This window comes from Thermobia domestica, chromosome 6, assembly GCF_964235325.1.
Source record: "Thermobia domestica chromosome 6, izTheDome1.hap1.1, whole genome shotgun sequence".
Classification (NCBI taxonomy): domain Eukaryota; kingdom Metazoa; phylum Arthropoda; class Insecta; order Zygentoma; family Lepismatidae; genus Thermobia; species Thermobia domestica.
Genome location: NC_137459.1, coordinates 191,139,166 through 191,283,344, shown reverse-complemented (window position 1 = coordinate 191,283,344; position 144,179 = coordinate 191,139,166). Strand labels below are relative to the sequence as shown.

Here is a 144,179-nt window from a genome sequence, read left to right as displayed (position 1 = left end):
GTTGGAATTGTGCTTTCACCAGGTTTTTGAGTAGAAATTACTGAACCAGTATAAATATATAATACTCTTTCTTGTAGCTGTTCTAAATACTTGTACAATTCCAGTTTAGCTTGTGCTGTTGTGTATGCGGCTATGACAAAGTTTACTGTTTCTAGTGAAACAGGAACTTCGTCTGTGTATTGAGAACATACATATAACATGTCATCATTTACTGGAAATATTTCATATACGTCTATATCATGTGATGTTAATTTATTATATAACTCCCCGGGGTCATTAATGATGTTTATATGTACCATGTTCTCACGTTGACTAAGTTTTCCCCAAAATGAATTTAACATTAGTTTAGCTAAACTCCTAAGTGCTGGATTATGTTTAATTTTCTTTATATCTAGACGTATTTCTTCTTCTTCATAAAATTGTTGTACGTACTTCTTTAGCTTCCAGTGAATGTTGTGTGAAAAATGGTATAATTTGTCCAACAAATTGTGTATTTAAAAAAAAGATCACAAGTTTTACGCAGAAAATTTATGATTGAGATTTCACTATGTTCTTGTTCAAGCACTTCAAACAGTTTGCCAAGAGGTTTATCAATCGACAGATACTTCACTGCAAATGTCCCAGTATTTTGAAGGTAAGAATCCTCATGTCGAATATTTAACTTGCATATATCACAATGAATTGGACTATTATCTATCACAATGAATTGGATTATACATTTATAGTTTTTAATATACAGCTCACATTAACGTTTTCATCACTACGTAAAAGACACGAAACACTACCACTGTTTCCTTTGGTATGGGAGACTCATGTTCAATTCCCGCTGGGAGCTCATGTCATTCGGATTCCACGTTAACCCGTAGGTACACATCTCATATACCCTCACTGCTGAACGGGACGTTAAACTGAAAATCAACTCAACTACCGCTGTTGTTATACACTTTAAAACTGTTAATAAAATTTACACTAATCCACATCACTTAGCAGTTCCCAATGAGCTTCGTAAAATTGGGCTGTTGTTAATGGTCTAATAATATGTATATTTGCATACATCAAAAACATCTCCAACACTAAAACTTGCAATTATACTCCAAGCACGGGTTTCCAATGACTTCGTATCTAAATGTATACAATCATAAGTCCAATAATAATAAACACCAAGTCTACAACCATCGAATATTAATCTTTCATTGAAATCCCAGTTTCCAATAGCGTCCGGATGCGTGTCTACGTAACACATTAAGGGTCCATATAATTTGAATCACAATTACAACTTATCTGACGAAGTACTGCCGGAGATTCCGAGGTGTTCACGAAAAAGTAGGCAACTTTGAGTTCAGTTGATTTTAAGTTTAACGTCCCGTTCAGCAGCGAGGCTATATGAGACGTGGACCTACTGATTAACGTGTAATCCGAAGCACATGAGCTCCCGGAGGGAATCTAACCCGGGTCTCCCGCGCTAAAGGCAGTAGGCAACTTTCTTTCTGCACCCGATATTATCAATTCCATCTTCTGGGGATGCGTATATTGCTTTTTTGTCATCGAATTTCGATTCACGGTTAGCAAAAATTTCGCTAGCACCGACTTCCAGCTCTTCTCAAAAGTCACCATGATATGATAAAATTTTCCTAAGATCTGTATTTAAACTTTATCGAAATTCGAACAACTTTCATACTCGCAAACCATTCATACCGATTAAAACAATGACGTCACTGCAACTGAGAGCACACATTGTGTGTATATACTAGTAAAAATTCCCTCCATTTATTCAATATCATGTAATATATATATATATATATATATATATATATATATATATATATATATATATATAGTAATGATATTATTGATTAAAACAATGACGTCATTTTCCCAGCATAACCATTTTGGCCGAGCGTATACAATATGTATGCGTAACATTAAAAATTCCCGCCAGGAACGTATACGTACATGTGTCAATCACACAAGTTAAATTTTCCAACGCGATCATGTTTACCAAGTGTATACAGTATATATACGTACCATCGCAGTCCCGCAACCAGAGGGAAGCTAGGGGGCCTGCCCGCCTAAACTTTTCGTGACTGGTCCAGATCTCAATACAAAATTATTTTATTAATTCAAAAAGCACAATTTAGATATTTATAAGAGAATTTTTGATGACTTGCCCCCCTAACATATTCATGGCTCCCTCAAACCTCTGTGGATGGTTGCGGACCTGCGTACCAGTAAATATAAAACTTGGCTATATTCTACAGTCACGAAAGGAAAGTATTCTTCAGTTTACAAAATTCTTTTCTTAACAACTTAACAATAAATTAACCTATTACATTACCAATTTTGGCAAGTTATCAAATTATAACTATTTTATGAATAACAACAAAGAGATTCAAATTAATTCATTTGTTCTCGAGTTATTGGCATAAGAAAATGTGTCAACTGTCAAATATTTCCTTTTCCGTGTACAAGGGGTTTAAAATAAAAATAAAGGCTCATTCACCATTACAATATCTTATCCAAAACATCCTTCATTACTACATATGAGGCGCCTAGTATCAAAATCCATTTCGGTTAGTTTCGAATAATCTCGCAAAATGTGCAGTGAAACTCCATATACACGCATACGAAGTCCCATATTTGAACTATTTTTAGTATGAAATATTAAGCTTTCAAGCAAAATTCTGTTTCCTTGGAATACCTTTAGATCAAACATATAACAAGCGATGTATAACTCAATTTCGGTAAAAAAAATGGATTTGGCAGCTTTGATACTACGTGCCTCAAGCCTCATATTATATATACTTGGGCGGCAGGGTGCAAGGACATGAGAATACATTCTTAACTTAATTTGTGCAGCTCCTTCCACGCCAGGTTGTCGAGGAAGATAACATTGGCGTTATAAGTGAATATTAAAAGCATTATTATTGTAATTTCTAAAGTGATAAATTAAATTCCAAACTAAAATCTTTTAAACGTAAAGTTCATTCGTATAGGAGTTTGTCCTTACGTATTAAGCGGGCTATACACTACGAGATAAATCCTAGGAAATATCTTAGGATTTATTTTCGGAAAAATGTTATGACATATCTCGTAGGAAATCCTACCGTTTTCTGCCATACACGTGAGGAGTTTTCCTGTCTGACCGAATGACGTTTTTCAATATTATGAAATAGTTCTATTTAATAAAAGTACAACATGGATGAATTCTTATGCTAACTACACTGTACATCCTACTAATATTAATACCAGACGCTATATCGTTAAATTGGATACTCTGAAAAAGCATAAAAATCAGAAGGTGATGATGTACTTTTGGCGCACCACATTTTAGAAGATTTATAGGTAAAATGAAAAGACTTTGCATGAAAAGACATAAAGAACAAATTTCTGCAAGCAATGAAATTAAATACAAAGAAATACACCTATATTTTATGTTTACAAGTATAGGTTTACTAGTGTAAAATCATTAGAAGTGTTTTACTAGGTATAAAATAAATGCGGGACAATGTTTGGCGGAAGAGCTCCAGCTATATTTTGTAAGAAATATTACAATTTCGATAGTTGCTGTTCACAATAGTTTAGTTTAGGTTAGTTACGGTTAGATTATGTTAGATTATATTAGTATAGGGGTCCAGCATTATTTTCAAAAAATGACATTTCGCTATTTTCTATTAATATTAGGTTACTTTAGTTTCGTTAGGTTAGATTTGGATAGGATATGTTAGGTCTAAGTACTTGCATACTCCACTTCTCCTGTAATTTTTTTCATTTTTTACGTTCTCCTGGACACCTTCTGCGAAACATTTACCTAAGCGAGTGCATAATAAACATGGTATTTTCCACCACCGGTGTACTTCTGCACAGCTTACAGAAGCTGTTATTTATGTCTACAAGTAGAACGCTACTAGCATGATACCATGAGAAGTGCTATTGAAACTCGTATTATTGTCCAAACCCATTCGTTTTCACTACCGATCCTCGCGCCTGCTTCCTTCGAACGCACCCCCTCACTAAATTCGTGTCCCCGTTTCACCCTGCCTGACTCGGTTAGATAGCGTTCGTGCTTTACAGTGGTTACCTAGCACAGATTGGTTTGTATTTTTGCATTATAATTTTTATACTATACATCCGAACACCGTATTTATAGGTAAAGCGTAAAGGAATTGTACTTTTCCAATAATTGTTTTTCACGATCCCCTTGAATTTTATCTGTGCTATATGATATATTTTCATGTCGCTCCGTGCGAATGGTTTTGGAAATAATACTAATAAGGAAATTAGTGAAAAATTACATTTTTTTCAACAATTATTTCGAGTGGTGCACCAAAAGTAAACTTGCGTTATCACAAGATATATTAGCTTGTTTGATTTCACTTGCTTTGTTTTTACTTTTTCTCACGTGATGTCACTTATTTATTTTATTTTATTTATTTATTTATTTAAAGAAGAAAATTAATATATTGGGTGTATCCAATATATTAAAGAATATACATAAAAAACATAAACATATTAAAATATGAAATAACAATATACAAAATATTAATGAAAATAAAATAAAAGAATAAGAAAAATAACTGCTGCAGAAATTAACAAGTAAATTTTCTACTTATGAGTGCTATTACTTCTCTAAATTAAATCGGACTTCCCAGATTCCCTTTATTAGTAGAGTTTAACGTACTTGCTATGCAGAGATGACAGGACCTCGGACTTCCAGAAGTCATGTCTATCTCCCAGTGTCGGGTAACTTAATTCAATGCACTTATTTCTATATTGCAAATTTTTTGTATTCTTTATGCAAAGAGTAAAAAAGAAAATGGCTCACATAAGCAAATGCTTGTGTGTAAGCCTGATTCTCGTGTTTTATTTATTTTCTTATCCTAACATAAGAGGTTTATCCTTACTATTAGCTAACAATAGTTTTTTAAAACACTTTTTAATTCTTTAACGACTGTAAAATTAACCTTTTATGTTTTGAAATTACTTTCATCTTTGATTCGGAGTGGGAGTTCATTATAGATCTTCGGAGTTCTGTAATATGTTTGGTATTGAGTTATAGATTTACTCGTTGCTCTAATTTCTAAATTTTTGTTTGTCACATGTCTGGTTATATACGTATGTTTTATTACTTCCCATTTGTTTCTGTTTTTTTTAACATATATTAATACCTTCTGCAAATATAATTTTGAAAGTGGTAATACTGAGAATTGGTCATAGAGTCTATCAGTCTATTTTCAAGTCCCTTTTTAAGCATATTTTTACAATATTATTTTGCTGAACAATCAGAGGTTTTAAATGAGTAGGGTAAGCAGCACCCCAAATTAATATGCCATATGTAAGTATACTATTTACAAAAGCATAATATACAGTTCGTAATATTTTTATGCTTACAATGTTTCGTAATTGAACAAAATTTATATAATAATTTTCTTAGTATTGTGGCGATATGTGTAATGTGAGAAGACCATTTTAGATGCTTATCAATAAATATACCTAAGTATTTTACTTTATTTTCACTAATAAGAGGACTACAGTTACATTTTTCAGTATTTTGACAGTAATGCAATTTTAGTGGCATGTTTTCTGGCTGTCCTCTTAAAGTTGGTGAAAACGTTATATACCTGTTTTTTTTTTCAGCATTTAATACTAACTGATGATTATCAATCCATTGTTTTACTTTCTTCATTTCTCCTTCAGTTTTTTGGATACACCTGTCCATGTTTTACCAGTAAATATAAGCGACGTGTCATCAGCAAATGATTATATATGCCCGTCCATTTTTAAATTACTCAAATCATTTATATAAATTAAAAATAATATGTGTCCTAATACAGTTCCTTGAGGGACTCCTTATTTTACATATAAATAATTGATTTTAAAATTACCTATTTGGACGGCCTGTTTTCTGTCTTTCAAATAACTGTTAAACCAAGATAGCGATATACCTTTTATTCCACATCTTTCTAGTTTATTTAAGAGAATTTTTTGTGATATTGTGTCGAATGCTTTAGCTAGGTCTAGGAAAACTACAATTACTTTTTCAGCTTTATCAACATTTTTACAAACAACCTCTGTTAAATTGTATACGGCATCTGATGTACTTTTACCTTTTTGAAATCCATATTGATTTGAAGAAAAGAATTTATTTTGTTCAAGAAAATTAACTAATCTTCTCTTCATATATTTTTCTAACAGTTTAGCACAGTTACTGAGGATTGATATAGGTCTATAGTTTTTAGGATCAGAATTTAAACCATTTTTATATATAGGTTTTATTACAGCAGTCTTAAAATCATCAGGAAATACACCTGCTTCTAAGCTTAGGTTAAAGATATACTGCAAAGGTTTTAATATATTTGATTTCGTATGTTTCAATACAGTTTCTGATAATCCGTCCATACCAGATGTTGTTTTTGGTGATAATTCATTTATGAAGCGTTCAATTTTCTATTTAGTGATTGAAGTGAAGAATATAGAGAGTACTACTTTAGTTTGGGAATTCAAATTCAAATTTATTTTATCACTAATCTCTTTGTTAACTATTTTTTGCCAACACTGGAAAAATGCTCATTAAAACTTTCAACTATTAACATTGGGTCACGTTCAAACGTTACTAGACCATTTTTAGTGTTTAGTTCACTTATTTCTACATACTTTTTGTCATTTGTATCTATAATATCTGTTATTATCTTCCATAATTTACTAACATTGCTATTGCATAATGTAATTTGTTTTCTATAGTAGTCATTTTAACTTCCTTTATTAATATTGTGTAAGTTTATTTCTATACCTTCTGTAATATTCCTCAAATTCTAAATCGTTTTTTTATTACTAAACGACTTAATCTATCTTTTCTCTTACATAGCTGATTAATCCTTTTCTTATCCATGGTTTTATTTTGCGATATTCACTACTTACTGTTTTATTTTTATTGTTAATACGTGAATGAGTTATACAATTTTTCATTATTTAGATGAAATTCGAAGTTGCAGTATTAACACAATTATTTTGTATTACCAGATTCCAGTTACATTTTTTTTTTCAATTCTTCATTTAATAAAGTATGACCTATAATTCTTGTTTCATATGATATTTTTCCCTCTTTTGTATTGTAATGGGAACATTTATACTAGTGAGAAAGTGGTCAGTTATACTTGTTTGCAACACAGCTGATGTGACATTCAGTGGTCTTTGGTACTTTAAAAATATATGATCTATACAAGTCTTACTATATTCTGTGACTCTAGTCTGTTTATTTATGCATGAAAACATAACCATGACTATATAGTAAGTTTAAATACGTGTCTATATTTTCACAGTATTTGTCACTTAATATATCTGCGATATAAAGCTATTAATCGAAATCTTACGACTTAAATCGAAATCTTACAAATTTTCTTTTCGAAATAGAGCTTGCGAAACAGGAGAAATCTCATAGAATTGTTCAGAACACAAGAAGTGACATGCGATCTGATGCCGTACACGTTGAGATTTTGACTCTAAGAAAAATTGTAAGAGTTTTCCTAGGATCTATCCTATACACCCTGTTTCAAAAAGAGGTGGCTCAGTGCAAGAGCTTACACCTCTGGTGCTTGGGGTCCTTGGTTCGATCTCAGCTCGTGCCGTGTGGACTTTGTGGTGGACAACCACCGTGCTCGTGGGTTTTCTCGGGGTTCTCCCGTTTCCTCCAACTTTCTTCATTCCACCATTTCACTCATCTCTCATCATCACCCGTCTCCTTTAGCCTAACCGGCATTTCCGTGGGACGTAAAACTTAAAGATTTCATTTGTTTCAAAAAGAATATACGTATTACGAAGAATTATTTTGTCCAAACTATTGATCGCTGCGCCTTGGCTCGGCTATTGGAGAAACGAATACATTGAATATATTAATATAGTTTAAATTAATAGCCCCTAGATGTCAGTTGTCTTCCGTTTTGCTTGGTAACCGTCATATGTTTATAATGGCTACTCTGCAGCAGAAATCATTTTGTGTTCTCGAGTTTGCCAAGTGCAATTCCGAGGTTGAGGTACAAAATTAATCCTCCGAATGGGTGGAACATTCGCAGATGGCGTCGACAATTTGTAGATACAGGATGTGTATGTAAAGGAAAGAGTCCTGGCCGCCCTCGTGTTCCTGAAAAAAATGTTGCACGAATTCAAACTGCTCTCCAATGTAGTCCTTCAAAATCAACTTGTCGTGCCAGTCGGGAGTTACAAGTGCCAACAACAACAATTTGGCGTGTTCTGAGACGTCGGTTGGTTATGAAGCTGTACAAGTTACAGCTGTTACAAGCTCTGCGTCCTGATGATAAACGCAAACGTGTGGCATTTTGTAACAAGATTCTGGATGTTATTGACAATGATAACACTTTTGCACAACATCGTGTTCAGTGATGTAGCGACTTTCCTCGTTAGTGGTCAAGGGAACAAACAAAATGTTCAAATTTGGGGCCTACAGAACCCACATGCAATCATTAAACATGTACGAGATTCGCCCAAAGTCAATGTGTTTTGTGCGATATCCCGATCATCTGTTTACGGTCCATTCTTCTTTAATGAAAACACGGTTAACAGTCAGCAGTATCTCGCTATGTTACAAAAGTGGTTGTTTCCGACGCTGCACGAAGACAACTTCATTTTTCAACAAGGCAGGGCACCCCCTCACTGGAGTCGCCAAGTGTGTGAATATCTCAATGAAACTCTACCGAACCGTTGGATTGGTCGTCATGGAGCTGACGACTTCGCATTTCTTAGCTGGCTTCCACGGCCACCGAACTTGCAACCCTGTGACTTCTTCCGGTGAGGTTTCGTTAAAGACGTTCATGTACCACCACTCCCACAGAACCTGGAAGAGTTGAAGAACCGGATTCGTACTGCCATAACATTAGTGACGCAGGATATGCTTGCCCGAGTATGGGAGGAATTTGAGTATCGATGTTATATTGTTCTTGTCGCTGATGGAAGACATATTGAAGATCTCTAATTTGAACTTTGAACTGTAATTTGAACTTGAGACGTAAATATGTGTGTAAAATTTCATATTCGTATGTCATAAAGTTTAATAAATGTATGCATTCGAAATACGGATATTATTTTGGAAACAGGGTGTAGTGTAGCGGGCCTTCTTTTTTTCAATACCTCTTGCTGAAGTTTGGAAGCACTAGTAAATTTGAAAGCTCATCAAGTGAACAAAAGACACTATAGAAATATCATAAAACTTAATAAAGAGAAGAAAATACAACTATGTTCTTTCATAGGTTGAAACGAAGACCCTGCTGTACACTATAGGATAGATCCTGGGAAATCTCTTAAGATGTGTTGTGGAGTCAAAATCGTATAGTGTATGGCATCAGATCGCATGCCATTTCCTGTGTTCTCAACGATTCTTGTTTAGAGCACGCTCTATTTCGAAAAGAAAATTCGGAAGATTTCGATTTATGCGACATCAAGTGAGAGAAAGTGGAAGCAAAACAAGTGAAAAAAACAAATGATGCGGTATGTCTTGCTAATTTATTTTTGATCGTGTAAGTTTGCTTTTGGTGCACCACTCGAAATAATTGTTGAAAAATTATAATTTGTCACTCATTGCCTCAATACCTCCTATGGCATTGATAAAATTCAATATGACAATCAAAAGCAATTATTGAAAAACTACAATTCTTTTACGATGTGCCTATAAATACGGTATCCGGATGTATAGTAAAAAAACTATAGTGCAAAAAACACAAACAAATGTGTGCTAGGTAGCCACTGGAAAGCACGAATGCCAATTAACACAATTAGGGCACGGCGAAGCGCGCGCCCGAGCGTTAGCAGGGGGTGCGTCCGAAGGAAGAAATGGAAAATGCAAAAATTTAGACCTAACACAACCTGACTAAATCTAACCTAATGGATCTAAAATAACCTAATATTAATTGAAAAAAGGGAAGTTCTTTCATTTTGAAAATTACGCTGGACCCCTATACTAATATAATATACATAACATAACCGAATCGTAACTAATCTGAACTAAACTTATGTAAACAGAATCTACCGCAATTGTAACATTTCTTTGAAAAAGATAGTTGGACCCCATTTGCTAAACATTTTATCCATCGTAAAACACATAATGATTTTACACTAGTAAAGCTACACTTGCAAACGTAAAATATAGGTGTATTACTTTGTATTTAATTCTATTGCTTGCAAAAGCTTGTCCTTTATAAATGTCTTTTCATGCAAAGTATTGAATTTTACCTATACATCTTTTCAAATGTGGTGCGCCAAAAGTACATCAGCACCTATCAGACTTTTATGTTTTTTTAAAGAAATCCAATTTAACAGTATAGCACCTGATATTAATATTAGTAAGATGTGCTGTGTAGTTAGCATAGCAATGAAAAGTGAGAAGAAGCGGGAGTACCGTGAGAAAACCCACGGATACGATCTTGTCCACCACAAGCTTACTAGCCCGGGAATCGAAACAATAAGGACACTACTCACCAGAGGAAGCGCTCTACCACTGATCCACCGTGCCCAATGATAAAAGCAATTCAATGATAATAGAAGAATTGGTGGAATGAAATGTGGGAAAAAGCGGGAATACCCTGAGAAAACCCACGAACACGATCTTGACCACCACAAACTTACTTGGAAGGGGATCGAAACAATAAGGACCCCACACCTGAGAAAGCGCTCTGCCAGTGAGCCGCCGCGTCTAATGATTAAAGCAAGTCAATGGTAATATTGAAATTGTGGAATGAAAAGTGGGAAGAAGCGGGAGTACCCTGAGAAAACCCACGGATACGATATTGTCTACAACAAATTTGTTTCCCTGGGGATCGAAACAATAAGGATCACACGCACCAGAGGAAGCGGTCTACCAGTGAGCCACCGCACACAATAATAAAAGCAAAGCAATGATAATAGAAGAACTAGTGAGATGAAATGGGGGAAGAAGCGGGAGTACCCTGAGAAAACCCATGGATACCATCTTGTCCACTACAAACTTACTTGGCCCAACAGAGGAAGCGCTGTACCACTGAGCCACCGCACCCAATGATTGAAGGAAGTCAATGATAATGGAAGAACTGGTTGAATAAAAGGAGGAAAGAATCGTGAGTACGGTGAGAAAACCCATGGATACAGTCTTCTCCACCACAAACTTACCAGGCCGGGGATCGAAACAGTAAGGACCCCATGCACCACAAAAAGCGCTCTACCACTGTGCCGCCGCGACCACTGATTAAAGCAAGTCAATGATAATAGAGGAATTGGTGGAATGAAAAGTGGGAAGAAGCGGGAGTACCGTGAGAATAACCACGGATACGATCTTGTCCACCACAAATTTATTTGGGTGGGGATCGAAACAATAAGGACCCCCCCGAACCAGAGGAAACACTCTACCACTGAGCCACCGTGCCCAATGATTAAAGCAAGTCAGTGATATTAGAGGAATTGGTGGAATGAAATGTGGGAGGAAGCGCGAGTACCCTGAGAGAACCCACGGACACGATCTTGTCCAGCACAAATTTACTAGGCGGGGGATCGAAAGAATAAGGACCCCACGCACCAGAGGAAGCACTCTACCTCTGAGCCACCGCGCCCAAATATTAAAGCAAGTCAATGATAATAGAGGAATTGGTGGAATTAAAAGAGGGAAGAAGCGGGAGTACCCTGAGAAAACCCACGGATACGGTCTTGTCCACCGCAAACTTACTTGGCCCAACAGAGGAAGCGCTCTACCACTGAGCAACCGCGCCCGATGATTGTAGGAAGTCAATGATAATGGAAGAATTGGTTGAATAAAAAGAGAAAAGAAGAGGGAGTACCCTGAGAGAACCCACGGATACGATCTTGTGCACCACAAACTTACTTGGCCAAAGAGAGGAAGCGCTCTACCAGTGAGCCACCGCGCCCGATGATTAAAGCAAGTCAATGATAACGGAAGAATTGGTGGAATGAGAAGAGGAAACAAGCAGGAGTACGCTGAGAAAACCCACGGATACGATCTTGTCCACCACAAAGTTACTAGGCCAGGATCGAAACAGTAACGACTCCATGCACCAGAAAGGGGCCGCGGTGGCTCAGTGGTAAAGCGTTCTTCTATGGTGCATGGGGTCTCGAGTTCAAACCCGTCTCCCGCCAAGTGAACTTTGTGGTGGACGAACACCGTGTGCGTGGGTTTTCTCGGGGTTCTCCTGTTTCCTCCCACTTTATTCATTCCACCATTTCATTCGTTTCGCATAACCACCGTCTCCTTTAGCCTAACCGGCATAACCGTGGGACGTAAAACTCAAAGATTTCATTTCATTTTTTTCCATGCACCAGAGGAAGAGCTCTACCATTAAGCCATCGCGCCCAATGATTAAAGCAAGTCAATGATAATAGAGAAATTGGTGGAATGAAAAGATAGAAGAAGCGGCAGTACCTTGAGAAAACCCACGGATACGATCTTGTCTACCACAAACTTACTAACCAGGGGATCGAAACATTAAGGACTCCATGCACCAGAGGAAGCCTTCTACCACTAAGCCGCCGCGTCCAATGATTAAAGCAAGTCAACGACAATAGAGGAATTGGTGCAATGAAAAATGGGAAGAAGCGGAAATGCCCTGAGAAAACCTACGGATACGATCTTGTCCACCACAAACGCATTTGGCCGGGGATCGAAATAATGACCCCACGCACCAGATGAAGCGCTCTACCACTGAGCCACCGTGCCCAATGATTAAACCATGTCATTGATAATATAAGAATTGGTGAATTAAAATGTGGGAGGAAGCGGGAGTACCCTGAGGAAACTCACGGGTACGATCTTGTCCAACACAAACTTACTAGGTGGGGGATCGAAACAATAAGGACCCCACGCACCAAAGAAAGCGGTCTATCATTGAGCCACCCCGCCCCACAACAGGAACAAGAAAATTGGAAGTTTCTAGAAAATATTTTAAGAAGCAATATCTTTCAAAGGTAAAGACCACTGCCCATGATCGTCCTTTAATAACTCCGTGAGCAGAATAGACTGATATGTTCCTCTCCTATATCGTCTTTTTAAATCTGTTTACGTTATTCGGATATTATCCTTTGCTCGTAATCCGGATGTAATCAGTTATCCGAATGTTCTATTATCCGGATGTTATCCGTTTTCTTAATTTTATAAATTATCCGGAGAAATCCATTATTCGGATATTATCCGACATCCGGCTATATTGATATCCGGATATTATACGTCATCCGAATATTTTCCCATGCCGCGAGGTATAAGGGGCCCCTAAGACTTGAGATGGATGAAGAAATTAAACACACTTTTTACAATATTGTTTTCTAATCATAATATCTTTATCACCACAAATTGCAATGTAAATATATCCACTTGCAAATTTGCAATATTATATGGTATAATTTCTTAGGCGCCAGAACTTTTCTGTTCCCTATAAAAAGAAACAAAAAAAAATCACGTGCAAAAGCAAGTGCTTCAAACTTTGAACTAGAATTTACCATAAGAAAATTTAACTCTGTCTCTTGGTGATTTCCACCCCTTTTTGCGTTTGGGACGGCTCATTGACAAAACGTGCACACATGATCGCTATGTGCATTCATGCTCTTAGGCAGAGTGAGAGATTTTGAAAAGGAAAAGAAAAAAAATGAAATGAAATCTTTGAGTTTTACGTCCCACGAATATGCCGGTTAGGCTAAAGGAGACGGTGATGATGTGTAATGAATGAAATGGTGGAATGAAGAATGTGGGAGAAAACTAGAGAACCCCCGAGAAAAGCCACGCACACGGTGTTTGTCCACCACTAAGTTCAATTTGCGGGGGCTGGAATCGAAGCCGGGACCCCAAGCACCAGAGGTGAACGCTCTACCACTGAGCCACCGCGGCCCCAAAAGCGAACGACTTTTTAATAATAATAATAATAATAATAATAATAATAATAATAATAATAATAATTATTATTATTATTATTATTATTATTATTATTATTATAACATTGGTGGTTTACAACTAGGGTCCCATCTCTTTGTCTCGCATGGTAGGGCCGCAAGTCTGCTGCGCCACTGTTTTCCCCTATTCTGTTTGTCTCTTTTTCGTTTTGTTTAGCTATTTGTTTTTGTGCTGTTAGGCTTTTATATGAAACCTTTATATTATATAACTTTTTCTTTTTATGAGTGTCTTTTTTGGGTGGGGTGGGGGAAAGAGAGAAATGCTTTCTTCTTATATTTGTTTCTTACCATTCATCTTGTTTGAACTGCTTAAGTAACTCATTTTGTAACTTTTGATGTCATCCAACTCCGTCACAATAATAAAATTGTCATTCTTAACAATTTGTTTTATTCTCTTATTTGCAGTTTGCCACACTGATATATTTGTGACAAAATTGAGGTTTAGTCCAACGCCTTTTGAATTTACAACCAACCCAACCGCCGAGAATTTTGGGTTTCCTGCTATTGCAGGAAAAGGAGAAATGCAGGTGGTAATGCACTTTTGGAGTTGTGTATACATAAAGTTTAATGCTATTCAGAGAAACAGTAATTTTTATGTGTTTTCACGGATGTGTGTTGTAGTGGTTTTCTGGATAGTTCAACAAAATGGAAAGTGATTCGAATGGTAACACAATACCGAAAAAGTGAGGGGAAAAACGTGGTGAACTATCGCTACCATTTACAAGTAGACTAGTAAAGGATGTACTAATCATGAGGCGCGTATGTCATTCTTCGGCATTGATAGCTTCCAAAGCATGCGAAAAACTACCTCGGTCTCCCGAGGACCTTTTAAGATAAGTAGCAAACTATATTTTGGGAAGTGCTAAAAGATGTGCCCAACTTCAAGAGATGCAAGAATTTTTCAATGTAGAAAAGAAGAAAATCCTTAAACTCTCAGACACTAGATGGCTTGCTCTACATCAGTGTATAGTACGGTTGTTGGAAAATTGGGACATGCTACAGAATTATTTTCAGGTAGCTGTATTCGAGGATAATTTGAAAAGCACTGAATAGATTCTGAGCGAGCTGAAAAATGCCTTTACAAAAGCATATTCTTGAAGTATTTATTGAACTACTTCAATACTCTGAATGCCATTTATCAATCCAGGAAAGTGTTAATTCATAAGCTTTTGGACAACTCAATTGTGCTGTTAAGGCAAGTATGCTAGAAATTCCTCACGCTATTGGCGCTGAAGGATATTGTCAACGCCTGTGTATCTGATCCAAAGAATTTCCTCCCACTTGAGCAAGTGTATCTTGGTATAGATTGTGAAGAATTGCTTTCGAATTTACATGATGAAAGTGGTGTTAAAGTGCTCAGATTGAAGTGCTTAAACTTATACATTGCAACCGCCACAGAGCTCAAGAAAAGACTGTCAATTTAGATTACGATTTTTCAAGAGATAAAATTTCTAGACCCTGAAGTTGTATTAAAATCACATGGAAGGGAAAAAGTTCCAGCATTTAGAGAACGTTGGTTTCTATGGGGCACTTTTAGACTAGGAGAGCGTTTCTATAGAATGGCGAAGTTTGCCTTACGTTTTGGATGATTTGCAGAAACAACTCAAGGGAATGGAAATAGTTTAAATTTGGCATAAAATAGCACAAGCTATACACTTTGCAGACACTTTTTCCTTTCCTAACCTTGTAATATTGGCTAACGTATTGTCGCTACCACGTTCAAGCGCCAGTAGTAGGGACCGACGTTGGCCCGGATGACTCATTCTCACTCTCTTTTATGACCGGGATTTTTGAAATTCGTTCCCTTTTACGGCTTGGCCCGGGGTCAATGACTTAGGGGTACTTAGGACCACCCCCTTTAAATTTTGGCAGGGGTACCATGGCTCACCCCCTAAATTTTGGCAGGGGTACATAGGACCACCCCCCCTAAATTTTGGAAATTGCCAAATCTAAAAATTTGGTATGGTAGCCTAGGACCATAGTATGTACTCCCATGCGCAAAAAAAAATTGCGCGTATACTGTAACTCACGATTTTTCGCAATTATTTCATTTTCCTTATGTTTATGGGTAAAATTCAGTTATTAGTATGTGGAGATAATAGAAAGCAATCCATCTAAGAAGATATTTCCAAAAAATATAATAAAATAATAAAAATATAAGCAAAAAACAAAATTATGTTCGGTTTTGTGTATACTGGCAATAATGTTTTCGAGGGAATTTTTTTAGTAGCACAGGACGATTGTAGAGGGAATTACAGAATTGGTAACAGAACAGGGGGACAGTCGAATCAAGGAACAAGAAAGTGGAGTAAAATATTGCATTTATTGGCTTAAATCTAGGGCGTAAATTGTCTGCCAAATATAAATTAGCTTCTGTAACCAAGATGTTGTACGGAAATATATAAACAAAGAGAAAAACTGTTGTCTTAAGTTTGGAAGTGACATGCTCTATAGCCATGAGCATTTATTTCTTAAGAAAAAGATAGGAAACAAAATTAAGTCTGTGTGGTCAAGTCGGTAGAGTGACGGATTAGTAATTTTTATACTGTTTTGACCCCAGATCAAATCCCATCCGATCCTGTTCAATTTTTTTTCTTTACAAAACATTCTAGAAAGTGTATAATTTTTATGTTAATAAGAACCGAAACAATATAATAATGAAATAACTTTTTGTTTTTCTGATGACGTATTTATTCAGAATTACATTACTATTTATTACTAATAGCGATTGTTTTTATTTTATGGTATGGTATGCTTAATCATTCCCTCTCCGTTTTTTTTAACACAGCAGAAGTAACTTCAAACTTCAACTCACTGCGAGTGTGTCTGTAAAAAACAAAACAAGCGCGACCTGCAGCTTTACACACAGCGTGACGAACACAATCACAGCCATAGCTCGTACGACCCGCTCGGGAGAGTAATACTCCCGGAAGTTCGTTTTTCCGCGCGCTACTCTAGACAGCTGTTTTACGCGCTATCCTAGCCAGTTGTTTTAAGTTGGTCACAAAATTTATATCATGAAGTACAAGGGGAACAACACTACCCTATATCATGGAGTACAAGGGCATAAGTACTACAACTACTTATCTGCATAAAAATAAATAAATCACTTTTCAAAGTATTATTTCCATATTATTTTAATTTAATAAGTGTTATAAAAATGTAAAAAAAAAACATCTTTCCTCGGGCGGGGTTTGAACTCGCGCCAAAAGAGGATTTTATTACTAGCATATAGCGCTAGTCCACTCGGCCACTGAGGCCGACAAGAGCAAGCATTTGTTGTCTGCTATTTGAGAGCAATGTGGCAAGAAGTGGATAACGCCAACCAATCAGAACTGTGTTTCTCGTTTCTACTTCCGGGAGCATTACTCTCCCGAGCTAGTCCTTAGCTCGTTGTCTGTTCTAGTGTTACTGTGTGTGTTTCTTTTTAGAGTATTGACTCTCTCTCTCTCTCTCTCTCTCTCTCTCTCTCTCCTTTTGTTTCATATCAAGTGCAACAAATGCAAGTCTGTGTAAAAAAAATCAAGAATGCTTTCTTTAAACAAAACTAAATTTTACAGCTCTCTTTGTGAATAACACGAATGCTTCCGACGAATTATACAGTAGCGTGAAAAACTGATAATAAAATGATCTAACATGCATAACCTTCTTTTTCTAGCGTGACAACACATTAAACATAACAAATTAAATTTTTGGGATTACAAATTATCACATTACGTGTCGGTGTAGGCCTATTCGTTTTCACATTCGTGCGACGAAAGAAGAAAGTGTGGTTATAGTTATAAAAACCGAATACCAGATTTCAATGAATTCAAGTTACATGGCTCCTACATATTGAAAAAATGATTCGTCTCTCGGTTCGTCACGCTTTTACACGCACTCAAATAGAGGCCATACTGTTCAACGTATCTGGATCGAATTCTAGACATAACGTTTTAATAACATACTATCTTTCGAATTTTATGTCCTTCGACATCTAAAAGTAAGGGTAATTTACTGAAGGATTAAAATTTAAAACAATTCAATTTTCTCAAGTAAAAAAGCTGTGACGATTTTATTTACTTTTTATAAATATATATTTTATTAACGAATCTCCACCGCATATGAATATTTTTTCTGAAAAAATATATATGGTGTAATTTACTGTATGGTATGCGTTCTTTTTGCAGAATTTTCTCAACCACATTTCATAAATAAACGTATCATTAATAACCTACCAAACAACTCGTTCGAAGGAGTAGCTTAATCTTAGGGTGAGCTTTACCCCGATAGTTTTCCCATTAACGCCTCAGGCAATTTTGTTCATATTTTGTAAAGTAATGTTTCATTAATATACTAACATACAGCATAAATCGTTTATTCCGATAACATACAGAAGAAGTGGTTTTCTCAAGGGTTGAATTTTTTGGACAATTTTCTCAGTAATAACTGAGACAAATTTGTTCTAATTTCAGTAAAATATTTCTGTAATAATCTTACAATATGGTATAACTCGCTTGTTCCGAAAAGAAAAATCCAAAAGAGATACTTTGACAGTGAATTTTTTCCCGTCGATTTGCTTAAAAATTACTCGATATACTGTCAAAATTACATATAGAAGAGTTTACCTTTGGGGGTAAGCTTTTCCCGATGACCTTCCTAAAAAACACTCAGGAGATATTTGTTGTTCATATTTTATAAATACATGTGGCTTAAATAACCTAGCTATATGGTATAATTCCCTCATCCGGAAAAAACTAGAAATGGTATATTACTTTTGACAGTAAGTTTTACCCTGCGATTTTCTCAAAAACGAGTCAGGCGATTGTGTTCGTATTTCATAAAGAAATGTTTTACGAAAACACTAACAATATAGCATAGCTCGTTTGTCCTGAAAAGATCCACAAGGGATAATTTATTCTTGGGGGTGACTTTTTTCATGATTTTCTCAGAAATTAGTCAGACGCTTTTGCTTATAGTTCACATACAATTATATCCTTAATAATTCTAATATATGGATCGAGTTATTTCTAACGAAAATATGACCAATGGGTACTTTACTTTTGGGCCTGAAGTTTCTTCTAGCAATGTTTTCCAAAACATTATTTTATTCGCAATTTCCCAAATAAATGTTTCAATAATAGTTACAGCCTAACATAAGTCAGTGTAAAAAATTCGAGCGAGAAAGTACAGTGCGTTTGCTCCGTATCCTTTCTTAAATATATTTTTTAATGTTACACCTAATCACAATTTTCCGAACAAAATCGAAACTTCTTTTTAAATGTGCCTTGTTGTGGTCAAATGGTTCAAGTGCATTGGTTCTGGATTTGGAGCTAGTGTATTTTCATCCAAGAGATGTGACATGTCGGTGCAAAGAAAAAAGTGTTTAAATAAGCCTAACCAAGCTAATCAACAAAAGAAATAATACAATGTTACGAAATTATCGTAGAAATGTTGTTAATATTAGGTAGGTGCGACTGAAATGTCCAAACGATTATTGTCAATTCCAAAGGCCTTTGTTTTCGTCCGGCGGGAGCTCATGTGGTTCGGATTCTACGTTAATCAGTAGGTCCACGTCTCATATAGCCTCGCTGCTGAAAGGGACGTTAAACTCAAAATCACATCACACATCTTTGTTTTCGCCTTTGTTTTAAATGTCTCTGTTCATGAGCTCCTTAGTGGCTAAGCGGTTAGCGTACGCGCCTTTGGCGTGGAAGACCCGGCTTCGATTCCCGGCGAGGGCTCACGTGCTTCGGAGTCCACGTTAATCAGTAGGCCGACGTCTCATATAGCTTCGTTGCTGAGCGAGACGTTAAACTCAAACTCAATGTCTTTGTGTATGGTTTTGCATATACGTGGCATGGACATTAAATTTTGATTTCTACGCCATATGTATCTAATTACATACACAGCTATAGAACGAACACAACAAACTTGGAATATCTACATTGTTTGCGTATGGAAAATAATCACGCTCTACTGTACAGGACAGCCGTGTGTATGGAATTCCATACACATGGCAATCAACGTATTAAGAAATGTATAATAATAAGAATTAATAATAATAATAATAATAATAATAATAATAATAATAATAATAATAATAATAATAATAATAATAATAATAATAATAATAATAAACAGAAAACGATACGATCACTTACATAATTTATAAATATAAGTTAACATTTAATAAGCATATAACTGCAATGGAATTAAGTTGTTTCTCTCTCTCCCTGAACGCAACAGCCCTTATTGTGCTAAGGCGTAGAAGGGAACTTGTGGCACTCACGGTTTGGGGCGGTGTGTGATCACAACTTCGGATTCCTTTGTTGTTAGTCCTAGCTTTCTAGACGGATGCAGTTATTCGTCCAAGAGATGTGACGTAGAATATACAAGCAAATAGATTTTGTATTACTATTAAAGTAAATAATTATACTCATTCCCTCAATGTGATACTTGTGGTTGCTTAACCGTATACAGACAGCTGATCCATTGAAGAATCGTTGATAATAATAATAATAATAATAATAATAATAATAATAATAATAATAATAATAATAATAATAATAATAATAATAATAAATATAATAATAATAATAATAAAGAAAAGAAGCTCGACAAATATTCTTGCAAATAATAGGAAAAAGTTTGCGTCACACAGTTCACTTTGCTGGACACACCAGTGTGCCGCGTTATACCGATTGTGGCACACTGGAATATAGGGTATGTTTTTTTATTTTTTTTATTTTTTCCAACTATTCCAACTGCTTCAATTGAAATGGATCTATAATAATAAGAGAGTGAATTTAGTCTTCTTACCCTTCGATTTAGAAGTAAGGTTCGCGAGAATTTCATAAAAGAATAATATACTCAGAATTGTATATAGTAGTTTGTTTTATTCGAAATTACATACTTCCTGCAACTGTTTTTTGATTGAAATGATTTGAAATGAAATCTTTAAGTTTTACGTCCCACGATTATGCCGGATAGGCTAAAGGAGAGAGTGATGATAAGAAATGATAAGAAAACCCACGCACAGTGTTTGTCCAGCACAAGGTTCACTTGGTGCGAGCATAGATCGAACCAAGGACTCCATGCACCAGAGGTGAACGCTCTACAACTGAAATACCGTGGGCTCTGAAATTACTTAAAGGAGAAAGGGAGTACTTCATGAAAACTTGATGACGAACACATTTGTTAAAAAATACCAGCTTTTCGTGAAATATTGCTTATAGACAGGGGCGGATTAAGGCTTTTGGGGACCTAGAACCGACTGTTTTTAAGGGGGTCCTATGTTAAGAATAGTTCCAGTGCATAAATTTTCTTTTCTGCCTTCCACAGCCTTATAGGCTTATGGAACTACCGAGAACTATGTTGTAATATTTAATGTGCTCCAAGTTTAGAATAATTAGTTTAGTTAAATTCATTATTAACAATTAAATAATTGCATTCATTATTAACAGGTAAATGCTGCTGATAGCAAGACTTAAATCTAGCGATACCGCGAGCGTAACGAGCGGGAAAAAAATAGCATCGGTCTGAAGCCTATAATATAATAAGTTGATTACTATATTTTAGTATTAAACAGAGGGATTTTAAAGGGCCCCCTGAGCTTGGGGCCCCGAAGCCTGGTCTTCATTGGCTCCGCCCTTAATCCACTAATGCCTATAGATTATAAATTAAAGGGGACGGGCGGGGCCCGTTCTAAAAATTCCGGCCCGTGCAGACCTCTAGCCTCTGTGTATATGCTATATTTGAAAATACAGTAGAGTTTCGCTTATCCGACATGAAACAGGCAGGCAGAACGCCGGATAATATGGATGTATTAAGGAAAGACCTATTAAAAGTCAAACTATGATATAATTTTACATATTACGCATCTAATTATCATGTTTTGCAAGAAACAAATACAATGCATTGACTCAGTGACGTATCCAGCGTGAGGTCCTGGAAGCTGTCCCTTACCAAACCTCAAGCACTTTTTAATAAACCTACTTTTTCCCTTTTGAGGTTCTTTTATGTCAGATTACTTTGAGTCAGTGTCCAAACTGTAGACAATGCGTTATTGTTATAATTCTAACAAGTAACACTTCCCAAGTGTAACACTCCGATTTTGACAAAATTTGGCAGGTAAATACTAAACATAAAATAAACAAATAAGTACTTCTTTATTTTTTGCTGAAAAACGGTTTTAGGGGGGGAAAAGCCCTCACCCAAAATTTTGAAAGTTGACGCCCGAAAGGCAAAAACAAAGTGGACCAAAGTGAACGAAATTGTGAACAGATATTGCGGACATAAAATTAGGAAATACGTGTTTTGTATTTTCCTGGAAAAAACGGTTAGGTGGGGCACAGACCCCTCCAAACCTTTGATCATGAAATATCAAAAATGCTAATAACAGTATGCCAGAAGTACCTAAATTTACACGAAGAATTGGAACAAAACTTTGTGTTAGTACAATAAGCAAAAAATAAACAAATAAGGCTTTTTTATTTCCTGCGAAAAAACGGTTTTAGGGGGCAAAAGGTCCCACCCAGAATTTCGAAATTGGACGCAAGAAAGGCAAGAAGAAATGGACCGAACTGAATGAAATTGTTCACAAATGTTGTAGAGGTAAGATGAGGGAATACGTGCTTCGTATTTTCCTGAAAAGAAAAAAAACTGTTGAGTGGACCGAGGCGTTGAGTATCGGAAGGAGAGGACCGAAGCGAATGAAATTGTCTTGATATGTAGATATTGGATATGAAAAATAAAGCCTTTCGTGTTTCACAAGCGTCTCCATCAGATTTCTTCAAATTTGGCAGATCAACAACAAGCACAAACAGTTAGCGTATTTTGTAGTATATCACTAGGCAACTTTAACCCTTATAATGTTTTTCCGCATAAACAAAAACACGTGCGATTAATTTCCTGTTTGTTGTTGATGTGCCAAAATTGATAGGGACATTTTAAAAACACGAAAGTCCTTATTTTACATACAGTCTATACAATATCTACACACATTTTCATTTGCTTCGGTCCATTCCTTCCTCCACTTTTACGGTAATATTTACTTTTTTTGGAGGGGCTCTAGGCCCCAACACTGTTTTGTCATACAAATTAAAACGCATTTCATTTATTGTTTTGCAAATTGTCCCTATACGAAGTTTCGTTGCAATTCTCCATACTCTTTAGGAACTTCTGACGTATACATACTTATTTGCACTTTTATATTTTGTAATCAACAGCTTAGAAGGTCCGTTCCCCACTCAACCGCTTTTTTTCCAGGAAAATACGAAACACAATTACCTCAATTTACGTCTAGAATATCTATGCACGATTTCAAAGTTTTGGGTGGGGAATTCTGCCCCCTAAAACCATTTTTTCGCAGAAAATAAACCCGTATTCGTTTGTTTTTTGCGTATTGTCCCTACACAATGTGTCGTTCAAATTCTTCATGTCCTTTAAGCACTTCTGACATACTATTATTAGCACTTTTGATATTTCACGATCAAAGTTTTGGAGGGGTCTGTGTCCCACCCAAACGTTTTTTTTTTTTTTTTTTTTTTGCAGGAAAGTACGGAACCCGTATTCCCTCATTTTTCGTCTGCAATATCTTTGCACAATTTCATTCATTTCGGTTCACTTCTTCTTGCCTTTCGGGCGTCAACTTTCAAAATTTTGGATGGGGGCTTTTGTCCCCTAAAACCATTTTTCCGCAGAAAATAAAAAAACAGGTATTCGTTTATTTTTTGCGTATTGTCCATACACAAAGTGTCGCTGGAATTCTTCGTCCTTTACACACATCAGACATATTGTTACTAGCACTTTTGATATTCCATGATCAAAGGTTTGGAGGGGTCTGTGCCCCACCTAACCGTTTTTCCAGGAAAATACAAAACACGTATTCCTTCATTTCACGTCTGCCATATCTGTGCACAATTTCGTTCACTTTGGTCAACTTTTTTTTTTTTTTTTTTTTTTGTCTTTCGGGCGTTAACTTTCAAAATTTTGGGTGCGGGCTTTTGTCCCCTAAAACCGTTTTTCCGCAGAAAAAAAAACATGTATTCGTTTATTTTATGAGTAGTATCTGCCTGTCAAATTTTATCAAAATCGGAGTGTTACACTTGGGAAGTGTTACTTGTAAGAATATACCGTAATGCCATTGATACCAGGTGGAATTAAAGAACACTTTTAAATGGGATTACAATTTCGTTTCCGTTCTGTTTATAACATTACTGTATTAGAACGATACACTCATTGCCATTTGCTATTTTTGTTATGTGATATACGTAGCAGACAGTTTTCCTTACATGTCTCTAGAAAATGTTTTTTTTGATTTCGTTTGTGTTAGAATGCAGTTTGACCAGTTCACAAATGAAAAGTAAGAAATGTTTAAGAGAAATACAGAACTGTTGCATTATTATTATTATTATTATTATTATTATTATTATTATTATTATTATTATTATTATTATTATTATTATTGATATTTTTGAAACATTAGAATTACGTGCTTACGAGCTTTCGTGTCGGACCCCCTCCTAAAAGTAAAGCTGGATATGTGCCTGCACTGAATGATAGACGTATGAGTCAAGGTATAGACGGGCGTGCTAGGCGATCGAGTCCGGAGCATCAAAAACAGACTAAGACCACATCTTGCAGTTTTTCTTGCCGATTGATGCTGCTTTTTACCTGCTATGATATGTCGGATAATAATGTGAAATAAACGAAGGTCAAGACCATGGCGTATTGGTGTTTCATGCACCTAGACCTGTAAAATATTTGTGCCGAAAACATCTTTCATCCACTAGCTAAATTTGTGGGTATGATCGCTCATCTTGCCTTATAAAGTATACTTGTATAAAGAATATATATAGCATGCTAAAAACCTAAAGACCAAATTCAATGATTTTCTATAGTTTTCTTTTTTTAATAACGGGAAACTTGTTTATTTCATCACGATAAATCACGTTTGATACTAAGATGTCTGTTTCTGTCTATATATATTTTTCATACTTTATTGGAGACAAATTTGTTTTTTGTTTTTTTTTTCAAGAAAAGAGGATGATAAAAGAAGCTATATAACAGCACAAACTGAAAGCAGTGGCTATTACTAATAGTACACTAATTCTAAATAAATACGTCATCAGAGGAAACAAAAAGTTATTTCTTTATTGTATTGTTTCAGTTTTTATTAACATACAAATTATACACTTCTATAATGTTTCGTAAAAAAAATTGAACAGGATCGGATGAGATTCGACCTGGGGTCAAAACAGTATAAGAGTTACTAGTCCGTCACTCTACCAACTTGACCACACAAACTTTCTTTTATTGCCTCTCTTTTTCTTAAGAAATAAATGCTCATGGCTATAGAGCATGTCACTTCCAAACTTAAGACAACAGTTTTTCTCTTTGTTTATATATTTCCGTACAACATATTGGTTACAGAAGCTAATTTATATTTTGCAGACAATTTACACCCTAGATTTAAGCCAATAAATGCAATATTTTACTCCACTTTCCTGTTCCTTGATTCAACTGTCCCCCTGTTCTGTTACCAATTCTGTAATTCCCTCTACAATCGTGCTGTGCTGCTCCAAAAATTCCCTCGAAAACATTATTGCCAGTATACACAAAACCGAACATAATTTTGTTTTTTGCTTATATTTTTATTATTTTATTATATTTTTTGGAAATATCTCCTTAGATGGATTGCTTTCTATTATCTCCACATACTAATAACTGAATTTTACCCATAAACATAAGGAAAATGAAATAATTGCAAAAAATCGTGAGTTACAGTATACGCGCAATTTTTTTTTTCTTTGCGCATGGGAGTACCTCTATCAGTAAAAAATTGCCAAAAAGTCAAATTTCGGGGGTTTTTGACCTAATTTATCCCCTTTTATTAGGTGTTATTACCCTATATTGTTATATGGGCGTATACAGGGGTCCATTAACTTTCATAAGACATGGGTATATTAATGCACCCTTTGAAAAATTTGGGAGGGGTATCTTGGCCCACCCCTTAAATTTCGGAAATTGCCCAATTTAAACATTTGGTATTATAGTATAGGACCCTAATATGTATTATGATAAATTTGGATGGTCCACCTCGTTCCCTTTAAGGGGTACCTATTTGCCAAAATATAAACGTAAGCAATACGTAGTACCACGTGTTTGGTTTTGACCTAAGTTATCCCCTTGGATGAGGTCCTATTACCTTATATGTTTATATGAGCATATACAGGAGTCTATTACCTTTCATAAGACATGGGTTTATTGGTGCACCCCTTTAAAAATTTGGGAGGGGTACCTTGGCCCACCCCTTCATTTTTAGAAATTGCCCAATTTAAACATTTGGTATAATAGTATAGAACCCTAATATATATTACTATAACCTCGTTCTCTTTTAGGGGTACAAAATTGCCAAAATATAAACGTAAGCAATACGTTGTACCACGTGTTTCGTTTTTTACCTAATTTATTCCATTGGATGAGGTCCTATTACCTTATATAGTTATATGGTCATGTATGGGGATTCATTTCCTATCAAAAGACATAGGTACATTTGTGCACCCGTTTAAATTTTTTGGGAGGGGTACTTTGGCCCACCCCTTTAATTTTGGAAATTGCCCCTTTTACATGTTTGGTATTATAGTATAGGACCCTAATATAGATTAGTATAAATTTGGGTGGTTCACCTCGTTTCCTTTCATGGGTACAAAATTGCCAAATTTTAGTACAACCACGTGTTTGGTTTTTGGTCCAATTTATTCATTTGGATGAGGTCCTATTACTTTATATGGTTATATGGTCATGTACAGGTGTCCATTTCCTATTATAAGACATGGGTACATTGATGCACCCCTTTAAATTTTTGGGAGGGGTACCATGGCCAACCCCCTTAAATTTTGGAAATTTTCCAGTTTAAGCATTCGGTATCATAGTACATGCCTCAACATGTATCATGATAAATTTGGGTGGTCCACCTTGTTCCCTTTCATGGGTAAAAAAATTACCAAAATATAAACATAAGCAATATGTTGTACCACGTGTTTGGTTTTTGGCACAATTTCTCCCCTTTGATGGGGTTCTTTTACCTTATATGGTTATATGATCATGTATATGGGTTCATTTCCTATCATAAGACATGGGTACATTGACGCACCCTTTAATAATTTGGGAGGGGTATCTTGGCTCATCCACTCGGTTTTAGAAATTGTTTAATATAAGCATTTGGTATCATAGTACAGGACTTCAATATGTACCACTATAAATTTGGATAGTCCACATCGTTCCCTTTCATGGGTAAAGAACTACCAAAAATCAAATTTCGGAGGTTATTGACCCCTTTGATAAGTATTTCGTACGTTATATGGGTATGTACAGAGGTTTATTACCTTTATATGCTTATGTTCCCTTTTAAATTTGGGAATTATCAAATAACAAAATTCGGTAAACGTTTTTTAGGATCCATTGTAGATGTTTTTGTTCCTCTTATGACGAAATATTCAAATTTTAAAGGTTATTGACCTATATTTTGATACAGCTTTATTATTAAATGAGTACAGGATTTATTACTTTTTCATAAGACACAGGTGTATTTGTGTACCAATCTTAAATTTTGGGAGGGGGTACATTTCTTATTGTCATATCAATAATTGGTAATTGTTCTTAAAATTGGATAGTATTTCATTCATTGGGTAAATCATTGTCATATATGAGTATGATCACGTGATCAGTTATTGACCTATGATGGGATTAGGAGTCCAGGACATTGGTACATTGAAACTTTGTAGGATAATTTGAGAATTGTCAAATGAAATTACGTCATTGGTTTTGATTATTCCCGCCAAATATAAACGTAAGCAAGACGTTGTATCACGTGATTGTCCTTGATGAGGTAGTGTACAGGGATTCATTTCCTTTGTTGTGGTACTTCTTAAGTTTGAGTACACACTTCTAGAAAACAGTTTTTTCTACTCAGGTAAACAATTGACGGACATTATTGACCTTATTGAACATATAATGATATGATTAACTCTAAGACTTAGGTATATCAAGAGAAGTATTCTTTAAATTTGGGAATGGTGATAAACAGAATTTTAACATAAGGCGCGAAATTTGAAACAATACATTGAACTTTAGTCACAGCTCATAGTCTAAGATCATTGGTGGTGATTGATTTGAAATCTGATAGCTAACCTTATTGAATCTTATGACTCATAGACGAAAGGCAATACATGCTACAACAGTTTGAAATTTATCATAAGGTGATGTAATCTGACACTAGCAAAGTTATTGTTAATGCAATTTGATTGGCTGATCACTATTTTTCCTGCAATCTGATTGGTTGATCACTATCTTTCGTGCAATCTGATTAGTTGATGATTTTCAAATCTTTGCTGCATTCACTTTTAATTTTTGTTTAACATTTAAAAATCTTGGTTTCGTTCAACATTTTGCACTCACTGATAAATATGATCAAAACCGTTTATCGGATAGTTAAAAACCGGATAAAGTTTGATGGTTAACCGTGAAACGTAAATTTTTTTGTTTGAAATTTTTTTGTTTCAGACTTTTTGTTTGAAAATTCTTGCTTTCAAATTTTTGTTTGAATTTTTTGTTTCAGAATTTTGTTTGAAATTTTTTTGACAACTTTTGTTTCAAAATTTTTTGTTTAAAAAATTTTCGTTTGAATTTTTTAAAAAAAATTTTGCTTTTAAAATTTTGTTTAATTTTTTTTGTTTGAAATTTTTGTTTGAAATTTTTCGTTTCCAAATTTTTTGTTTGAAATTTTTTTTCAAAATTTTTTGAATTTTTTTTCGTTTCAAAATTTTGTTTAATTTTTTTGTTTGAAATTTTTGTTTGAAGTTTTTCGTTTCCAAATTTTTTGTTTGAAATTTTTTTTCAAAATTTTGTTTGAATTCAAAATTTTGTTTGAAATTTTTTCGTTTGAAATTTTTTGTTTGAATTTTTTACTTTCCAAGTTTTTTTTTCGTTTCAGAAATTTATTTCAAAATTTTGTTTCAAAGATTTTTGTTCGAAAATTTTGTTTCTAAACTTTTTTGTTTGAATTTATTGTTTGGAAAATTTTGGTTTGACATTTTTAAAAGTTTGTGCACTCATTAGTAAAGAACCGGAACTGTTTAGAACAAAAACCTCTGGCAACATTGTTTATCATGGTGGAATAGTACACGTCAGAACATGGGGTTGTACTTGAAATGAAAAAAAACACAAATCATTGAAATAGATCATTTTATTACACTGCACTGGTTAATCACATACATCCATACCAGATAAAGGATCTGGATATTGTCGATACAATGTATTTTGAACTTGTTGCACTAGTTTGTCTTTAGCGTATAATTTTAATTCCAATTGAAGTCTTTTAAGGTCTATTGCAATATCAATTGGGGGAAACTCAATGTCCATTTGATCACAAATAAACTGTTTATCAATACAGGTATGAACCCATGAACGATGTTGACAACCATCACAATATCTAGATACATGTTGTACAATATGCATGACACATTTTTCAAAATAGTACTTTTTCAGGAATATACTTGTTCTGTTGCACACTTCCACTGCGTGTTTTGCACACTGGAATACTTTGATGAATTTGTTCCATTCCGTTTGCGTTACATACACCATGGGACATGCAATGTACTCTTTTTACGTAACAGCACCATCTTCTCTTCGAGGACTGTACGCAGCACCACTTCATGATTTGAGCCTAATGATTTGACTATGGTCACATTTAGCTCATCATGAAAATAATCACTCATTTGTTCGATTCGTGAACAAAATATTTGCCATTCTTCACAGGTCAGTTGTACGCCAAATTGTTCTGCTTTGCCCAATCGAATTACAGGTTCAAATGTTCTAACACTGATACCAATCATCACATGTTTTGTTTGAAATATATTTATTGGATAATAGCTTGCGAAGAGGAATTCTTTATCGTTAGAAGTACACATCTTTCCTCCTGAAACGAACTTGCTCAAATGATTTCATGGGCTGACACTGTATTTGCTGATTTATAGAACTACGGCTGACGTCATTGGAAAGGAATGTGCTGACGTTTGAATTCATGATTACATCACAGTTGCTGACGTCATGCTGATCAACCAAATTCATAGATCGCATTCTGCATGCAGCTACGTCTGATATCAAAGGAATGTGCTGACGTTTGAATTCATGATTTCATCACAATTGCTGACGAAACCGGCTGTGTACTAAATTCAAATTGATGATTTCGACCCAAGAATCCTTTGTAACATAAAGATACAGATCCAGTATTTAAGAAACGCAGCAGTTCTTCTTGTTTAGATGCTTCCATGGGTAAATATCTTGCTGGTAAAATTATATTCTTATCATTTTGAAGCTTCACTACGATTCTTAATCCAAACTTTGTAGGGATTTTTTTGGCTAGCTAAGATTCTATAAGATATCCTTGTCGCCAAAAGTGCCTTTACATCGCCGTGACGGGTATGTGACTGCGCAGTACTCTCAGGAAGGGATGGTTGCATAAGAATTTGTGATTAATTTTGAAGAGTTTTTATTTTGACTAGGGAAATAACGTAAGTATAGAGAGTGAAGGCACAGATTTCAAGCATCAATGCACTGTCATCTCTGTTTTTCAATTTATTGCCTTATATGTTAAGATAAGCACCACAACATCTGTCACTTATAGCGTAGATCATCTTACTTTTAAAATTGCCACTTTAGCATATTGGTCCAAACACTAATTTCCAGACATGATGTAGAGAGAAGAGAAAGAAAGAGATACAACATCTGTAAGATTTATGTAATTCACTAAGGAACTATAGGGATTGACTGAGCTAATTACTGCTACTAGCGCTTTTCACTCTTCACGAATTTACTACGACATGTTTCCTAAGTCCTAAATCTGTGCATGAATTATATCATTCGCCTCACTGTAACTATTTGGAAATGGAAACTGATTACGCTGAACGTGAATATGTTTCGCTGTCGTAAAGCAAGGACCGTAATAAATGTAAATAAGGCTCTCATTATTATATAAAACACAGAAGTATTTATTCCGTGTATAAAACAATATAATACAGTAACTAAGCAACATCATAATCACTAACGCCCGCAGAATTTTTTCCAGCGGGGGGGGGGGATCAAAAGACCCATTTAGAAAAATCTTTGAATTGATTGTAGTTTAGCGTCCCTTTCAGCAGCGAGGCTATATGAGACATGAACTTACTGATTAACGTGGAATCGGAACCACATGAGCTCCCGCCGAGAATCGAACCCGGGTCTCCCACGGCAAAGGCGCGTACGCTAACCGCTTAGCCACGAAGGAGCTCAGAGAAAAATCTTTGAGTTTTATGTCCCACGATTATGCCGGTTAGGCTAAGGGAGACGGTGATCATGAGTAATGAATGAAATGGTGGAATGAAGAAAATGGGAGCAAACGGGAGAACCCCGAGAAAACTCACGCACGCGGTGTCTGTCTAACACAAAGTTCAATTGGCGTGGGCTGGGGTCGAATCCGGGACCCCAAGCAGCAGAGGTGAACGCTGTACCACTGAGCCACCGCCTCCCCTGAGTCAAACGGCCCCGCGTCAAAAGGGCCCGAGTCAAAAGGTATCCGCAACAAAAGAATGCGAGTCAAAAGTCCGGAATCGAAACGCAACTCATCAAAAGGGCCCTGGTCGAATGGAACCGAATCAAAAAGCCTCTCATAAAAAGAGCCCGGGTTAAAGGGTCCCTCGATAAAATGACCCAAGTCAAAACGCCCTGCGTCAAACGGGCCCAGGAAAAAAGGGGCCCGCTGCAAAAGGTCCCGAGTCAAACGGCCCCGGATTAAAAGGGACCAATCGAAAGGAACCGAATCAAAACGCCTCTCATAAATAGAGCCCGGGTCAAAAGGGTCCCACGACTAAATGACCCAAGTTAATAGGTCATGCGTCAAACGGGCCCGGGGGAAAGGGGTCCGTTACAAAAGGACCCGAGTCAAACGGCCCTGTGTCAAAAGTTTCCTGTTTAAAAGGGCCCGAGTCGATAGGACACGAATCAAAACGCAACTCATTAAAAGAGCCCGGGTCAAACGGGTCCCACGACAAAATGACCCAAGTCAAAAGGCCCTGCTTCAAACGGGCCAAGGAGAAAAAGGGTCCCGCTCACAAAAGGTCCCTAGTCAAACGGGCCCGAGTCAAAAGGCCCCTCATAAAGAGAGCCCGGGTCAAATGGGTTCCACGACAAAATGACCCAAGGCAAAAGGCCTTGCGTCAAACGAACCCGGGTGAAAACCCACGCAACGGTGTTTGTCCACCACAAAGTTCAATTGGCGTGGGCTGGGATCGAACCTGGCATCCAAAGCAGCAGAGGTGAACGTTCTACTACTGAGCCACCGCAGCCCCTGAGTCAAACGGCACCGCGTCAAAGTGCCCGGTTCAAATGGTCTCCGCAACAAAAGGGCGCGAGTGAAATCCTGAATCAAAACTCTCCTCGTCAAACTGGCCCTGGTCAAAAGGAACCGAATCAAAATGCCTCTCATAAAAAGAGCCCGGGTTAAAGGGTTCCTCGATAAAATGGCCCAAGTCAAAAGGCCCTGCGTCAAACGGGCTCAGGAGAGAAAGGGGCCCGCTGCAAAATGGCCCGAGTCAGACGGCCACGGATTAAAAGGGCCCGAATCGAAAGGAACAGAATCAAAACGCCCATTATAAATAGAGCCCGGTCAATCGGGTCCCACGACAAAATGACCCAAGTCAAACGGGCCCAGGATAAAATGGGTCCCGCTACAAAAGGTCCCTAGTCAAACGGGCCCGAGTCAAAAGGCTCCTCATAAAAAGAGCCCGGGTCAAAAGGGTTTCACGACAAAATGACCCAAGTCAAAAGGTCCTGCATCAAACGAGCCCGGGTGAAAACCCACGCAACAGTGTTTGTCCACCACAAGGTTCAATTGGCGTGGGCTGGGCTCGAACCCGGGATCCCAAGCAGCAGAGGTGAACGCTCTACCACTGAGCCACCGCAGCCCCTGAGTCAAACGGCATCGCGTCAAAGAGCCCGGATCAAATGGTCTCCGCAACAAAAGGATGCGAGTAAAGTCCCGAATTAAAACGCTCCTCATCAAACGGGCCCTGTTCAAAAGGAGCCGAATCAAAATGCCTCTCATAAAAGGAGCCCGGGTTAATGAGTTCCTCGATAATGCGACCCAAGTCAAAAGGCCCTGCGCCAAACAGGCTCAGGAGAGAAAGGGGCCCGCTGCAAAAGGGCCCGAATCGAAAGGAGCCGAATCAAAACGCCCCTCATAAATAGAGCCCGGTCAAACGGGTCCCTCTACAAAATAACCCCAGTCAAAAGGACCTGCGTCAAACGGGCCTTTGTCAAAAATGGGCCCGCTATAAAAGGGCCCCGCGTCAAGAGGGCTCGGGTCTAAATGTCTCCACAACAAAAGGCCCCGAGTCAAAAGGCCCGAATTAAAACGCCCCTCAATCAAAGGGCCCCGGTCAAAAGATCTCCTCAACAAAAGGGCTTGAGAATAGTTTATTAACGCAAAAGTTTGTGATTTAGGTAGCGATAATAAACATAACAATTATAATGACTGTCTGCATTTTTGCTTTATGTTACTATACTCAGAATTTTTGCGAAGACTGTTAAGGAATGACAACCAACGTCAGTAGCAGAGGCGACTTTTGATGGAAATTACAATTTTAAAAATTAACGTTTTACGAATGTAATCCACAGGAACTACGCAAATGTATGGTGGAATTTCATTTACGGTGGAAAACATTAATGGTCTCAAAACAAACGTTCAAAAAAGAAAAAAAAAACATTTTGTTCATTGTTATGCAAATTTTATTATTATTATTATTATTATTATTAATTATTATTATTATTATTATTATTATTATTATTATTATTATTATTATTACTTTTTGTATTATCATCATTAATAATCATAATAATATACAAGGTCAGTGGTAGCCCATGCTTTCAAACTAGCCCACTGCTCGAAACTATTATTAAGTCTATATTAACATCGGTAGTCTTTCGATCATTTTATGTTACTCCGTCCCACTCCCCAAGGTGTGCAATGGTGCCTTCTTAATCCTTGCCCCAAGGCAAGAAAAGCAAACAATTTTTTCGCAAACACAGCCAGGCTTAGAAAGGGAGTGATTCAGAACGCACACAGCTCGCTGTCTAGCTGCAAGAGACCCATGGGTAATTAGTTGCCCTCTTGTTACAAGACGTTTAGTCAGTACCTATCAAGGTCAGTTCCAGCAGCAACAACTAGTCCATTCTGTTTACTTTTCACGAATATTTTTCACTTTCATGCGTACAGGTCACGTATTGAGTAGATTAAATGACATGTGTCAAGTTTATACTCCCAAAAAGATATGAGTACTCAAAAGGCAAAAACATGTAGCTATTTTTGTTTTCCCCTTTTCTATTAGACAGTGGAAGTGTGTATGGTTGTTTCACATCCCTCTTGTAGTTTGCTTACTATTCCTTCTTTTTAGTTGAGCTTTTGGCTCTGAATAGCACCGCGACAAGTCGTGGTTCTTATGATAGTGGCGTATTTTCACCCCGAGAAATTACGGAAATAATAAATAATGTAGACTACGATGCTTTTGAAACGGACGATGAACGTAATTTGTAGGAAGATTCTAGCATCAATTTGTGACATAATGCCTCTTTTCATATAGCCTCGCTGCTGAACGGAACGTTAAACCACTGGCGGAGTAGACACACCCATTATATATATATATATATATATATATATATATATATATATATATAGGGTGGCCCATTTTAATCTTTTCACGGAAATATCTCGAAAACGTTTGAGCATAAATAAACTGAACAAAAACTCAAATAGGAAATACCATGGCGGCAAATCGAACGGCGATGTCGAGATGCCTCCAGAGCCGCTTTTCAAGCGGGCCCGGGGCTAAATTAAAAATATTAAATGGAAACATGGGGCGAGTGAGACTTCATTCGATAGATCTTTAAAAACTAAGAAGCGATGTGGCAAAAGATTTTTCATATCGGTCACCGTGTTCAAAATGGACGCCAATATATGTTACCTGTATCACATAAACGTCCAGTAGCACTAATATGGAAACGGTTGAACATAAATCAACCAAACAAAAACTCAAATAGAAAAGTCGTGGGCAAATCGAATAATGTTTTCGCGGTGCCCCCAGGGCCGCCTTTCATCTTAGCCCAGGCCCAACTTAAAAATTTTATATGAAAATATGGGTCACGTGATACCTCGTTCGATAGGTCTTCATACACTAAACAGCGTTGTGACAAAGTTTGTTCATATGGGTCACCGTTTTCAAAATGGCCGCCAAGACATCTTGCCTGTATCAGATAAAACGGCCAGTACCACTAATATGAAAACGGTTGAAGATAATGACGGATGAACAGAATAAAATTCCTATAGGAAATCACAGAGGGTATTTATCATTCCACGGCTCGAAAATGTTGCAACGGAGGAGAAGATGATTAGAGTAAAGGTGCCATAATGCAAAGGAGGAAATCTAATTCCTAGAAAACGGTCCAACGATAAGTGGGTGAAGGGGACGGGAAGGAACGGTGAAATTCCAAACGAGAACCTTAGATTTTGCAAATTGTATCTACACAAGAAAATTATCTGATACATGTTTTTTTTTTATGAGATATATATCTGTAATGGAAAAAAGTAGGTAAAATTCTTGTTAAACGGTACCTTCCATTTTGTTTGCAGGAAATAATTTTTGCAAAATGAATCAACTGAAATGCGAAACCAATTTGTCGAACAATGTAATTTTAGAACAATGTGTAGAAACGTTGGTTTTCTCAAAAGTCGTCTGCAGAATATTGGTTCATTACAGTACCAGTCACTTGTACGCCCCAAGTGTTTCAGGAGCTCCTCCGTGGCTAAGCGGTTAGCGTAGGCGTCTTTCGCGTGGGAGACCCGGGTTCGATTCCCGGCGGGAGCACGTGTAGTTCGGATTGCACTTTAATCAGTAGGTCCACGTCTCATATAGCCTCGCTGCTGAACGAGACATTAAACCCAAAATCAACTCAACCAAGTGTTTCAGACAAACCATACCTATTGCAAGTAAATGTGGGGGTTCTCATTTGAAATTTTACCATTCATTTCCGCTTCACCCCTTACGGAAGGAGATCGGAAAGATAATTTTCTAAGAATTAGAGTTCCTCTTTAGCATTATCACTTATACTTTAATAATCTTTTTCTCCTTAGGATCATTCTCGAGGCGTGGAATGAATAATACCCTCTGTGATTTCCTATAAGAGTTTTATTCTGTTCATCCGCTATTATTTTCAACCGTTTTCATATTAGTGATACTGGACGTTTATCTGATATAGGTAACATATTTTGCGGCCATTTTGAATACGGTGACCTATATGAAAACCCGTTTGCCACACCGTTTTTTAGTTTTTAAAGATCTATCGAATGAAGTGTCACTCGCCCCATGTTTCCATTTAAAACTTTTAAGTTGGCCTCGGGCCCACTTGAAGAGCGGCCCTGGGGGCACCACAATATCATCATTCGATTTGCCCCATGGTGTTTCTTATTTGAGTTTTTGTTCAGTTTATTTATGTTCAACCGTTCTTGAGATATTTCCGTGGAAAGATTAAAATGGGCCATATATATATATATATATATATATATATATATATATATATATAGTAAAACCTGTCAACTTGGCCACCTGTCTATCTTGGAAGTTGGCCACATTGAAACAATGTTTACCCTATGATAATGATAAATTTACCTGCATATCTTGGCCACGCAAAGTACCATTTTGTTGTTTTTCTTAACTCTTTCGTATTCCCATACGCGAAGCAGATGTTCTGTATTTTTAAGTGGAGACAAAGAAGCATAGATTCCCACGATTTGTTCTTGGAAGTCAAAGGCCAGAACACTACCCTGACAAAGGGTTGGGGAAGGAAGACATGAATAAGAAAAAGCACGTACAGGAATTCCAAATAATGATTGCACGTATTTGTTTACTCTATCTGTTTTGGTAAAATCATTAGCTATAGCCTATCAGCTCCGTTCATCAGTGGGGAGCTTTAATAATTTCGGAAAATTCTCAAGGCTAAAGCTAACCATCTCAATTCTCAACTATTGGCACATGACTTCTTGTCAAAAGGTAGTGGAGGTTTTGAAATATGAATTCCCTTAACATTTCTCAAAACATCTTTTGCTCCGAGGGAAACACTTGTAGCTCATTAGCAAAAAGTAGTTAAATGATTAATCTATATACATTATTTTAAAGTAGATGCCGTGCCATTGCTTATTAACAACCAAGTAATACTAGAAATCCTATTCTAAAAATACACGAACCACACTTATTTTCTGTAAGTTGGCCACTTTTCAATGGAACCAATGTTGGCCATCTTAGACAGGTTTCGCTGTACATATATATTTAGTATTTGTAAGGCATATGTTTACTCTCTTCCTTTAAGTATAAAATTTTATAATTAGAGAAATTTGGTGAATAGTTTTTTTTTCGAAGCATAGATTTCTGAATGGTACCTCATTTGCAAGAAATGGGGGCATTACTTCCCCATACACTCCTTAGGGATAGTCATTTCTAAATACCTTAGAAATGACCTGTAAAGTAAAGAAAAAAAAGATAGAAGTAAAAAACTAAACACCTTACAACACCTAACTTAATACCTACCAAATACCTTAACTAATACCTTACAGTTTTGTGAATGAGCTCCATACCCTGTTCTTCATTTCGGCGGAAACATTAATAACTCTTTTTTTTTTTTTTTTAAATTCAGGTATCCTACAAAGCTTCCATACCAAGTTCTTTATTGTAAGTGTCCGTAATTCAGAAATTTTGTCATGCTGTTTGTTAAGCAAGTTACACTCTTTTTCAGGGCATTCATTTGAATGTTTACAAAAAAACTGGAGTTGATGGAATGCTCAATACCATATTTAGCAGCTTCGTTGTTTCCTGATATATGCTTTGAGGTTCATTACTGAGAATATATTTCAAGTATTCAGGAAGAGAAATGTGTTTGTTCTATCGGAACATATGTTGATAAGTTCATTCTTAAGCTGATCTGAGCAAAAAATATTAGGAAAGGTGGATATCAAGTCATTCAGTTTGCCGTATGCAATAATTTGTTGATGCATACTAAATATTCTATAATTTATTAGTTCTTTAATGACCAGATTTTTGTATTTTTCAAATCTTTCATCTGCACAATTATTGAGCGAAGTAGAGTGTGTCTATCTAAATATCTTTGTGTCTGTGTGCGCCAGCGGAGCAGACGAGTGGACCGAGTTATCAAAATTTGGTCACGGTACCTTGATCCAGGCCCCAGACCAAGACAAAAAGGTTTCTCTTTTTCAAAATTCTAACTGGAAGGGGGCATTTACCGGGACATGTAAAAGTACTGGTCACTTTCGCGAAAAATATAAAAGTGATAGAATTGCCAATACATCTAAACTTTTCGTTAGGGAGTCTTCTTTTTTTATTCTGATGTTGGAGACATATAGGGACAATATATATATATATATATATATATATATATATATATATACTAATGTTCTTCAAGGATACAACAATTTAACATTTTATAGAGGGAGCTCGAAAGATGGTTTAAAATATAAACAAATGAGAAGGAATAGCGTGGAATAGCGGTCTGTTTCTGTCACTTACAAATCCAGCTTAAAATGAAGATAGGTAGCCCTGCAAACGTAGAATAGCAACTGTCTTTTCGCAAGTACTACAGTGAAACCTCTATCAACGGACATTTCCCGTAACGGATATATTTTATAATCCCCAAACACTGTAATAGGAAAAAACATATTGATAAACCTCTCTAAAGCGGACACTCTCTAGTACGGACACGGACAGTCTTTCCTGTCTTTTAAACGTATTATTTACCTCCGTATTACGGACACTTTCTCTAGAAACAAGTTGGAAAGTGCAGTAAAAATACATTTTTAGTAATTCATACATGTGTCATCAAGGAAGCATTGTGACATTTTGCCTCCTCAACTGGCTGCTCAGCAACCCAAACGAAGTCTCTGTTTAACAACACTCTCATGTCCTTTGCTTACATCCACTCCCACCCAAACTGTTTTAGACAGAAAAGTGTTTGAAGACCCACAATTTGGGATGACCCGTTATGGTACTGTTCCGCTAGAATCTGTAAGCAAGCAGAAGACAAGTTTGGTATTTTTGGCCTGCGGGTACACATATTGTCAGAAAAAAGACACTACTGGGCTAAATTAACTCACAAATTAAAACAACATACAGAAAATGTAGTAAGTATTAGCAAGTGTAAAGAGCAGAGAACTATATCATCTTATTTCCATGTTGTGCCTCGAACATAGAGTATTGGGTGGCGGGGGATAATTCAGGCATTTTCGTAATATTCGTAAATACATGATTCATGCAAAAGTATTTGTTTTCTAATTGTTTATTACCTTGTTTACTAATTTACGTCATAAAATATTGAAACCTCTCTAAGGCGGACACCTCTCTATAGCGGACAATTTTTGATTCCCCATGGCTGTCCGCTTTAGAGAGGTTTCACTGCACTACACAGCACGATCCACTGCTTTCTGTCTATCATACGCAAACATTAAAAAAAGCTAAGAATAAATTATAGGACATTTTAAGTTCAGAATCTAAATCGCAAAATTGTAAGTTAGTAATTTAGGCTTAATGGCTTAATACATATAACATTCTAAAGGGTAGACGCTGTCTACCCTGTATCCCCTCAGGCCTTGCCACTGCGTTAAACTCAAAATCAAAACTCAACACATACCTCTTTTTATTTAAAAATATTGTGTGGTATACAATATGCGGAATTCAAGATGGTTACTATAATGTATACTAAATCATTTAACGCAGTTTCTACAACAATGCCAAATTGTAACATTTGCTTTTCCTCCGTCTATGCATCTCTTTGTTACTGCCCTATCATGATACGTTTTTTTATATTAGATACATATGTCAAACATCGCACACTCTGTCTCAAACAAATGATGTGTAATAAATGAGTTCACATTCCCATTTGTGGGAATATTCAAGCCTAAGTTGAAGTGTAAAATCATAACCTTTTACATTTAAAACAATATTGTGTGATATTCAATATGGCGGAATTCAAGACGCCTTCCATGGTGACCACACTCCAAATCAATGCAGGTTTTGCAATAATACCATTTGTAACATTTATTTTTCCTCCGTCGTTATTATTGTCGTTATTATTGTTCTGTCCCAATACTTTTCACTAACCCTGTATGCAGATCCACATATGTATTCTCACAGTAAAATTAAACTAATCTTTTCCACAGAATATTTTTCATACTATACTTTGATCCAGGGATAGAAATGGAATTTTACAAGTAAGGGGAAAATCAGCAATAAATAAAGTTTGATTGGGCTATGTCACGAGAATACAAACTCAGAAAGACAGGAGTCAGGGGCAGACTGGCCAGAGCCGTTAGGCCGCAATCGCGGCCTAGACGCTCTCAGAAAAAAATATGAAACAATAAAGAAAGAAAGAGAAAGAGAGAAAATCTAAAACAGAAGAAAGCTAAATAATTCGGTAGATCACTGTTATTATGCTGCCAACACACACTCCTCTTCCATCCTTTCATCAATCAGTAAGTTATCTTTTTCAATAGGGTCCTTTTGTTACTGGATTTGTGGCTAGGTCCATCTTTCACTATGGTCTTTTATTAGCAGAAACTGTGATTTAGTTTGAACCTGGGGCCTTGGACCCTTCTTTCAATATATTGGACAGTTGGGACCATCTTACATTACATTAAGCAGTTGTGGCCCTGAGTCCTTTATTCATTATATTGGGCAGTTGGGGACCTTCTTTCATTTCATTGAGCAGTTGGGGTCCTAGGCACTTTCTTCATCATGTTGAGCTGTTAGGACCTGGAAATTTTTCATTATGTTGGGCAGATGGGACCCTTTCATCGTTGAAGACTGGGGTCTGGTTTGTGGCTGGGTCCATATTTAACCACAGGCTGATTGGTCCTTTATGGATGTTAATACATCTTGTAGGTCTATATTTGATAACTCAAAAATGGAAAAACGGCGTATTTTTTAAAAAATATTTTCTATCAAAAACTTTTACAAAATTGCAGGAGAAAACAGTGGAAGACGGCAAGAAAGCGGGCATTTTCAGCATAATGGTTGATTCTTTTTAAGATGTTTCAGTGCTGAATCAGCTTACTATAGTAATTCTCTGCGTTATAAGCGGTCAAGTATTTGGGCGGCTGTTAGCAGTTGTCATAAAGAGTGACACTATAAGATAAGTAACTTAAAATGAAAACAAAAGAGTACTTTGTGCCAACAATGTTTTGATCTCTGATATTGTAAGTTGCTCTCTTGATGGAGCTGCTAACTTGAGTGGATGCTATAAAGGAGTTAAAGCATTACTGGAGAAGGATAATCCTGAAATCATTTACACCCTATGCATGGCTCATGCTCTTAATTTCGTTATGACAAATTCAACTGAGTAGATCTCTGAAACTGCAAATTTATTTGGTGGTTGAATCCAGTGCCGTGTTCTGTCTGAATACTACAAAAGAAATAATGTTTGGAAGAAAATGATTGATGCAAGCCGCGAGAACATGACAAACTACGAAAAGTTCAACAAATTGGTGCAACACGATTGTGGAGCAAAAACAAGGCATGAATGCGGTAGTGGACACTAACGAGTTTCGCTACGAAACATGAAGCCAAGACGAAACGACTGTCTATCATCATCAATATTTCTTTCATTTTTTATTGTTCCTCAATGATGATGTACAGGACAGGAGTTTTAATGCGAAATCAACATTTCAAGCTAAACTTTGCTGAATAAATTGACAGAATTTAACACTGTAATGATGTGCTCTGTGTTTCAGGACCTGTTTGCAGAAACGAAGCATGTTTCAAAATACCTGCAGTCTCACGGATTGGACTATCGTACAACCTGGAGACTTGTAGACAACTTGCTGCAGTAGCTTCAGAAGAAAATAGAGGTAAAAGATGTCTGTTTAAGCTTTACGAAAATACAAAAATATTTTGTGTGAGAAAACAACAGCTTCTGCAATCTGGTGTAGAGATAGCAATGGAAAAAGACTTTCCGCCCAGAAGAATCTTAAAGAAGAAGAAAATATCAGGAGAGCTTGCGGCAGTTGAACTGGGAAAGAACTTAAATATAAGTGAAAATGATTTATTCAGAATAAAACACTTCAACGAAAATTCTGAATACAGCTGTTACATTTGTCAGTGAAAGATTTCAGCAGCCAAATTAACTCCAAATGCTGGATCCCAAGCACTTTTCGGAAATCGGGAAGAATGGTGTGTCTGCAGGAGCTTTCAGAGTTCTTGCGAAAAAACTAAATATAAAATATGAGGAACTATACAAAGATCTCCAGCAGTTCTTTGTCGTGTATTCTGTCACAAAACGTTCTGGTTTTTGATGATCCTGAAGAGAATGATGCCCCTGAATCCGTAGAAAATGATGATTATGCATCTGAGCATGCTATGGGAGATGGAACATTTTGGACAGGATTCACGGCAAGAGTGATAATGATGCTGCAAACACCTTGTGTAAAAAAAAATTGTCATGTGCAGGGAAAATTTTGTACCAATTTCTGTCAGTCTAGTTGTTTTAATAATTTATGCATTGCATACAAACATGCGTTGTCTCTACCATGCACACAAGTGACATGTGAAAGGTGCTTCTCAAAGTTAAAGTTAGAGAGTAAACAAATCTCAGAGCTAATTTGTGTGAAGACATTTTGGACACATTTTTACTAATGAAAATGGAAAGAGATATGTAAAATTTAGTGTCTGTGAACGAAGTTATTCAGGACCTCTGCCATTCATAATCTGAACTGAAAAGAATCTTAACGTTTTAAAATTATTAGTTTTTTAGTTGTTCAGCAGTGTTTTTCATTTTCAGTAAAACGTCGTGTTCATTCCAAAGTCAAAAGTTATTGTTAGTTGTTTGTTACAATTTTCAGTAAGCTGTTCTGTTCTTTCCATAGTAAAAAGCTATTGGCAACTATTTGTTTAGTGTTTCAGCTACTATACAGAGTGCCTAAAAAGTCCCATGGCATACGGTAACTCTCTTATTATCAGAGTTACAACAAAATGTAGGAGGGGAAACCGTCTCAAAATATGCTGTTTTCAATCTAAAGTGCAAGAATTTTTCAAATCGGACAAGCCGTTTGGGCTGTACGCTCTATATGCGCATAATGTTACATGAAAATGCAACGTTACCATTTACCTGGACCCAGAACACAAATGAATGAAGTTACTGTCTATTAAAAACTTTATTCGAAGACGGTATTTCCTCTTACATTTTGTTGTAACTCTGATAATAACAGTTATCCTAAGTCAAGGGGACTTTTTAGGCACCCCGTTTACTCTGTGTATTTCTCTTTCGATAGTGATTTGACTTAATTCAATATTCATTTATGCATTCATCTATTTTGAAATTTCACCGAAATTTGTCTGCAGCGCGGCTGTATAAGATAGACCAGGTTTGTTTCGGGAAGGCATGAGCCCCCGAGCTCATAGCTGGTTGCGCCACTGATTGACGATATTTTAGAAATTGACATTATAGTCTGATAGCCCTCCATGGTAACCGCGGCCTAGGCCCTAATACACCCAGTCCGCCTATGACGGGAGTGCAAGCAAACTTTCATGGAGAACGACTTAAGCGAAAGCGATTGTTGCAAACCAATCAGCAAGCAAACAAAACTAATATCACCATTCAAATTTCCTTTTAGTTACTAATAACCACAGATATATTTCCTTCTTTTGCACAAACACTTCAATTTACTAAGAGGACACAAACCCCTTGTGCATGCTTGATCTCTAATCTTGCTTTGATCTAAAGCTTTTTACCCGTGAAACAGTATTTACCGGGCCCTTTTGACGCGGGACCTTCCTGATTTGTGCCACTTTGACGCGAGGCCCTTTTGACTCAGGCCCGGCTGACGCCTGGCCGTTTTAACCCGTGCCCTTTTGTAGTGGTGCCCCATTGACCAGGGCCCGTTTGACGTAGTTCCTTGTTGACTCGGGCCATTTTGTCGCAGAACCCATTTGACCCAGGCTCTTTTGACGCAGCACCCTTATGACTCGGGCCTTTTTTTCGCGGTGACCTTTTACCTGGGCCCTTTCGACGTGGGTTTGTTTTGACTCATACATTTTGTAGTGGGACCACTTTTGACCCGGGTCAGTTTGACGCAGGGTTTGAAAAAACCCGTTTTTTTAAAAAAAGCCCAACCCACCTGGGCCCATGTGGGGTTTTTTCGGGTATTTTCGGGTTTAATCGTTTTTTTTCGGGTTTAATTGTTTTTTTTCGAAATATTTCAATGTCTTTGGGGTGAAAGTGTTAAAATGTGATTTATATTTGAAGATTATCATTGTCACAACTTGCAACAATTTTCTATTCACTGCTGTTTTGAAAAACTGGTCGCCATTTTGAAATTTTACGTTATATCGCCGCCAAAATATATACAGCTAATTTAGTGTGTCTCGTGCTTATATTCTAAAAATGTCAACTTAAAAGATCGAGAATTGCACTTTGTAGCGTGGATACCCGCTATTTTTTTTAAAACCACCATTTTGAAATTGTACTTTGGTATGCCGCCAAAATCTATACTGGAAATTTAGTTTGTCTCGTGCTTGTACCCTGAAAATTTAAACTTAAAACATCGAAGGTGGTACCCTGTAGTATGTGTGTGTGGTACAGGCAGACGAACGAACAAATGTAGATCGAATCATCCCAGAAGCTTCAGTGACGTTTGCCAAATATGAACCCCAAATATATTAACTTAACAGCGTAAAATAAATGGTTTTATTTGAAGGTCACTTTCGATATTTTGTGCTTTCAATTAGGTGAAATTCCCGAGCATTTCTGTCGCGACTTTTTCCCCCCTCGAAAATGCAGCTTTCTTTACTGCACATCGAAACTTCCACTAGTACGGAAGTTTGAATTCAGCACTTGAAGTGGTAAGTGTTACGTAGTTTTCGGAACTCTGAGCATTAATCTTCTTAAATTTGACAATAATTTTTACGCTATTTGTTAGTGTTGATTCTAAAGAATGCTTATTTGAAGAGTACCAACAAATAACTGAAATAAACTGTTATTGTTGGAAATCTAAATTTTACTGAAGAATACTTGTGCTACCATCAAAGGTAAGAAATAATACTAATAGTTTTACTAATGCACTACATATTTACTGGTAGTACCGGCACATATGGCTTTAAACTCGTTAAACGTAGGGGAGACCGCGGCACGTTGTCACAGTAGCAATTCTGAAAAAAGCGAAAACATTAGCGCGCCGGTGCTGCATTCTTGTTTACTTACTAGATGCCGCAACTAACTGTAGCCTACTCGTTTGGAGATGCGCGGGAACAACGGTGCTGCGTCAGTTGTACTTTGTCTGTTTTCAGTGCCATTTGTCTGTAGAAGCAAATATTTTTGTATGTGTTATGTAGGTTACAAATAGAGCTTTATAATGTGCTACTTTGAATGCGCCTAATCTTGTCGTTTGGTATAGATATTTTGTAAAAAGAGTAATGGCGACGCGTGGAACAAGTTGTCACAAATAAGGCGGGGCATATTGTCACTGTGACAATGTGCCCCATTGTGTGTTATGTATGATACAAACGATAGGGTTATCTCTGTTTTGCAGACGGTGAGAATATACAGAAGAAAGACAGAGAGGAAAGCACCACCAATGAAAGATCTACTAGTTGCAGCAAGAGCTATGAAAAGAAATAACAACCCCATATCAATACGTAGGCCTAAAACTGCTAAATAATTTCATGTCCACTACAGAACATTGGCAAGATTTTGTGCACGTGTTACAGATGGCGAACTACAGTTCGGCCAATGCTCATTTACATTAGGTTACTCTTCGTAATACTAGGAAGAATTATTAGTATCATACCAAAACAACTTCGCACATATAATTTGGACTCACTACAAAAGAGGGTCGCGATTCGGCTTACAACTATGCAAAAGCGCTAGGATTGAAATGCCCAGAGTCGTGGAATGAAAAGGCCATTGCTGGCCCAGACTGGTATCCGGTATTTCTGAAAAGACATGGTGCTCTTGCTATAAGAACTCCCCAAGCAAATAGTTTTGCACCTATAAACAATGTCAACGAAGGTCCAAAGAAGATTACGATTCTTTCTCAGAGGACGACGATACATTGTGTTTAGTTTATGGCGATCCATACAATGCGAGTACATGTAGCGATAAGTGAATTCAGTGCATTCGATGTACGGAATCGGCGTACGAAAACTGAGGGAAGCAGAACTTGTTTTACGTGCGTATTAACTGTGGCTCTGACGATGACCTCCAGGTATGGTACTTTGTAGAAGCAAAAGGATAAACATTTTCAAACTAGTTTGCGGTTCGTACTAATAAAACGCAACTAAACTTCGTAATAATATTTACTCCTCTCCTAGCTATATAGTAGTCCTATCAGAGGAATTCTTTGCAATTCATAAACTACAATCAGAAACAACTTAAATGCATTTGTCTAATTTTGTGTAGGCCTATTGGAGACGTAGGCTATGATTTGATAATTTCGTCATTTTGTTATGACCTTTCAGTTTGTAGTTTTGATTCATTAGCTATGAGTTAGTTCTGTTTTCATGGCAGTTTTGGTTTTCCTACAAAGCTTGATGTAACAATAAATATTTTAGGTTAAGAAAATATAAGCTACAGGTTCCCCGACTTTCTTTCCTATTTAACTAATATAGTTTCACCTTTCATTTAATTATGTTTTGATTCTCTTTCAGACGCTAAGTATTTAATGCTGGTAACATTTATAGTCTTTTTGCATTAGTAATAGTTGCATTAATAATATCTACCAATTTCTGGAAAGTGCCACAAGAATAACATGTGACAATTTGCCCCATGTATTGTGAGAACTTACACCGCTTATGGGGTACATTGTCACAACTGTATTGATCATAAAACATAGTACATAAGTCCAGTTCAGAGCGAGTTACATTGGACAGAGAAATATATGTTATGCACAAGATAACAAAGTATGTGTATACTAAAAATTATAATTTTCGGCCTTACACGAGCATCACAAGAAAATAAAACGTGAAAATTGTGACAATGTGCTCCGGACTCCCCTATGAGGGATAACGTCCCTCGGCATAGCAGAGTCGGCGAGCACACTATTTACGGAAAGTATTTTCTAAAGTATAAAATTGCATTTTTTTTAAATAGGCTATAAGCATAATCAATACATTAATTTGCTATATAATTATCTCAAGCTAAGGTAAGTTTTTTCATTTATTCAGTACATTCAGAGCTTTATAAAGATCTTATGAAGAATGTTGTTGTATAATTTAACGTGAAAGCATTTAATTCGCCCGAGGAATGTCCAAAGTTTGATAAAAATCACTTTCAATGTTATCAACTTAGTTGTAGCAATAATATATTAACAAAAAGCTCAAAAACCCAGATGGGTTTTAAGGTGGGTTTTTCAGGTGGGTCCAACCCGAAAAAACCCGGTGGTTTTTTTCGGGCTGGGCCCACTTGGGCAAACCCTGGTTTGACGCAGGGCCCTTTTGACTCGGAACCTATTGTCGTGGGACTCTTTTGACCGAGGCCCTTTTCATGATGGGAGTTTTGATTCGGCCCCTTTGGACTCGGGCCCTTTTGTTGCGTAGACTTTTGGCCCAGGCACTTTTGACACCGGGCCGTTTGACTTGGCCTTTTGTAGTGGAGCCCCATTTCACCTGGGCCCGTTTTACGCTGAGCTCTTGCGATTCGAGACCTTTCATCGAGGGACTCTTTTGACCCGGTCTCTTTTGATGAGGGGCGTTTTGATTCGGGCCTTTTGACTAAGGCCCTTTTGTTCCGAGGACATTTAATCGGCCCATTTGACGCAGGTCCGTTTGACTCTTTCCCTTTTGTGGCGTGGCTCCTTTTTGTCACGGGCCTGTTTGACGCAGGGCCTTTTGACTCGGGGCATTTTGTCGTGGAACCATCTTGACCCCTTTTTATGAAGGGCGTTCTGATTCGGGCCCTTTTGACTCAGGCCCTTTCGTTGGCGAGATCTTTTGACCCGGGACCGTTTTGACTCGGGTCCTTTTGTGCGGGACCCTTTTTGACTCGAACTCGTTTAAAGCAGGTCCCTTTTGACTCGGGCTCTTTTGTCGTGAGACCCTTTTGACCCGGCTGTTTTGATGAGGGTCGTTTCAATTCGGGCATTTTAGACTCCTGCCCTTTTGTTGCTGAGATGCTTGGCCCGAGCCCTTTTGACTCCTGCCCTTTTGTTGCTGAGACCTCTGACCCGAGCCCTTTTGTCGCTGGTCCCTTTTGACTCGTGCCCTTTTTAGCGGGACCACTTTTGACTTGAGCCCTTTTGTTGCGGAGACCTTTTGACCCTGACCCTTTTGACGTGGGGCCGTTTTTACTCGGGTCTTTTGTAGCGGGGCAATTTTGACCAGGGCCCGTTCGACGCAAGGCCCATTTGTCGCGGACCCTTTCGATCCAGGTCCTTTTTATGAAAGGTGGTATGATTCGCGCCCTTTTTTGCGAAGACCTTTTGAACCGGGCCTTTTTGATACGGGGCCGTTTGACTGAGCCCTTTTGTTGCTACGATCATTTTGACCTGGGCCCGTTGGACACAGGACCTTTTGACTCGGGTCCTTTTGTTGTGGGAATTTTTTGGCCAGAGATCTTTTTACAAGGGGCGTTTTGATTAGGGCCCGTTTGACTCGGGCCCTTTTTTGTGGAGACCTTTTGAACTGGGCTCTTTTGATGCGGGGTCGTTTGATTGTGCCCTTTTGTAGCGACTCCCATTTATGACATGGGCTCGCTTGACACAGGACCTTTGACTCGGGTCCTTTTGTTTTGGTAACCTTTTGGCCAGAGACCTTTTTACAAGGGACGTTTTGTTTCGGGCCCGTTTGACTGGGCCCTTTTGTAGCGACGCCCATTTTGACCCGGGCCCGTTTGGCACAAGACCTTTTGACTCGGGTCCTCTTGTTGTGGGACGTTTTGGCCAGAGGCCTTTTTATAAGGGGCGTTTTGATTCGGGCCCGTTTGACTCAGGCCCTTTTGTTGCGGAGACCTTTTCACCCGGGCACTTTTGACGCGGGGCCGTTTTGACTCGGGCCCTTTCGTAGCGTGAAACCCTTTACCCGGGCTTGTTTGGGGCAGTTCCCTTTTTACTAGGACTCTTTTGTCTTGGGACCCTTTTGACCCGGCCCTTTACATATGGGTCGTTTTGATTCGACAACTTTTGACTCGGGCCATTTTGTTTCGGTGACCTTTTAATTCGGTCCCTTTTGATTCATGGCTCACTCGTACCCTTTTGTAGCGGGGCTCCTTTTGACACGGGCCCTTTTGACGCAGAGCTTTTTGACTCGTGTTCTTTTTTGTGTGATCCTTTTGGCCAGGGCCCTTTTTATGAGGGACGTTTTGATTAGGGTCCTTTTGACTCAGGCCATTTTGTTGCGGAGACATTTTCACCCGGGCACTTTTGACGCGGGGCCTTTTTGTTTCTGGCCCTTTTGTAGCTTGTCCCTTTTGTCACGGGCCATTTTGGCTCGGTCTTTCTGTGTTTGCCCTTTTGTCTACCCTTCTGACATGGAACCCTATATATAAGGCAGCAGCTGAAATACCTGGGACAGGGGGCCTGGTGGAGTATGAGTAAATCAATGATTTATTAATGTTATGGATTTTAACTTAACATATATATAGGGCAATAAAATGAAAAAACACTATATCGGTATTTTGCCCGTCTTCCCGTTGGAAAAAAATCCTGCGGGCGTAAGTGATTATGATGTTTCTTACTTACTGTATTATAATGTTCTATATACGGAACAAATACTTCTGTGTTTTATATAATAGTAAGAACTTTATCTACATTTATTACGGTCCTTGCTTTACGTTCAGCGTAATCAGTTTCCATTCTCAAATAATTACAGTGAGAGGAATGAAATAATTCACGCACACATTTAGAACTTAGCCCCTGCCAAGTGAACTTTGTGGTGGACAAACACCGTGCTCGTGGGTTTTCTCGGGGTTCTCCCGTTTCCTCTCACTTTCTTCATTCCACCATTTCACTCATCTCTCATCATCACCGTCTCCTTTAGCCTAACCGGCATAACCGTGGGACGTAAAACTTAAGGATTTCATTTCATTTTTTTCACATTTAGAACTTAGAAAAGTGCCCTGCGAACATGTCGTAGTAAAGTCCTGAAGAGTGAAAAGTTCTAGTAGCAGTTGTTAGCAATTATTAACTTAACATATAAGACAGTAAATTGAAAAAACTGAGAATACGAATATTTTCAGAGAGGACAGTGAGGTGATGCTTCTAATCTATGCCTTTAGTCCCTATACCTACGTTATTTCCCTAGTCAAAATAAAAACTCTTCAAAATTAATCACAATTTCTTATGCAACCATCTCTTCCTTAGAGTACTGCGCGGTCACATACCCGTCACGGCGATGTAAAGGCACTTTTGGCGACGAGGATACAATCTGTTGTAAATCAGTAATCTTGGTAAATGATTTCATCACATCACGTGTGTTTAGAAATTGCAGACAAGTAGCCATGATGACGTTATCATGAATACTAACTCGAACGATACTTATATATGATGGAAAACTGATGACGTTGCATTATCATGTTCTGACGTGTACTATTGCGTCATGAAAAAACAATGTTGTCAAAGGTTTTTGTTCTAATTAGTTCCGGTTCTTTACTAATGAGTGCACAAACTTTTAAAAATGTCAAACCAAATATTTCCAAACAATAATTTCAAACAAAAAAGTTTAGAAACAAAAATTTCGAACAAAAATCTTGAAACAAAATTTTGAAAAAAATTTCTGAAACGAAAAAACTTGCAAAGGAAAAAATTTCAAGCAAAAATTTCAAACTAAAAAAATCAATCAAAATTTTGAAACGAAAAAAAAATTCAAAATTTTTAAACAAAAAATTTCAAACAAAAAATTTGGAAACGAAAAATTTTAAACAAAAATTTCAAACAAAAAAATTAAACAAAATTTTGAAACGAAAATTTTTTTAAAAATTTCAAACGAAAAATTTTTAAACAAAAAATTTTGAAACAAAAGTTGTCAAAAAAATTTCAAACAAAATTCTGAAACAAAAAATTCAAACAAAAATTTGAAAGCAAGAATTTTCAAACAAAAAGTCTCAAACAAAAAAATTTCAAACAAAAAATTTTACGTTTCACGGTTAACCATTAAACTTTATCCGGTTTTTTTTAACTATTCGATTAACAAATAAACGGTTTTGATCATATTTATCAGTGAGTGCAAAATGTTGAACGAAACCAAGATTTTTAAATGTTAAACAAAACTTAAAACTGAATGCAGCAAAGATTTGAAAATCATCAACCAATCAGATTGCACGAAAGATAGTGATCAACCAATCAGATTGCAGGAAAAATAGTGATCAGCCAATCAAATACATTAACAATAACTTTGCTAGTGTCAGATTACATCACCTTATGAGAAATTTGAAACTGTTGTAGCATGTATTACCTTTCGTCTATAAGTCATAAAATTCAATAAGGTTAGCTATCAGATTTCAAATCAATCACCACCAATGATCTTAGACTATGAGCTGTGACTAAAGTTCAATGTATTGTTTCAAATTTCGCGCCTTATGTTAAAATTCTGTTTATCACCATTCCCAAATTTAAAGAATACTTCTCTTGATATACCTAAGTCTTAGAGTTAATCATATCATTATATGTTCAATAAGGTCAATAATGTCCGTCAATTGTTTACCTGAATAGAACCAACTGTTTTCTAGAAGTGTGTACTCAAACTTAAGAAGTACCACAACAAAGGAAATGAATCCCTGTACACTACCTCATCAAGGACAATCACGTGATACAACGTCTTGCTTACGTTTATATTTGGCGGGAATAATCAAAACCAATGACGTAATTTCATTTGACAATTCTCAAATTATCCTACAAAGTTTCAATGTACCAATGTCCTGGACTCCTAATCCCATCATAGATCAATAACTGATCACGTGATCATACTCATATATGACAATGATTTACCCAATGAATGAAATACTATCCAATTTTAAGAACAATTACCAATTATTGATATGACAATAAGAAATGTATCCCCTCCCAAAATTTAAGATTGGTACACAAATACACCTGTGTCTTATGAAAAAGTAATAAATCCTGTACTCATTTAATAATAAAGCTGTATCAAAATATAGGTCAATAACCTTTAAAGTTTGAATATTTGGTCATAAGAGGAACAAAAACATCTACAATGGGTCCTAGAAAACGTTTACCGAATTTTGTTATTTGATAATTCCCAAATTTAAAAGGGAACATAAACATATAAAGGTAATAAACCTCTGTACATACCCATATAACGTACGAAATACTTATCAAAGGGGTCAATAACCTCCGAAATTTGATTTTTGGTAGTTCTTTACCCATGAAAGGGAACGATGTGGACCATCCAAATTTATAGTGGTACATATTGAAGTCCTGTACTATGATACCAAATGCTTATATTAAACAATTTCTAAAACCGAGTGGATGAGCCAAGATACCCCTCCCAAATTATTAAAGGGTGCGTCAATGTACCCATGTCTTATGATAGGTAATGAACCCATATACATGATCATATAACCATATAAGGTAATAGAACCTCATCAAAGGGGAGAAATTGTGCCAAAAACCAAACACGTGGTACAACATATTGCTTATGTTTATATTTTGGTAATTTTTTTACCCATGAAAGGGAACAAGGTGGACCACCCAAATTTATCATGATACATGCTGAGGCATGTACTATGATACCGAATGCTTAAACTGGAAAATTTCCAAAATTTAAGGGGGTTGGCCATGGTACCCCTCCCAAAAATTTAAAGGGGTGCATCAATGTACCCATGTCTTATAATAGGAAATGGACACCTGTACATGACCATATAACCATATAAAGTAATAGGACCTCATCCAAATGAATAAATTGGACCAAAAACCAAACACGTGGTTGTACTAAAATTTGACAATTTTGTACCCATGAAAGGAAACGAGGTGAACCACCCAAATTTATACTAATTTATATTAGGGTCCTATACTATAATACCAAACATGTAAAAGGGGCAATTTCCAAAATTAAAGGGGTGGGCCAAAGTACCCCTCCCAAAAAATTTAAACGGGTGCACAAATGTACCTATGTCTTATGATAGGAAATGAATCCCCATACATGACCATATAACTATATAAGGTAATAGGACCTCATCCAATGGAATAAATTAGGTAAAAAACGAAACACGTGGTACAACGTATTGCTTACGTTTATATTTTGGCAATTTTGTACCCCTAAAAGGGAACGAGGTTATAGTAATATATGTTAGGGTTCTATTATTATACCAAATGTTTAAATTGGGCAATTTCTAAAAATGAAGGGGTGGGCCAAGGTACCCCTCCCAAATTTTTAAAGGGTGCACCAATAAACCCATGTCTTATGAAAGGTAATAGACTCCTGTATACGCTCATATAAACATATAAGGTAATAGGACCTCATCCAAGGGGATAACTTAGGTCAAAACCAAACACGTGGTACTACGTATTGCTTACGTTTATATTTTGGCAATTTGGTACCCCTAAAAGGGAACGAGGTGGACCATCCAAATTTATCATAATACATATTAGGGTCCTATACTATAATACCAAATGTTTAAATTGGGCAATTTCCAAAATTTAAGGGGTGGGCCAAGATACCCCTCCCAAATTTTTCAAAGGGTGCATTAATATACCCATGTCTTATGACAGTTAATGGACCCCTGTATACGCCCATATAACCATATAGGGTAATAACACCTCATCAAAGGGGATAAATTAGGTCAAAAACCCCCGAAATTTGACTTTTTGGCAATTTTTTACTCATGAAAGGGAACGACATAGACCCCCAATACTGATAGAGGTACATACTATCGTCCTAGGCTACCATACCGAATTTTTAGATTTGGCAATTTCAAAAATTTAAGGGGGGTGGTCCTATGTACCCCTGCCAAAATTTAGTTGGTGAGCCATGGCACCCCTGCCAAAATTTAGAGGGGGTGGTCCTAAGTACCCCTAAGTCATTGACCCCGGGCCAAGCCGTAAAAGGGAACGAATTTCAAAAATCCCGTTCATAAAAGAGAGTGAGGATGAGTCATTCGGGCCAACGTCGGTCCCTACTACTGCGCCGATGCAAAAAGGACTTTTTCACTGTCTCTGATGTGAAGAACCTGAAAAGGAACAGGATTGGAAATGACTCTTTGAATACTGTTGTTGTCGTGAAATCTTATTTTCATAGGAAAAATTTTGACTGTACGAAGTTCGAGGTAACCAAAGCTCATTGCTGCTTCACAATTCTAACAATCTATATCCTGATTCGGACGATTAATCTGACGATTAATAACGAAATACTATCGCTTGTAGTTTTCTAATTAACTCTAGTGTTTCTATAAAAATTTATAGTGCGTGACAGATCGTGTTGTGTTGTAATTCTGTTGTAGTGATTATGTAAAACTGTATAGTGACAATTTCATTTATACTTACGTTAGAAAAGACAGGATAATTACAATTTCATCGAGTGCTAGAACTGGTGCAAATCCCGGAGGGATGAGGAGGCCATGTTCCCTTCCATCCAGGAAGTGCGGAGGACTGTCCCCCCAATAGTCCAATTTGAAATGTGTTTCTTTTTGGGGGGATAAGCGTGATGATTTGTGTCCGCTTGCCACAAAGGAAAGTGAAATTGATGTCCCCCTAGAATGAGCTTCAAATATGCTCGCCTCCCAATGTTGAAGATAATTATACACCCCTGATCCTCCAAAGCATTCTTTTTCACCTTCATAAATATTTGAATATCGCTTAAAAGATTATGGGAAGAGTCTTTCTTATCCCCCGCAGTGCTGAAGACAGATTTGCGCCGTTGCTCACAATTTTACACTCCGCATCAAAAAAATTGCGACAGCTAACACCGTGCAGCTAGGCCACCCAATATACAAATTCTTATCCTATAATCGTGTCTGGTAAAGTGACCCCCTCTCTGTCCTCCTTTCTTCTCTCTCTTTCTCCCTCTGCATCATTTCTGAACCTCTGTGTAATAGACATCCATTGGTTTCAATTTTTCATTGTGTGTGGTTCAGTTTCTCCCTAAATCAACATATGAATCTTGTTTCGTCTCGGTTTTGTTATTTCATTTTATCGATACTAATACATGTGTAGTTTGAAATTAGAATTGAGCTGATGTTGTTAGCTAATTTTAGTATGGGAGAGAAGAAAGGAGGAGAGAGAGGGGGTCTCTTTACCAGACACGATTATGGGATAAGAAGGTGTATATTGGGTGGCCTAGCTGCACGGAGTTAGCTGTCGCATTTTTTTATGTGGAGTGTACAAGTTGTTATTGAAATAATAATAATAATAATAATAATAATAATAATAATAATAATAATAATAATAATAATAATAATAATAATAATAATAATAATAATAATAATAATAATAGATTTAGGCGTAGGGATTTTTTCTGTAAAAAAGGTAATTTCTCATGTTAGAATAGGGAAATTTAATGATGACCATCTGCATTTTTGTAAGTAAGAAGGATGAAGTAGGATTTTACAAGCATTAGGACCGTTCTAGATTTTTCTTTTAATAAATGAAATTAAATCCTTAAGTTTTACGTCCCACGGTTATGCCGGTTAGGCTAAAGGAGACGGTGATGATGAGAAATGAATGAAGTGGAGGAACGAAGAAAGCGGGAGGAAACAGGAGAACCCCAAGAAAACCTACGAGCACGGTGTTTGTCCACCACAAAGTCCACACGGCGCGAGCTGAGATCGAACCAGGGACGCCAACCACCAGAGGTAAACGATCTTCCACTGAGCCATCGCGCTCCCTTTCTCTGAATAAAAACTATGAATAGATTTACAGCTGAAAACTAAATTGAGTTCTCCTCAATTATAATCCTTAAATAGCTTTGATCAACGCAATGGGTTTCAGTTATTTTGTGCGTGTTCAGCACATTGGCATCAATCATCTTTATTTCTGGAACTAAATATTTAACTAAAACCGTTTTTTTAGAATCGAAATACTGATCGTAAGTTCTAAATAAAGCAAAGAGCACAAGTAAAAACATTACTTTGCTATAAATAAATGGAAAAATTGATACATTTAAAGTAGAAAATGTCGAAGATAATGTGAGAAACATTATGAACAATTCCGTAATAAATCAAGCAATGGTTTGTACTAAAACAAACTGCAATGAAGTGCTATGCATTGGAAGTTAACAAGAATATTTGTACCTGAAAAACAAGTTTCTTGAATAGATAGGGACACTTTACCTTAAAATATACATCTTGAATTCGATTTAATTCAGAATCTGCAGAATCTGAAGGATGTTAAGTGTTTTAAACCTTCAGGAACTCAACACAAATTTAGAACATTCGCTGCCATGTGTATCAAATTGATAGACAAAGTGACTTTCCTGGTACATCACGTACAGCAAATGGACAAATATATTCCAGACCGCGTGTATTATTCGCATACACAGCTACATTGAGCTCAAATGGATATACAGGAAATGTATAGTTTCCCTGACATTCAGGAGAGGCCATGCATTTTTGATTCCGAAATTCGTTGACAGTGTGACAGTCGTCTCTTTTAATTTGACCTACAGTCAACTGTTTCCTTGTGTTTTTTCAATCTCTGTTACAATCGCGGTAAATCGCGCGCCAACGTTGCTAGAGGTTGTGTGTGTTTGAAGTCATGTTTCTTTGAAGATTTGAGCTTGTTTTTTTGTGAGTTTGTAACAATGTTCGACATGGAGACAACTGTGCCTTGATTAAACGAGGAAAGCGATTAAATGAGAGAAGGGCCAGTTTGTTTGGCGAATTATCTGACAGCAATGATTCTGGTACTCTCTTGAGAGTTCTGATCGTGATTCCGGTGATTTTGATTCAGGAAGACCGAGGAAAAAAAAAAAAACTGATGTGGAATCAGAAAATGTGCCTCCCAGAGACGTCTCCGAAATTACTTGGCATAATGTAACTTGAAATATGAATAATTTTTATAAGAACATGTAATGAGTTTATTGCTGATCACGTGAAGACGAAAATGACTGCAATATGTGATGAATTTGATTTTTACCGTTTTTTATGACCAAGTTTTGTAAATTATCGTCACCGAGACTAATCGTTATGCCGAGCAACGAATTATTGACAGGATTTTAAATGAAAAATATCCAGAACACGGCAAACTACAACAATGGATGAACAAAAATAATGAAGAAATGTTATGTTTATGGGGTCGTTTTGTGGATTGGTTTGGATCGAAAACCTACATTCCGAAATCATTGGTCAAAGAATGTACTGTATAAAAATGAAGTAAGTTATGCTATGTCCCTTAACAGGTTCGAGGCTCTTTTGAATATGCTACATTTTTCGAATAATTCTGGCACAAACAAAGGTAAACTGTTCAAAATTTAACCATTACTTGATCTAATAAACGATAAATTTCACGAAGTGTATTGTTCTGGTGAGAAAATGTGCATTGATAAGATTACGGTGCCGTTTAGAGCAAAGCTGGGGTTTCGTCAGTACATTCTGGAAAAACTTCATAAATATGGTCTCAAACTATTCAAGCTATGTGTTTAGTGAAGTTATACGTGGCTTATGAAAGTGTACGCGGGAAAGGAAATTGCTCCTGCAGATTTTGAAGTGTCTTCCCGTGTAGTGATCAAGTTGATTGATCCATTGTTGAGTGTCGAACTCACTCTGTACATCAATTACAATTACTTCACAAGCCTTGCCTTAGCCCATAAGTTGAACGTACATTCAACCCACCTCGTTGGTATATTAAGGAATAACAGAAAGTACAATCCAAATACTGTAGTTAAAGGAAAAGACAGGAAAGGTGAATTGTTATGCATGTAGGTAAACACAAAATTTATTCTAAGAAAATAGAAGGTTAAGAGAGGTCTTGTTTGTGCCCACTAAAGTAGTTCCAGAAATGATAGAAACCACCATAAGAAAAGGAGCAACAACAAAAACAAAAAAATCCACAATTTTGGAATATAATCCAGCAAAATTATTCATAGGCGTATCAGATCAAATGGCATCTTATGCTTCAGCATTAACCCTTAAGAGGCTGCCCTACTAAAAATAACACAAAATTTACAATTTTTCTTTTGCTTATTTTTCATAAGTGAAAGAAGATAATAAAATGCAACTACCACAATCATAGATAATGTTGTACTACAACAGAAAATATGAACCTGAAGAATTTTCAGTGTAGCCATCCATAGAAATTACAGTGTTGCTAGAATAACAATTTCCCTAAAATCTAAGTTAAGACAGAACGAGGAACGAATTCAACTGCATTTGATTACGTATTATGTTGTTTTGGTTTCCTGTGAACTACTTTTTAAATAATAGTTGTATTTAGTTTGTAATAAACAAAACAGTTTTAACATACAGTTATTAAAAATAATAATAATGCTATTTAAAAAGTAGTTAACAGCAAACCAAAACAACACAATACGTAACCAAGCGCAGTTGAGATCGTTCCTCTAGTCGCCACCTTAACTTAGATTATAGAGAAATTGTTATTCTGGCAACACTGTAATTTCTATGGATGGCAACACTGAAAATTCTTCAGGTTCATATTTTCTGTTGTAGAACAACATTATCTATGATTGTTTTAAGTTGCATATCATTATATCCTTTCACTTATGAATATAGAAGGAAAAGAAAACTTGTAATTTTTGCATTATTTTAAGTAAGCCAGGCTCTTAAGGGATCTGGGTTTCTGGTGGTATTTTTTACACTTTTAGTCAAGCAGCTACTGCATCGTCACTATTTATCCTAGGATCATGGTTCATACCTCATTCTCTTCAGAATGGAGCTGGCCTTCAAATGGTACTACCTGCATCCTCACACCATATACCATGAGAGGGAAAAATGATGTCAAAAGGAAATTTTCGGGGGAATTTTTTTCACACTTTGGGCCCCTCTGGAGCGGCACTATGTAACGTAGAGATCTCAAAAAATCTGATAAATAGTACTTGGTATACTGAATGTGTGTGTCAAATTTCAAGTTTCTATCTTGAATACTAAGGGCGGGAGAAATTTTATCAAGAATCCCCACAATGCCCCAAATTACCGCGAAACACCATGATCTCAAGTAAAAAAAAAAAAATCCTGAGATTTTACATTCAAGACTGGATAAGGCTAACGCAAATTATCGTTATGCTTTGTAGATGGGAATCGAGACGGAAGAAAAGTATCGTAAACATTTCTCGTCTTCTCTCGATTCTCGAAATAGTGCACGACCATTCTTTAAGTAACAATTGCTCTCTAGAATGAATCTTATAGGCTTTTTGTTACTTTGTATTTGAGAGCTCATTGAATTATGGTCTGTGAAGGTATTTATATAGCAAAGCTTTTATAATTACCTCTGTATATCTTAAAACTTAGTTTATTATATACCTTACTGTTGAGTGACATTCAGTTATTTTTATTACAGTTATTTTCCTTAAAACATACAGTAGAATACTTTCTATATGAAACTTTAGTGGAACGCTTTTGTTTAAAATGTGGGTAGTTGCAGAGGTGTCTCTTGAAGTTACGAAACCCCCTCTTCGAAATCCCTACGTTTTAGTAAGTTTTGCCAAATTTTAGGGCAACTTTAAAAATTTAATACCAATATTTACTATTGTTTTTATTATTATTATTATTTATTATTATTATTATTATTATTATTATTATTATTATTATTATTTTATTTTTACTGAAGTGTTGTTAATTTAATGGTTCACCCTCTTCCACCCAGCTCCCGCCTAACGGTCATTTTGCTGAACAAACACCCTGTGTGGAGGTTTTCTTCGGGTTCCGCTTCCTCTCACTTTTTTATTCCAATATTTCTTTCATTCTCATCATCGACGTCTTCTGTAGCTTAGCCGACATAACAACAGCTGTAGCTTAGCTTATAAACAAATTTTCTTATGGCCTTTGTGAGTTCAGTATCCCTACTTTCTACATGAAATTTACCTCGAAACTTTCCGTTATAACATTTAGCTAGTTGTAGGGACGTATACAGAGGGTATGTCCTGATGGTCCTGACACTTCTCTCCAATCCCGGCTATTTTGTAACTTATGCCTAACGCTACGGGCGATTTTACAAATTTTAATGCAATGTGTAATCATAGAGAATTTGTCTTCTATATTATTATTATTATTATTATTATTATTATTATTATTATTATTATTATTATTATTATTATTATTATTATTATTATTATTATTATTATTATTATGAGAGAAATAGGCATAAAATTTGTAATATAAGCTTCTGTACGTTGGTTTACTGACCTTGAATTGGGACTTAGAAATTTCATCCGTTTTCCCACTTAAAAGTATCGATAATTCAACAAGGAAATAATTAGACCATGATAATTTAATTGAAATTCGTCGTAATTTTACCCATGAAAAACACTTTACCATTTTATATCGCAAAGGTGAGATCCATCGTTATTGTAAGAGCGGTGCTTGAGCGATTGACGGTGGAAATTCAAACTCCGAATAGTTAGAATTTCACAACCTGATTGTATTAAAAGTGGCCGTGGATCGGTAAAGTGGCCGTGGATGATATCAGAGTTGATGGCGATGTGTTTTCGTTAGTCAGTGGTTCATGGTGGATGGTGGGTCGGAGTGGGTCATAGTAAGTGGTGGGCCATAGTGGGTCACGGTGGGTCATGGGTCAGACTGGGTCACGGTGTGTGGTCGGTCGTGGGTCACGGTGGGTGCTGGATCAGTGGCTTGTGGTTCAAGGTTTCATTGACGAACGCCATCTATGGGCTAATTGGTTTGGGTTCGGTTTAAACTTGAAACAGAATGTGTCCGTTTATTTCAGAAAACGAACCGTAATTTCGTTCAGTTTTGTTTGAAAATAGACACTATATTGCCACTTTTCAGAATATCCGTATATATTTTGGAAAAGTTCCAAACGAAATGAAATGGTTTCGTTTTAGGTTAAGGTATTACGAGCCTTTTGTTTCACTTTTGAATCGAATTACGATTCCCCATGTTTTTTAACATATTTTTTGCGATTTTAATGAGCAATAGAAAATACAACTGTTTTTCGATTCGGATTGGTTTGGGTTAACAGCTTGAAAATGAAATCTTTACGTTTAATGTCCAACTATTATGCCTGTTAGGTTCAGGAAGACTATGATTGAAACAAGTGAATTATAATGGACGAAATGGTGGAATGAGAAAGTGGAAGTGTCCCGAGAAAACTCACGAACACGATGTTGTCCGTCTCAAGTTTACTTGCATTGGGAACGAACCATGCACCCCACCCATCAGAGAGTTCAGGAGCCGGGGTCTCAGTTTTGATTCCCCGTGGGAGTGCCTTTGAAATATTAAATGTCCTCGCTGTATCTGTGTTCGTGTCCCTGTTGTTCAAGGTTACTGGAAATACCTGTAAAACGAGAATAGCCGAATATAATAGAGATAAGTTACGGAGATACTTTCGGTCTTTTTTTTTAAATTTAAACTTGAATTCTCTGGACTATAGTATTTTATTATGACCGAATCAGTGTTGCATTGATAATAAAATATTGGAATCGTAAACGTTTGCAATTTGCTACATAGACGAGCGTTTCTTGACTCTTACTTAAAAGAGCGATATTAGGGTAGTGGCTTGATTATTCGTTTCGTGAGTTAGGGGTCTGCGGTTCGCGTCCCTCCGAGGATATTCAGAAAATTTTTGTAAGTTAGAATGTAGATATGTCTGAAGTATAATATGAAAAATAATCAATTTCTCTCGTTCTTACAAGTTAGAGTTGAAAAGATTTCCTCCACAAGGGAAAAACTAACATGACGTCACAGTCTACAATCTCGATTCCTACTGCCTGAAAACTTCGCGTGTTTCGCAAACAATTCTAGAATACAAACGGGCCATCCTTTAGGCCTAGTATGAGTCATAATTTTGTCTGAAACGTCATTGTGGGATTCATATTAAGTTCTTCCACTCTAACTACAAATAATAATAATATTTTTTCGCCATTATCAACACGTTCCATATATTCGTTCAACAAAAATTGCTACATAGGAACTATTCTTTTTTTATATTTGTTTCTATATTTTGTTAAAATATCAATATAACACACACATAATCCAATGTCTTTTACCCAAAGAAAGGGTGTTACTATGTATCGTGATGAAGACAAATCCAACTTAGTTTCTGTTAACTCAATTGAAGGTTCGATTTTCATATTGTCCAGTGGCTGACACCTTCTTTTCCCCCTCTCTTCTTTCCAAAGTATCTCTTATAAGGCAATTCATCCTTATAGAGGATCCAAAACATTTTTTTTTATTTTTCTTAACTTGAGTATGATAATTTGCATTGGAATAGGACGTACTATTGAGGTCTGAAATAAACAGTAATAATAATAATAATAATAATAATAATAATAATAATAATAATAATAATAATAATAATAATAATAATAATAATAATAATAATAATAATAATAATAATATAGAAGACAAATTCTGTATGAGGACACACTGTATTAAAACCTGTAAAAATCTCCCGTACCGTTAGGGAGAAGTTACAAATTAACCGGGATTGGAGAGAAGTTTCAGGACCATCAGAACATACCCTCTCCACACGTCCGTACAACTAGCTAAATGTTATAACGGTAAGTTTCGAGGTGCATTTCAAGTAGAAAGTAGGAATACATACCTCACAAGAGCCATAAGAAAATATGTTTTTAAGTAATGGTTATGCCGGCTAAGCTACAGAAGACGTCAATGATGAGAATGAAAGAAATATTGGAATAAAGAAAGTAAGAGGAAGCGGAACCCGGAGAAAACCTCCACACAGGGTGTTTGTTCAGCACAATGCCCGTTAGGCTGGAGCTGGGTGGAAGAGGGTGAACCATTAAATTAACAACACTTCAGTAAAAAATAATAATAATAATTATAATAATGGTATTAAAAGTTTTAAAGCAGCCCTAAAATTTGGCAAAACTTATTTAAACGTAGGGATTTCGAAGAGGGGATTCCGTACATTCAAGACACGCCTCTCAACTACCCATTTTTTAAACAAAAGCGTTCCACTAAAGTTTCATGTAGAAAGTGTTCTACTGTATGTTTTAAGGAAAATAACTAATAAAAATAACTGAATATCACTCAACAGTAAGATATATAATAAACTAAGTTTTAGGATATGCAGAGGTAATTATAAAAGCTTTGCTATATAAATACCTACAGAGACCATAATTCAATGAGCTCTGAAATACAAAGTAACAAAAAGCCTATAAGATTCAGTCTAGAGAGCAATTGTTACTTAACGAATGGCCATACACTATTTCGAGAATAGAGACGAGAAATGTTTACGATACTTTTAGTCTCGTCTCGATTCTCATCTCCAAAGCGAGACGATAATTTGAGTTAGCCTTGTCCCTTCTCGAATGTAAAATATTAAATCCCATTTTTTTTGTTTGTTTTAGAAACGAGATGAAAAATTCCTCTTCCTGTGGGCAACATTAAACAAAACATAAATATTCTTGCCAAATGTCACGTTCCTGCTAATTATGGTATGAACTGAGCGATAATTAGCTCCTAGCTTTTAATCTTCTACGTGATAATAATTATTATTTTTATTTTATTATTATTACTATTATTATTCATGAAGATTTGATAGTTCAAGTATTGAAACATCCCAGTATTGAAATATCTGAATATAATAAAACGTGTGTCATCGTCGGTCAATCGCCATCAAAAATCCTAAAGTAAAAAAGTCTCCGAACCACGAACCTCTAGATTACTGATCCAGCGCCTTTACCACTGAACCACGATCACTACGCGGTAAATGATTCGTCTTTAGTCTCGATACTTTAGCTTTCTTTGCATCCGCTTGCAAAGTTGTATTTCTTCGTTTCGGAACGTCTTTCGTATTCCTTTTATGATGATATAAGTGAATAATCTTCGGCAAGTTTATATTAATAACTTGAATTGTTCTTAAACCTTTAGTTCACAAGTTTGTTTCTTCTCCACACGAAACCACAGATATGACTGATATAATTCTCATACTGTGCATTTGTTTCAAAGTAGTCGCCATTACCTGATCAATGATTTATATCCGCCACGATACATTGTAACTAAATTACAAGAGGTTTACGTCCTATCTGAACGGCGCATCCACCGAGTCAACTTTTGGAATATCCCATTAAGTTAATTTTCAACGTAGCTAAAGGAATGTACGTAGACGAGTACATAAGGTTCTCCGTAGTACAATGGATAAAATCATGGTTCGATAACCACAAGGGTCGTGGTTCGAAACCCATCTCGGAAGTTTAAGTTTTTTTTAAATTCTTAATTCCTCAGTTCTCAAGATCTTTCACTCCATTCGTAATCATCTGATGCTCTAAAAAGTGTTCTCCACCTTAATTCGACAACTGAATAATGTGATCCTCGAAGTTCGAAACCTTCCCTTCTTCTGTTTCACAAAATCATAATTTTCGTCATAATACGAATGCTGTCCGATCATTTTTCCTCAATTCTAAATCTGTGTATATAAATCATCTCTCTCTGTCTCCATACTTGAATCTCTCTCTCTCTCTCCCTCTCTCTCTCTGAATGTCTCCCAGGAACTCATATGGCTTGAGATCAAACCTTCGACTCTTGAAACCAAATGTGAGCTCTCTAGCAATGCGCTATCGTAACTCTATAGGTCTTTTGCTAAAAACAGTGTATTTTAGATTTTATTCGGAGGGGGAGGGGAGATTCTCCGTCGACATAAGATTTTCGCTTTTTTATTAGTGCATTACTATACATTTGATCAAACAATACCCATTTATTAAGCTCAAGGGAGGCGGAATTACACCCTCCTGTCCTGCCCAAATGACCCTCCTAGAAGATTTGCTTCCAATTACGGAAAAGAAATGAAATGAATCATTGGATAACACTCATTTCTGTCCGTAGATATTTTAGAGCTCTGTGCGTGCATTACAGACTTTAGGAAGCACAAAACCTACTGCCGTTATTAGCAATTTCCATAGATTCCTTAGGGAGCATCTTACTAGCTTGCCGTCTTTAAAGAAGGGAAAGAATGAAACTAAAGGTCTTTATGAAGCTCTGGAAACATTTTGTGACTTTTTTTTAAAAAAAATTAGGCTCTTAAAAATATATCAGAACAAACGAATGGAAAAGACTGTTTTAAAGCTATAACGTTGTAAACTTGATTCCTGTTTATTTTTCAGCTGAATGGAAAGAGTGTACTACGCCACACTCACTGTTTTAGACAAGAAGAGGTGGATGAGCGGGAGAAGTTGTATTGAATACAAGAAAAAACTAATCGATTGAGACATGTATTTCTTGTTGCATAAGAAAACGGGGCAAGACTTTGTTATTAATTTGGACTTAGAATTTTTGTAACAATTTCTATGCCGCGAACTATACATTTATCGGATATTTCGTAGCTATGGCAACCAGAAACCGTTCGGGGTAGGTACTAAGACTCTTTACACATATTTATCTACTCAATTCAATATTATATTTATATTCCACACATTAATATATCAACACACACACACACACACACACACACACGCACATATATATATATATATATATATATATATATATATATATATATATATATATATATATATATATATATATATATTTAATAATTATTTAATCTTTCAAATTAATAACCCCGACAAATTGAATTTTTAGGTTGCAACACTTTACATGAGAAAAATCCGACATATCACACATATACCAATTCGGCTAATTACCCGTGCATAATGATAAAATTAGTATTCTCAAATATTTTATTTAAACTGGGAAACATCTAACTAGTGTGGCTGGCACGTAAGCACATAATATGTATATGATTCTAAAATGTTAAAACTATTTTCTGGCCCAGAACAAGTACAACAACACTTACATTTGTGATTATCAATGGAACAAAACTAGAAAAGGACTGATAATCTGTAGAAATTCTGAACGAATAAAGAAAAATGTATCGTGTACTTAATCATCGCTCACTATTGCATTTAGCAATTTATATGATGATAAAACCTTCCCTTAACCTTCCACATCAACGAATACCTCCGTGAATCGTTTTTCGCGAAATATCAGTTGGTAAATCAAGTTCAAATGATATATGTTGAATGATTGGCATTTATGAAGTTCAATACTGGGGGGAGGGGAAGTTAAAAATTTTTAAAATCTTGAAGAAGAGAATAGAGGGATAGATAGAGAAGAGAGAGAAAAAGCGGGGCGAAAGGAATAAGCTAGGACACTAAAACTACAAAGATAAGTGGTCGGATTGAGGCATACAACAATCCAAAGTCAAACATATTTTGATATATGCCGAAACAAGTAGCCTACTAAAATGCGTAGCGTAAAATAAATATCTCTAAGTGCATGACTAGTCCGTGCCCTTAATGGGATTTTCATAAAGACAAAGACTTTAGGGAAATTCCACTCCGCACACTATCCGGTTAATCGCCATTGGAGACCCTGCCCTACCGGAAGGATGATGTGGCCTCTAATTTAGAATTTCTATATTTAAAAAAAAACTATCCGACCCCTCAGAAACTAAGAAGAGTTCCGAGGAAAGTATGGAAAACTAGACCAAAGTCGATAAAACAGAAGAAATCCTAACAGAGAGTTGCCAAAATTAACAAAAAATTAAATAAAATAAATTTTATACTAGTAAGTTGATTGCCAAATCTTACTAGCAGCTCCCACATCCGCAAGGGTGTCAACCTTGAGGTGTCGTTCAATTTCAATAGCTACCTAGTTTAAAACTAAGGAAAAAATGAAAATATTTGGACGGGGAGGAGCGACATCTGGGTACTAAAATAACGAGAGTCTATTTAATAAATGTTCTATATTGTTCGATCCTATCCTCTTCGTCACCTCTGAGGATAGAAATGAACTTAGCTTAATCAGGTGACCTGGAAAGAAAAAAATTAAAGTTGCAGACTGATATCGCAAATATACACAGAACTAATATTTTTAAATTGTTTTAAGTCTACAAACGGTTATTCTAGTTTGTAATTAACTGGAAAATATCCGGAATTATTTACTATATGACTATTATTCGTATCGTCAGGCTGGTTGATCAGTTAGCCGGTATGTTTACTATTGAATGTCAAGTCACAACGTGAAAATACCATCCATCATTTTTACGTAACACACTATCCTCACACAAATATCCTGGCGTAATAATGAATGTACTAATATATTTATCGTTATATACATACAATCAATACCTTGTAGCAAACTTTACCACTGGGCACATATATACATGGGTTTCCTCTTATTTATTAATACTCTCTATCATATATATATACAGTGGCGGATCCAGGATATGATCAAGGGAGGGGCTAAACCATAGTTTACCGTTTTATCCAGTGTAAAGTAGGATTGAAGCCCATTTTATCCAGTGTAAACTTGAGTGTCAAAGGAGGGATATAGCCCCTATAGCCTCCTTGGATCCGCCACTATATATATATAATATTATTACTCACTTATTCATTTGTTTATTTACTCTTTTTCTATAACGTCATACCCTATATTCTATTAATACGCCCAAGACTGTTCAAAGCACTCTTATTATCTATATTAAAATAAAAAGTTATTATGGCACATTAACTAACAGGCGTGATTTTATATGAACTGAATATGAATTTCTTTCACAACAAATTATTGCATATTTCACTTCACGGCTTCGAATTCTTTCTGTATACTACGAGAATTCAATATTATTGACTACATGCAATTGTATTTCTGAAAATGTCAACAATGAAATCGCCCACAGAAAGCAAAGGAAAGAGAATTTGTAACTGCAGCCTGGCAACAAAAATAATGCGAAATTGACAAACTTTGAGTTAAGTGGAAACGCGAAGTTTAATATTATGAATAATTTGGCTACTAGACTCTATAAATGATTGTGCTTCTCCTGAAAGGGAACTTACGATGGGAATTATCTAAATGCTTATTCTTATGGACCAGAACTAATATGTACTCATTGTTTATAACAAAAAAGGGGGCATTTTCGTGACCAGAGCCCTGCACGGGTCGGGCGCGCCCGGTTCGGCCCGGTGCCCGGCCCGACCCGTTTCAAGTAATATCAAACTGGACCGGGCCCTAACCGGGCCGGGCATATTTCGGGCCGAACCGGGCCGGCACATATCGGCCCGGATACTCTGAAAAGCCGTTCGGAAACTAATATTGTCAGCCTATTTGTTTTTTTTAATGTCCTCCACTACCTCTATTTTTGCCGTGTTCGTACGTTCTTACTGTCAGCCTATGTTATTCGTAATGTGTTAGGGAAATTTACTCTTTTTCAAGACTGCGATGTACTGGTAATACTATTACTATTACTACTTCTACTACTACTATTACTACTTCTACTATTACTACTACGACCACTGCTAATACTACTACAACCACTACGACTTCGCGTCAGAGTTGACATGTCTGGTGGTACCGAATTTACCTTCTAAATACAGAATAAAATGGAGAAATGCTAGTTATTATGGCCGGTCTGCGTAGAATGTGAACCGATGCTTGATCTACGAGGGAGAACAGTGGCTCAGTAGAAAAAAAACACTCACATCTGGTGCTAGAGGTCGTCAGATCAATCCCTGCTCATGCTATGTGAGCTTTGTGGTGGACAAACACCGTGTGCGTGGGAGTTTCTGGGGTGTCGCTTCCTCCCACTGTTTTCTTTCCACCAATTCATCCCATCATCATCCATACAGCCTGAGCCGTAGTTACCTAAAGAACGTATGATAAAGTCAAGCACTTGACCTAGTAAGTAGAATTTGGTACGCTACCATTGGACCACGGAGGCCAAAACCATGAACTGGTGTGCTCATAAGATCAGTGCAATTTGTAGTAATGTTCAATTAGCAAGGCAAATATCGAATGGTGTTACATGTTCATGTATTGTTTATAGTATGATGCTACAAATTACAGTGTTACATAGTATATACGTTATACAGATTATGTAGGTTAATAAAACTATTGGTAATAATTACATTCGGCTTACATAATTAATAGAATTCTTAAAACTACTTACATCCTTTGCCAATACATCAAGGTTGGAATTTTCTTTAACTAACTTGTTATAGGTTGCACTAGTTCTCCATATAGGAGATCTGCTTAATGTATTTTTCGAAGGAGTGCGCAATTTAGTGGATGGTACGTTGATACATATTTGGTCGTTAAGATCAGGACAGTCTATTTTGCCATGAAAGAGTTTGTGTAAAAATAATAAATCAATATTTCTTCTCCTGAGTTCTAATGTTTCAAATTTAAAATTTTCAACAAGGTTAATGTAGCATTCAAATTTCGGGTAGAATTTTGTTTTCTTAAGTGTAAGAAGCCTTAAAAACTTATTTTGAGTAGGGGAAGGTCGTCTGGTATCGGACAGCGGGTGGTATCGGCCAAAAGCAGTTTTCGTTATTTCCCGCTTAGGACTGCACCTAATAAGCTTACAGTGAGTTGATCGGAATGAATTAACCAAGCCCACACCATAGTGGATTTGTCCCATGAACGGTGTGTCTCGTGCTTCAAGGTTTTTGTATTTTTGCGAGTGACCAGGTGCATGGAGATAGATTTATGTGGCTATAACTTATTACAAAATAAGTGTTTTGATATATTATTGTTATCACAACATTTATTAGGATGTATATATTATAATTTAGGAGTATAGTTGCATTCGTGTTGTTATAATCCGGTAGATAGCCATTCATACGTTGCAAGTCATTCGGCTGGTATCGGACAAAGTGAAATCGGGTGGTATCGGATATTACATTGGCAAATAAACATGACGTTTCTGGCTTTTTCAGGAAACCATTGGGAAAGTACATGGCAATTGGGATGAAGAAAATATAAGGTTGACCATGGATAAAGTTATTTCCAAATAAATGGCACTACGTGTAGCCGGTTTTAGATTTAGTGTTCCTAAGAGTACATTAGGAGATTGTGTCAAAAAAAAAACTGTTGAAAGGAAAAGAAGCCTTGCTTCTCGGATAACAAAGGCATGTTTAGTAGAACGTTTGATCGCGACCAAGAGGAAACACTATACAATCATGTAAAGGCTTTGGATAGTCAACTAATGCCACTAAGCAAACCAGAATTATTAAAACTAACTTACAAACTTGCTGAAAAACTAAACAGCATAATCTGTGGGAAGTCTTTTGATGAAGATTGGATGTAGTGTAACGTATATAAAGACTGGGTCCATGAACAATATACCAATGTTGATGACAAACTGTTTTATCATTGTGATTTGTGTTGCAATAAAAAAATAAGTGGAGATGAGACTAAGAAGTTTGAAATTTGTGTTTTACTTTTATTTTAGGCTCTTTCAAAGCCTAATAAAACTGTATTTTGTGTATAAGAACTCCTGTAAGTAAACAGCTAGCAATTGTAAGTGGTTCTATAAGTAGTTGGTTTATTAAATTACCTCAAAAGAGCGATTATCTATAGTTTTATGTTTGTCCGATACCACCCTCCACTTTTTAAGGACGCTAATTTCTATTATCTTTGATTTTTTACAAAAATAAACATTATTAGTTTCTCTGTCAAATCACCTTTAGCATGTTCTGTATAAGATACCAAGGTATCGTTTTGTGCATTAAGTAATTGGATATAGGTATTTTTTAGCCTGACAGACTAAAAAAAAGCTAAGGTGTCCGATACCAGACGACCTTCCCCTACGCTTAATCAAGAATGAGTATTTCTGTATATTAGGGTTCCATATATTACTACAATATTCTAATTTCGACCTGACGTATGCATAATACAGTACAATTAAAGTTTGGTCATTTCGGAAATCTTTACTGACTCGATAAATATATCCAAGATTTTTGTAGACTTCTTTGCAAATAGTTTCAATATGTTGAATAAAGGATAATTTTGAATCAAAAATAACTCCCAAATCCCTTATAAAATCAAGCTTTTTCAGTTTTTCCAATAAAGCCTGATACTGTTGACTCTGTTTCCGTGCTATTTGATGCGTACAAGCACATACAGTAAAGCGATGTTCAGTTTGCACTATTGGTTTCTTAAGAAACCTTATATTTTCATTTTCTTAATATCAACTATCCCTTCTATTGTGATCTTAAGAGGCATTTATGATAGCTGATATCTATACATTTTTCATTCAGGGGACTTTTGTTTTGATTTACTGCCTCGCATTCCGTCATATAGCTCTGTTATTTTCTTGTTACGAACCGTTCCAGGAACACTTCATCGAAACTGGGGTCTGGGTGATTTATTTGATCATTGTTTTTTGTTATTATTATTGTAGCATCGAATTATAAAGAATACAGTAACATGTAACATGATTTGGAATCTGCCGTGCTAATTGAACATTACTACAAATTGCGATGGTTTCGGCTTCCGTGGTCTAATGGTAGGGAACAAATTCTAATTAGTAAGTCAAGGACTTGACTTCCTCATATGTTCTTTAGGCAATTACAGCTCAAGACGTATGGATGATGATGGATGAATTGGTGGAGTGAAGACAGTGGACGAAAACGGGCTAATCCGAAAACTCCCACGCTCACGGCGTTTGTCCACCACAAAGCTCACATAACACGAGAAGGGATCGATCCGACGACCTCTAGCACCAGATGTGAGTGCTTTACCTACTGAGCCACCGTTGCCCCTAGTCAAGCATCTGTTCGCATTCTACGCAGACTGACCTTAATAACTAGTATTTCTTTGATTTTTTCTGTACTTAGATTGTAAGGTATGTACTACCAGACATGTCAACTCTGACGCGAAGTCGTAGCAGTTGTAGTAGCAGAAGTAGTAGTAGTTGTAATAATAGTAATAATAGTAATAGTAGCAATAGTATGAATAATAATAATAATAATAATAATAATAATAATAATAATAATAATAATAATAATAATAATAATAATAATAATAGCAGTAGCAGTAGTAGTAATAATAAGACTTTGAAGTTGAAGCACAGTACTTTACACTCCTGAATAAAGAGTTAATTTCCCAAACACATTACGATTAACACAGGCTGCCAACATTAGTTTCCGATCCTTCTTTCACAGTGTTCGGGGCGAGCCGGGCCAGCCCCGTTCGGCCCGATATGTGCCCGGCCCGGTTCGGCCCGAAATGTGCCCGGCCCGATTCGGCCCGGAATGTGCCCGGCCCGGTTACAGCCCGGCTCGAGATTCGGGCCGGGCCGGGTCGAGCCGGGCACAGAATTCAGATCCATCCGGGCCGGGCCGGGCCGTCTTCGGGCCTGGGTTTGCAGGGCTCTGTTCGTGACCCGGTTTCTTGGGCTTCGAGTCCGTATTCTGACATCACCCGTGTGCACAGCAGTAGCGGTTTGTAGAAGCACTGGTTGCAATGTAGCAATATAAAAGGTCTGTAGGCACGTGCAAGTGTTCTCTTCCCCCAGCATTGTTGAGTCATATCCAAAAAATATTCAGGAAATATGAAGAGGAAAGTCCTTTTAAGCTCTATTTGTATATTTATTGATTGAAGTGTATTGTCTAATATTGGTTTAATATAAGCTATTTCCTTTTTTTCAAACAACCACTATCATTTTACGTTTATACACTATTTATATACAAAACTTCTTCACTCATGTCATTGAACAAAAGATAAATTGAATATATAGCATGTGCTGTAAGCCATGAATGATATCGTTAACCCGAAAAGATGAAAAAAGAAAGAAAAATGCATATATTCATGCATGCAGTTAAACAAAATTATTTAATTAAGTAAACTACGCATTATTTTAAAATGGAAGATCTTTTTTCATTCTTTTCGAGCTTGAAACTTTTCTATGACTTTATTGAAATCTGAAATGTTGCTTGCCATTTTTTTTTTTTAATAGAAAGCATCGCTACCGCAAATATTTTCTGCTTATTTTCTTTTGGGTACGGAAACACCTCTCTCCTCCGACAATATGCATTTGTAAGCATTTCTTTGTATGAATATAAGAAACAGAGTCTATTTTCAGTAACCACTTATTTTTGTCTGCTGTTCTACTATAAAGAAGCATGAAATCTAAGAAGTTTTCCTTCGAAAATGAAAAAATATATATTAGTTTAATATTCCAGCAATTTAGACTAAAGAAGTCAGATGAGTATTGAAAGTGAATGATTTGAGATTAATTTTTTATGTTCTCCGCCGAAAATTGAACACGGGATCATGTGCACGAAAGACACAGAGCTAGGAATTAGACCAGTGGTGAGACATTTTGTGCTTCGAGACTCGATCCCCCCCCCCCCGAAAATAGGATATTTTTATTTTAAAAATAAAAAAACTATAACAAGAATTTTTACCTTTGTACTATAAATGTAAAATAAAACCTATTGACTTCGAACGACCGCCCTCCCCTAAACATTCAGCCTGGATCCGCCCCTGCTACCAGGACGTGTATTTGTTCTTTGCGAGTTTCTGTTTTGTGAATGACTTCTTTCTTCCAAGTATCTATATATCACTCACTCTATCAATTGAGTCAAGCGCTGCCAAGCGGAGGAAATCGTAACTATTACAGAAGCTGACTATATACCAGTGGCAGAAAAAGGTACAACTGGAAGGGAGCCATACGGAAGAATAGCAGCGACGCAGGAATAAATTCACTTCCTCATGTTAAGAGATAGGAGTTCGATGCCATATGTTCAATGTTACTGGTCCAGTGGCAACGCTCACTGCAACTGGAAACGTAAATCACTCTCTTTCAGTTTTTTTTTTTTTTTAGATTTTTTTTAAAAGAAATGCATCAATACTGTTTTGAACTCAAGAGAAAAGGTTTATTTTTTACTGATACACTACTTTAATACCTAAAAATATCTTTAGTATTTAAAAAATATATCCCGTTGCACAACCATGCAACATATAGTACCAGCCGCCGCTGGTGCACAGGGGACCATTAGGCCTATTTATCGGCGCTAATCGCGTCCAACAACTCCATGTCTAACACAGTTTCCTTACCATAGGAGAATCAGTTCCATGCTCTTTATATGTTATCCAGTGGTGCCTCCCCTTATGTCCATGACGCACCCCCCCGCAATTGTCTATCCATAGGTGTTCTTCCATGAAAAAAATCTTTTCGATTAATTTTTACACCCCCTCAAACATATTTATATAGATTTTTAACCCCCCAAATATTTCAATGACGCAGTTTGCGTCATAGCCCCCCTTGTGGGCACCCCTGTGTTATCGAGTGGACATCACAATATTGGATACATAAATTATGGACGAGATTACATTTTCGAGTTAATAACTTCCATGTAATTTTGAAACTTTTTATTGTCTTATTGATTTTTCAACAAATAATGCTACAGGATCGGGCGGTGGCTCCCTTTCACTATAGTACTCGCGCCGAGTCATGAAGCTTGACCTAGATCTACCGATTTCGCCACCCAATCCCCCACTCATCAAATTTTATCAGTGTCTTCTCTCGCGCTACACGGAAAACATCTCCCGAGAGTACAGTGTTGTCGGATTGGCGTCAAGTTCCGTTTTGTTAATTCCTTTTTGTTGCGTTACATTTTCGTTGTTACTATTTGTGCTATTGTTCCCATTTTAGAATAGTTGTTACAGTAATTATTATTGTGCAGTGTTATTATTTGTAATTTTTAAATGCCTTTTTTATATACTCGTTTACTATGTCTTCAAACTTTGGCAACATAGTTGGTGAATTCAGCTGTTCGACGTTTCCCCAAGTGTGCGCTCGGGAAGTGGCTCCACGAATTGTACCGAAGTTTTCCGATGTGTTGGAGCTCAAGCAAAATATTTCTATGATTGGTTTTAAGCCCACGCTTCACGACTCAGCGCGAGTACTATAGTGCCCTCCCTTCGCTAGCACTGTGGGCCTGTTAGTTACACCAATGGTTACTGTGAATTAGAACAGAGTTTTGAAATAGTTACAACTAATCGAGTAATTTCTTAAGTGATTTTGCATATGGCAAAGTCCACCCGGAAATTTCCGGTTATCTGGGCGGCCCAGTCCGCCTCTGCCTACACCTAAAAAAAAAAAAAAAAAAAAATCGTTTCAGATACAGAATTGATTTACTGAAAAAGAAACATATCGAATTAAACCTACTTTATATGTAAGGATCTCTACAGTAAATTTGCACCAAAATGTGATCCGTATAAATACGCCTTCTGATGCCGCGTACTCAATTTTAATGAAACATTTTCAAATTGTAGTATACCAAAACTTAAGTTACACTGTATTAGTTTACTTTTGCATTACTTTAGGGAATTTGATATTCCTTTCACATGCTATATATTACTCTAAAATAGTAGTCCGGCGAAGCTTTAATATATTGACATAGTTTTAAACTTTCAAATATCGGTATGAAGAAATAAACAGATTTGCTTAAATAGTATATATAATACATGAAATAGTTTATGCAACTTGCAAAACTGTCAATCTTTGCTTGGAGATTTTCACGTTGTGCTATCTGGCAAACTTGATTACTGTTGTTGTGATCTGGTAACCCTATAAATCCTCGTTCCTCTTGCGTGGAGGAAGGGGGTCTGTGTTTGAAACAGAAGTGGTTTGTTTATGTAGATTTGTCTTCGTATACTTGCATAATTCTGAAGTATGGATAACTGGGAAGATGTGCTGAGCCTTCTGGATGGTACGTATAATGATCAAAGTAAGCGTTCAAAACTAATCTGAGTGAGCTATAGGGGAAGTATTGCGTAATGTTTACACATATCACTCGCACCGAACCACTGAAACTTCCCGGGGTATGTGAGCGGTCAAGTACACCTTATTTGTCATAGTTGCATCCAAACAAACTTAATATGTGGGTTGCTTAGTCTAAAATTAAGGTAGTTATGTGAGGACCAGTGCAAAATAATACGCGTATTGAAGACTGGGAAAATTGAGAAAGTTGTTTCGTTTCATTGAACCTATCGTACCTTTACTTTCTACATGTAATTCCGATCGACATATATTAATGCATTCTGTTGGTAAAGCTTCCCGTGAACGTCTAATGAACGAATTGTGTTACTTAACAATACTGATGGTTTTAAGTATATGTTTCTACGTACAGAAGAACAATATATATATGCCAATTTATAAAATGCGTGCATCACTTTCCTTGTGAATACTGCGCTAATACATTCAAGTGGTTATTTCCTTGGTGCATGCTATAAGTACGTACACTTTCACGGTATGTCTAAAAACTAACGTCGGGTAAAGTTTTAAGAATTGAAGCGGAAAACAACGTAATTGTGCTAGTCATTTTTGATGTAAACTGGTTCGGGGCAGGATGAAAATAGTGGGTCCGTGGGAGAAAGTTTATAGGCAGCAGGTGCGGCGGTGACGGTGGGTGTACGATCACAGATATGCTTGGTACGTTGGTTTCCGACTAAGGATACTAATTAACGGTGCTAATGAACACTTGTCGCACTTATATTCCATGAAATGATTTTTCTGGTGTCTTCTTTCACTTTCACTAGATATAATCGCAAATACATGCCCAACAACCACAAATTTAATGCTTTTCCTTTGATGATACGTGATCTAAATGTTAATCTGCAGTCCTATCTGGACATAACACCAACTTTAGATACCGGTATGACATATTTCTTGGTATTTGTTTCTTTATTCTTCCTGGGAAAATAAAGTTATTTCTTTTTAGTTTAATGTCCCATGGCTATGCCCTTTTAGATAAAGGGCACGAATGATTAATGAAAGTGAATGGTTGTGAAATATATCTTCTTGTTCTCTTCTACCAGGAATCGAAGCCGGAGCCATGTGCACCAAAGGCACACAAGCTAGCTACTATACCAGCAGGAAAGACTTATTTTTCTTGGAAGATGGCATTTAGTATCTCCCCCAAATCCACACATAAGGTAGCCTAAGTGTTTTATCGTACATACTATGTTTTGCGCTATCCTCGTTTATGTGTATATTGACCACCGCTGACGCGCCTGGTCTCTACGGACGCACCTCCTCGCTGTCGTTTGAGCTTCCCTGCTGCGCTCCTGCTTTGACTCTGTGAGATGGCATTCGTGCCTTTTAGTGGCCACCTAGCACGTGTTAGTAGTGTCTTTTGTACAATAGTTCTTATTGCGTACGTACTCTGAAATCCTCCGAAAGTGAGGGAATTTAGATTTCTGGCCTGTCGGCATCTAAGGCTACTTAATCCGTCACGTTTTGAGGGATGACGTCCCTCGGCGAGCACACAATCCGGGGAAAGGGAAGGAAGAAAGGATTGGGGAAGGAAGGAAGCGGCATGGGATTTATGTTAGGTACCACCCCGGCATTTGCCTGGTGTGAATGAGGAAAACCTCATTCAGGGTGGCTGGCCTGAAAAAGCGTTTTACGCTTTTTCGACCGAGTGCCCCCACCGGGTCCTCTGAAAGTGAGTCTGCACGAAGGAATGCAAGTCCAATCCCTCTCAACGGCTCCGGAGCCGCTACTTGGGCCAGAATCTCCCTTGGCCACCAGACCCCCCTTATGAAATAAATTTAGGGAATATACTGAATAATATCCGGAAGAAAAAAAAAATTAGTGGAATGTGTTCGTTGATACATGGGTTAAGTATTTGCCACCTACATAAGTAAATTTCTTAGTCTTGCGTTATAAACTAAGAGATTTCGTAATTACTAATTGAGTGTATGAAACACATTGTGGATTAACTGCCGCAGATGGCGGCCCCGAAATGCAAAATTTACGGAGGAATGAACAGAATCAGACGAAATGTTATAAGAGTAACAAAAAAGTTACGAAGGTTATCAGTGTAGGTTGATTAATAAGGGAGAAAACCGATGTTAAATTCTGTACTGTATGAGTTTGCATATTGGTGAACAACAAATAAAGCATGATATTACAGTGTTTAGTGAAATGGGCCATAATTTTGGGTGATATCCGATGTTATGGAAGCATAAATTTTTAAAATCCACGGAAAATGTTTTGTATTTGATTTTGCATACAATTGTAAAATTAATAAAAAGTAGCGGGGTGTGATACTTTGAATACATGATAAGGTAGAAGTATGAAATGGAAAGTGTGCTCTGTACTACACAAAACTCAATAACAGAAATGATGAAAGGAACTGCTATGCCAAGGCAGTATGCAGTCAGAATGCAAGTGTCGCAAAGCTTTGCGAAACACAGTGTATACGTTTTATGCCGTATGAAGTGTTTTTCCACTATCCTTATTTATGTGTAACTGTGGGACGTAAATCTTAAAGATTTCATTTCTTTCTTTTTTTTTTTTTAATTTATTTATGCGTACGCCGACCGTCGCTACTGCTCTCCACCCCTGCTGTGCTCGTGGCCTGCATAGTTAGATAGCAATCGTGCTTTCTAGTAGCTACCTAGCACAAATTGGTTCGCGCGTAATGGACTGTAGTTCTTATGCCATACATCCACACGCTGCATTAATTTTCAGCTCTTCAGAAATCAGTTAGTACTAGGAGTGTTCCAAAAACCGGTTTGGTTCGGTTTAAGAACCGGTGGGTCCTGTTTGAATTCTATTTTGTTCGGTTTCAGTCAATATTCGAAATCAATGGAAATCAGTTTGCGTTATTAAGTTAGCCGATAGTAAACAAAACCACTTTTCAAACCCTTTGGCTCGGTTTGATGACAGTTCCGTTCGGTTTAAGAAGGTTCGGTTTAGTTCAGTTTCGGTTAACTGTTCCAAACCGGTTTAAGTGCAAACTAACAGCGGTTTCCATTTTCAGGAACCGTCCATCCCTATTCTGCACGTATTAATGGAGGATTTCCTTTAAGAAATACTTTCTAAGGCAGTAAGAGTGCATGTGATGCTCAAGGACTTTCTTTTTTCATTAATGTAAATATTCCCCTATTTAAATGACTAGCACACAGGAAAGAAGTATTTTTGTATGCGTTTTGTAACTTTTAAGTCCTAGGGACTATCATTGATAGGGGACTGCACCCCGAAACACCCCGGAAACACCCAACAAGGAAGGATATCATTTACGAATTTTTAGTAGCAATTTCGATGCTATATCGTCCATCGCACTGAGAATGTAAGCATTCATTGTTTTTATAATTTCTGAGTAGTGCGTAGTTTGTAACACTTAACAGTTTGAAGGTACTTATTTTGCGCAGTAATACTATATAGATGCATATGGATGTAGGTAAGACAAAGGAAGCACGGAAAATTATATATATTTATTTATTTATTTGTGATTAACAATAAATAGTGAAGCCCTGGAATGAAACAGGGGTAATTGTAGGTAAGGTATATTAAAGTAAGAACATATATTGTAATTCAACGTTGAAAACAGTTTCATGTGGGTCTTGTCCGGGGCCGCCCTCTACGGCAGTTTAGCCCACATTGTAATATAAGAGAGAATAATCCATTGTTAAAACTGAGATAGATAATTGGTGAAGGATTAGGGCGTTATTACTAGTTGCGTTTTAAAAAACAATAAAAGTAACGATTACAAATTGTTTTATTACTGTTTAGGTACAGATCAACATTCAAAACTATAAAAATTGGATTTGCATATGATCACCAAATTGGAAACAATGTTGACCTGGTCACATTGTACACTTCTCCAAAGTAATTTTTCTAAGTCCCTTAAAATTGTCAGTTTGGCAACAACGCATTCGAAGTAATAAGAGGGGAAGTCATAAGAAAAAAGATAACGATATTTCCAAACACAGTTTACTGTTTCAAATACTCAGCTTCTCTTTTGTTACTTAATGTAATGATACTTTTAGAACAAAACGGAATCTTGGCAAATAAAGAAAACTTGTTTGTAAATAAAATACACACACCTTTCAACCTCAAAAAACGTTAGAAAAAAAAAATTGTTATTTATCCATATAGGTGAAGAAAAGCTTTGTAGTTGTTTTGATAGCCATCAGCATTAACTTGCCTTTTTTGTGGAGGTCCAATACTTTTGAACCTGGTTGGAATCCCACTGAGTGATTTTATTTATTTATATTTTGTAACTTTTCAGTTTTATAGTAAACTAGCAGCGTTCACCCCGCTTCGCTGCGGTCACCCCGGAACGCAATAAACTTTGTTACTTAGATAATTTTTACTTTTTCGCTTTCAAGTGATATGATAAAAACCATAGAAGATTGCAGTAAATGTTAACATTATATCGCCTGTCATTTATGTTAACCCGCCCCGCTTCGCTGCGGTCACCCCAACCCGCCCCGCTTCGCTGCGGTCATCCCGGAACGCAATAAACTTTGTTACTTAGATAATTTTTACTTTTTCGCTTTCAAGTGATTTATAGCGCCTGTCAGTTATGTTAACCCGCCGAGTCACAGGGTCATGCGGGTTGCATATAAATACGTTTATTTTTATACCTATGATGAACTAATAACAAAGGATTTGTACGTATGGACACCTGAATGGTCAATTATCTCAAGACACTGGTAATTGAAAATTAAAGTGATATGATAAAAACCATCTAGGGTCCAAATCCTAACAACCCCCCAAAAATGAAAGAAATCGGTTCAGCCGTATTAGCGTGATGAGCGGACAAAGGATTTTGTGCGTTCTCTTTTATATATATAGATGTATTACATGGGGGTGATTTACAACTTTGCAACCTATCCAAAAATAAGAAGTCGCACATGTGTAAAATATTTTCTATATATCTCAATGTAATTTCTCCTTGGTGCAAATCATCTCTTACAAAGATCCATGAGATTTTCGTAAACCTGATAATAAATCCGGAATTCTAGCGTTCAGGAAATCACTATCGAGCCCTAATAACTCATTTATCATTACTAGAACGTGGTTCATATTACTATTCTTATTATTACTAAGTAAGGAACAGAAAGAAATATTTGAGTCTACTAAATTTGGTGAGGCATTTTATTTCTTCGCAGTTTGTAATTACACCTATGAACTTTATATGGTCTTGGCACATCAGAACGATTTTAAACAACTTTACATGAAGGTCTAACTTTCTTAACTCATTGAATCAGAAAGAGTAAATTATTACTTCTCTTAAACAGCCTATCTCTTCCTATGGCTTTGCACCCATATAACGTTGCGTCTGGGGAAAATGTCCCCCTTGGTTCACTCACGGGACGGCTATGTCTAGCAAATTACGGTCTTTCAGAATCTGTAAAACACTATCCACAGATGCAACTAGTTCAGTATTTGGCACAGCCCTTCCAAAATAAATCCATCAAGGACTGCAAACTATATTGCTTAGTTGTAACGTAGATATCAAGTAGTTGATATCTTTCTTCAGAGTTCTTTGTCAGTGTATTAAGAATACCGACGTACTTGGAAAATGCGCTAAGATTTGCAACTGCACGTATGTCAGAATACGTCTACCTAATGTATGGTATGGGTTTGTGGTTTGGTTTAAATTTAAAAAAATAGAGGAACACTAGTTATAATTAACAAATTGTTTGTGTCAAAAATAGTAATTATACGTTTGTAATTACGTCATTAAATAATGCACGGGGTCTATTGAAACCTGTCAAGAAGCACCACGGAATAGCTATACAAAGTTCACGAACTACTGATTTGAACTGAACCAGGGCAACATCAATGTCTGTGGGACTGAAACGTTAAAAAGAACTTACTGGAACTTCAACTGTTTGGCATAACGTCCGAGTACTTGAAAATGAATGAGAATCAATGCGCGAATTGAATATTTTCATTAGGTAGTATGAACTCGCTTATATACCCCACCCATCACATATTATTTACATGGAGATCGTAGATATCTTGCTTTAGGTCTGTGTAGATCAGTACTGAAGCGAAAAGTTGTACTGTGCTTCTAATACTTGTACTGCTGTGGCGGTTTTAGTAGAAAATAAAGGATATAGATGAAATGTGCTCTCGGGATGCTTAATTGATTGCAGAAAACCTCTTCTTCATATGCATAGTTTACCGTTTTTGCCGTATAGTAATCAACGTAAACACCGGTAAATGTTTATTTCTATTACTGTCGGTTTTAATATTGACTTTGTAATGAAACTCGATTTGTAACTTTTGACCCTTTACATACTGAACAAATTTGGTGCTGATCCATCAAGTAATCATTGATGTTTTTTTCCTGCAGACGGACGGACACATGAACAGGGTAGATATATAACAGAGTTTGGTAAACCAATCTCCTTAACGCCTTCGTCTACAAAATAAGAGTTGTTGCTTGTTTCTATTCTCATGAAGATTCCACAAAATTCTAGAGGAGGGAGGGGGAGGAGGAGGAGGAGAAAGTTATCCGTAGCGATCGTTGAAAATTTTCTTCTTCAAGGGTCATACATTTTTGTCAGGTGGAAATCCGTAGCATGCCCCCGTCAGTACGCATATTGGGAAGAATAAACGCTTTGACCCAGTTTAGTATCATCTATGTACCCTTAAATAAAAATGCTCAGATTATTCATTTTCTTGGTGTTTAGAAACTCGTCGGATACAAACACCAATCAGTAACTTTTTAAAGCAAAACTTTTGAAAGAAATTCATCATAAAATCATAAACTATAAATTAAGAACAGCGGAAAAGGTTCTTTTAAAAAAATAGATAAAAGCACCCAGAACGATTCGAACCAGGTTCAAGTGTTTCAAATCTACGTACGGCTATCGGAACAAACTGTGGAACTATTTTTCAGTTTACTGATAGTGATGGAACTCGTTAAAGTTTTTTTTTTTTTTTTTTTTAGGGGGGGGGGATGAAAAGCGTGTGTGTTTTGTTTAACTAAAGAAAGTTTTCTGCATTTGTCAAGGTACTATTTTGCTCTGAAATTAACATTGCATTAAGTAATGGAATAGGAGATGAATATTTGATGTAGCAAACAAGGTGTGTTGGGAAGGCTTCACTGCCGTTTTTTCTTCTTTCTTTCTTATGACTTCTTCTCTTAGTACTTTAAGTGTATTGTTGCTAAATTCACAATTGTAAGGGACTTTAAAAAATTCAAGTGCGTAATTTATATTTTGGAGAAGTGTACATACAGTAACTTGAAGTAGTCGTCGGTTGAGTGGATGAATGTTGTCACTTTTAAGCAAGAAAGTTCCTAAAAAACAAAAACAACAGATTTTAGTTACACCTAGCACAGTAGTTAAAAAAGATACAAACATAAAATATCTTTACAGTATCTTAAAGTACAATCTGTTTAATGTTTAAGTATATACCTACTGGGACAATTTTACATACTATGTTTCTTATAAGAGTTAATTATTGCTGCCATTTAATTTACCAGTAGTATGGATTCCCCTGTCATTTAATAGGTTAGGCAGTGTACAAGGTGCGAAGGAATAACTTTAGCTGTGCAGTATTGTTCCGAGTGTCTGATGGGCACAAAATTGTTGACAGTGATAGTTGCAATAGAATGCACTTTAAAAGATTTACTGGAATAGTATTGAGTTTATTTTGTTCGTGTTAGTGTATAATGCCACAGAATTACAATACAATAAATAATAATAATAATATTAATAAAAACTTAAATAGGAGCTTACAATGAGATTTATCTTAATGAGTATACAATGATCTTTAGCAAAGGTATTTTTAGCTATTTCAGTTGCTCAGACGGAGTTCTTGACCGAGTCAATACCTTAAGGCGTTCTTGAGGATTACGATCACAACGAATTTTATCGCCAAATTTCTTGGGTCTATTGTGGCTTTAGAATTGTTACAGTGTGTTTGTGTTTTATGGAAACCGTTTTGATCATTATTAGATTTAATTCACTATTTGTTATATTAAACAGATTTAGTTCATTACTGTGGATAAGATGACGGAAGAGAGTAGAGTGAAAGCGCTGTTCTTGGTGCATGTGTCAAATGTTTTACGTTATTTTAATGCGCACTCTTTAGTTCCAAATTTGATCGTCTCTGTATGTGAAAGTTACGCAGTTTTCAAGGGTTAGTTGAAAGTTTAAGACTGTGCAATAATATGCGTATAATGTACATATTGCTGTATAATTAGCTTGTCCTTATTGCTCACAATATCTTTCTTTTCTGTTTATTCAAGAGTCCCTCCTCCTGCTGGCACAAATATTTAGCGTCTTAGTGCAGGCTGGTACATGATTCTAGGCACTTTAATGTACCTTGATTTCCGTGTTTGACAAATCTTATATTAAGCCGGTTTACCATCATCAGCTTTTCGGAAATTTCCCTACATATTTTTTCTGTTCATACATACGTAAGCTACAAGTTATGTAAACAATTCATGTTTGCAATATTTTTCCTATTGCAGCATTAATGAATATGAACATATATATACCAATTAACATCTGATGAACATAAAGTTACGTTATTGAAACTGTTACAACTTATTTTAATTTTAATAAAGAAGTGCATACTCTGACAAGAAAAATATTAATTATTTAATTAGTAGGATAGTACTCAATATCTTTCCATTCTTATTTGTTTCACCTGTTGGGAAAACAAGTAAAAGTAGAAATCAGTTTTTCTTTAATTCTTATTATTAATCATCTGCGCATGATACCGGTTAGTGCCCATGAAGAAGAATACTTAGGTACAAGGGAAATTTCATGGAAGATTATTACAAATGAGAAAAGTGATGCTATTAAGAAGAACATTGTCAACGGTATGTAGTTTCACAATCAATGTTGGGTTTTGTGTTATTTGTTTTCTTTTGATATCTGAATAATATTCTTCCTTGCAGAATTTGAGCGGCAGAAACCCAAGGAAATCCCTAAAGGCTTGGAGGATTACCTGTGTCACGTGGCGAGAACTGGTGATCCCATCTTCCAGTGGTCCAGAATTAGATTTTTGATACGCCATAAGTTGAATGCGGTAATGACTGAATTCTTTGAAACATCGTCAACATTAGACTTGCCTCATTGCCCCAATGTAGAACAGTTTGATTACGACGCAATGAAAACTAAAATTCTTGCCCGACTTGACTCATTTAATAGGTGAGTTATGCTTTCTGGAGCGACCAGCGTTTTATGTAAAGTTTATTGTTATGTATTGAACTTTATTTCAATTTATTGGATGATTTCAAAGCCTACCTGTTGCTAATTCCAGTAGTTACTTCGGTATTGTGAACTTTAAAAGATAACATACCTATGTAATACACGTAGATAATACTGTACTTTGAAATTATATTTCTGACAGCATATTTCAGATTAAAGGAAAAGAAGTGGTGTAGATGATTTGTTTCTTTGATAGTTGTACTGGAATGTTCACGGAATTGTATGGTATAAAAGAACATTGCTTAACTGATATTGTTAGTGTTTAGGAATAACTAGCTTCGATTAGCATCAATACTTAATCATAGTAGTGGGTTCTTTTGTGATGTGAATAGGGTTCTTGTGTGTGAACGAGTTATTCAGTGAGGCTAGTTTTGTAGAATAAACCTTTTAAGAAAACAAACGGAAAGTTACTCCATTATGCTAGGCCTATTGAATTATATACAGAACTTTCTGGAGCTCCTTCGTGGCTAAGCGGTTAGTGTACGCGCCTATGGCTTGGGAGACCCGGGTTCGATTCCCGGCGGGAGCTTATGTGGTTCGGATTCCACGTTGATCAGTAGGTCCATGTCTCATATAGCCTCGCTGCTGAACGAGATGTTAAACTCGAAATCAACTCAACTCAACAGAACTTTCTAACAACTGTCACACGTTTTGTTAGAGTAAGCATCTCAACGAAGCAGCATGGTCATTGATAGTTCAATGTTCCAGGACTAAGTAACTTCCAAGTGGAGACTTATCATCAAACTGCGATATTAGAAATACTCATTCTCAGGTAGCTATTTCTGCTTATTCCTTTGTGTGATATGCAATTGTATTATATTAGTAACGATAAAGTAAGTAAATTAAGGAAGAATAAGAGTTTAAGAGTAGAAACTTGAAGCGTTTTATTCTTATTGAGTCATGGATAAAAGCACTTGTGGTCTGTGGCTCGCAACTTTTACAATTGGAACGTACGATGTGACATCTTTTGTTACTCACATCTTTGTTCCATTAGTTTTTTTTTTCAAACATACGTAGATAACTATGCTCGTAATAGCTATAACTAAGTTAGCGGATGGGCAAGTTTAACGTACATCAGGAAAAACAAATACAGTTTAAAGATTCGTTGTAATTTTAATTTCATAATTAATGATTTTGTATTATTAGAAAATTGTTTTTCAAATCAACATCAACAATCCGAAATAGAAATGTAGCAATAGAAATATGAAGTTATCATACTCAAATATTATATTTAAAATGATCTGTTATCTAAGGATCTATGTATATATATATATATATATATATATATATATATATATATATATATATATATATATATATATAAGAATAAGTGTCGTTGCTTTTATTTGCCTCTTGAAATAACGAAACAATAACGCAACGAAGAGTGACTGTATCCAGTACATTAAAGATTAAGGTCCGAATTTTCTGTTAAAGCACTGGATGTGCGTGTGGAAACTTAACTTCTCATCAGGGTTGGCTGGTTTAAACCAAAAATCGAAAAATGTCCTTAAAAGTGTAAGTGTTTGTAAAATCCTGATGAACACACTTTTGTGGGTTATCACGTTTCACTCCCGTATATTATTCTTATTATATTCTGGCCTAAATCCCCCGTTCATTACTCAAAAAGATTATACTACAAAAACAGCTTTTTTTTTATATATAAGTTTATGAATGTTTATTTTTTGATTTTTTAATCGTTTGTTATTATTGTTATGTAACTGCAATCAAAGAAAGTTCTAAATATTGTTTCGTTTCATTAATGTTTACTATTGATAAAATACATCAAAATACCATACTTTTTGTGTGTGTGTGGGGGGGGGGGGTCATACAAACCCCACGAGAGGCATTTAGTAAAATGAGAAGTATCTTTGGTATCTATTTATGTATAAATGGGTCAGAGCCAAAGTGGACTCAAATAATTCGTATCTTTATTCACTTTTCTTACTGATATGCAAATTAAGTCGTTGTATTTCTTTTCGCTTGGACTAATAAAAGTCGTTGTTAACTGACTTGGACTAAATTAGTTCTTCTGTACTCTGTAGTACTTTGAAATTGTCCATATGTAATTCTGTATAATGGTTTCACTTGTGCAACTGTTTATCTTTTTGTCCTTCTGAAATGACTCTTGACAATTATATTAACAAGTAGGCCTACGTAAAGATCAGTACAACGTATGTTTATCAGGAGTCCTTCGTGAGTGAGTCGGCAGACGTATCGCATTTGTGGCCAATTAGTCCTGGTTCTGAGTTCAAATGGAGGACAATTTCTCTCGAAAGTAAGTCGAGAAGCGGTTTGGATCCGCTTTAAGCTTATGTGACCCCTTCTAGTATAACCTAGTTGTTGCATAATAACACCAAGGCGAAACAAACTTATTTCTGTCCATATATGATCTGACTACATAGAGCAAATTTTTTAAACAAAAAAAAAAAAAAAAAAAACTTTTTTTTGTTTTTTGGATAAATCCCATGGTTTTTGCCAACCCTGCTTCAATTATATTTTGCTTTATGTGTTTTTAATACCTTCTGTACGTTTAATATTTTATTTTCTTTTAGCTACAATCGTTATTACTGTTACCTGGTAAGTATTAGATAAAAATTTTGTACAATTCGCAGCAAAAAACCTGCAACATGAACATGTAAGTTTATTGTGAAACTACTAACGGCCAAGTGAATCAACAAAACGTCTAAGTGGCACGAATCGCGCCAGAAGAAACCTCGGCGTCCTTCCCTGCACACTTATTTTGGAGCAAAAGACTTCGTAGTTTCACAATAAACTGATATGCTCATGTTGCAGGTCTTTTGCTGCGAACTGTACAATTGTTACAGTGCAATATAGAGTAAAGAACCATTCTATAATAAAATATTTACGAGTATTATCTTAGTTTTGTTGTGCTGGAAATAATGATACATTTTAATTTCATTGATAGAGAATTGCTAAGTAGTATTGATGTAACAGTGAAGTTCTTTGGCATTGGGCTCAAAGATTTTTTCTTGATTTTTTTAAAATTATTTATTCATGTTGGGGTGAAAAATAGTAAAACGCTTACCTGTACGATGCGAGCGTTTGAACGGAAGACCTGTCGTCTGCTTGTTTCCCTCCGTTTGTCTGTAGTGACCGCGAAGATTAGTGAAGCCTGGGCTCTATACGAACGATAGAACTGCTTTCCCCTCACGTGTGATGATGTTCTCTGCATAGCTCGAGAGACCATACTAGCAAAATTTCATGAGTCGAGGTTGAAGACCGGGACACATCGAAGCGTTCTAGTAGGTGGTGCAATTTGATAGTTCTAGGTGAAGCTTCACGACTCCTCGCGACTAATATAATATGAAGTAATACTAATGAATTTTTATAGGTGTAAAGGATATTACGAAAGGAATTAGAAATGAGTAAAATTTCTCACTTGTTATAGTTTTCTAGCTAAAGTGCTTGAATGTTAAAGGTAAAATCTCATTTTGATAAATGAACAGGATTATAACACTGTTGAAAAATTAAATGTGAACTTTCGGTTTATATGTGTTTATAATTTTATATATATTACCTCAAAGTAGTGAAATCATAATCATATGCTAGAAAAAAGAAAGTACATTATAATCACTTTCGCTAAACTTTTCATCAGATAGAGACAGAGATAGAGAGAGATGAAGGAAATATGGGAAAGTTAATGAACTGAAAAATACCATCAAGCGTCCAGGTGGGCATCCTTTTTTGTCTCTTTACTTCTTCCCCTCCTATCTGATAAAGCATTTAGCGAGAGTGCTATTTTTTTTTAATTTGTGTGAGATTATACTGTTAACGTTTTGTAATACAGGGTTAGCATAAATGATTCGTTCGCTTTGGAAAGGCAGTATTTTCAAAAGTATTGCAGGCACACCAGGGTTGCCTAGTTTAAGCCTGCTTTAGAAAAAAACCTGATTTAAACAGAAAAAGAAAGAAAAAAACGTTCGTAAAAGTGTAAATGTTCGTAAAATATTGATGAACATACATGTGTGTGTTATGTTTCACTCCGGTCTATTATTCAGACCTAAATTCCCCGTTCATTACTCAGAGATTATACTACAAAAGCAAATTTGTTTTTTTATAAGTTTATAAAACGTTTCTTTTGCGATTTTTTATAGTTTATCATTATTGTTATGCAATTGGAATCAAAGAAAAATTCTGGGTATTATTTCGGTTTAATAATGTATGCTATTGATAAAATACATCGAAATGCCGTACTTTTTTATGTGGATCATACAAGCCCCACGAGAGGCATTTATTGAAATCAGAAATATCTTTGGTATCTATGTATGATAAATGGGTCAGAGCCAAAATGGACTCAAATAATTCGTATCTCTATTCACTTTTCACTTTTTGCAAATTACGTCGTTGTATTTCTTGAACTTGGACTTAAGAAAGTCGTAGGGAACTAACTTGGACTAAATTAGTTCTTGTGTACTCTGTAGTATTTTGAAATTGTCCATATGTAATTCTGTATAATGGTTTCACTTGTGCAACTGTTTATGTTTTTGTCCTTCTGAAATGACACTTGACAATTATGTTAACAAGTATGTAAAGCTCAGTATAACGTATTTTTATCCGGAGTGAGTCGGCAGACGTATCGCATTTGTGGCCAATTAGTCCCGGCTTCGAGTTCAAATGGAGGACAATTTCTCTCGGATGTAAGCCGAGAAACGGTTTGGGTTCCGCTTTAAGCTTTTGTGACCTCTTGCAGCATAACCCGGTTGTTGCTTAATAACTCCAAGGCGAAACAAACTTATTTCTGTCCATATGTGATATAAATATTTTACATAGAGCAAATTATTAAAAAAAAAAAAAAAAACCGAGTTTTTTTTTTCCAATAAAACCCATGGTTTTGGCAATCCTGACGTACACACACGAAAAATATATGAAAAGAACCACAAACTCATCAAGTTTATCTCTTGTATTCCAGGTGGCAGCACGAGTCCATTATCTTTCCGATTGTGTGTGGCAGTACGAGGTTAGTACTTGCCGAAAATGGAAGGAAAGCAAGAAAAAAGACGTCGTCTGGACGTGTGTCGTGTCATCAAAAGGACACATATTGAACATTTGTAGAGGGTGTATATACTTGGTGAGTTTGTGGCCCTTTTCATATATCTTTCATGTGTGTATGTGGAAAGATAATGGACTCGTGCTGACACCTGGAATACAGGAGATAAATTTGGTGAGTTTGTGGTTCTTTTCAAATACCTTTCATATGTGTACGTGTAATACTTTTGAAAATATAGCCTTTTCAAAACGAACGAATCATTTATGCTAACCCTGTAGATTAATGAGTTTTTATTTTATTTATTTATTTCCGCTTCGGTAGATAGTTCCTTATTTGCGTGTATGCTGAAACGCTTCATCAGGTAGAGAGGTAAAACTTTGGGAAAAAGAGTACTGGTTACAGTAATACTCACCATACAATAAGGAAACTTGATTTATTGGAGAAAGATAAATCCAATGGAATGGATGAGTCTTTAAGAGTGCAGGTACGCGAAGGAATGAAAAATGTCTGAAATATATGAAGAAATGATAGGAAAACAAGAAATAACAAAACAAAAAAGTGTTGACAGGCGTATTAATAAACAGAGAGGTAAGACGAAATGAGAAATTTACGGAGAAAATAATTGTAAATATTCATAATAAGATGTGTAAAACAGTAAAACAAATTGGCAAAGATAGAAAGCCGTGGGAAATTGAGTTCATTAGTTTTTATTTTTCCTATATTCTCGATATTTTTTTTTTTTTTTTCTCTTCATTTATTATTCTTTCACCTTTGCAAGAGGACGTAGAAGTTTTGACACGCTGACTGATGAACGCCTAGGCCAAAGTGCTTAAGCTAGAGACTTAAAATTTGGACACTACATAGGAGTTATGACGGAAGGTAACACTGAGGAAGAATTTTTGGAAATTCGACGCGGAAGGGTCAAAATAGAAGTTCCAGTTATTATAATATGATCTTTATATATTGAAATTCCTCATGGTCACATGCATATTAGGTATTTAGACTGTTCATTTAAAATAATTAAAACTTCTTTCAGCGTTTTTTGATACTTGACCTGGATGGGAAGAAAAAGGGGTGGGATTGTTTACTCAGATTTGCGGTAACACATTTGGCATTTTCTATTGACTAATAAAATCTTAGTGAGTGTGGGTACTGAATCAAAATTAATTTGCTTTAGTTTATTGCCTTCCTAATTTGCAGAATATCAAGCGTTTATAATTAAAAAAAAGTTTAAAAAATGCACTTAAAACTACCAAAAACTATATAGAAATCGCCCATGTATTGTAAGAATTATTTTGTAGTAATTGGTATATATGAAGTAAAATGTGAGTGAAGTTTCACATATCAGAATAACCAAAAGGAACATTGAAATCAGGTTAAAGGAACATGTAAGAAATTCTAGAATGACAGTGGTGTAGTGTCTGGACTTTCCAAACGTTTACACAATATCAGACAACACTGAAGAGGTTAAAGTTTTACGTAGATCCCCCTTCATTTATTAAAAGGAATGTGTTCGAGCTTTTTATATTAAGGTTATCAAAAATACAAGATTAAGCATGGAGAGGAAGATAATTTAAATAAGGAATGGGATGCTATAATTAATTTCATCATACAATCGATTTATTTTATATATATAGATTTATTTTGAGAATATACAAAAGAAAAAAAAATCACGTTTGTTACATACCTTTTCTTTTATCTCTACTACCGCGTCAATAGCATGATTATTATAATAAACAATATATTGCAACCAGTGTTTTAAGAGTATATCCAAGGAAAATTAAAGGCTTTCTAATCTCTCTTCCTGACTGTGTACTCGGAAAGGTAAAGTTAAAACCTTTTAAAATTGTCCCTTAGTGAAAACTGTCTTGTCTGACTAATACAATGGTTCCTTGCCCCGGACTGATAATAAGTAAATAAATAGTATAACCTCTGTCAGTGTATTTAACTATAGCACTCCTCAGCCTCCAGAAAAGCGATTGCATTAGCAGTTTTCTTCATCCTGGCTAATGCCATACAAAACTAGTGAATTTGCTCTTAAAAAAAAAAAAAAAAATGTCTTGTCTGGACCATTTCTCACCTGAAGTTTTGAATATTAGGAATGGATTCTCTTGCTGAGATTTGTTTTAACTCTTCACTCCAAGGCTAGCACAGGAAAATTCCGGATACCTCTGAATCCTAATTACTCTATCACTCTAGCTCCGTATAAATCAAAATCAATAAATCCATGATAGTCGTTCTTCAACCAATTAAATCGTACCTTGTGATTCAGAAATGCGTACGCAACAGAGAATAAACTCTTATCTCTCACTCAGGAATCAGAGACAAACAGTATCTTGTCCCTGTATACTCGGGAGCTTAAAGAAGAAAAAGAAAAAAACTTAGTGAATGTTGTAATTACAAAGAAAAAAATCGCGAAGGGATTTTTCCTAGCCTCGACTATAACCTTTTTTATTATTCTTTTTTCAGTGCGCCATTTACGATTCAAAGATTATGTGAATTGTTAACTGCTCCGAGAAAGGAATATAATAGAGTTGATAAATTCATGAGGGCTGTTGAAAAGAACATACTGGTAGTTAGCACGATTGAGCCTGGTTATTTGTAAGTATATATATATATATATATTTCATTATTCTGAATTTTGAATTTCGTTCTTCACTTACAAAATTAGAATGTGAATTCCTTCTTAGTCACTTAGTTTCAAACGTAAGGCCTTTTGTCTAGCTTTCTGTAGTATTCCAGTGTAATTTTATCTTTTTTTTCTTTTTTTTTTAAAAAATCTAGTTATATGCTCAATGTTCGACTATGGTCGATTGAACTGGGAGTTTAATGTACCGTTTAGTACCGAGGGTATATGAGACGTGGACCTACAGCTTAACGTGGGATCCGAGCCATATAAACTATCTGGAATTGCACCTAAGTGTCCGGTACCGAAGGTGTGTATGCTAATCATATAGTTAAGAGAGTTCGCTCCTTAACTATAATAGAACAGTTTTGCAATAGGTAAACAAAATACCCAGTTCTCGTAAGCATCTTTCCTAATTCTGGAAACCATATTAGGAACAGAGCTCTTTCGTGGCTAAGCGGTTAGCGTACGCCCCTATGGCGTGGGAGACCTGGGTTTGATTCCTGGCGGTAGCTCATGTTGTTCGGATTCCACGTTAATCAGTAGGTCCACGTCTCATATAGCCTCGCTGCTGAACGGGACGTTAAACTCAAAATCAACTCAACTCATATTAGGAACGTTAGAGGAAAATAGTATCTACGAGTAAGGAAGTAAGCTGTAGGTCCACGTCTTGTGCAGCTTCAGCGCTGATTACTCAAAACTATTACTGCTACTATTACTAATAATAATAATAATATAAGAGGACGATAATGTGTAGAAATATTGGAGGTTTCACAAAAATACGAATTGTCAGCACCAAATTTAGTTGTAAATTTGAAAAAAAAAAAAAAAAAAGTACATTTTAAAGTGTTTTAGCAGGTCTTAGCACTGAAAACTATTTGCTCATTAAACTGTTGGTACTGGTTGTAACTTAGTAGTATGTGAATAAGATGTTTCTTCTGTCTCCTCTGTTACAGAGTTGGGAGGACCTTTCCCTTCCAGGAAATTAGTGGCTAGCCTCTGATGTATATTTCACAACCAATATAGTAAAATGTAAAAGCCATTGAAGATTTTAATTTCATACTGAATATCTAATATATATATTTCTTTTCTTTCCTAGACGTCGCTTGGAACACATGCAACCTATGATCAATGGTGTCATGGATACGAGTGGTAGTGAACCTTCGGATCTATCGAATGACGAAGGCATAAGTAATTCTTCTAATCTCTCCAGTGATTTATCATCTCATAATGAACAGACTCATTCTGACAGTGAACCGCCAAATTTAATGAAAAGTGAAGGTAATATACTGTCAACAACATACTCCTTTTTATTCGTGATGTTGGATGAAGCTCAACTAAAATATCCAGTGATGCAGTTGTTTGATCTTAGTAGTCATTTGCGTGAGATGCTATGCTAAAATAATGGACTAATAACATAAAATGTGCTGAATATAATCTAAAATATCAGATTGCTTTATTATAGAGGACGTGGTAGTTTCGTGCTGAAGCTCAAACATTTCTAGGTGTTGCATAGCTTGTTCGATCCAGGTCATCTCGAGCCTTGGGTATGGACTAACACAATGTGCGTCATTTTTCTTGTCATAATTTACTTCCACTTCATAATTCCGTCATTATTATTATTATTATTATTATTATTATTATTATTAATTATTTATTTATTTATCTATGAACGTCTTTATACCGTGTAGAGCAAATTTTGGTACACTCCGCAGCAAATAACCTGCAACATGAGCATGTAGGTTTATTGTGAAACGACGAAGTCTTATACCCCAAAATAAGTGTGCAGGGGAGGACGCCGAGGTTTCTCTGGCGTGATTCGTGCCACGTAGACGTTATGTTGATTCCCTGCGCTGTTAGGTGTAGTTTCACAATAAACTTATATGCTTATGTTGCAGATTTTTTTGCTCCGGACTGTACCTTCTAATTCTACAACTGATACCAAATTGTTCATTGAACACTTTTCGTACATTTTAAGTTAGGGATATCAATAAGAGTTCTTTCTTTACATACATCTTTTCCTGATTCAGTTTATTTTTCTACGAACATTTTCTCATCTAATTTATGCATATATATATATTAAAATATACTTGCATCTGTCATAATTATCGTTTTTCTGTCATATTCATCATCATCGTTTTCCTGTTTCAGATGTATTATCATAATGAGTCATGTCCCTTCACAGTGACTTCATATTTCATGTGAAGTAATTTCCTATAAATTTTCTATCTTTTCTCTGGTCACGTGATCATTGTGCGTTAAGATAATGTGATGTTATCTTGACGACAACCGTTTTGTATCCTGCTCCTCTTCTTTCTTACTTTCTTCTGGTGACAATATACTTAAATCAAAAGTACTTATAGTTTTATTTTATTTGTATATTTTTAGGTGTATTCTTCAATAAAACCAGGTATGTACTTCATATTTTAGTTTTCAGTTAGCTGCAACGAGATGCAAGGCCATACTGAGTCAAGTGCCAATGATCACATTAGAAAGAAACACAAGGTTAAACAAGTCTTTTCAAACTCTTCCCGATATTCCTTTTCTTTCTTTCTCTATTTTTTAATTAGCAAAACCACAAAGATTATCAGTCATCCTTAAATATCTACATTAAACCAAACTCGAATGTAAAGTGTAAAACTAATGTTTGAAAAGTAGTCATCTTAAAATCATTTGAGCGCAACATTTCATGTGCTGTGGTAAATTAGGTCAAGTCAGTTTAGGTTCAACATCCTCGTACATCGAATTAGAATCCTAACGGTTTAAATTACTCATCATAGTTTCTTATATGCATTATAAATATTGTGTGCTCTCACACTCCGCTTTGTATGTTAAAAACTGAATATTAATATTGAGAAGTCAGTATCAAAGACTAGTTGCCTTAGAATAAAATTTAATCTTTCGAAGGCATTGCAGATATTTATTATCATTTGACCATCACAATATCATGTTACTAGTAAAGAAAACAAAACAAAACATTCTCTATTAAAAAAAAAGTTTAATTTTAAACTGTTAGATTAAATTGATAACAGCTGCATACCGAGTTCTAGATGAAATTAAGCCTCATCCTTTCTCTCAAGAATGGAACATGTGGTATCACAGGATAAACATTTCATATACTGAGGTCAACTATAATATGATAATTGAGCATAATTGAGGACTGAGCGTAATAATCAACATCTTTTGTACATTAATTACAAAAGAATACAAGAGAATTAAAATCTTATGATTTAAATATTTGATTTATCGTCTGATACGTTTCAATCGAATTTTTAGTATATATGTAGTGCAAAGAAATCTTGAAACTAATATTGAAAACATACTATCATAAATCAGAAGCGAGTTGCGGTGGTTTAGCGGTGGAGCGCTCACCTATGTTGCATGGAGTCCCTGGTTCAATCCCAGCTTTCGCCAAGTAGACTTTTGGTGAACAAACATCTTGTGCATGGGTTCTCCCGTTTTCTCCAACTTACTTTATTTCACCATTTCATTCATTTATAATCATCACCCGTAGCCTCGGAGCATAGGCATGGGACGTTAAACTAAAAAATACACAATAAATCAGACTCTCGTACAAACTCGCACTATAATTTTTGTATTTAACTTTCCTCCACTAAACTTTCTCACCTTTCTACCTAGCAGCATTATCACGTCATATTCAAAACCGGTATGGCGCCGTACCTGGCATTCTTCAATTTTTCGCTCTGTTCTTGAATATATCTTTTTCCTTTTCTCTCTTTCTGCCTGATGAAGCCAGCCGAAGTACGTATCGTTCACTTGTTACTGTGTTTCTATCTGAATTATGGCAAATAATTTGTTTTTATTATATATTTATATTAGACCAATTTGGGTGCAGAAACTTTTTTTTTCGGCTCTACGACCAGTCAAACCTTTGTCGTAAAAAAAAAAAAGTTATAACTTGAGAACAGAATGTCGGATGGAAGACGGATAAGAAGAGAAATTCATTATTTTTAGTTGTAGAAGGCTTTAATGCACAATTAGATGTGGTGCAGGGACGGCACAAGGGTACCCCCAAAGAAATTTGGAAATTCTTTGGGTGTTTTGCGAGAAGTGAAGACAGAAGTCAGAAAGACTACTTCTATTAATGGGAGACCATATGAGGTCCAACTTCTGGATGGAGTCTCCACACTTAAAAGAAGTCAGCACATGTGGAAGATGGTGTTCGGAGATAGCACCATGTAACTTTGGGAAACGATTTCTTACATCAAGACAATAATTAAAATATATATATACAGACCACCATGGATGCACAAATGCGTGAATTGTACCTGCAACCTGCAGAAAATTTGATTGAACAATGCTGAAATGGACCATAGCTTGACAAGAAAGTGTCTTAGCAATTATTTTCATCCCTAGGTTCCACTAATGTATCAATGAATACAGAACGGGGGCGACGCAAGAGTTAACCTCAATGAGAAGAAAGAAAAATTATGAGATCTTCTACAAACAAGATTATAAATCCGAAAGAGTTAACATTTAAGTGTTTCGAATAAAAATATTAACTAATAATGTAAAGTAAGTAGGGACAGAACGATTGAAGATGAACATTCGTGATGAATCTATAAAGTGTATTTATGTAACTAATTATTGTTGTAGGGGGTTAACTAATTATTGATATATTCTTATCGTCTTTTTCTTCACATTTCTTGGATTGGATGTAATTGTTTTCTCAGATGTGGGTTCATCTAGGCTTATGTATTATTTTTGCCTTTTGATGCTAGCAATTCGTCCTTCTAACTCATAAAATACACATTAAATATAGTCGTTTGGTGGTAAACAATCCCATGTAGTGCAACAAATGAATGGACAGATGTGACTAGTACAGATTCCATTTCTAGATATTCAGAGAAATATTTTAAGATGCCGAGTAACTCAGGAAACAGTGTGGTGTTGAACAAGGTTGCTTGAAGGTGTACCATGGAGAACACACAATTACAAGTCCGTTTTCTTTACTGGGACATCCTACACATCTGATTTGGTGGTGATGATAAATGAATGCACTATACGCAATTAGTTTGTAAAATTTAGTGTTAGTGACACAACTGATAAATGAGCTCCATGTCCATTGATCGACAGCATGTTCCTGGTGAGCTGCTCAAAATCACCGTGAAAGCAGACTCTCGAAAAAGTCTTCATACAATCACGGACTAGTTTGGCATGTACCATACCACTGTTGTTCAGTGGCTTTGCGCAATCTATCAGGTGACTCAGTTGGACTCATGGGAGCTACATGAGTTACACTGATTAATAAAATCGCAGTTTGGAGATGCACTTCTTTTTGTATGGAATAATAGGGAAAGATTACTGCATCGGTTTGTCACTTCCAATGAGGAAATTCGGTCAACTACAACAATCGGAAACGTTTAGGGCAGTGACCGATCGTGATGAGCGAACAGGACGTTTCCCAAAAACCACTAGTCCACCCCAGGAGGTATTGATGCTAGTATTGAACGCTACATTCCTGAATTCCATTAATGCACCGCAAATTGTTGACAATTATCCAGCAATCGTCACCAATGGTGGTCCTTTTGAAAATCTCATAAATTTCCTTCTCTTTGAGGTTAACCCTTACTCCGTCCGTCCCAGTTCCACATCCATTGGTAGCACTAATAGAATCTAGGGATGAAAAATAATTGTTAAACCTTTTTACCCGAGCTTGATCCGACACTTCGTTCTCGAGCTATGATCCTTTGTAGCATTGTTCCGTCCAAATTTTGGCGGGCTACAGCTACGATAATCATGCGTGCACGTATTGGTGCACGCATGATTGTCCATACTTTTTTTCATATCGTCATGTAAGGAATGATTTCCTAAAGTCATTTGATGTTATCTTCGAACACCCCGTTCTGTATGTGACGGAGTGTTTTAAGTGTGAAGACTCATCTGCATCCAGACGCCTCATCGCCTACGGCTGGGGTGCTCTTTCTGACTTTAATGAATATTTTCTGCCTTTACTTTTCGTAGAATAGCCAAGGAATTCCCTATTTTTTTTGGGGGGGGGGGGGGGGGTTGAGGGTGGCTACCCATGTGTCGCCCAGCACCACATCCAGTGCATTAATGCCATCTACGACTAAATGTAATATGTCTCCTTTTATCCGACTGCGATCCGCCTTTCCATTCTCAAGTTATGGCTGGTTTTGCATTTTTCCGACAAATTTTAGACTGGTCATAATAGAGCCGAAAGCAAGCATTTCTGCACCCAAGTTGGTTCATACTTATTTTAGTATCAGGAATCACCTCCCAAGAGGTTGCGAAGTTGTTTCCGAATGTATATATAAAATATATAGGCCAGTGGTTCCCAACCTTTTGCGACTGACGACACATTTTACTGAATGCCTTCGACATCGTGACACACACACTTGATTTTTTATAAGCAGTAACATAACTAAATACAGTAGTATAAACCTAAGTTTGAGTACAGTAGTGACTCTGTAGCACTGAACATTGTTGTTGCTGCTGGAAGCGTTGACTGATACAGTCTGTTTCGAAATTAATTTTAAATAAATTATAATAAATATTTAATTATTTTAAATTGTAAAATTTTGCGACACACTGGTTGGGAATCACAGACATAGTTTACCACAGTTAGTAATGAAAAACATGACATATCAAATCGTGTGTGCCAGATTTGATGGTTATATTTTATACTTAAGAAACCGACTGGAAGTCGATTTTTTAAAATCGAAAGTGGTCTTTTTTTTTTTATCCGGATTTAGAATGTACGCAAGAAGAGACGTTTGTCTCAAGCTTTTTTTTTTTTTTTTTTTTCTAAAATGTTTCCTTTGCTCTCAAAATGACATCGAAATTATAATGGAAAAATTAGCTGAATATATATATATATATGGGTTTATAAAATTGAGGAACGTGATGTCTGTTAAAATAATGAATACTATGACAACTAAATCGTGAATTCATTATTAAATTCTTAAATTTCCGGCTTGCGTCAAAGAGCGGAAGTCGAAGATTTTAGATGGAATATAGTAGTTTTTTGCTGCAGGGTTGGAAAGTACGAAATCTTGAAAGTATGACGAGAACAGCGTTACATGATTCCGTAATCACAGTGTCATTTTAAGGTCAATGGAAACTTATAGAAAAATGAAATGATATGCAACGCAATTTGCAACATTATAGCATCGATATGTAGTTCTTAGCCATTGACACCAATCTTGTGTTTGCAGCAACCTATGATACATTTAATGAGCATTTCGTATTCTTCTGACATTCATCTCTGTTCTATTAATACTTCCTATGTGTTCTTACAAATAGATTTATGAAGTAGGTTCCAAAATTTATTAAACAAAAAGACAACTTCGCAGCTGAATAAATTCATTATAGCTTTGCTTTGTATATAAGGCTCCTGATAATTAGTATTTCTCTTGTTCTTCTCTAAAACAATATTGAAAATTGGAAACATTACCGAAGGTTTTGTTTCTATATTGTTGTTCAGTGTAAGCTTACGAAGATGATTCCTTACGCTAAATAGAATAAAATAATGATACTGCTTTCTGTATTAGTTTTAAATTTATTAGGAAAGTTCTTCCGAGGTAGTTATTAAAAATGCATATATCACAATTTTTGCATATCTAATTAAACATCAACAAGTGAATTTAAGGACAAAAGGTAAATGGTTCATGTTCCAACTTCATAGGAAGCTGTTTGTCTTCATTTAGCATTGCATTAACAGTAGAACTCAAAATGTTCTCATTCAAACATAATTCATTTAATCGTCTAATTTTCGCTGACTGGAGTCAACATTGTCAACATTTGGTAAGGAGAGTTCCCTCATGACTAGTATTGTAACCGTATGCCTCGGGTTCGTTACCCGTGGGAGCTCATCCAGTTTGGATCTGTTGTTAAGTTGTGGATCTACATTTTATATAGCGCCGGTGCTGAAAGAGACGCTAAACTCGCGGGATTAAATTTCACAGATATGCACTATTAACATTTATGAGACAAGCATCTTGACGCTTCAGATGCTGATTTTCATTACATGGAAGCTTTAAGATGTTTGCGTTTACAAGCGCATATATATATATATATATATATATATATATATATATATATATATATATATAGATAGATAGATAGACAGATAGATAGATATGAAGGTGTATAATTATTACCTGTGTAATTTATTTCCACGAAACTTTCTGTAGTTTCTTGCCTGTGTGTTGAGAATACTGATAGTTGTCAGCAAAAACTTCACGATTAAATGATTGAACACATTAACAGGATACAGAATATTTATAAAACAGCAGTTCAAGTGACTTATATGAAGAATAACAAAAGGACATTTATTAGTTTCATGTTTTAGTTTTCTCGAAGCTGTTGCCATCATTGTGATGGCTACAGAACTTGCTACTAGTTAGGAATCTGAGATTCGACTGCAGATTGTCTTAGCTTTTGGTTGGCAATGTCATATCATGTTCATGGGTTTCATCAGGGTTTATTTTATTTCTTTTCATTTTATTGTATATTTATATTTTTATTTTGCTTAAGGAATCATCTCCGATAAAAGTTTGTTCTTAGATTTTCTTATTACGCCTGGTAGTTGGTATTAAAATGTACATTGGTTTAAAATATTTTCTTTTGTTTGTTTGTTTAGAGGTGGAAACCGAAGAAATTAATGTTCGCATCGATGATCCATCCATGAGAGTGAATGAAAACGTAGAAATCAGTGAAAATGATGCTAAACAAGATATTGAGATGCAAATAGACGAAACCAAAGATATTCTGGAAACAAAAAGTGAAGAAAATAATAAACCTGAGGAAATAAGTGCTAAAACTGTAGTTGACGATAACATAATAGGTGAAAACGTTACAGTGAAATGTGATGAAGAAGTGACCTGCTGTGAAGATGTATCTACAAAGTGTGAAGAAGATGTGAGTGTTCAGTGTGAGGACAGTGTTACAACAATGAAGTGTGAAGAAGAAACAAGTGTTGAAAGTGTGGAAGTGGTAGGATTGGAAGTGAAAGTAGATGACTCTGAAAGTTCAGAAACTGCCGAAACTGTAAGACAAAGTAACAGTGACGGCAGCTTTTTGTATGTACCTCCGGGAGATCAGAGAGTTGGTGAAAACATAATATTGGAAGAGGATAAGAACTTACCGTCAGATACCGGAAATGCCGTTGTTTTACCGGATATGTGTTCACAAACAAGTGAGTCTTCAACCGACTCAAGCGATACAGTGGAACTATTGTCAGCGTCAAATGTAGCAGAAACTACAGAAGAAAAGAAAGACGTAATAATGGAAAAAGTGTCGGTAAGACTTCATAGTTAGCTTCCATTCTTTTTAGTTTTCTCCTTTAGTGTTCTCATCCTTCCACGGTTATTAGACCTAACACGAATATTTATCTTCATAAATGTAATAATAGGTCTTAAGGCATGATTTTGGTTGATTGGAGTTAACATCCGGTTTTATCACCAAGGCTGTATGAGACAGGACCACTACCCTTTTTTCCACAGTAATCACAAACTTCATCACCACGATCCAACTTACATGAGTAATGCATTCCGTAAACCCATAGACTACTCGCTAGGGAAAGCACATTGGTCAAAGTTAAAATTTTATCGCTGTAAGCAGGCCCACAGCTAGAGTGGGACTAGGAGGCCCTGGCCCCCTCAAACCACAATGCACCATTACAAAAAAGTAAAAATAAATAAATAAATAAAATTTAGGTATTTCTGTGAGATCCTTTATAATTCCCATCCACTTCGCTAGCCGTTTATATTGACGCAGCGCGAAATTTGCTGTAATCAGTATAGCACTAGTAATTGATTTTTGTCTTTTTGCATTGCGTTGCTGTACGCAAAGTTTGCGGAGACTGATAAATATATGCATAGGAATGCCTCGGAGAAGTACCGTACGGAGATTTTAGGGATCTAGAGTGACGGGGTAGAATGAGAATTACTGATATCAGATATGAGTAATTATTGATATAGAGAAGTTTAGAATTGTCACGACTTTGCACCCCTCTAACATATTTATGCTCCCTCCAAACTCTTATGGCTGGTTGCGGACCTGGCTATAAGGTAAGAGAAGAAAGCTAACCTGTTGTACTAATTGTTGTGTAGAAAAATTAGTACATTAGTAAAATTTACTCCTTGAGTTTGAACCGATAAATTTTAATTTCTGCCGATATGACTCGTCTCACCAGCCGCCCAAACTTTCATGTAATTCGAATTTGTAAATTGTAAGTGCAACTTCGTATGATAGTGTGATATATATATATAAAATATTGTTTACGCTGATATTTTATAAGTGAAACGTCATCAACAGTATTTACTCGGTATAAAAGTATGAAAAATATTTAATTAACGTAATATTTGACAGCATTATTGTAAATTTTCTAGATTTACGTAACTGCGAATTGACGTTAAGTCAATGGTTACTGTTGCAGCAGTGTTACTAATAGTATTAGCTATTATTCACTTTTCTCGTAGCCGAGAGCACTCTCCAGAGAATTTCTACCTAGTGATGGGTGCTAAAAGACCTCCGTCGTCGGCGCACCCACCCCAATCTTTTCAATTCAATTCAGTTCTCCAGAGAATTTGGTAACGTAAATTTGAGGGCACTTCCACTGCGTGAAAAAAAAAAAAAAACTCTATAAAGTTTATCTCGCTTTTGAAATATATAGTATTCAAAAAATGAATTTGTATATAACAAGATGAAGTGAATCGAACTCAAACTCCCAGCGTGTAAAATTGTGAAACACTGCTTCTGTTGTTGAGCCGAGCCTGGCCATCAGATATAGCGTTCTTTACTTCCTAGGAGATGTGCTACTTGCCCACCAAATTTCGTTCAGACTTGGCCAGTAGTTACCGAGAAATAAAGTAACATATCGAGCTGAGCCTGTCCCTGCCCGAGCCCTGCTACCAAATATAGTGACCTTAATTCTTGGATTCCGAATTTCTTTCAGATTTGGGCATTAGTTACCGAGAAATGCAACTACAAGGCGACCCAAACGGAGCCCGGCTATCAAATTTGGTTCAGATCCGACCAGTAGTTACCAATAAATAAAGTACCACACACACACATACCTGGGGTGAAACTATAAGCTTCCGTATGCTTACGCCGGAGCCAAAAAAGGAGACAGGGATGTAGAATACTTGGCCCTCGAGTAACAGTAGTGACTGAGTAATACATAATGATGAATCCCATTCCGATGGAACAAGACGTGTGAAAAATATAAGGAAGAAATTAAAATTACAAATTCCCATTCGGCACGTCGTCCTACCTCTCCTAGTTAGTCGTATTGGAGTTCGACCCGGAAAAAAATGGTACGAAGCTGAATTTTGCATATAAATGGAGGAAAGTGTTCTTTACAGCATATCCAAAATTGGCTTTAAGTATTAAAAAAAAAAAAAAAAAAAAAAAAAAAAAAAAAAAAAAAAAAACGCAGTCAAATATTATCGATTTTGTAGTTCAGTTCTCTGTAAAGGGAGTGTTTTTGTCAGCTACACGTTATAAATGACATGTAATTATCTTTTGCAATTTCACGCATTACAGAAGGTTGATCTGCCTCTATGTCCGATTTTAAACTTTCACCGCTGTTCGCAGAATCGACCGATCCGAATGATTCAAACAGCAGGGAAAATCCAAAGGCTTCTAAACATTGTTCGGCGTAAGCTCTAAACTGCGATAAACAAAGCCACGTGAAACTAAATCTCGCTGATTTACTGTTGTCCTACCGACACTTGTACTCCTCCGCAAAATAGTTCATGTGATTGCATTATTACTTTTACTATGAAGCTTCATATAAAACTGCTATATTATTATAAATGACAAAAATATAATACGGATTATCTAATAATACTGCAATCGAGTGTGGCTAATGAAACAATAGAAATAAACACTAAGCATGCGCAGTAATTATGGCGCCAACTCAACTGTGGACGGGTGTTCTGCTTTCAAAGTCTGAAAGATAACTGGCATGAATCCCGGTTCCGTGAGTGTTGTGGTGAAACACAAACAAGAGAAACCTTTACTCACTAAGCAACAATTGTTTAACAGCGAATTTTATTTTTTTTAACGTCTATCGAATTTTTTTCTTTCTGTTCTGCTGCTGCTGTAAGTATCTGCAAAACACGCGACAGTATTCTCAAATTGCACGTGTATAATTTGCTCTTCCCGTGGGGAGTGGGAGTGATACATCACTAGCCAATCGTATTTGTGACAAGCGGAAGGATACAAATATTTTGTTTATCGGAGCTTAGAGCTTACGCTGAACAATGTTTAGTATGGCACGAAGTTCGCGTATATTTGGTATATGCAACATGACTCTGAGGGTGGACTGGTTCTGGGAAGGCCACGTCGTAGCACTTTTCTGCACCAAGTGTTTCGTGACACAGTCAAAAATAGTGCAGGCAAAATGGATGTGCATTGGGGTCAACGACCATCGGGAACATAATTAATCGACGTAAACAACATGCTGTTCCAGCACTTCGTTCACCCATTAAAGAGAGTAGAAAACGACCATATACTGCGGTGACTCCACCTGTAACTCGGAAGTTGCACCGACGCCCCTTCAGGAAAACCCTCCTACACAACTTGTGGTGGCAAGACGATTACATGTGGTACAATCAACTGTAAACTGCAACCTGCATGACAAATTAAAGCTCCACATGGTGTTTAAAAGTCACGGACGTGTCCTTACTGCGACTCATCGGAGGGAGAGGGAGACCCATTGAGGCGCCTATACGAACTCCATCTATCCGGAGAAAATAAACGTTTATTGCCACATTAGATCAAGTATGGATTTATCTATCAGATAGCGGCAAAATTCGAGTGGTAGTATTCACCCCACGAGATGCAAGAACCCGTCCTGACTTCATTCGTCAGTGCAAAGCAAGTTTCTTGAAGGGATTTCTGATTGTCGCGGGATATTGCTGTAAAGGCAAGTTAACGATTCAGTAGGTGCCTAAAAACTGCAAAATCAACTTCGCATTTTATTAGCAGCATATTCTCATATTACAGAAGATCCACACCGTTTGTATGAAAATGCAATAAATCAAGTTGTGTGCGCATGGATAAGGCCTCATCACATACATTCCATTCTACACTGAGATTTCTGCAACAGATAGGTCAGATTCCGGCATCCAGGCTATTCCCTTCCAGGACATACCAGTAAGGTCACCAGAGGCCAGTCCCATGAATTTTTCCAGGTTTGATCTATTGAAAAGAGGACGTCTTCTTGTTGTGTCACTACTGTCCGTGGCCTCTGGAAAGCCCACCAAAGTAGTGGCTCAAAATTCCCGTTCCTGTATTGCAGCGGAGCCTCCTACAATGGAAGGTACGGTGTAGGGCTATTGCCAAGACACATGGTACTCACATCAAGGTCAACCGGTGGTGGTTTATTGGTTTTTCCTAAGTTGGTGAGACGTCAAAATCGGACAGATATAAACGGATCAACTTTCTGTACAATGTCTTACGTGTTTTTTAAGAGGGGATTACAAGTTTTTAGATAGCTTCAGCCAGCCTAAAAGTCTAGGAAGCGTAATGGAATTCAATAAAAAGACTGAAAACTCAATTTATTATTATTACTTTACGTGGGGGATGGGGGCTTGAAAATACACCTCAGCAAATAAGTGGTTGTCAATTTTTTTAAATGTGTTTGGTATAAGAGCATTGCAGTTTTACGGGAATACCTGTAATGTATATGCATACCTGAACCAATAAAGTAAAATGATCATATATTACTGGTCACACTCTAATTTGAAGACTACAGGGGGAAAAGGAGGCAAGTCAGTTTATTATAACTTTACATAATTGCCCTGTTTTCCAGTGACTTACCTGCGTCTTCCCTTGTAGGCGAAATCTTTAGCATTAAATTTCTCAGTTACTAACCTTCTTCTTGTTGTGGGATTTAGTCCATGCAAACTACACCTTTCAGGCTACATAATTCTGCTGTTAATACATTTTCGACCATTTCTTGGCTTAACCTCCTTTTTCCCCTGTGGTCTTCATTTGCGAATGCAGTGTGGATCTTGTTAAGTTCTTGAACATAAAGTTAGCATATATACACTTTTGCAAAACTCTAAAAAAAAAAAAAAAAAAAAAAAAAAGTATATTTTATGTAATTAAATCATCATCGTTACATACTTCTTCAGAGGTTTCACAGCTTTTGCCAAGGCAGGAACCACGCATGCTGTCACGCATTTTAGACCAATTTTCCGACAGGAACAAATTCATGTAGAGCACGGTGTTTTTGATATTTTCCATTGCACCTGATAATATACAGGATATAATTTAATATAGATTCCATGTCACACTGAATTGGTTCGTATTTACCATCTTTTCCCTCCTAACCTCACTGTCTTGGGTCTGTTTGATTAATAGAGAGAGATTTCCAGTGAAGTGTTTAAAGCTGTACACGTAAACAGTGGAAGTACGGGGGGGAGGGGCTCGTTCCATTGTAGAAGTTTCTGAGGCTACAGCTGTGACGTCCCAGTTGTAATCAAGTTCATGTACTCTCGGTAACGGAGTTCCTGGAGGGTGTTACCACTACTCCCACCATACAGCAAAACCAACAGTTTCATTCTACCAGATAGAGCTTCCACTTGTGTTCTCATATCTGAAGTCACTAACTTATTCAATGTTTGCACAAGTTCTGAATTCTTCATTTTGCTTAATACACTAGCTTCCCCCATTCTGTAATATGCGGACGTTGTGTTGCATCCACTTATTGCATGAATGAGAAGGATAGAATTTTGACGATCCTTCTGTTTATTTTTTTTTCTCATTTCCCAAATATAAATTAACTTTTTATTTTAACTTTATATTTTAACCAAATATAAATTAAATTAATTGTCTTATTCATTTCGACTTCATACATTCCGCATTGCAGTGGTAAATAAGGAAATCTCTCTATTAATCAAACAGACCCGAAGGAGTGGGATTGGGAGGAAAAATTCGTAAATATGATCCGATTCAGAGTAAGATGGCACCTGCTCCGGAAAATATCCTGAATATTATCAGACAGAAATGTAAAATATCATAAAAAAAAAGACGTTCTCTACAGAAATATGTTCCTGTCGGAAAACGATTTGAAATGGGTGACTGCATGCGGTTTCTGTCATGGCAAAAAATGTGGCAACTCTGAAGAATTCTGGTACAACTTGAGTGAGATTGTTTTTTTTTCTCTCTCTCTCTCTCTCAAAAAAAAAAAAAAAAAAAACCGTAAAATATATTATATTTGAAGATAAATATACAAAAGTGTATTCATATTTATTTTGCAACGTTATATGTTACTTTACAGTTTATCAAGATCCACATTTTGTATCGGTAAATTAGTCTGTGAACTACAATATAAGATCACTTTGTTGATTCAGATACGGATATTTATTAAGTGCATCCCTGTACCACTGCAATGCTCCTCTATCAAACAAATTGAATAAAAAATGTCAGTATGTATTCGAGGAGGTATACAGACATTTTTTGATGCCTGTACACCTTCCAGTCCTCATGTAGGGTAATAGTAATAATTACTGAGACTGGCTTTGTACTATTTTTATCCAGGTTGAATTCGATTACATCGTAGACGTTTTGACCAGTTAAAGCTTTCTAAATATTCACCTGTAATCCTCATTCCTCCAGAAAAAAAATAACAAATGAATAATTATAAAAGCAACATAATGCATGAAATGACATGATAAGATGGTTATAGGTCATTTATAACCTGTGTAGCTGACGAACACAGGGAGTATAGGCTGACCAAGAGAATGAACTACATTCGAGCATATTTGACTGCATATAGATTTTTTTCCCTCAAAGCCCATTTTGAATGTGTTGTAAAGAATACTCTCTTCCATTTGTATGCAAAAATTCAGCTTTGTATCATATTTTTTTTTCTGGGTTGGTCGTATATTTTAATCACTATGACTTCACTAAATGTAGCAAAATAAATAAAACAGTCGTCTTTTTATCTACCACGTTGTATGTGGGCAATATTTGGTAACCAAAATAACTTGCCACTGACTGCAAGTAAAATCTGCGATCTAAGTATGTGCTGACATTAAGTGCAATTTTATCTCTTAAGATATCTTTAATCGATTAATTCTTTCAAAAGATAATGTTAAAATGTACTGTATAAGGATAAGACCTTTAGACTGAATTCTTGTGATTTTTTTTAACGCCTTGTTATTCAAATACCATCAAAATGGTGTTAATAGTATTTTGAAAAAAAAAAAAAGTTCTTGATCGTATAGATAACATAATATTATTGAAAAGCATATAATGAAGATATACAAATGTTGACGAAACGTAGAAATATTAATAAATTTAAACATTTTAACATATGAATAATTACACACACTAAAAAAGTACACTATAACTATTGCTACGCTTTTCCATGCTGAATTTTCAGCCTTCCAGATTTAAAAGCAAAATGTATCAGTTACCAAATTGCTATCATTAATCGGTAAAAGTCCCAAGAGTCAAGCTTGTTTCCCCTATCAAGTTCTTCATAGGCAGTCGTGTATGTAAACCACTCCAGCTGTGCAGTAAAGGCCTTTTAATGTTTTTGAATGTTCCGAGCGATGGTCCAGAGTATACGTTCAACATCTGTCTCGTGAAAAATGGAAGTTTGTTAACCCACTGGGAGAGAAATAAACTTTCTCAAAAATAAATAAATAAACAAGTTAGGTTAAAAAGGTCCCAGTGAATTTGTCCACCGACAAGTTTCATAAGCGTTCCTGACTACTGTTACAACGCCACAAAAAATAAAAATAAATATGATAATAAACACTCTAAAGTAAACTATCACCAACAGCAGATACTTGCCTGTTAAGAAACCCCTAAGATGGAACACGGTTTCATTTGACCATAGGATATTACGAAAAAGATCGGACCATTCTTCATACTAAGCAAGCATCATCTTTCCATACTCCAGCCGATGATCACAGTCTTCTGGCTATAATTCCTGACAGTAATGTGGTTTCCATGGATTAAAATTCAACTTTTCCTTCAAACAGTTTGGATTGTGTATCGAGTTAAACCAGTTTCGCGAGATGCCTGTCTTTGTTATCTCTGAGGAATTCGAGTGAATATTTCCTGAACCACTTGCACATTTTCTTCCGGCCTGGATGTTGAGATGCGACCGCGTCTACTAATAGCTGTTACAGAACCCGGTATTCATTAGCCTCGAATGGCAGTTCCTTATGGTCTTTGCCTCTACCGAAGTACGAGGTTCTTTCACACTTCGCCACCATTTCTGTACTTGTAATACGAACGGCCATACTTCGTACCGGAATACCAGCTGATCTCGCTCACGCAAGGTTAGACGTTGCGCCATGGTCCGCCACTGATACCTGCAATGACATAAATTAAATATGTAATAAATTGCACCGTTGTAAGGAACAAAATGCTTTTTGTTTCATGAAAATTCGTTAAGTATTAAAAATGTTATAAACAATTTCCAATAAAGAGTTAATTCCTGCCTTCTCTATATAAGAGAGTAGAAGTAACTGACTCATTATCGCTTGCACCATGCTGCTATAGGTAGAAACGGAAAAGTTTGAAAGAATACTCCTTTCGTCATGAAAGCAAAGAATAAGTAGATTTTTGGAAATATATATCTGAGGTTTTTTCATTCTGGAATAGTGTATCTCACAAATCTCTAGAGTTAGAGAGATAAAACTCGGCATATAAACTCTTCAAGAGGAAAATAAGGAAATACATGTTTCAGAGTTTCCAAAAATTCGGCTCCTTGGGGAAAAAATGTCCTTTGTACAATATCCGGTTTTTTTGGAGAAAATACCGAGTGTGAGGATACGCTGAGTTTGAAGATGTAAAATTTGGTATATGAACTCTTAAACAAAAAAATAATGTAATAGTGTTTCAATGATTTCGAAAATTCCGCTCTCAATAGAGAAGAAAGGGGACACTTCAATAATAATGATATTTCCCTTTATTTATTCACAAAGTGCCGACCGTAAGAGATTCGCCTAAGTTAGATATATGAAATTCGTTACATAAACTCTTATTAACTTATACAGCACTTTTGCAAATTCTGCTTCTTAAAGAGGAAAAGGGGTGGAATTTCTGTAATATCCAAATTTCCCTTGCTTTATTGAGAAAATGCCCAATATGTACATTCACTTAAATTGGAGCTGCTGTATAAACTTTTAATTAAAAATAAAAGGAGCGTGTGCTTCAGGATTTTGAAAATTCTGCTCCTGATAGGGAAAAAGGGAGCATCTGTGCTAATAGTCAAAGAAACTCCTTATAGACACCCAGAACATGCTGATGTATCTAGAAACGTGAGATTTGGTTAAAAAAAAATTACGAGAGCAGTGAATAAGATTTTTTAAAATATGTATGCTAAGGAGGATCCAAATGTTTTACCCAGAAGAGAATAACACGAATCTCTAAGACATAAACTGGGCATTATAAACCTGTCATTAAAAATAAGCAATAAACGTGTTCTTCCAGCGTTTTTGAATATTTCTGTATGAATTGGAAAGGAGCATTCTTTCTATTTTTTCTGCACATTGAAAGTGACACTGTCCATTGTGTGTGATCACATCACGGGAAAACGTTTGAGAACTTTGAAATGTATTTTAAAACACACTTAGTACCTACCTCGAGCTTGGTTTCAATCATTACTTTGATTAAAGGATGTATCGTAAGGAGGTAAGAGAGTTCAAAATTTATGCCGAAAAATGAAGTATATTAAAAGTAGTGGCGCGGAAGTTGATGAAATGTCATCTTTTTTTCTACTATCACGGACACAATTCCCATCTAATATACATTATATTACACTTCATTCTGAAACAAAAAATGGTAATTTTGCATGTTCGGCCAACTTTTAGCTTTTAAGTCATCTTTTAGTCATTTTTTTTTCAAAGCTTCGGTGATTTTTCTCGTCATTTTTCGTAAGCTTCGGTATTTTTTCATTATTTTTTCCCGTTCTTTTAATTTTGTTAATATACTCTAGACTTTGCACCGAGGTAAACATATTTTTTCATAGGATAACAATTTACAAGCATAAGAAAGAGGATATTAATCTTCAGGGTGGATTTATTTAAATCAAGATTTGAATCACTTGATTTTTTAAAAACTAAACACTAGCTGAACCTGCGCTCTCTACAGAGCGCATCAATCATATATGAACATGAATCTAATTATTATTCCTCACAACATCTTTACATGTCCCTTTACAGACACAAGTGAAAGACGTCTTGATAAAAATTGGCAATGGGTATCATAAAGAGGAGATATTTTTCAATATCGCACAATTTGCAAGATTTGAGCCTACTTCCGGTTGGAGTTAGAATTGTCGTAGGTATGTTAAATTTGCAATATATATGTATCGTAATGAAAATCGACAAAGGGATATCATAAAGGGGAGACTTTATCGATTTTTTTTTTTTTGAATATCTCACACCGTTTGCGAAATATGATTCTACTTCCGGTTTTGGAGTTACAATTATTGTCGTAGGGACGTGAAATTTGGTATAGGCCTATGTATGTATCTTGATAAGAGTCAGCAAGGGGTGTAATAAAGGAGAGATGTTTTCAATTATTTTTTCAATATCTCGCACCGTTTGCAAGTTTCGATCCTACTCCCGGTTTTTATTGATTAACGTTTACCGCCTGTTTTCAGCAGAGATGCTATATGAGATGTCGACCTACAGTTTAAAGTGTAATCTGAACTATTCTTTCTGTATGCTCCATCTGGGAATCGAAAACAGGACCCTTTACACCAAAGTCGTGCACTCTAGCCCGTAGACCAGTGGGGGTCGCGGTGGCTCGGTGGTAGAACGTTCACCTCTGGTGCTTGGGGTCCCGGGTTCGATCCCAGCCCCGCCAAGTGAACCTTGTGGACAAACATCGTGTGCGTGGGTTTCCTCGGGGTTCTCCCGTTTCCTCCCACTTTCTTCATTCAACCATTTCATTCATTACTCATCATCACCGTCCCCTTTAGCCTAGCTGGCATAATCGTGAGACGTAAAAATCAAAAAGAAAGAAAAAGAGCCCGTAGACCAGCGGTGAAAGCTTTACAGTTTGGAGCTAGAATTGTTGTAGGTAGGTGAAATATGATACATGTATGTAATTTGATAAAAAGAAAAAAGGGAAATGGACATCACAAAGGGGAGATTTTTCGATTATTTTTCGATATGTCGCACATGATTCTATTTCCGGTTTTAGAGTTAGAATTGTCGTAGGGAGATGAAATGTGCTATATGTATGTAGCTTAATAAAAATCGGCAAGGGGTACTATAGAGGGGAGATTTTTTTCTATTATTTTTTCAATATTTCGCACCGTTCACGAGATATAATCCTACTTCAGGTTGTAGTTGGAATTGTCGAGGGAAAAATGAAAGTTTTGAGTTTTACGTGCCACGATTATGCCGGGTAGACTAAAGAACACGGTGATTATGAGAAATGAATGAAATGGTGGAATGAAGAAACATGGAGGAAACGGGAGAACTCGGGAAAACTTACACACATGGTGTTTTGTCAACTACAAAGTCCAATGGCGCGAGCTGAGATCGAACCTGGGACCCCACACACAAGAGGTGAATGCTCTATCACTGAGCCATCGCAGTCCCAATTGTCGAGTGAGATGTAGTTCGGTATATGTATGTATCCTAATGAAAATCGGCAAGGGGTGTCATAAGGGGGAGATTTTTCGATTATTTTTTTTTCAATATCTCGCACCGTTTGCGAAATATGAGCGTACTTTCGGTTGGACTTAAAATTGTCGTAGGTAATTAAATTTAGTATTTGTATGTATCGTAATGACAATCGGCAAGGGTATTGTAAAAGAAAGATTTTTTCGATTAGTTTTTCAATATCTTGGTCCGTTTCCGAGAAATTAGCCTGCTTCCGAATTCGTGAATTCAGAGCTTATGTTTGGAGTTGAGATGTTGGATGTCATATCCTAGCGAATTTCGTTCATGCAATGCAAAATTTGCGTTTTAGTTTGCACTAATTAGCATAGTAATTATAATTTATTTTTGGATTCTCGCCGAATAGTATGTGAAGAGTCTTTAGTGACTAAAAGTTTTTGTAAAGCATCAGTTCTTTGATTTTCATAAATGGGTGGTTAGTGCAATGGACTTCTGTTGGAAAAACTCGTATTCGAATTAACCGCCACGAAAAGTTTTAATATGCTTGAATTTCAGTTTCAATCTGTAGGTTAGTGGGGCAAGAAAGACCTCCTGTAAAGAAGAAAAAAGATATACTCCAAAGACGAAGAAGGGGACTGCAGTATGTCAGTGAATGGAGAAAAAGATTTAAAAGTTTATTTCCTTCAATTATTTTAGAATTGATACCATTTTCTGATTCATGTATGATCAGTGTTTTCTTTCTTCTTGCATGCAGTATGTAATAAGCAAATACATTACATACACAATTAATTATAATGTCAGTGATATATGGTGTTCATTGGGCAAAACACTCCAAAAATAAAGATTCATCTTAGCCTGGAGAAATGGTTATCCTTCCTTTTTCATTATTATTTGGCCATGATACAAACGCCAGAGACATATGCAACCCATATATACAACAGTGTGTGTTGGAATGTATAACGCGTAGGATATGATGTTTTTTGGGGGGAGTTCAACGCTTCCAGTGTACCCTAAGAAATGTAATAAAGAAATAGTGGCCATGTTTTTTTTTTTTTAAATATTCAATTAGAACCGGACAATCTACGCAAAATTTCCAATCGATCAGTGAAAACCTGATCTTTCTAGAGCCTGTAGTTTACGAGATCTCATTGTCGAAAGGATTTCATTGTCTTAGGCGTTTGTTTCATGGCCAAATAATAATGAAAAAGGAAGGATAACCATTTCTCCAGTCTAAGATAAATCTTTATTTTTTGTGTGTTTTGCCCAATGAACACCATATATAACTGACATTATAATTAATTGTATATATAATGTATTTGCTTATGACACACTGCATGCAAGAGGAAACAAAACACTGGTCATAAATGAATTAGAAACTCCAACCGGAAGTAGGCTCAAATCTCGCAAACGGTGCGGGATATTGAGAAAAAATAATTGAAAAAAATCTCCTCTTTATGATACCCCTTGCCGATTTTTTATCAAGACGTCTTTCACTTGTGTCTGTAAAGGGACATGTATAGATGTTGTGAGGAATGAGAAGGAGATTTATGCTCATATGCGAATGATGCGCTGTGTAGAGAGCGCAGGTTTAGCTAGTATAGTTTAAAAGAACTCCAAAGATGGCAGCACAATTCAATTGCAGACGCGTTCCATCTCAATTCAGACAGGTCAAGAAAAAAATGTACCGGTGAAGTAATGGATTTTTTTTTTTTTGTGAGTTCCTTGTGGAAAATTAAGAAACACGTATTTTTTATTTTCTCGAAAAAATAAATCTACTGAGATATTGCCTCAAGTTCATTATCGGTATTTGCTGAAGACCATAAAGTAGTATGTTTTACTACTTTTGACAAAGCATATCTCAGCAACAAATTAACATAAAGAAGTAATTCTTTTTTTGTCTAATAGATAATTGTGCGTAGTTTGTGATGTCAGAAGGTTATTCCCATGTATTGTATACAGGGTGTCCAAAAGTTGTGGCAATTTCTGAAAAAATTTTCGAAAATCACCGGAATTTATTCCCCTCTTTTCCGTAACAATATATATATTTGTTGTTTAAAACTTTGAGTAGGCATGGCTAGGCTCTTTAACGCAAAAATACTTTAAAGAGGTTGTGACTGTTATTTAGCAGTAACAACAACGAAAAGTTGGCCGTTTTCGCAAAGTCCGCCATATTTGGACGCCATTTTCTTAGAAAATGTATTTTCAAAAAATATATTTTTTCAGTATAAATGAGCTATGTATGTGTTCTAAAGGCTCACGAAGTCTTAAGTTCGACCACGCACTGGTTTAGATTTTATGGCTACAAGTTTCCTCCGAAAAATTGTGTTCACGAGGCAAGTCGCGGGATATTGAAATTTGACGGAAGACGATGCTTCGGCCGCCGATAATTCATTTCTTTCTTTTGCGAAGTTCGCATAACATGTGCTGATACAGTATATTAGTTACCATCGTTAAATTATTTTGATCGAAAAACAGAAAAGGACAACATTGATTCGCAAAATGAGATCGACTATGAACACTGCTGCACAGTCGAAATCTATGTTACCCCGTCCAGTAATAACGCAATGGAACAATTTGTGTATAATGGAATAATATGGTAGCATGCTTACAAACACAAATGTTGATATGCAAATATAAATACTTACCACTAGTGTGTCCTCCATGAAAAGCGACGAATGGTTTCCTCAGTATCAAAAACACTAATTTTGTGTGACCTTCCTGTGCTGCCTACTGGCACAAGTGTATTAATGACTTTTAAGATGTTTGTTAGTGGGATAGAACATGTATTTTCTTCCTTCATGTGCTCAGAGGGAAATCTTTAACCTCCACAAGGCCCATGCGGTAACATAAACATGACAGTTACATCACGAAACTCATAGTTTACCGTTAAAACTTCTGCCACCCACCATTCATTGTCATAAAGACAAGTAACAAAGCAACCAGACTTAATATCATTTAACTGCACAAAACCATCCCCAATGTTTTCTGGTTCGTGGAGATCATGATTGGCTGTGGGAGATAAGAACATTTTGTCGTCCTGGGAAAGGAAGCGATGACATTTCTGAATACGAACCTTTTGCCACGCCGACACTTTCTGTTTTCGAAAATCTTCCACATTCGAACTTCGTAATAATATAATTTTAATTAAAGGTACATAATCTTGCACAGTTAATGCAAAATCTTGATCACTTCAGTAGCGCTTTTGTTGAGATTGTGATGTGTAGCAAAATGTTTTACAAGTCCCCCAATGCCATCACACGGTCCTTTTCCGTGTCCAGCTGCCGTGAAAAGCCATTGTTTAAATTTATACGAGTGATTTTTTAGTTCCTGAAATTGAAATCGGTTCTTGAAGTGGCTAGCTACTCCATCGGACACAACTGTCAACTTCATTATTTCTGCTTCGCTTGTCAATTTAACGTGTTCCTCAATTTTTTTTCATAGCGTATATAGCATGGGCGGTGTCATGTACTTTATTGTCACTAACAACAGCGTAGGATCGGGTTTCATTGCCACTGTATGTAACTGAGGTGAAAATTGAGATTTGGTTGGATTGCCAGTGGTAACTTTGTATTTCCCCAGGCAGTATTACAGACCAATTTTCTGCATAATAAACGTGCATTACTAAATAACTACTATCGTCACGCACCTTAAGTTTTTCAGTAGCTACAGCTTTCCTTTGAATTTCCTTCACTTCCCTATGCACAAGAACTTTAACTGTGACTGCACCAATGTACGCGACGAAACTTTGCAGAGGGACGGTTTTCGTTATAAGATCATTGTTTTCCCAAACTGCATAAGAAACCTCTTCTGTTAGGTATTCTTCCAATTCCAGAGAAGCGATGTGTATTCCTTCTATACCAGGGCAAGCGGCACATTCTTGTAGCTTGCAACTTTGACTGTCAGTTGAGCATACCACAAGTGAAAAGAGCTCCTGGAACACTTCTTCTTTACTAGTTTTTGTTTGTTTCTCAGATTATTTAAAGCAATAACGGCAAGTTCGAGGTTCGCACAGCAGACACAAACACAAAAGTCTCTATAGGGTTGGGGTATAACCCATTTCGGCAGCGGGCTATAAAATTTTGAGTGGTTCATTTTCAATTCTGAATTTTCTCTTCTAAAGACTTTGTATATTTCCTTAATTGACCGTGTTAGGTATCGCTTAACTTTCTTTGTCTTAATACCATCTTCTACCACAGTGACAACATCGCGTTTGTTTGGGCTTTGACGGGAACAGTCAAATTCGTCACATAGATAATACTTCAAAGCTCTTTCAACTGTGGTCTCATCAATTGGATGGCCACAGTATGGGTCGGGATTTCTGTAAATTCCTTTGGTTTTTATTACCGTTCTTGACTTGTCAATTAAGTATTTTGTCACAGAAGGGAATAATTCCAGTGCCTTTGACCTGGAAATGGAAGTTGGTATTATCGTAGCCAATCGTACCTTTTCATTGTAAGATGTTGCGCTAAAGCTTTTATTGATATTTTCTTCCCATGCTACACATAGTAGGATTATCCATGGCTTTGGATTGATTATTTTAACGAAAGAAACACTGACCAAATCTTAAAACCCACTGTATTTTAAATTATAATTTGTAACGGTTTCGGATATCTAACATATCCTTCTTCAGACACTATCGACAATAAATGAAAATACAGACATATATATAGTCATTGTTATACCTTTTTTCTTTCTTTTTTTCTTTCTTCTATTTGCTGAGGCCTTCAGCCAATCCCGTAAGTCTTCTTGTTCACTTTCCAACTAATCACGTTCCGTCATTTTTGGATCTTATAAGGGCCCTTTTTTATTATTATTATTTTCTTCTTGTCTATGCTATCCAAACTTCCTTGCCATAATCCATTAATGTTGGAAGGTAACATTAATGTTACATCAGGACTTAATTTCAAGATACTATCCCAGCGTTCGACTGGCATAGATAACGATAATTGGAAAATATGTAAAGTTGGAAACTTCTGGGCTCGAATACATGGCCTCCTGCATAAGAACTCTCTACCTCCTCCTCCTATTACTGGAAATAGCAATTTATTAGTATATTATTATTATTATTAGGAGGAGAAGGATTTATTTATTGATTTTGAGTTTAGTGCCCGTTCAGCACCGAGGCTATATGAAACGTGGACCTACTGATTAACGTGGAATCCGAACTACATGAGCTCCCGCCGTGAATCGAACCCGGGTCTCCCCCATAGGCGCGTACGCTAACCGCTTAACCACGAAGGAGCTCGAGAAGGAGGAGGAGGAAGGGACGAATTAAACATGATTAAATGAATTATCGGCGACCTCAGCATCATCATCCGTCAAATTTCAATATCCCGCGACTTGCCTCGTGAACACAATTTTTCGGAGGAAACTTGTAACCATAAATTCTAAACCAGTGCGTGGTCGAACTTAAGACTTGGTGAGCCTTTAGAACACATACATAGCTCATTTATGCTGAAAAATTATATTTTTTGAAAATACATTTTCTAAGAAAATGGCGTCCAAATATGGCGGACTTTGCGAAAACGGCCAACTTTTCGTTGTTGTTACTGCTAAATAACAGTCACAACCTCTTTAAAGTATTTTTGCGTTAAAGAGCCTAGCCATGCCTACTCAAAGTTTTAAACAACAAATATATATATTGTTACGGAAAAGAGGGGAAAAAATTCCGAAATCGTGTAATTTTCGAAATTTTTTTCAAAAGTTGCCACAATTTTTGGACACCCTGTATACAAGACATGGGAGCAATTTTCTGACGTCGCAAACTACGCACAATTATCTATTAGACAAAAAAAGAATTACGTCTTTATGTTAATTTGTTGCTGAGATATGCTTCGTCAAAAGTAGTACAGAATACTACTTTTTGGTCTTCAGCAATTACCGACAATGAACTTAAGGAAGCAATATCTCAGTAGAATTTTTTTTTTGAGAAAATAAAAAAAATACGGGTTTCTGAATTTTCCATAAGGAATTCGTAAAAAAATAATTACCAAAATCCATGACTTGACCGGTACATGCCCTGTCTGAATTGAGATGGAACGCGTCTGCATTGATTTTGGAGAAAGCTTATTAAAATACAAAGGCTTTGAACAATAGTTTTAAAACATAAACTATATATAAAAAAGGTATATTTAAGTATTCTTTTAAAGTACACATACTTTAAAATATTGTCGTTGTTAAACGCGAAATCACAAATAACCGTAAATCAAAGGTTTGAAATCAAAAGTTAGAGGTTGGAGTTCAAGCGTTTTTATAGCTTTCGTAGCATTTTAATAGATAGATAAATCGTTGATTTAAATCAAATTCCGAAATAAATTTAAAGTGAAAATAAGTAAAATCCCGTTTCTCTTCTATTATTTCGATTATGGAAGATAACCATAATACAATGAGACAAATGTATGTACAACACAGTATGGAAACTAATGTCATACAGAGGATAATTAGGGAAAATCCCGTTTTGAATGTGTAACGGGGGAATCCTGCTTTCTTTTTTACGTAACATAGGATTTTTAAATCGTTAACTATTCTAACGGGGAAATCACCGTGGACATTTAAGACGAAAATTGTTTTGTGTGTGCGTCTGTTTGTTTCTAGATAATAGGGGCGTATTTATGGAGGTCCGATCCCCTCTCCGAAACTTTTTTTAATTTTTTTTTTAACTTTAGGCGAAATTTATTTATTTAGTATGTATTTCGAGCCGCAAGCTACTTCCGATTTTTTAAAAAATATGTCCCTGCCAAATATCTAACTTGTGTTATAAAAAAAAAGTATGTTGATAAGAAAGAGTTGTTGTACTTTTTCCTTAATGCTTAAGAAACATTGTTTGAAATTGAAATAGGTTAACGGTTGGGGGTTAATTCAAAATTCAACCCCAATACTTTCAGTTAATTAGCATAATTAACATTTAATACTAACTCCTAATATTTTTTTGTTCAGTTCGCGACTTGTATTATACGAGGAGAAAGATTTGATTTAAATAAAAAAAATATTTAAATAAAAATTTCAACAAAAATTTATTTTTAAAAAAATCATGATTTTTTCCACCCTGTTATTCTTTGTTCATATGTTGTTAAGCGAAAAGTACCAAGCGTCTCTGTCTGGCTTAAACTCGGATGCAAGATCAGATAAGATGATGTTCGAATTGAAGTGATCACAAAGAGTCGTCAAGCTTGACATACATGTAGTACTGATTTCACCACCCAGCAGAACACGAGGGTGTGTTTCGATCGTCAACCCCTATCGATGAAGTTTTGCGTGTCGTGTCGTGTCTCGAAATATACGGACAACATTTCCTTAGGGTACAGTGTTGTCAGATTGCCGCTAAGAATCGCTTTGTTAAATACTTATATATATATATATATATATCGGGTGTTCTAAAAATGGCGCCCACGGACCACAGAGCACTATTCTACAAGTCATAATTAAGCATAATACAGTACATATTTGTATACTTTTTGTGACCTTGTCTAAAGACACGAATTGCACTATGTGGCAACGTCGCAAATAAAGATCCATAGAGTAGATCTACTAATCTCTCAAATAGTTGCATCAAATTCCAGATGACAGCTAAAGTCGATATAGATTGATACTAGCATCATTTATTAGTGTAGCAATCGATTTAACTGCTTGATGTATTTGTAGATTGATGCTAATGGTTCCAAGTTAATGGGCGACGTTGCCACATTGTGAAATTTTGATTCCCTACAGCGGCTGAAGGAGGCCCCGGGGGCAAACCATCATATAATATTTTCGCTTTATTTTAGCCTGCAGAATAGTGCTCTCTGGTCCATGGGCGCTATTTTTAAAACACCCGATATATATATACTCGTTATTGTTAGCGTGCAATGACGCGCAAGACGTGGAAGACACAGTGCTTCAAAGTAGGCCGAGATACTGGAAAGTAGTGCATCTCACGCTAAGTAATTTACTGTATTTGTCTCATTAAATTGCTTAAATTTATACTTTATTTCGTTATTTTCATTTAAAATCACATTGATATATCTCAGGTGAAAAAGCTACGTTATTTTTTTGTGGTATCACGGACTCCACACCCATCATTTGGTATATTTATTGTATTTTTTCTAAAGTTATAGTTAAGAAATTTAACCATTATTTGTTCAATTTTTAGGTCTTTTTTCATACTTTTTAGGGCATTTTATAGGTCATATATTTATTGTTTAGATCATGAACTTCTCCCCCTAATTATGAGTTTTACAATTACATTTTCATTGAAATGCATATTCTAACGGGGGAAGAAGATTCAAATATTTTCCATAAACCTATTCTTCTCGTGTGAAGTATGAACATTTCAGCTAGTTTCTTTATACAGGGATGAGTCATTAGTCCTGTAATATTTCCACAACTGAAAAACAGCAGGTGCGTGTATTCGCCGTGATCGACCGTAAGTATAAGGTGGCAAGCGGGCTATTTAACACGGAAGCCGCCACCACTTCGTTAGTATCTTCAATCACTTTTTGGGTGACACTGACGATGACTGCTCAGCATCATATACATGAACTGTTACTCTATGAATCGAACTCGGGTATAACGCTGCGGGAGGAACCCGAAACATTTATCATGCAATAGGGGTAGATGCAGTGAATCAGAGCACAGCAACTCGTTGGTTCCAGATATTGTGCAAGGTGTAAGTTGTAAAAATGCCGAAGATCATCCAAGATCCGTTCGTCCCAGGATAACAGCTGGGTCGTATGACAGGTCATTAAGGAAATCCATCCACCAGCACACGATGATTGTCAAACTAGCTGGAGATATCCCAGTCCATTGTAGTGTGTCACATTCGCGAACTCGAGAAACCTATCAGGAGCTGCCGCATTGTGTCACACGAGTTACTCCAGCTTAGGTCCAGAGAAGAGTGGATGTATGTAGAATACTCGTGCAAAATCAGCGTGATGTGAGTTTCTGGAACGGAATGTTGCATGCGACGGAAACTTTTTCCCTCGAAATTCACATGTGCAAAAACAGTGGTTGAGCAAGGGTCAACTTCCGGAACTTGTAGTTAAACAGGGCTGTTTCGAGCATAAATTAATGCTCTGTGTGTTCTGAAACTACGAGGGAGTAATCAACTTCGGGTTAGTTTCTTTGGGTCATACCATCATTGTTAACCTTTATTCCGAGCAGTTGGAGTGGATAAATACTTAGAAAAATACTCTGTATTGGTGAACCGAAAACGCGCCATGCTGCAACAGGATAATGCAAGGTCTTACTTGGCTGGAAAAGAGCAACTAAAAGTTCAGGAACTTGATGGCATCGAATTGATGCCATACCTGACATATAGTCCTGACCTTGTCTTATTGGATAACTGCCTGTTTCGGTTCGTGGCGCAGTTCCTGAAATCACGATGCTTCGCCGATCAACAGGAGGTGGAAGCAGCAGTGACTGACTTCTTTGCCTCTAAGGGCAAGATTTGGTATGGACATGGAGTTGAGGAAGTCAGAAAGGTGGCTGCAGACAGTCCAACGCGAGAAGCTATATTTTGAGTGTTAACCTGCTTTCAATGTACTGTAATAAATATAGGTATGTATGTATTAGAATTTTGCAAGACTTCTGACTGGTCCTTGTATAAATATAAACCTATAAATAAGTTTATATTGGCAGCAAATTTCAAATAAATAAACAAATAAATAAATAAATACCCACATTTGGTGAAAATCTTTGTATTTTCATCAAGCCATCCACAAGTTGTGGAATCTCCAGCATGAATTTTCCTACTCCTAGGACTTTTTGCTTTAACGGATGGATCAGTTGAAATTTGCATGTTCTTCGTTTAAATAATTCATAATGGATTGTGCCTAAGCATGAAAACAAAAACCGTTCAAAGTTTATTGTCTTTCGTAATGATTTGCATTGAGTCATGTTGACTAATTACTAACAACAATAATGTCGAAGGGATGCAGGGATTTTTAGTGCTTCGGAACATTTGCAAATTTTGTTACTGTGTAAGTAGTTGTCTATTCAATGATAATTATGTTTGTTTTCTTTTAGCTTGACTGTTCTCCAGCCAGTAACACGGATGGTTACGTTTATGTATTCCCTGAATCAGGGGAACACGCTGCTGAAAGAAAAACTGAAGAAGAAAGCGGAGATGCAACAACAGTAACAGTAAGTGAATTCTACTTTCGATTCAAGAATTAAGTTCTTTTTAAATCGTCCTGCACACGGGTCACTTTTTCCTAATTTCTGATTTCACATAAACGGAGGAGGTTAGAAATTAATATTAATCGTGCTTTGTGACTAAAATATTACAGTTGGATATCAATACCTGAGTTAGCAAATGAAATTTCTAGTTTTACATCCCATGGTTATTCCCTTTAGGCTAAAGGAGACGGATGAATACATGAGAGTGAATTGGTGCAATGAGAATGTGAGAGGAAACGGGGACACGATCTTGTGCATCACAAATTCGCGTGAGCGGTGATCGAATCAGATACTTCTCGCACCAGAGATAAGCGCTCTACCACTGAGCTACCGTGCCCTCTATGCCTGAGATAGTATAGGTCATGTAATAGTAATATAAAAAAGGCAACAATTTGTCTTTTGCTTAAGCTAGTAAATGAATCATACATAGTCGTGAGGGAACTCCTTCATGGCTATATGGTTATGGTTAGCGTACGCACCTTTGGTGCGGAACACACGGCTTTGATTCCCGGTGGGAACTGATGTAGTTTGGATCCCATTTTAATATGTAGGCCCATGTCTCTTATAGCCTCAGTGCTGACCGGGGCGCTAAACTCCAAATCAACTAATCAATAGTCGTTAAAATCATGGTTCAACATTACTCAAGTTTGAAATCCTGTGTTGCACTAAATATATTTTGTATCTACTGTCAAGTGCAGCAAAACTTGCTTTCATTACAAAACGTTCGAAAGAATGATGATGAACGAACTTGATTTTACGCGTAATAATCTGATTATCAATATTTTTACTTATTTATAATTGCAAAGGCCTTTTTTGTAACAATTTTGTGTAGTTTTCCATATCTGCAGTGATCCTAAGGAGTCGTGAATTTGACCTAAATCTACCGATTTCACCACCCAATAGAATCGGGAAGGTATGGTCGTGTCACCAATTCCCATCTATGAAATTTTTCCAATGTCTTCTCTCGCGCTGTACAAAGAACATCTGAGAGTACAATGTTGTCGAATTATTCTTAAGTTTCGTTTTACTTTTTGCTGTTGTTTTATATTTTCACTGTTGTTATTGCTGCCGCTTAATTCGAACAATTGTTATCGTTCGTTCGGTTTAGAAATTAGGTTTCTGGGCTTTCAGCATCTAAGACCATTTTAGCCCATCATGTATGACTGATGATGTCCATCAGCGATCACACTGCACGGGGAATTGTAGAGGAAAGAAATGGGGAAGGAAGGGAGCGGTGTGGGACCATTAACTTAGGCACCATCCCGATGTTGCCTGGTGTAAATGAAGAAAAGCTATGAGAAAACTCACTTAGGCTGGCTGGCCTGTAAAAGCTGTTACACCTTTCCGACCGATTCTCCTCACTAGAAATCCAACTCGAGTCCACTCTTTCCAAGGCGAGAGCGTTAGTTACAGTTCTTTAAGTGCTGTGTTTTTGTCTTGTTTACCTTTTTTCAAAGTTTGGGAACATGGTGGTTGTATTTTTTGTTGTTTGAGGTTTTCTCTAGTGTGTGCTCAAAACACAGCTTCAGGAATCGTACCGAAATCTCCCAAAGTATCACATGCGAAGAAAAACAGTTCTATGATTGTTGAAAGACCAGAGTTCATTAGTAGTTGCAGTCACTATAGTTCCGAGGTAAAAAGAAGGAAAGAAAAAATACAAATAATAATAATAATAATTTGGGGGAAATTGCCTTGTAATGAGGCTCTTGGCAACATCCTTGCGGATACACAGCACGCGTTGAACTTCTTATAGTACAGCAGTACCTGTAATGTATGACTCTGGTAAGCTGGGAAAGTAACTATAATATGGCATCATATATAAAAAATGTGACATACTAATACGGCCCTAATTGTCCAATTCTCAAGGTCTAGACAAATTTGTAATGACAAAGGATCAAAATTGCCTACAGTAACATTTTTTGTAGTTTTTCTTATTTAGTCCTTTGAAGAGTTGTAGAAACTAAACCTCGCTCTTTGTGTAAAACTTATTAAGTCGCTTCTGAAAGTGTGACATCGGTCAGCGTCCTATTGGCAGCCAATCCTGCTTTTTATAAAACAGGGTTCGTACAAATCTGGAAAACAGAGAAACACTGGAAAAGTCAAGTAAAACGAAATGATACGAAAAGGTCAGGGAAATTGGTACTTAACCTTGAAATCATTGAAAATTGGAGATTTGATTTAGGAAATGATTTTTTTCCCGTTTTGGTTATTTGTTGAGATAACCCGATAATTTAAACACGGGAGCCCAATAATGCAAATGAAGCAAATCTAATTGTGGTACTTAGTAATATCATTTAACGTTTCTTTTACCTTTTACTGTTGTGTACCATATACTATAACTTTAGTTTTTACATTTAGCATATTTGTACGAAAATTATTATTGTAATAAATTTAAAACAATAAGTAGACAAATATAGTTATTATTGCTAGTATTTCATTAATTTCGTATATAATTCATTAATCGTCAAAACAAGAGTGGCTGTGGGGGGTCAGTGGTAGAGTGCTCGCCTGGTGCGTGGGCTTCTTCTGCCAAGTAGGCTTTATGGTCGACAGACATCCTTGCATGTGCTTTTTCGGGTTCTCTCGTTTCCGCCTATTTTCTTCATTTCACAATTTTGTTCATTACCACCATTGTCTCCCTTAGCCTCGGAGTATAGTCGTAGGATGTGAAGCTAAAAAAAGAAAGAAGTTTGATTTGAGTTAAATATATTGTAATAACTCAAAAAAAGACATAGTTTTACTTAAATGTATTTTAATTGTCCTACTTGAGTTGGAAATTATTAACATGAAGCCAGCATGTGACAAATGCTCAATGTTGAGCATTCGTTACTCAGTTCATGCCAATCTGGTAATTCTACTCAAGCCAGACATATTTGAGTGTGTTCTCATCAATGGTCTGCACCGCAGTGCGAATGTGTTTTTGTAGTTCACGCAAATCGATGGAAAACTGTGTCTAACGAACTCCCAGTGGAAAAAGTTTAAGGATGGGAATCCAGTAACGAGGATAGACGATAATGATTACTGTTAGTTGCTCGTACAATCCATCAGTGTGGTAGTCTCTTGCTAAGCAACGCCAGTATATTATGGTAGTAGTGCACGAGACTCTATCCAGCTGATAGATAAATTCCACATTGGCATATTAAAGCTGTAGTATAAGCCATGTTCAACAGTGTTTCACAAATTACGGTATTTCAGGAAAGAAGTACGTACAACACTTTCGATGTGGAAATGACACTTTATTTTTGGCGAAACACACACATTTCGTCAGTTCCTCACGTAAAAACATTTTGCTTGTTCACTTTATTACTAGCAAAAATGTAGCTTCATCATTGGACTGCAAATTCTGAAAGAAAAGAAAATAGATCATCATCTTTCAGCTATTGTAATAAATTAGATAAGCCGAGGCTGATAATGTGGTTCTCTGGTGCTAAATACTTACGCACTACGAGCCACAAAGTTGGTTCGGGAATTGCAAACTTCCGACTCGCTCCCCCAATAGTATTCTGTGCGCTACGCTGGGAACACTTTAATTATATCAGCCCCAGACGATTTATGCGTACAAAGGAGTCCGTTCTGTAGAATTGGTCGTGCCATCTTTGCTGTTGGTTCTTTATTAAATCATGTACGAAATTCAGGTTGCACATTCATAACATGTATATGGACCCTAGTATATAGATCAAAGTAAAAGGTACTTTCATGATAATTATGAACAAAAGTGCACTCAAGGAAGTAAATAAAGGCATTTTCGTTTCAAGTGTATGAATGAAAATAGAAAAGACATAAATGAAGTTGTACGAAATAAAGATCCATACTACATACACACAAAAGAGTCCAGTTGTGTGTCATTTTCGACCATATTAAGTGATGTGCGCAATCATAGATATTTTCTTCTCAGTTTTCAGATGAAAACCAGTGTTCAGAAGCAAGAGATCATTCAACCGAGAACCTGGTTAAAGCAGAGTCTGCACAGAAGAAACCAGAGTCATTAGCTGAGCCAGATTGTGAGACGCAGATCTCTGTGGGAGCTGGTGATAAATCTCTTGAAAACCAAACTCCTATGCAACAAGGTGATAAGTTAGAGCAACCTGATTCCCCTGTGCAACAAGATGATGGAAGTGGTGAGTCAACCGTAGATGTGAACAGTAGTGAACAAACGCCCGGTGATGATGATGAGGAGGATAAATCAGACAAGAAGAAAACGAATTCGAGCTTTTACCCATGTAGTTATAATTGCTAAAAAAAAAAAAAAAAAAAAAAAGATTTGAAATATTAACCGATAAATGAAATTGATCATTAAACTGCCCCGTACAACGTTTGTGTATGCATGAGTAAATATATGTATGAATTGAACGAGTGAATAGTAGTTTGGAATGTGTGTGTGTGTGTAATGAACAAATTTTATAGAACAGTACGTTGTACACTTTGAATGTGTGCAAGGCTGCTAGTGAAGCAGTGGAAATATTCTAAGATTTCTGTATTTTTGGAATTATAAGAAATTCATTTGTTTGTACCTAGAAAACAGCATATTCGTACATGAAAATATGTTAATTTGTGTATAAAATAAGACTATGTGTATTACAATGATACACAGTCCAGTGCAATAATATTTGTATTATGATCCTTATTTTTTATATATACATACTATAATGAATGCTAACTATAATATATATATATCAGGCGGACTATTTATCATGAAAAGCAATGAATGTCAAATCTGTAAACGGCATTATGATCTTTACGCGTATTAAATACCATCTGTATGATTAGACGTGATACTTATATGTCCACTTTCTCGAAATAAAGCCCTTTAAAAAAATTCAAATTTTCAATCCCCTCTACGTTTCTTCCTATTAATTCGAAATACGTCATATCTTCACCGTAGTTTTCGAAACTAAAGTACTTCGAATGTTTGTGATACTATAGCGCTCTTAGTTTGCAATACCGAATAATTAATGTGATATTACAAGTTTTCGTTTAATATGTAGAGCCGAAATATGTAATAATCTTGCGTAGTGTCATTTGAAAAAATACAGCTGTATGCTGGGGTGGCAACACTCTTAGTCTGGTGATATTGCAGAGTATGTCAAATAATGTCCTCCTGCCGATATTTTCTTCTGCAAAATTTCACCGTTTTCTATGTATTAGTTTAACCCCTTAACTTTTTTTTTTTTTTTTTTTTTTTTTTGCAAAAGACGTTCCAAATTTATATATATATATATAATGTGTTACTTTTGTTCTAAATTGAAGCTAAAAGTGAGTGAAAGTAAATATTCACAAAATTTAGGCTCAGAATAGGCACTTGAAAATTGCCGATTTTAAAACCACAGGTACACTAGTTCAAGATGTAGATAAACTTATTTTATTTTTGATGTTACTTTTTGAAGACTTATTGGTGTAAATAAAGTTAAAACAAATATTTACAACATGTTGTATACAGTTTGTTCAATATATCGAAATTTAGGCTGATGAAAAATTATTAAAATTTCGAATGTGTACGTTCCACAGTAAGTATTACCAAATTACACTAGAATATTATGCAAAAGCAAAATAATATATATTCAAATGCATGTCAATTTATTTTAAAATATTTTAGAATGCAATGTCACATGCTAGTAATAAAATGGCAGAGTTGCATGAGAAAGTCTCCATAGATTTTGAGGAACAACAACGTTTAAATATTTATTGCTGTATGGGAGGCTGTAAAACAGAATAATACACAGAAAGCTACTTACAATGTTCTCTAATCTTTCAATATATAATTACTCAGAGCGTGGAAAACAAGTGGAGTATAAGTAAATATTCCATTCAATTTATATTGCAGAACTTTGTAATGTTATGGAAGAAAATATCATTATTTCGAAGAAAAAGAAGCAGCAAAGTTAATTTTTAATACACTGTACATGAACTATTTTATTTAAGGTCATTACGAATAATTAATTGGTTGAACCGCAAATTACTAGCTAGAAGTGGTGAAATGAAAGTTAACTATGTACTTAGCCGAATTCAAGGAACGTAAGAATTTGCTGTTTAAATTTATAATCAGACTTTTTCGCGCTACACGAATATTCTTATAATTTATAGGCAAAAAAGAATATCCCGAGGTAATTCGTGATTTTAAGTTAAGCGGTAAAATTGAATTTACAAGGGCGTTTCAAGATAAATAGTCCATCCTATATATATATATATATATATATATATATAATAGTTCAGTATGGTTCCAGACTCGAGACACTTGGTAATAGGAACTTTGCACCATCATTGCGGAAAGAACGTAAGTTGCAGTTTGCATTGTACATTGTATTACCGTTCGTCATCGTATATGCATTGTGGTGTCACGCAGTCACATGATATTAAAGTGAATCTTCTAGTGAAGAAGTTTCTTGTTATTTGCTATACAAACAAACATAATTTTGACAGGAAAAGACTTGTGTATAATATTACTTAGTTTGATAACTTAATGAACTTTTCAAGTCCTTTTTATACAAATTCAGCGTAATACATATTGGGGTTATGTCTATATTATTAGTATATTTTATTGGACGTGCACTGTTTTGACTTATCTACATAGTTGGGGCCGTGGTAGCTCAGTGGTGGAGCGTTCACCTCTAGTGCGTGGGGTCCCTGGTTCGGTCCCAGATCGCGCCAAGTGAACTCTGTGGTGGACAAACACCGTGTGCGTGTGTTTTCTCGAGGTTCTCTCCTTTCCTGCCATTTTCTTCATTCTACCATTTCACTTATTTCTCTCATCATCATCGTCTCCTTTAGCCTTCAGGGCATAACCGTGGATGTAAAAATTGAAATGTATTTACATAGTTAGCTTTTATAACTTCTCTTAGTGCCTCTATAAGAAAATACCACTCTCATTATAACATAATATTATTCTACTTGGATTTAACCACATTTTTCTTCTACTGAGAAATGAACCTGATATTACGCTAATCGATTTGTTTACTTTTACAGAATAAAAGGAACATATATATATATATATATATATATATATATATATAAAGTTTATATCAATAAACATCACATGACCTTGTTAGGGTATTCCTCTTTCCTTCCACCACATTATGTGTCAATTCATTGTTTGTTTGAAGTTTACGTTAGATCTAAATTCTTGTGCTCCCACCATAGATCGAGCCCCAGATTTCGCATGCTAACTATTCGGCTACTCGGGAATCCTAACTGATTTCTTTTCATTTACTGCTAGATCGTAGTTACTGTATATTAACCTTTTACTTTAAAAATACAGAAATCAGTTTCGTATTTATTTTTCTTCCTTAATGTGAAAATTTAGTCAAAGTACTTCGCTACTTAAAAAAAGAATTACTTTTGTGTTTCTTCTACCTGCTTTCGATGATCTCATCCTTATAACAATGATACAATGACGTCACGATTTAGTGTATTGCTATTGTAAATGCAACTACGTTCAGGATCTATATCAAGTTTCTTCATAGTTGTATGTCTTTCTTTCTCCTGTACTAATTACTGTGAATATTAAAACCATCTAAATCAAAGCAAATAATGCACAATTAGAAAAGAAACTAGTTTTAAACAAGACTCTAAAATGAAGAGTTAAAAAGATTTTCTTTGAAATTACTATTCGAAACTATGATAACTGTAACAAAATATGACGAATTATTTACTTTGTATACCAAATGTATTAATTACGTAGATAACTAAGCTATATACATTTTCAGTAGATGTTATAACGTATCTGAAATGGTGTGCCTGGCAGTTCTAGAAAGAGCACAGATGGAAAATGAAGTGCAACTTCACAAACTACCTTGTTAACATGAAAAGAGTGGATCGAAAATTATCAAACCGTTCAAAAGTTAATAGCTGTCCAAATTTTAATTGAAACTCTCTGTATCAGAATTTGAGTATAATATACTTGGATAGTTAATGATAGAACACTTTAATATCAAAGAAAATGTTTAAACTTCCTTGTTAAATTGTAAGGTAATGAGCTATAATTCATCGGGAAAAGTTTCGACCTTGTGAGGGTTTGGATGGCTGAATAAATTGAGATTATTAGCTGTCGAAATTCAATAAGTCAATTATTTTCTCGAACTGTAATTAAACTTATTTATTTGTGTGTTTTAAATGTTTTATGTTTGTCCTTAAAAAGCTGCACTCAATTCAATATGATTCATTAAGTACATTTTTTTCTGCTTTTATTTTATATAATTCGGTCTTTTACATGAAACTTAGATCATACAATCAATTTATGCTACCAAAGAACAGGGCCAAAAATTGAAGGAAAGTTTGTATATAAGAATGTATTACAATACATGTGTTCAAAGTTTAATGTTACATCGCGACCAGTCAACAAAAAGGCTTTTTATGTGCCTATTTTAATTATTGATGATACAAATATGCAAAAAGTATCTTCATTCATTTCAAGTTACCGATTTATATATATTTAATGGCACTATTAGTAATACTTATGGATTAATAAATTCATGATTTGGTATACCAAGCGAGTTTTAGCATGTTTATATATAGGTGATGGAATTGACAGTAATTATTTCAGTTATGCAGAAAATGTTTCGTAATTACTGTGTGTGTGTGTAAATGATGTAATAATAGATTAAAAGACATGTTTCTGGAAAAGAAACTTCGCTTAACAAAAATTTTGTTACCATTTACAGTATGAAACTTTTCATGTTTTTGTATTCAGATGAAATATTTTTGGTACCGCTTTCATCATTGTGTGTTCGAACCCAAGGTCTAAGAGAATTAAAAACTACTCTGGAAATGAAAGCAGTAATATTACTCACGTCAATGAAATAAGTTGTCAGTACCTCAAAGTAATTACTTCGTCTCTAAGACGACAAAACTGAACCAAGTCTTAAATTTAATAATTACTTTTAAAATAATTTCTGTGATTATCTTCATATATTACGTTGTGTTCTTGTTTTTCTTTCTTTTAAAAAAATCTAATATATTTTAAATAGATTCTTTGAGTTAATTTTATATCATTATAGCTCTTTTAAATGTCTCGTGACATGTTAAGCAAAGTACATAGAGATTGATCTTTAACGAATATTATACTATATTGTAAAGTTGCCAAATTTTTATATTAAATGTTGGTCTTCGAATGAGAAAACAATTGTCACATGATACTTCGTAGGATAGAGTCCCAATCTAATACTAACTTTGCGGGTAAAGCTTGCTTCCGTTAGAAATTTGTTATCAGGAAGGGAAGGTATTGGAAGTATTCTATGAACAAACATGGCAACATATTGTATAATTAAACAATTATTATGTTAGTAAGATCATTGCTATGGTTGTGTAAGACTATGAGAATCAGGTATGATTGGAAAAGAAAGCTGATGTGAATCTGTGTGTGCGAGTGTGTGTTTACGGGTCGTAGGGCTTTATTTGAAATATATGTATATATTTTGGAATATTGACCACTTTATTTGAGATACAGGTTTGTTTTGTGTTATTTATATTTTATGATAAGAAAAAGATACCGTAGAAATTCATATGTGTATATTAAAAAAAGTATTGCAAATATTATTACGGAATCAAAATGAAGTAATGACGTTTATATGCCATAAAACAATAATACTGTAATATAATTTAATAGATCAATAGGTTTTAGTAAAGTTAGTATTCTTGATTCAACATGTTTTAATTATTCTGAATTGCTGTGGATGGTTCGAAGCCTGATTTGCACTGAACAGTTATAACCTTTTTCTTGTTCTTTAATATTTCTGTTTTTCTCGTGTGCTTCCATTTCCTTAGAGCTCCTCCGTGGCTAAGCGGTTAGCGTACGCGTCTTTGGCGTGGGAGACCCGGGTTCGATTCCCGGCGGGAGCTCATGTGGTTCGGATTCCACGTTAATCAGTAGGTCCACGTCTCATATAGCCTCGCTGCTGAAAGGGACGCTAAACTAAAATCAACTCAACTCAACTCCATTTCCTTGTTTTCTTTTTTCATTCTTTATTTTAGTTTAACTTTCATTTTCATACACCAAAGCTAAGAAAGACGGTGATGAAACGGATGATAATGGTGGAATGCTAAAAGTGCAACGAAACGGAAGAACTTTAAGAAAATCCATGCACATTGTTTCTCCACCATAAAGCCCATTTGTCCATTTACTTTAAATTAAAGAGTATGGTAAGAGCTAGAGAAAATATAGAGCTATTTAAGATAGAAGAATGTGGAATTTTTAGCTCATGCTAAAATATTGTTAGTTTGAAACTTAGAAATTGACTCATGTGAGCAGCACTGCAATTGTGGCGGTGTGTACTCGTGGAATTTTGGGCTGCAAACAGCAGAAATCTGAGTTGTCATGGAATGAAAGTTCTACATAAAATTTTGTGAGAAAAAAAAGAGAAGTTGCAGGCTAGGAGAAGTGACAGTTTCAGACTTTGCAGGATATTACCTTGGCCATACTGCTGGACTATCTTAACGTTTTGTTGTGTAGTAGATTTGTTGTTGGTCGTTGACTAGCTATAAGCGTGTTTGCCAAAAATTGTAGAAGCCAAGCTATTGTAGAACCTCGGCACTATGCACTGGGAACATTCTTTTTTACTCTAGCTCAGTTAATTTGATTTGGTCGATTTTGACCAAAGCGACCCCTGCGACTCCCAAGAGCGTGAGATCCCTGTAGGCCAAGCCCGCATTGTTTGTACCTCTCGCGATTACGTACGTGTTAGCAGATCTTATTTATATAAAACAGCCCAGACCAGAAGTAGTTTAAGGTAGACGGAGAATCCATGTAGACTCGCTGGACAGCAGCTGTCGTCGAAAATCGGCCAAGGAGCGAGGATAATTTGGTAGAGTGGGTGGAGTAGAGGAATTTTTCTCCCTTTATTTCAGTTTGTACAACAGTTCGTGAGGCGATTATAGAGTTTTATAAATACAAAAGAAATGTATTAATCGTATTATTTAGTTTAGTCTGTCACTCTTTTTTTTTTTTTTTTTTTTTTTTTTTTTTTTTTTTTTTTTGCACATCACATATACTAGGAGAAAAATCATGAAAAGTGTATTTCTTTAGTTATCGGCTTTAATCAATAAACCAATCAATGAAAGAATAACCATTGTGTATAAATAACGCACACACACTACCATCATCTTGGCGTGGGAGACCCGGCGGGAGCTCATGTGGTTCGGATTGCATGTTAATCAGTAGGTCCCGTCTTATATAGCTTCGCTGCTGAAAGGGACTTTAAACTCAAAATCAACTCTATACATTCATATCAGAAATAGAAACAAGAAATAAACTTTTCCACATGGCAGTCCACTGATCAAGAATTTGCAATAGTCAGTCGATACGTGGTCAGTCAAATCAATGTGGATCGAATATCCACGTATATTCACACAATTTTTCTTTCACAATTTGCTTTAGGCTGTAGTGCATGATCTCGGAAGGTTAAAATAGTTCGACTTAAGTTCTTATGTGTGTCTGCTTTGTAGATAAATATTTCCATTTTACTTTTCTACTCGTACTTCTTAATTCCGCTTTAACAGTTAGCTGTTTCTTTTTGAAGTGCATCATATAGTAATACCTGTTAAGTTGGTCAGATCAGTGTAAGTATAGCTTTGTGCTGCTTCGTAGATTTGCGTCTTGTATGATCATCGACAAAGGAATGTTTTATATACATACTTCATGTTAAGCATTCTGCCTTCTGACAATGTATTTGTCAGAAAATGTGGGTATCTGCTTACACAGATTTCATCAACAACTGTGAAACTGAGACAATTCCTGTAGGTACATACTTCTGTAATTTGTAGATGAATAAAGGAATAGTTTTCCTTAAGTTTCAGTAAACTCTGTTCAAATCGACTATTCGCTCCGAAGATTCTGAGAAGAGAAATTACGTAGATTTACACGCGCGTTTCTGGCAACTGTATAAAGTAGATGACCAACAACGTAGAAAGGTTTTACTGCATTAAGATAATTTGTTATATTTCTTAGTGTTGTTTTTGAAAACTTATCCGCCCACACTGGCTTTTCTGTTTTTATTTTAATTGGACAGGCGAGAGTAATTGTGCTTCGTTATGTTCCTTAGAATAGTTTTTTTAAAAGCCATAGCGATACTCATTATTTTCTCAATATCTTAGAGAACAATCAGTCTAATTTTAAGTTACTTTGTCAGGTAGTAGCATTCTGTGTATATATAGGACAGTGTTCGTTAAACAGACAAAAGTTGTGCACTGGATCGAATGGAGAACAAGTTCCTTCTTTCTGCTTGAAGGGTTATATTGCACTACTGAGTGCGCAACGACAAGATCGGTCTCCTCTGTTTCTAGGGATCAACTTTTTTTCTTTTATTCTATATTGTTCCATATACATTAATATTTTGTGATAACAAATTAAAATGTGTAAATATTATACGTTTAAGTAGTGTTGTAAATAGAAAAAAAATCGTTCGTATTTTTTTCAGAAATGTACATTTTTTTTAGAAAAAAAAACATTGCCTCTCGTTTTTTTCTAAATTTCGTTTTTTTTTCAAATAGTTATTTCTAATGCATCTTACGTCTATTTAAGTATGAAATATTTTTATGTAGGTATAATCACCGTAAAATGCAATATAAATTAAACGCTAGATACTGATACGCTACAAATATTTTACAATTTACATGAATACCATACCTATTAACAATTCGGGTTTCAACAGTTTTCATCAATATCAACTAAGAAATAAAAGTAGAAATGAAATTTTATTTTTCCGTGAAAGCAGGCCTTTAATAAGTACGAAAATAATGTCACGAACAGTATAAAATTCCAATAACTTGTCTAAAGGTAAAAACTAATACTAATTTGCCTAATAATATTTTTCTAAATGTCATATATAAATAATTTGTCGACTAGATATATATGATATGCAGAGCCGGCTCTACCATATATGCAACACGTGCATTTGCGTAGAGCGGCAAGTTTGGATGGTCCGGAAAAATCTCTCATAAGTATATTATTTAAATTAAATATTTCTTGTTGGAAACAGACTTCATGATGATGGTAGTTACATTTACTAAGCTGACCTTGTATTTGAATACTACATTCATAAATTATGTTTAGGTTGCATTAGTTTAAGACCACATGGACAATGCTAAAGCAAATGGTCGAATAAATCCGAGCACAAATTGCTTGATTGTTGCCAAATGCAAGAATTTAGTTCTCGAATAATAGTGAATATCTGTTCCCTTTAGTAAGTTATCACAGTTTTGATATGACAACTAGTCTTGTTTTTGTCAGAAACAAGTTCCCTATCATTGAAGATAGAAACAAGTTTTTTTTTTAAAAAATGTTAACAGATATTGAAGAGAAATCAAGAAATAAAGATAAAAGAGCTAGTTGCACTGGAATTGCAAACTGATACATTGAGATTGAAGCTCGATAGTGAATTCTATAAAAAGGATTGCCATCTTTCCTCTGCAGGTGTGTTTGCTTTATTTTTCACTAACATAATAGATTAATATTTAAAAAAAAGACACAACGCGATTGCATTTTAGTAAAATAAGTATTTAAGCCTTTCTGAGTGCAACTGCAGTTACCCTCACCTTTGTTGTTCATGCTGGAGTAGCATACTTAAAATCATGACTTTTAAGATTTGTTCTTTCTGGAGAAAGGGGTAGGCGGCAAATTATGCCATTGCATGGGGCGACAAATTGACTAGGACCGGCCCTGATGACATGTATATAAAAGACATGAATATAGGATGACATAATTTGAAGTAATGCAGGGTGTTTCAAAATTAATATTAGGGTTTTGAAACTTTGTAGTATCTATTACAATTAACTTACAATTATAAATATTATATCAAATGAAAGAGCAACTTAAACAGTTTTGTACGCACGCATGTACACTCATGTCCAAAATTATTGTCGCATGTCTATAAATATGTTGTTGTGGGAATTTAATTTGATAACGAATTCGCCAGGTATTTCTTATAATGTTAGTATGCGTATATTGGGCAAAGACATGTATGTGGTGAATTCCATGTCAAAAGAGCAGTAAATAAGAACAATAAAACGAAAATAAAACCTTCTTGTGCATTTAGCAACATTTTGTTTTACTCATTCTATTTTTCGTATTTATAATTCTTTTTGTATGAAATTTACCACAAACATACATTTCACGATTATACACATAGTATCAGTGTTCAAAGTACCCTGCAAAATCGTTATCAAATTATATTCTTACAAGAAGACAGCTATAGATATGCGACAATCATTTTGGTCATGAGTGTACTTGCATTGTTTCTTCTGTCTGCCGTTTGAAAGAGCAAGCAGCAAAAATATAGACTAGAGAGCAGAAAGTTTTTTGTGTTTTAATAAAGACTGAATCTGTACAGTGCAACGGTCTGTGTGAAGAAAAATGAAATCTCTGAGTTTTACGTCCCACGGTTATGCCGGTTAGGCTAAAGGAGACGGTGATTATGAGAAATGAATGAAATGGTGGAATGAAGAAAGTGGGAGGAAACGGGAGAGCCCCGAGAAAACCCACGCACACGGTGTTTGTCCACCACAAAGTTCACTTGGCGGGGGCTGGGATCGAACGGTCTGTGTGAAGAATATTAAGGAGACGCTTGTAACTACGTCCTTATCGTTTGCAGTTGCTACAGGTCTAAAGCCTACAGACTACGGTTTACGTGCCAATTTCGCAAGTGAAATATTGCTGCATAACAATGAAGATTTTCTGGATCGTGTCGTCTTCAGTGATAAATCGAGATTTCACCTAAGAGCTAATATGAACACTCATAATGTTTGTATCTGGCCGTCAGCAAATCCTCAGGAAATGGTATACTTGAAACGAGACTCCCCTAAATTGAATGTGTTTTGTGCCATATGGCGGAAAGTTTATGGGCCTTTCTCGCCTATCGACTAGATGTGTGCCGTGTGACGAATGAATCTTACATTGAACACTTGTAGCAAAGACTGTTTGAGGTGCTCTTTTACTTGATGCATTGCTTATAATTGTACGTAAAATGTAATAAGTACTACGAAGACTTAAAAGCCCAAAATTCATTTTGAAACACCCTGCATTTCTCACCAACAGTGTTGGAACTAAGATGTAAAAAGGAGAGAAAATTTTCCTTATAAAGTTATTGTTTACAACAATGATATTATTATTAGTCAAGACCATAACTACAACAACAACACGAGTTAGTAGTCAAAAAATGTAATCAAATGTATACTCGGTGGCCCAGGTGGCCAAAGTGGCACACACGGGTGTGTCATTTGTTTAATCCGCTCCTGTGTGGACACTAATTAAGATATCGGGATATTATTCTTGCAAAATATGGTTGGACTATAGTTTATCATATTAATTTTTTTCTTCTGGTGTCGAATTTCCTTGTCAAATTTCACCCCAGTCAAAAATTCGAGAATTTTCTAATTTCGAATTTCTTTTACTTCTTTTTTCCCTGTAGCTTCCTTCGTTGTAGAAAGACCTCCTTATATTGGCCAGGTAGATACCTCGGATGAATACCTAACTATTGACATCAATTGGACGGGCATGCGCGCAGTGTTGCCAATTAGGGAAATTAATATTTTCCTAAATTTGGGCAAAAAATTCGAAATTTTTGTTTATAAATCCGTACCTATACGTCCGAGTGCAAGTCAACTTACGCCAATCGAACATTTGTCCTTACTTAACAAACGCAAGTACAGATCGTTACAATGGGATAATTAGGGAACGCACGAAAAATTCGTATTTAGGTTCTAACCCTTGATTTTTCTAGTTTTCCCTACTTTTCTGTTTACAGTAATATATTTTTGATAATTAGAAGTTTTGTTCCTCAAAAATCGTCATAATACTTGTAGGATATATTAGTGGTGTACCAATGTTTAATTTAAGATAGTTTGCGTCTGTCTGGTAGCAGGTTACCAGCTACAGAAAATTTTAATACCGGATTTTAGAGGGAAATTTTGGAAAAATTATCTGTTTTGTCTCTATTATTTCCCTCTTGTTGGCTATATCGGACCAAACGTACCAGTACCTGGAAGTCTCGTCTCTGCTCTACACAACGCACTATAGAAAGTTTCAATAGGATAATTAGGGGAAGTGCAGTAGACGTTGTTCTCTAATTGGGAAGATAACTGTGATTTTTTTAAAGGTAGAATGAGATATTTTCATTGACATGCTTACTTTACTAGATATCGTCACAATACTTGTAGGATATATTAGAGGGATACCAAAGCTTATTTTAAGATAGTTTGTATGTGTCTGATAGTAGTGTTGCCAGCTACAGAAAATTTTAATTCCAGATTTTAGGGCAAATTTTGGAAAAAAAAATCCCTTTTTTATTTCTATTATTTCCTTCTTGTTGGCTACATTCAAACAAACGTACCAGTGTCTAACAGCCTCATCCTTAGCCTACACATCGCACCATAAAAAGTTTCACTAGAATATTTAGGGAAAGTACAGTTGAGGTTTATAATAAACCATGTTCTGTAAATGGTAAGAAAATGGTGAATTTCTGAGGTAGAATGAGATTTTTTTTTTAAAATTTCATGCTTACTTTGTTATATGTCGCCATGATACTAGTAGGATATATTCTTGAAGTAGCAAGGGTTATTTTCAGATAGTTTTCGTCTGTCTGATGGTAGCGTTTCCAACCAAAACAATTAATTCCCGCTTTTAGGTGAAAAATTCGGAAAAATTATCTTTTCCCCTCTATTATTACCTTGTGGAGGCGTTAAAATATTAAATAATACTTTTGATAAAGTTGATACTTTCAAATATTTAGGATCAATATTAACAGACGAAAATCATATTCACGAAGAAATTAAATGTCGACTAAAAGCAGGGAATTCGTGTTACTATTCGGTTCAAAATCTCTTGTCGTCGCGAATTCTGTCGAGGAATTTGAAGCTTAAAATATATAAAACGATAATCATGCCTGTTGTTCTGTATGGTTGCGAAACATGGTCGCTTACTCTGAGGGAAGAACATAGACTGAAAGTATTTGAGAACAGGATCCTGAGAAGAATATTCGGACCCAAGAGGAACGAGAATGGGGAATGGCGGAAGCTTCATAACGAGGAACTACATAGTCTATACGGTTTACCCAACATTGTTAGGGTCGTCAAGTCTAGGAGGCTTAGGTGGGCAGGTCATGTAGCTAGAATGGAAGAAAGTAGAAACGCTTTCAAAGTCTTGACTGGTAGACCCATAGGAAAACGACCATTAGGAAGACCTAGGCGCAGATGGGAGGATAATATTAAGATGGATCTCGCAGAGATAGGAATACAAAGTAGAAACTGGATCCAATTAGCTAAGGATAGAAGTCAGTGGAGAGCTTTTGTGAACGCGGCACTGAACCTCCGGGTTCCATAGGCCATAGAGTTAGTTAGTTAGTTAGTTAGTTATTATTACCCTCTTACTGGCTACATTGAAACGAACGTACCACTACCTAAAAGCTTCCTCTTTGCCCTACAGAACGCACCATAAAAAGTTTCAATAAAATAATTAGAGAAGCTGTAGCCCCGGCATATTTGATTTTTGCTTGTGAGGCGTAAAAAGTGTCAAAATTTCATGTGTATGACAGAATTTTTTCTTTCCCTCTTTGGATGGAAGCAAGCGACTTCAGGATTTCACTGTACCTTGTCAACACACCAAAGATTTTTTTTAGGTGACTTGAACCCATATAGCAGCAGTGGTACTAGATACAAAAAATTTTGAAATTCGGTTAGGGAATTCTTTGTAAATTTTCACCCCTACATTTCCCTCAATAATTTCCCACCCATTGGCAACACTGCAATGCAACTTACACCAAAAAATAGCCACATCCATTTTCTTAAAAAGCAAGGCCTTAACCATATCAATCGAATGAATGGTTAATGAGCAATAAGTCACTAACTGGAAATGTAGGAAAATGCCAAAAATGACCTGGGGCCGAAAGGAATAATCACACAATTTTGCTAGTATATAGGTACAAAGAAACAAAAGATTTGTAAGTTACGAGGGCTTCGACTCAAGTTCTGTTGATTATTTCAATAATCTGCAACATAAATCAATAAATAATAGTTGCCAGAAAAAAAAAAAAAAAAACAGAGATTTGAAAAAAAACATGAAAAAGAACAATGTTTTTTATTGAAAAAAAAACTTCACAGAAAAAAAAGTTTTTTTTACAACACTACGTTTAAGCATTAAATTCTTATTCGAAATATCAAGAAAGTGGGTAGTTGCTTAGACAAAATAGTTGCTGAAGCTATCTTGGGGAACCCAAGGAATGACTAAAGAAAAATTGCCATATCGTTAGTTGGTCAGTAGTAGAGGATCCCCATGTCAAGCAAGAGATCCGAGTTCAGTGATATTAGTTGGTTTTAAATAGTTGGACATTTTGAACATATGGAATTAAAAAATAATAAAATATAAAATGACCAAAACTGTATACGTAGACTTATAAAATGAAAATGAATGCCAAACAGTAGTCCTATGTTCCTACACATCAGTGAAGAGCTGGAATTTTGCTGTGGAATATCAGCAATATAGCTATCCTGAAATTTATTATTATTATTATTATTATTATTAGCAAAATGATGATTCTTCGCACAGGAAGAATAAAATTTGTGGAAAAAATTTAAAAGATACATTGAAATTTTCTGGTTCGGAATCTTGGTTTCACAGGACTTACGTAAATGCTAACCATACTGCAACCCGCGCAGTGGCCACTTCATGAAACTCATCTCAATTTTCAGAGTGCCAGAACTTAACCACTGGTATGCTGTAAGGAAGTTAATGTTTATTCAAAAAGTTCATATCTGTCAATCACTATTTTCGTTATTTGATACGCAGGCAATTGCATTTCTAGTTCCGTAGGTAATGTTTCTGTATGATCAAAAATACAAAATAGCTTGGCATTAGCTGTGAAGAGAAAACATTATTCGGTTAGTGTGCCGAAAACTTAAAAAAGAAGAAAAAACGGTGGCCTTAGGATACAAGGGGAATATTTGTGCAAAAATTTGAAGATTTTTTACGCCTAACAGTTTCGGTGATCTGGTGATAAGTGGATCAGTCATTGGATTTGTTTTTTATATATCTAGATTTATTATTATTATTATTATTATTATTATTATTATTATTATTATTATTATTATTATTATTATTATTATTATTGAAAGGGACTATATGATTATCAAACTGGACAAGAAATTCACAGACAAAAGTAGGAGTGTAAATGTAAGCTTTCATTTCTCAAGTATTAATTTTACAACCTGGCATACACTAGTGCGCATAATTGTAAGAGAAATAATGTGGACAGAATTACGACAGGGAACGAAAAAATTTTTACGGATATTTAATTTAGTCCAGAATTCGATTTTAAAAAAACTGCATCATTAGAGTAGTTCAATTATCATTTGATAGACTTATTGAATATGTATATTTCTAATGTAACGTATTGCAGAAAATGTCTTTGTTTATCAGTTATTATTCATTAATGATATAGTTTAACCTTGTTGAAGATTTACCCTTTCCATTTGGAATTCTCTCCAGTATCTGGCTCTAAAGGAATAAATTTTTTTTTCCCTTTTTAAAAATACATACATACACAAACTAGAAGTTTCAAGTAGTAGCTACTGTATTGGAATATTAATGTAATTCTCCTCTACCAATCTCCATGGATCTGGACTAATACGACAAGTCGAATGTTAGCAGATTCTTCGACAGTTTTGTAGGTGAAGAAGAAATGTCAGGTCCAGCGAGATTGAAAATTCATATCACAGGCTGGTTGGATGGTGTTAATAAGTTTTCTGCAGTTAATTTTTGGATTCTTCATTATGATATTCGATCAGACATACCTTGGCTTTTGCTTTCACTATTTTTCCCGGTATATTATTGATACCGGGACTGACCATTTTTTCTTGTCCTTTGGTCTGCGGATTATCAATATTAAAACTAGTTGCTCCGTTGTAACCTTCGCCCCGCTCTACGCTATAAGTTAAAATCCTGCTTAATTAAAAGCTCTAATTGTTTACGTCTTCCTTATACAGTCAAGCGATAGCGCAGGTAACAACATTAGCGTCACTGATTGTTGTTAGGATTAGCTTTAAAACATTAGGAAATCGTAAGTTTCAATTTTTCCTTCAGTACACATCAGTTGAGAAAGTTCCAAAAGCCATGTTTGGTATTAGAAGGCGTAATAATATCGTTTTATGTTTTAAACTTCAAATTCTTTGATAGAAATTGTCCAGATAAAAGAGTAGACTGAATAATAATACCACAAATTCTCTGCTTTCAGTCATTTAATTTCTTTTTGGATATGATTTTGGTCTGTTTTCATAATAACAATAGTAATGCCAAAAGCTTAATCATTTTTAATTCATTTCTGGGACCGTGGTGGCTCAGTGATAGAGCGTTCACCTCTGGTGCTTGGGGTCCTTGGTTAGATCCCTACTAGCGCCAAGTGAACTTTGTGGAAGACGAACACTGTGTGCGTAGGTTTCCTCGGGGTTCTCCCGTTTCCTCCCACTTTCTTCATTTCACCATTTCACTGATTTCTTATTAGCACCGTCTCCTTTAGCCTAACCGGCATAACCGTGGGACGTAAAACTCAAAGATTTCATATCATTTTTGAAGAAAAAAATTCATTTCTATAGCGGGCTTTAATTTTGGAATGAAGAAAGAATCCCAATTTGAAGTTTATGATATTTTATTCTTACAAACACAATGCATTTGTGTTGTTATTTTTACAAACACAATTCATTCCACAATGTTACAAAGTAGTCAGAATTAAAAAATGACCAATTTTTTTAAACTCTTGCGACTTCTAAGAAATTCAGAAATACAAGAAACAAATAGTATGACCTCCACGTTTTGCCTGTATTATGAAATAAGTTTTGACAATGGCTAATTGCCTACTGTCCGCGTCTGCCGAACTTGCGTATGACGTTAACCAATGAGTCAGTAGCGCGATGTTGCCAGACCTCCGGTAAGAAAGCCAACTTTCAATGGGCGAGTGTTCCATGTAGC

General features: G+C 36.0%; 1 protein-coding gene across 1 annotated transcript; it reads left to right on the top strand.

Moving 5' to 3' along the window:
* The first annotated feature begins 75,431 nt into the window (after positions 1–75,431).
* On the top strand, positions 75,432–128,432 carry LOC145688372 (uncharacterized). Its single transcript, XM_081762536.1, has 7 exons — positions 75,432–75,590; positions 84,543–84,795; positions 92,333–92,464; positions 93,589–93,770; positions 101,116–101,774; positions 123,089–123,205; positions 127,137–128,432. Exons 1-7 carry the CDS (start codon positions 75,554–75,556, stop codon positions 127,476–127,478), a joined length of 1,722 nt encoding a protein of 573 aa, XP_081618662.1. The 5' UTR covers positions 75,432–75,553; the 3' UTR covers positions 127,479–128,432.
* The last annotated feature ends 15,747 nt before the right edge of the window (positions 128,433–144,179 follow it).

Excerpts from the sequence above, each read along its gene's own strand:
- LOC145688372 (XM_081762536.1), top strand. The coding sequence starts at position 75,554 with ATGGATAACTGGGAAGATGTGCTGAGCCTTCTGGATG. Across the intron at positions 93,771-101,115 it reads AAATTTAATGAAAAGTGAAG|AGGTGGAAACCGAAGAAATT; the intron begins GTAATATACTGT and ends TTGTTTGTTTAG. Across the intron at positions 101,775-123,088 it reads TAATAATGGAAAAAGTGTCG|CTTGACTGTTCTCCAGCCAG; the intron begins GTAAGACTTCAT and ends GTTTTCTTTTAG.